This window comes from Hypanus sabinus, chromosome 17, assembly GCF_030144855.1.
Source record: "Hypanus sabinus isolate sHypSab1 chromosome 17, sHypSab1.hap1, whole genome shotgun sequence".
Classification (NCBI taxonomy): domain Eukaryota; kingdom Metazoa; phylum Chordata; class Chondrichthyes; order Myliobatiformes; family Dasyatidae; genus Hypanus; species Hypanus sabinus.
In genome coordinates, this window is record NC_082722.1 from 29,482,273 (window position 1) to 29,603,888 (window position 121,616).

Consider the following 121,616-nt stretch of genomic DNA (forward strand, 5'->3'; position numbering starts at 1 on the left):
ATGACTCGCTGTTCTGGAGAGGAAACAATACTATCTTTGGTACACTATTTTTTTAGAAGAACAGAACAGCACAAAACCCTCTTTGTCCTTTTGTATCCTTCCTTGAAGTAAAAGTCTTTGTAAAATGACACCTTTTTTTTTCATTTCTTAAACCTTGTAGAAGAAAGTGCCTCAGTATTTTAATATTTTACTAACCAAAACTGATTCTCACCTCTTCCCCCACAAAATTGTAGTTTTAGTTAGTAAACAAAGTATTATCCTTAATCTCTTCTTAACAGAATCCTTGAAACCACATTTAGATCCTCTCTGCCATCTGGCTGCATCCATCTTTTGAAGAAAAAAAAGCACAACCCTAGGGTTTGGAGAAGTTAATAAATATTCAAGTGTTGATGTTTCATTCCACAATTGTTAATTGTTCGTATTAAAATGAAATAATGTATCTGCACTTTCTAGTAATATTTGAAACAAAATTTGAGATCGTTCTTCAAAAAATTAGAGCCACGTTGGCAAAACCCCCAATTCAGCACTATAAACACAAGGAAATCTGCAGATGCTGGAAATCAAGCAACACACACACACAAAATGCTGGTGGAACACAGCAGGCCAGGCAGCATCTATAGGAAGAAGCAATGTCGACGTCTCGGCCCGAAACGTCGAAAGCGCTTCTCCCTATAGATGCTGCCTGGCCTGCTGTGTTCCACCAGCATTTTGTGTGTGTTGCTTGATTCAGCAGAACAAGTTCTATTAACCACAGTAAGTATTACAAATTTGAAAAATCTGGATGCTTTTTAATGTCAGGTTTTCAGGAAATGCAGCTAATGGGAAACTCAGAAGGTAAATGTGTGATGGAGTTTACATTTGACAGGATTGTTTCTCAAATGTTCATCTATTTTCCCATTACTCAAGTACACATCAGCCTCGAGTGAAAGATCTTGCTATACAACTGCAAAATAAGGGAAAAGGGAACAATATTGTGATGATCACTGATGCCGAGTCGAACGAATTTCCAGCCCAACTCTGTTGTTTTCACTGATTATTAGCAGAAAGTTGCAATTTTCAGGTCAGCTGAAATACCCAATTATAGTTATCTGTGTGAAAATATGTGCAGTTTGTAACGATTAATAACAGCATGTACACTTTAAACACGCATCATTTATTGTGCGTCCACCTAACTTTTCGCTGGTCACAAAGATCAGTGATCTCACCAAGTTGCAGTATCACAGTTTTCATTCAGGAAAAGCTTTGAGCATTAACACTTCAAATAAGACAGATAAGTGGGGGAGAGGCAATTGAAAACTTCAGAAGTAGTTCCTGTAGGAAGATTCAAAAGTGGGGACTGCCACAATATAGACATTTTAAATGAGATTGTTTTGAAAAAATGAAAACATACTGCATCTCAAATCTGTAATTGTGCTCTTTCTGCTTTTCCTGAATTTCCTCTGGCACTTTGTGCAGACTTCAGCAAATGGTTATTCCTGGATAGCCCAATCCCAGAGGTCAGGAGCTATATACACTGGTGGTGGTGAACCCACTCACTGCACAATAGCCACCTTGTGATGTATTCTCATAGTCACACAGTTTCCATTGATGGCCACAATGTAGGCACTTGAGTGGCAAATTTAATATGTATCTTTTCATTGATGATACTCCAAATACCATTGATCAACCTGTTTTCTTCTTTAGCAGTACCTCCAGTTAGAAAAATGACCCAAATGTTGACAGTTATAAATTAGACCCAGTGCCCAAAGCAGAAGATCCAATGAGCAAAGTGATGGTTTTGGATGAAGGCAGAGTTCACCCACTGGGTTGAGGAAAGAGGAAATGTCCTAGGTTAAGAGCTGGAGCTGGTGGGGAACATGGCTTTGGATTTTCAGAACAGGTGTACAAAGGTGGGAAGATAGCTTTGGAGTGTAGTCTGAAACTGAATGTTCCCACAAGCATAATATAAAGTGGAAGCACAAACATGAGACCAAGGAGGACATTATGCTGAGATTTATTTGAGTTTAAAAGTGCTTATGGCAGAAATAAAGGTAGCATGGAGAGAAAGTTTTAAACTTGGTTAATTATGACAATTAGTAGAGACCATTACTTCCTAAACTTTGCTTAAAAGGAGATTTGGAATTGATCTTTCACAAAATGTTTTTCTCCAGAAGGGTGCTGATATGCTAAGTCTTTCCAACAATTATTGAGCAACAGAGATAAGGAGATGGCAGCTTATAGTGAACCTACAGTGAAGGACAGTATGGAAGTATAGAAAACTATTCTATGGTGCTGATGTTAAGTAAGCAGGGAGAGATGATTTTTATGTGAAACAAACACTATGGGGTTGTCTTGGTGATGCAAGATTGAGGGAAGATTGCCAGTGAGCCACACGTAGATGCTTGCAGCACAGTATAGAATGCTGTAAAGTTGGAAAGAAACCAGAGAGGAGGGATATGTGGTCTACCTTAAACTTGAAAGAACTGCCAATTTTACCTTTTAAATCAAAAAATGCAACTTCCATCACTGAGTTTCCATCAACAGGAAACTGGGTCAGAAGGGAAACGGTACTTAAACAAGTTCTAGTCTGTTTCTCAAAATAAGATCACTCCCTTCCCCTCATGTACAAAGTCAGTAAAATTTTCCTATGCACAGGAACCACAGCAGTTAACATTCAGGTTTTTGGCTGCAGTTTTAACTCTTTGGGGTTTTGTTTCCCCAATCAAGAACACTTTTGTCAGCAACCTACATAGAGAAACAAGTTGCCAACCTGCTGCTACAAATCAATTTAAGATTGGTAGCAACTTGCTTCACTCTCATGGGAGTGACAACTTTCTTCACTCTTATTGGAGAGTGACATTAAGTGTCTTCCCACAACCCATGATACTTGTGCCAATCTAGCCAAATTATGTTGCCCTTGTCCAGTTATACGATTTGAACACTTGAACAGGTCCCGTCATTAAATCCCTCACCCTCAACTTGGACAAGTCTTTACTGTTTGTAACTTGCCCCACATTTTTTTAAAATCCTTTTTAATTCATGTTTTCCTATGACATTGGACTAATTGGCCTTGGAGTGCATGCTAGCCAATCATTTCTTTGGTAACCTTTTCTCTCAGATGTCTATTAACAACAAACCTCACTGGTCTTGCCCCCATTTCCCTGCCAATCACTATTTATTTTTAAATATATAAAACAGCAGCTAATTAAGCTGGTAACTAGCACATCTTGGGATGTGGGAGGAAATCCCAAATATCTAGGGGAACTGACACTGTCACAATAAGAGCATACATACAGACTCCACAATCCTTGCTGGGTTGTTGTATCCCAGTACTTAATCTTTCCAATTTAAACCCTTCATATTAAAATCACTGGCTTCAACTTTTAGTTCAAAAGTTTCAAAATCTGATGTCTGATGATGCACACTCTTTATTATAGTTAACGATACAGGTTCATGCATCTGGGTTACTCTTTGGAATTTCCTCCCAAAATTCCTTTGATTCCTCTCCACCCCCCACCCCCAAGCCTCCATTCCTCAAAACTGACTTTCCATACTGAGCTTGTTTCTGACTCAGTACAGTTCCACATGTTGAACTATGCACAGGATTTAAAAAAATATTATAGTTAGTACAAGCTGTTTTGGAATACTGATTCAAGTTGAAAGGAAACTTGTTTTGGTCCGTGTTAAAACTTTTATTTGAATGATCAGCATACAACTATGGAACATTCGCAATGGTCTGCAGTCTTAACCTTCAAGACTGCTCAACTGTTAAATAAGATAAATACAAGGTAGTACAGTTTAGGGAAGGCAGATGGAGACAAAGGATTGAGTGGGGTCAAATACAAAAAGTAAGAAAAATACTGCCCTCATTTCATTAAAAAAATTACAAAATATCCCCAATTAGATAAAATTACCCTAATCTCTTTACCGAACAGATTTTAATGCATAACAAATCAAACAAATACATACAATGTCATTAAAAAAAAATACAGCAAAGTCATACCCCACCATTGAACCCTGCTGGCTCAGAACTACCAGAGAAAAGCTCGCAAATGTGGTATGCAGAAGAAACTGGAGCAATAAATGCAGCTGAATCACGGTCAAAACTTATTGCATTGTGCCTACAACTGTTTTTGGGTGATAGCAGCCAGCCAGATCAAGTGTCAGCATTCTACAATACCCAAAAGCATTTGCCAGGTGATTAGAACCACCAAGCAGAAGAAATATTTTCACAGATTTTGCAAGTACCAATGCTATTTTGAAAGAAACCAAAAGCCATTCATTCTACAGAAAGAATATGAAAACTGCAAAGTCATTGTGCTTCATACTTTTAGTAGTGTGGAGAGAGGTAAATGTTGATTATTGTTAATCCAGCAGCCAACAGTGAACAGACTGGAAATTTAAAGTAATAGATTAGGCCATGAAACTAACATGCTAAAATAATTTTTAAAAAATGATCACTGGGCCTACTATGTGCTTTTGGAGTAATCCACATTTTTATTATTTAGAACTCCTAGGTTACTAAGATGACCCGCAAGCAATTCATTCTTATCGATCCTACCATTTTTAAATGATTAGTAAAGCTGTAAAATTTATATTGCCATAGAATGGAGCCAGTTCTGCTGCAAATGCTTGAAATGAATGTAATAAAGGTATTAACATGTTGTTTGGAGATTTTAGGCTTCCTAAAACCTCATTTTTTCTAGCCAATATTTTTTAAATTAAGTGGCAAATTTTTGAAAAATTCTCCAAGTCCATTGCAAAGTGTTTCCACAATTTAAAATGAAATAAAAACCAATTACAATCAATGCAAAAGTTCTTCAGATGACCACTGCTTAACGTGTGCCCCATGTTCCAGTGAGAGTTTCATTTAATAACAGGTTAAGAATCATGAACTTTTGATCAATTATTAACCTATTAACAGAGTAGGTCTGAAAACAATTAACATTCAAGATAATTCAGCTATTTTTAAAATGATCCTAATTTAAAGTGCTTTTTGTCACCAAGTGTACACTGGGGTTTGAGAACTCTTAAAAGCAGCTTGTCTCAGTGTTGAACAGTGCTCTGATAAAGGAGTATCAAGTCTGTGCAATACAAAAAGCAAATGTCAAACAGCATGGTAAAAGGATCTTGAAGCCAGCAGGGTTCCTTAAAATTTAAGATACTGGTCACTTAAAAAAAACCAATACAGGACACCCTCATACCACCAAAAAAAAGCATCTGCTTTACTGCAGGAAATCCACATTAAAAATTGCAAAGCTCTCAAATATTCTTTTAGGGAGCAGAGCAGCTACTTCATGAAAGGATTTTGCTCCACAGGAATTTCTGTCCACATATAATCTGTCTCATAATTGTTTTCCATAGGAAAAAGGGGACTCCTGCTCTCAAATCAGATAAATGCAAGTAATGCTGATTAAGTAGTTTGTAAATAAGTTTGTATTTGTAACAATGAGGTCACTGATGTGATGTGCAGGTTTTGTGACCTGCGTTTTTAAAAATACTTGTATTGCAATTTCACAAGATACATTGGTCTTCAATTGCAGGTAACTTCTGTATAAATGCAGCTTTGTAAAGTGACGTACTCCAGTTTTATTAGACAGGAACCAGTTCAGGAGGTTGGCTTTATAAATAGAACCTTGGGCTAGTTAATTGCCATTGAAACTGAATCAGTGTATAAGTAGAGTTCTCTGAAATATCCTTCATTAGAGTGATGGTGATTTTTCTCTTGCTTTCATGAATATTTTCTCCACCAAATTCACAATTTGCTAATATTATTGTATGGAAGTCAGTCAAATTCCATCCTCCCTAACAAGGCTCAAGTCAAAGTCAACCACTTGGAAATTTTATTCTGAATGCTTTATTATATATATATATATAAAAAGTGATTAAAAGGAAAGTCCTTTATAGTGTTATTATTGTTCCATCTTCTCGCATATTTCCATGGCTTGAATTTATTTTGTTGGAACCATCACTGTGCATGTTCAGAGAGTTTAAGGACCCTTTATATTTGCTTTCTTTGCTGTCTAACAGTGGGCTGTTTAGTGACACGTTATGCTGCAGCTTTTTTGTTAGATCTCCATTGATGCAATTTGGGAACACAGTTTTTGGGATGTATGATGGCATGTCATTTTCAATTATTATATCTCCTTCATCTTCACTCTCCCCTTCTGCTGTACTGTAGTGGTTAGCATATTGTGCTGTAGCTATCGTGTTGTTATGTTGGCTTGGACTACTGTCCGTCGAGACGGCAGAGCTCCCAGAGGCCCTGCTGCTGCGAATGACATTATTGCGTTGATTTGCTGGCTTCACGGTAATGATGAGGTTGTGACTGTTTGCCACCATCATGTCAGTCACTTGGTCCAGCGACTTCCCAGCAACGTCAATTCCGTTCACCTCTAGTATTTCATCATTTACTGCGAGCAAGCCTGTGCTCTCCGCTAGACCACCTCGTACAAGCCGTGAGATGAAGATTCCTGGGACCTTCTCCACTCCTTGAGGGGCTACCCGTACACTCACCCCATCGCGAATATAGAATCCAAGTGGCTTGTCAGAGCCATGTTTGTGGAGACGGACTCTGCGGTGGGTTTCTGGAAGGATGTCAACGTCGATAATGGAAGAGATCTGTCGGAAATCCTGAGGCATTCCAATCAAGATGTGAGGCTTTGACTTGTGATGGACAGGGCGTAGGACATGAAGACCTTTCTTCTTGCGCAGCAGTGAATTCGTTCCAAATGCTCCAGAGTCACCTTCAGCTGCAGGAAGAAGAAAATATTTGGTTACTTTTCTGAAGCAACATTTTGAGCTTTTATACAAAAAAGGAAAAATCAAAATCTTACAGCAGTTCTCATATCCAGATCCTAGCCAAAAAAAATTATTTTCTTCGTATTCTTAGCCAGTGTCAGAAACTCCTTAAAGCCCACCTATTACCTTGTTAGAATGTTGCATTGCATTTGCAGTAAAGAGAATCTAACTGAAGTTCAAGTTTGTTACTGCATTGCACTGTACATGAAATGGAACAATGTAAAGGATAAATTCATGGAGAACAGAAGACCAAAGACGGAGGGAGGGACACACATACACAATGCTGGAAGAACTCAGCAGGCCAGGCAGCACCAATAGAAACTTCAACTGTACTCTTTTCCCAGCCTGCTGAGTTCCTCCAGCATTTTGTCTGTGTTGCTTGGATTTCAAGCATCTGCAGATTTTCTCATTTGTAAGAATGTCATTTTCCAAATCTGTTTTCAATCGGCATTTCAGGATAGTCAGAAATATTTGTCCTTTTTTTTTTAAAATGGAAGGATAATCCAAGAGGGACCACAATCCTAAATACACAGGAAAATAACTTGGGATGGTCAGATATTGTCTGCATAAAATGGCACAGAGGCCGATTAACATTTTCTTTCTACCCCACCGACCCTTCAAAACACACACAAATTCCCAATTCTAGAACAACTCAAAGTATGGGAAATAGTCTTAAGGTACAAGCACCATTTAGACTGCACAGATATATAGGAGTATTTAAATTTTACCACTGAGACCACTTTCCAGCTGCTGCAGAAACTAATTTAATGGGAATAATCAAATAGTATATGACAGCTCATCCATCACCTGATGCAAGACCACCCACTACAGTCTAGAGGTCCTTTAGCCATTAAAAAAAACATTTCAACTCATTTGAGTTAATGTTAACTTCTTGTTACCACAACTGATGGTAGAATTATTATCGTTAGACCACCATCGAGAAAATAGTGCATTTTTGTGGCTAACTGAATTACTTTATGATCAGATTTGTAAATGCATTAGCTGATGGTTTGGATGCCAAACTGAAAATGTAGATAAGATCCGATTTCTTTTTAACTAATTAAACTGTCCACTGCTGCTGTAGATTCCAGAATTTGAACTGATTAGGCAACTGAACATACATTTACATTTAACATTCCTCTCTCAGGAGATTAGGAACATTTCATAAAGTATCTTTTCAACATCACGGAAAACAATTAGAATTCATGTTACATCAGATTGAGTACTTGAAATGCACAAAGTGACCTCTTCCAGTGTTATAGCTCATTGATGACATAATAGGATTGTATTTATTGACAGCACTGCTAAGAGATTTAAATCTCAGTGAATCTTTTTAGAGCAAATTTTATTTACAGTCTTCACATCACTGTTCTTCAGATTCACTACACCACAGGACCAAAAAAAAACCCAATATGCTTCATGTATTTTATATTAAAACAACAGAAGTTCCCAAACTGGGCTCCATAGACCCTCCCGGTTAATGGTAGGGGTCCATGGAATAAGGTTGGGGATCTCTGAAGACAACAAAAAAAAACCTCATGGCTTTCCCTCTCCACAAATGGAACTGAAACCAATTTTACTGGATTACAAAGTTATCGCGGGAGGATAAACATTTAACACTCATACTCAAAGGGCTTTGGGTTTCTCCTTGATCCTAAATATACACGGTACAAGAATCATTGTTCAAAATTTAAATGCTGAAAAAAATTTTCTAACATGTTTATCATTCTGCACACCTTAGTCAGTAGTGATTCAATTTATTCAGGTCAAAAAATTCAAACCCCACACAAAGTTTTCTTAGAACTTCATTTATACGGACTACAATGAAAATAAAACATCGATACAACTGAGGAGTCTTTGTTTTACTTTGGCACAAATCCTACAAGATCCTTCCTAGTTTGGTCCCCACTGACAAGGTTTCTCCAGGGATGTTATTAAGTAGTTTGTACCTCTGCAAGATGTAGTTGTACATCCTACATCCCCGTATCTGCTGCAGTCAAACAATCCCCTTGTGATATTTGAGATTGCTCAGTCCCCCTGATATAGAATACCCTCTTCCTCCATGACATTGTGTGGATCAAGGAGATTGGTTAACAGTTACCACCGTTTCTGCTACATTAGTGTGTTTCGTCCTATCTCCACCTCTGTGTTTGTCTATGTAATAGACATAAACAAGTAACTAGTGCTAACTGCACATAAACTTTTCCAATCTGTACAGGCAGTATCAAAGGATCACAGCAAACAGCTTCTCAGGGGTCTAATTGTATTGTCAGATCCTCCATGTAATTAAACAGGCCCCTTGCTGCAATTGTCCATCTAAAAGAAAATGCTGAGCACCATTCCACCTTCTTCATCCCCAAAGTCACTCATGCTTGTCAGGCAAGGAAGAGTTTTGCTCAGATATTTGGCAGGCTTCAGAGAACGATGCTCCTACAGTATTATTTGGGATCAGATTTTCTTCACCTGCCAGATCCACTAAAAGTTGGGCTTCTGGTGATCAATTAACCCCTGGAAGGTATTCCTGTGTCAGCACATCAACATTTACTTATTCAGTGTCAATTGTCTCTGTGCATCTGCTCATCAGAGTTCAACATTCCGCCACAGCCTAATTGCCTCTTCCTTGTTTCCTTCTCCACAGACCAGTTTTAATCATTATTCCCTCAAAGTCCTTTAAATGCAACAGCAAGTCAGCCAAAAACTATTTAGGTGCTGTGCTCATCCCAAAAGCCATTCTTTGCCATTTTGAAACATGCTCAACAGGGCTTTTTTCCCCTCAAGTAATATAGATCAGAACCATTTTCTATCAAGCTCAAGTGTAGCAAAAAGAAGTGGGGTCAAGGGGGCCTGTTTCAGCGCTGTAAGACCAAGACAAAATACCTGTTGGTTTGGTGGGACACTGGCTCCAACAAGGATTCCTCGTTTCAGGAGAAATTATCGAACATGCAGCACAGTGGCCCAGCTGCTAAAGTTGCTGCCTGCGACAGAAATCCTGACCTCAGGTGTGTGTGGGATCTACATGTTCTCCCACAAATGCACTAGGTTTTCTCCAGGAGACCCACTTTCCTGCCAAGGCTCAGAGGTCTGCAGGCTGCTTAGTTAATTACCCATCATAAATTGCCCCAAGTACATTGGAGAGTAGGATGGTTGGGGAAGGGAGAAGAGAGAATGTGAAACAAGTGGACAAGAAAGCAGGGAGAAAATAGGGTGCTCCATGATTCGGTTCTACACTGAACTATGGGACTCTCTTTGTAGTCTTCAGTTCAGAACCCTATTTGCTCGTAGTTACTGTTTTCTCCCTCTCTGCACATTGGGTGCTCAATAGTCTTTAAAATATGGGTTCTTTTGGGCATGTTTGTTTCGTGGCTGCCTGTTTGAAGATGAATCTCAAGGTTGTTTAATGTGTACATACTTTGATAATAAACTACTTTGAATTAAAAGTGATGAAAGCAGGTGGGTGCTTGATGGTCAGTATCGCAAGACACTGCAGCGGATAGTGAGTTCAGCTGAGATCATCGGGGTCTCTCTTCCTGCCATCACAGACATTTACACTACACGCTGCATCCGCAAAGGCAACAGCATTATGAAGGACCCCATGCACCCCTCATACAATCTCTTCTCCCTACTGCCGTCTGGGAAAAGGCTCCAAAGCATTCGGGCTCTCACAACCAGACTACTTAACAGTTTCTTCCCCCAAGCTATCAGACTCCTCAATACCCGAAGCCTGGACTGACACTTTGCCCTATTGTCCTGTTTATTATTTATTGTAATGCCTGCACTGTTTTTGTACACTTTATGTAGTCCATTGTAGGTCTGTAGTCTAGTGTAGCTTTCTCTGTGTGTGTTTTTTATTACATAGTTCAGTCTAGTTTTTGTACTGTGTCATGTAACACCATGGTGTGTCTCAGTTTTACTATGTATTGTACCAGCAGCTGTGGTCAAAATGACAATAAGTGACTTGACTTGATTCAGTCGGCTAAGTAACCCATTTCCATGTTAAAATTTTGTTGCAGTACTGCTCGAGTAGTTAGTCACACAAATTGACCCTTTAAAAAAGGTAAAATGGAAAGGTGTTAATGTAGCAAAGATCAATGTGTCATACGTTGAGACAAATGCTCCAATGTATTAAAGCAGCTGGAGATCCATCTTACAGACAAGATGTGAAACAAAGGCTCAAAGTACTATCAGGTGGCCCATGGCACTATCCCCAGACCCTGATAACTATCTATCCATGAAACTCCAATATTGTGAGTCATTCAGCTTGGTTATTGTCACTGTGTACAGATGGCCATGCTGCTGTCTAATACTATCATATAATATGCATCATATGTAAACAAAGGCGTTTCAAGATGACCTTAAAGCTACTTCAATATGTGGTGTTTTCACAAAAAGGAGAACACACACACAAACCAACACCCCGAGGAACTCAGCAGGCCAGAGAAAAGAGTAAAGAGTCGACGTTTCAGGCAGAGACCCTTCATCAGGACTGACTTGGCTTGGTTCTCATCAGAAGCTCGCCATGGTGCTCATTAATAGTCCTGATGAAGGGCCTTCGCTTGAAATGCCTATGATGTACCCTTTTCCACAGATGCTACCTGGCCCACTGGGTTCCTCCAGCATTTTGCATAATTTAAGTCTGAAGCCTCCAATAGCTCAAACCAATGGGAATGGAGCAAAATACTGCAACTTCAATAGCACGCAGACAATCTAATTCATGTAGCACAGCCTGGACAAAATTGTGAGGTTATTTCAATAAAAGATACAGTACAATCTTTGCAAAATTGCTTTCAAACTCATGATAAAATTAAAGCCAAACTAAAATTTTAGCTGCTGATTTATTGTGTAAAGATACTGGATCAGTGAGATTTGCCTTTCAGTTTAATAAGTTGTCAAGACAGACATACTACTTGGAATAAAGAAACTTCTCTCATCACAACACATTTATGGCTCTTTGCCAAGATCATAGTGTGCAGTTCACTTTCACTCAAAGGTGTAATGACAAACCCCCTATACACTGTGCTCCATTGTGCTCATAAGGAAACTTAACAGATATGCAATCATTTCATACCACTTGCCTAAGCTGGTCTTCAAGTACTAAAGCACAAAGAAACTTGCAGATGCTGGAAATTCTTCCAACAGACAGAAAATGCTGGTGGAACGCAGCAGGCCAGGCAGCATCTATAGGAAGTACAGTAGACATTTCAGGCCGAGACCCTTCGTCAGGACTAACTGAAAGAAGAGATAGTAAGAGTAGATAGAAAGTAGGAGGGAGAAATGCGAAATGATAGGAGAAGACTGGAGGGGGAGGGATGAAGCTAAGAGCAGGAAAGGTGATTGGCAAAAGACATACAGAGCTGGAGAAGGGAAAGGATCATGGTACGGGAGCCCTAGGGAGAAAGAAAGGGGGAGGGGAGCACCAGAGGGAGATGGAGAGCAGGCAAGGAATGATTGTGAGAGGGAAAACAGAGGGGGGAAAAAATTAATAAATAAGGGATGGGGTAAGAAGGGGAGGAGGGGCATTAACAGAAGTTAGAGAGATCAATGTTCATGCCATCAGGTTGGAGGCTACCCAGACGGAATACAAGGTGTTGTTCCTCCAACCTGAGTGTGGCTTCATCTTGACAGTAGAGGAGGCCATGGATAGACATATCAGAATGGGAATGGGACATGGAATTAAAATGTGTGACCACCGGGAGATCCTGCTTTCTCTGGTGGACAGAGCATAGGTGTTCAGCGAAACGGTCTCCCAGTCTGCATCAGGTCTCACCAATATATAAAAGGCCACACCGGGAGCACCGGACACAGTATACCACACCAGCTGACTCACAGGTGAAGTGTCGCCTCACCTGGAAGGACTGTCTGGGGCCCTGAATGTTGGTGAGGGAGGAAGTGCAAGGGCAGATGTAGCACTTGTTCTGCTTACAAGGATAAGTGCTGAAAGGGAGATCAGTGGGAAGGGATGGGGGGGACGAATGGACAAGGAAGTCACGTAGGGAGCGATCCCTGTGGAAAGCAGGGGGGGGGGAGGGAAAGATTATGTCTTCCTTTTTTTAAAAAAAGGGCTTCCCTTCCTCCACCAACTCTGCTCTCAAACACATCTCTCCCATTTCATGCACATCTGCTCTCACCCCATCTGCCCGCCACCCCACTAGGGATAGGGTTCCCCTTGTCCTCATCTACCACCTCACCAGCCTCTGGGTCCAACATATAATTCTCCATAACTTACGCCACCTCCAACGGGATCCCACCACCAAGTACATCTTTCCCTCCCCCCAACTTTCTTTTTTTTTCCCTGTCCCTCTCACAATCACTCCTTGCCTGCTCTCCACCTTCCTCTGGTGGTCCCCTCACCCTTTCTTTCTCCCTAGGCCTCCTGTCCCATGATCCTCCCCCTTCTCCAGCTCGGTATCCCTTTTGCCAATCACCTTTCCAGCTCTTAGCTTCACACCACCACCTCCTGTCTTCTATCATTTCAGATCTCCCCCTCCCAAATCTCTTACTATCTCTTCTTTCAGTTAGTCCTGACGAAGGGTCTCGGCCCAAAACCTGAACTGTACTTCGTCCTATAGATGCTGCCTGGCCTGTTGCGGTCCACCAGCATTTTGTGTATATTGCTTCAAGTACTAAAGCGGTTTATAAAACTAGATTAGGATGTGCCCAGTCATCTGATTTTTGTTGCAAGATGATAGGGATCACAACTGCAAACATCAAGGGAAAGAGAAGAACAAAATGCAAAATGTGTGCTCAAACAAGTTATTAATTTGAAACTGAAGTTCGCCCTTTGCAAAATGGAAACTATTATACCCGAGATTGGCATTGGTACAAATGTCACACAGTAGGAACCAGATTATGACCATGTAAACCCATTGATCATTATGTAATAGATTTAACGCCTTACAGTTGTGCCAAACAGATGTTGCGCTAGGATAAAATTTTCATAAGTGAAGCACCATTGAACAGTGTTAATAATGGACATTGCAATTCAAAAATAAAGTGAACACAAATATGTCCACACAATCTTACAGTCATGTACAGTATAATATTGTTTAAAAAGTAAAATAGCCAGGACAGGTTACCTATTCACGTCAGTTTGAGCTACATTCAATGAACAAGTTGGACTCATGCAGAATAAGATCTTGGTTTCAGTACTTGTCAATGTCAAATCTTAATACCACAAGCAGCCTGCACTGTTTCCACCACTGAGTCAATAGGTCCCCTTTCTGATGCTGAAGGATCCGAATACTTCAGGACAAAAAGTTTCGGCTAACACTTGGGTGCATTACCAAAGGAGTGCAGTACAAACATTTGAACCAAGATCCTACTCGCTTCTTTCAATTGGGTACAGAGGATCTCATAACACCACATTGAACACGAGTGGAATTATCCATGTTTGCATGGACTGTATTTGTTTTTAAGCCAGTACCATTTAATTTGTTGGTTGAAGAAACTTCGTTGACAAATAGGCCATCTTCTTTCCAGCAGCTCAGCAGCAGACATTCGTGATTTATGTAGAAGTAGTTATTACATGAAGTGCAGAAGCTGTGGAATCTACTGATGTTATATGCAAAGGGAATTCGGGAAGTCTGACATTGACGAATGCAGTATAATGTGCATGATGTGCATGTGCATGGTTCACATGATAAAGGCTAGTGTTTCCAACCTGTCCCATGCCAACTGTGATACATCAGAATACATACTTTACTCCCTCTGCACCCCACTGAAAATACTGCAATCCCCCAGGAAGGGGGAAGACAAACCCATTTGGGAAATTCCTGTATCGTCAACACTATCATGGGAAAACAGGGCCCTATCAGCAAAGTTCTGAATTTCTGAGGTACCCTCCTTTTCACTTCAATGATGAATTTAAACTGTACACGTCTGAAACCTGCCCCAAAATACTGTATAAAAGAAACTCCACATTAAGACTAGACCTGGCCTGGCCTTGTACAACCTAACTCACTCCTGATGCTTTGTAATATACTTAGATGGCAACAGTTGGAAAGCAAATGAAGTGTCACATCTACACCAAACTATCCCATGTTCTTTGTAGTACTCTACTCAGCTTGAGGTTTCTCCCAGTTCTTAAAAAGCACAAGATATTTTTGGTGAAGTAATTGTGGGTGGGGAGAAGGTGCAAGATCAGGCACAATTCCTTCCAATAAACAGTAATATTTAAAAGCATCAATGACATTTATAGATTTCTGACCACATTAGTTTCCCCAAGTCCATCTGAATGGATTGGATTGGCTGTGCTATTGGCATTTCTCATTCTGAAACTGATCCCAACACCTATAAATACTTAGTGAAACAAATCATATGGCATCGTGTTTCACAAAGTGGTTGGTTTAACTAACCCAAGCCAGAAATGACAGAAGCTACACAGCAAGAAAAAATTTTGTAGTCGCAAGTTTAAAATCCCTTGTTTATTTCAAAGGAATTTAACATTGCCACATCATTTCATTTCAGAGGAAATGTCCTGGGTCAAGCATGCAAGTGCCATTCCAAACGAAGCAAGCCAGACAGCGCCTCTACTTTTAGAAGTTTGTGAAGATTCAGCACGTCAACTAAAACTTGGACATCTGTAGATGTGGTGGAGAATGTATTGACTGGTTGCATCACGGCTTAGTATGGAAACCATGTCCCTGAACAAAATACCTAGAGTAGTGGATATGGCCCAGTCCATCATGGGCAAAGCCCTCTCCACCATCGAGCCACATGGAGTGCTGCTGCAGGGAAGCAGCATCCATCAAGGACCCCACTACCCAGGCCATGCTCTCATCTCATGGCTGCTATCAGGAAGGTGGTACAGGAGCCTCAGGATCCATACCACCAGGCTCAGGAACAGTTATTACCTCTTAACCATCAGACTCTTGAACCAGAGGGGATAACTTCACCTACCCAATACTGAACTGTTCCCACAACCTATGAACTCACTTTCACAGATTCCTAATCCCATGTTCTTGATATTTATTACTTTTTTAAAAAAAAACTTGCTTTTTTTGTCTTCTTCTGCACACTGGTTGTTTATCCATTTTGTTGTGTGCATTTTTTCATTGATTCAATTGTGTTTCTTGTTATTTACTGTCAATGCCCACAAAATGAATCTCGGGATAGTATATATGACATGTACTTTGATAATAAAATTACCTTGAACTTTAAACATACAGGGAAGGCTAACTATGGATTAATCAAGAGATTGCCTAAAGTTAGGAGCGGATTTCCTTAATGGAGAAGGCCTGTGTGTGACTTTTTGACGTGGGCAAGCTGATACATGCACAGCCTTTGACAGGGTCAGAGTCCAATGGCAGGGTGTGCAAGATGATTGGGGGCCTATCACTGCTGCCGTCTTCCTCTGCCTTCACTACTGCTGCGATAGGTAATCATCTTCTGCCAGCCCTGCTGTCGAGGTCTTAGCTGTGTCTGGAATCTCTCCCTGGACCTTACTGCCACAGGTGACTTTACCAGATGGCATCACTCTCAGGATCTCAAGAGCTCACAAGCCTCTCCATAAGGTGATGATCCTCTGAGAAGATCAAAGTACATAATGTGCACAAGCAACTCTCAATTCACACCCACACGTGGTTCCAGATAGGATTTTGTCCTCTCAAATAGTGGGGTAGGGGCAGCAAATTGTAGGGGATACTCATGTTACCTACAAATAATTTAAACACTAGAGTAGCTGGAGTAATAATTAATAGGTACAGTCGGCCCTCCTTATCCGCGGGAGATTGGTATCTACCGGGGGGTGGGGGTGGGGGGGGGTCGCGGAACCAAAAAACACAGATGCTCAAGTCCCTTATTTAACCAGTCTCAGTGCAATGACCTTTAGGACCTAGCAGAACCCCGGACCTTATTTAACCTGACTCCGTGTGGTGGACTTTAGGACCCGGCGCAGTTCTGAATCTGCAGTGTTTCTGTTTACAAAAATAATCATGATCGAAAATAAAGCGGAAGTAATAAAGCGATCAAAAGAGGTGAAACGCCATTGGTCATTGGAAAAGCATTAGGCTACAGTCAGTCAACGACTGGAACAATTTTAATGGAGCACGTGAAAGGCCCTGCCCTGATGAAAGCTACAATTATTTCTAAGCAACGCAGTGGTTTATTTAAATAAGTGTTTATTTCTTAAGTGTTTTATATGCATAGAAAGGTAAAATATATACTACATAACAAGACAAACGTTTGACTAACTGATGCTAAGTACGAGATGTACTTGTTCCGACATCAAATCCGACTTTAAAACGGTCTCAGGAACGATACTCGTTCATAACCCAGGGACTGCCTGTACTTTAAAATCATCTCTAGATTACTTATAATACCTAATACAATGTAAATGCTATGCAAATAGTTATACTGTATTGTTTAGGGAATAATGACAAGAAAATAGTCTGTACATGCTCAAACAATGAGTGCTGGAGAGAGAACTTCCGGGTTTTCCAGATTTGCAGTTGGTTGAATCCGCGCATGTGGAACCCGCGGATAAGTAGAGCCAATTAATTGGACAGTGAGGCATTTTGAGAACTGTTTTGTTTAGGGAATAAAGAAATCTGGAAATGCAGTTGGGTTTTTATTCAAGTACATTTTTATAAAATATTTTCACAAGTTCCAAAATCCTTTCTTTCCACATATGATCATCGGGATTGACTCAGCAAGCTTCCCTCTCACCTCCGAGAGTTCCTAAAATCCTATTTCAGATATTCGAGCACAAATCGACACCTAGTGTAGTTTAAAACAAGATACACAGTCCCAGGGCCCAGTCTCTAAATAAGCCATTGGCCAGTCAGGAAAGTAGAGAACATTTTCTTGGCTCAGTGGTGGTGAATCTTAGTAATTTTTTTTTAAACCCAAGAAAACTGCAGGCAGCTCAGTTGCTGAGTTTATTAACATCTAAAAAAATAGAATAGTTTGAAGAGCATCAAGAGTTGTGGAATTAGTGCAGTAAAGTGGTTATGAGATCAGCCTTTTCTTGTTTTTATGATTTTTGTTGACAGGCGCTGCCCTCTAGAAGAGCCATTAATCAGACTCCACTGATTGTAAAACACTATGGCATTAAGAGAGGCATGGAAGCAAACCCAGGTGTCCCTTACACAACATTACCAAAAACATGGCAGGCCATCATACTGCAGTAGTGGGAGCCTGCAATTTGGCTGCCACATTTTAAGTACCGCAAATGAAAGCCACAAGTGCTTCACCAGTTTAAGAGGTTTTGGTTATGACCTGATGGAGGTCTTTAATGGCAATGTACAAACGCCTTCATGCGAGGAACCACACTGATTGCTCACAGAAGAATTGCAAAGTTATTCATAGTCTTCTTGCTAACAGCAATAACATGGAAAACATGCTCTCATTGAGATTTGATTCAAACTACAATTTCTTGGCAGATTACAATACAAATTGTTAATTGGGAAATAACTAAGGTTACCTTAAAACGTGCTTACTGCTGCCAGGTTTTACTATCCGACTTGTTCTACCAGGTATTAGTAGGCCTGCATTTTAATCTTACAATGGCAAAACTGTTGTAGTTCAAAGCGATCACTTCCTTAAAAATGTTACACCCATTTGCTCCTGCTACCCATTAGGCATTATATGATCAATTGCTTTTGTTACAATTATAGGACTCCTCTTACAAAAACTGCCACATCATACCAATGTAAGTTAGATTTACTGCAAGCTGTCCTCATTTGAAAAAGGTTCATGAGGAAGGAGCCCCATCCTGGTTAGGAATCCTGTCAAAGTACAGTACAAACTCGTGTTTCTGTGTTCCTAATATACAACTTCAATGTATTAAAACTTTTTTTTAAAAAAAAAAGCAGATCTTTAAGACATTTAATACAAAAATTCTCTTCCAGTTTTAATCTTGGTATGAGAATGTTGAGCAGGAAACATACTATTTTGTCAAAATTTCCAACCACATTAGCAAGGCATCTTACAGTGTACAACTATGTTAAAATGTTGATTACATCAGCACATAACACATCTCTAACTTGAGAAGGCAACATTTGAACAATACTAAAGAAAGGACTTGCAAATGAGATTTTAAAAATTCTAAAATTAGATTCTAATATTATATGACCATAAGATATGGGAACAGAAATAGAGATTTGGCCAGAGTCTGGTCTGCCACTTCATTATGGCTGATCCATTTTTTCTTCTCAGCCCCGATCACCTGCCCCTCATCCCTTCATGCCATGATCAACGAATTCCACAGATTTTCCACTCTCTGGAAAAAAAATTCCTCCTCCTCGTCTCCATTCTAAAATGACGCCCCTCTGTTCTGAAGCCGTCCTCTCTGGTCCACCATAGAAAACATCCTCTCCACATCAACTCTATCAAGGCCTTACACCATTCGATAAGTGTCAATGAGGTCAACCCTCATACTTATGAATTCAGGTCCAGAGCCATCACACACACATCATATGACAAGCTGTTTAATCTTGTAATTATTTTCCCGAATCTCCTTTGAACCCTTTCCAGTGTCAGCATGTCCTTTTTAAGAGGCCCAAAACTGCTCACAATACTCAAAGTGAGGCCTCTCTAGTGCTTTATAAAGTATCAACTATACATAATTGCTTTTATATTCTAGTCCTCTTGAAACAAATGCTAACATTGCATTTCCCTTCCTCACCACAGACTCAACCTGCAAGTTAACCTTCAGGGAATCCTGCGCCTCAGATTTTCAAATTTTCTCTCCATTTAGAAAACAGTCTACCCTTTTATTTCTTCTACTGAAGCATATGACCATACATTTCCGAACACTGTATTCCATCTGGCACTTCTTTGCCCATTCTCCTAACCTGTCAAAGCCCTTCTGTAGACCCTCTACTTACACGAAACTACCTGCACCTCCACCTACCTTCATATTGTCCACAAACTTTGCAACAAAGCCATCAATTTCATCGTCCAAGTCATTATAATAGATCATAATCTGGATTGTGATAAAATTCCTCCAAAATATGGCACTGTGGATCAAATTGGATTTATTTTTAAACAGTTCTACATTCAAGGTCACCCCATTTAGATCTTCAACTCCCTGGAATAAAAATTCTGCCTGCAGCAAATAAGTTGAAACAGGTATAGGAGGTCATAGTCCAGATGCAGTTAACATGAATAAGAGCGGGAAGACTAAAGGGAAAAACCTTTGGTATATTTTATAACATACTGCACTCCGCTGGAGGGCTACAACTTGGAGAACAGTTTTAACTAATACTGAAAGCATTTGGTCATTTTATTTTGAATGACTTTTATAGTTGCCATGTCCCTATTTGATTTGTACCACAGCCCATAGCACAAGCAGACTATGAAAATATTTATCAGGAAAAGAAACTAGCACTCTGAAAAGTTGTTGCAGTGCAAGAATAGCTAAAAATTTTCTGTTATGGAATAAAAGAAAAAAAAACATATACTTTCCAGGTAACAATTAAGATCAACCAGGAATAATTCTGCAAGGCTTCCCCCAGCGAATTTGGGAGCCTTACCAGGAATGTTTTGGGGGCAACATTTAATGGGCTACCGGAATCAGATTTAATATGTTGTACCCTTCCTGAAGTCAACAATCAGCTCTATGGTCTTACTGATGTTGAGCGCAGAGTTGTTACTGCCAATGGTGAATCTGTGGAGTTCATTGCCACAGATGGCTATGGAGGCCAAGTCAATGGGTATATTTAAAATGGAGGTTGTTAGGGTCTTGATTAAAAGCAGCAGCTGGGGTTAAGGGGAGAAGGCAGGAGAATGGAGTCGAAATGGATAATAAAAGCAGCAGAGATGGAATGGTAGAGAAGACCTGATGGGCTGAATGGCTTAATTCTGCTCCTATGTCTTAAAGGCTACAGCCAAGTCTGAACTGGATGCAAAATTGACTGGAAGTACAACAACTTGGAGGATTTAAAGAAAATGGGGAGGTGGGTGGGGTGGAGTAGGGGCAGTTGTTGATTGGACAGTGGGAGCAGCCTCAAAACCATAGCACCAGGAACAGGCTAGATGTGAGTTCCAATGACGTCCTTTCAGTCCTTTTCTAACAAAGTTCATAAGTAATGCTTCACAACACTTTGGTTGCAGCTCCGAATGATCCAGGATAGTTTGACTAGCATTCCCCTCGACCACACTGAACATTCTCTCTGCTCCACGTTATACTGCAATCTCAGCAAGCTTTCTGCCAATACTTCCCAAACTACTTGGCAGACAGCAAGAACAGGAGGCAAACAGGGATCAAGCAGATGAACCAAATTCACCTCCGAATCGTACAGGTATCAGCATAGTTGTTTTGTATACATCCCGAAATCCCAGCCCTACAACGATTCGTGAATGCTTTCAAAGACGGCAGGAAATTGCACACCATTAGGATTGGGCACAATTTCCTCACCCTCAGGTTGGCTGGTAAAATGCCAATTCCATGAACAAAAATAAAAGTCTCAAACATGCAGAGCACTTTGGATAATTTACTTGAATAGGCAACAAGTACTGTACATTTTGGATGAAATAACATACCAACAAAATTATGAAATGAACAGAATTAGTTCAGAGACTTAACACTTATCTAGTTGACATTCAGGCAATTTAAAAAGAGATTTTTTTTAAAAAAACTAACCACTGTGACAAAACTTGCATTTTTGCCAAGACTACAAAATGTGCTGCTCAAGCTGCAGTTGATCAGTGATTTTATCTAATAATGTTGAAATGAGCAACAATTGAGTAAAGATTTAACTTTAAACTACAAGATTTAGACAAGTTTAGTTACCACTAATGCTGCTGTCACACTAAAGCATGAAAGGTGAGCACTAAAATATTGAGAATGATCATATCCCCATTTGGCCATAAACACTGCCACACATATGCAGACATAAACCTGCCTTGACAAGTTCTACCTGAGCCACAGACATTTGCCAAAATACAAATACAATCATTGTTACAATTTGTATATGTAGGTTTTCTTGTGAAACTTATACACGTTCACCAATACATTCTTGCTGTCTTACAGGAGTTTTAAAGTGTCAAGATACTCAGGACAAGGATCATTAAGCATGCCACCTACTGTACCCAAGATACTTACTGAATAAGGAGGGGATTTTGGATCAGCTCAACTGAAAAGGACATTTTCAGCAATTTACCAGACAGGATAAACTCACATCTCATTAACACATTTCAAAACCCAGTAATGGCAAAGCAAACAACAGATACATTTTAATTTTAGTCAAACGTTGTATACAGTAATGCCTGGCAAACAATGTGCTATCATTTGAGAAATTCACAGAGGCAGTTCCTTGGGGGTTGAGATCATCTTCCTTCCACTTCAATTGTACGGACACGGAGGAATTTAATGCAGGATCCACAGACTCTGCCAGATGTGAAGAGCATGTTTCAGGGGACGAGTGGTTCTGGTACTTGGATACTGAGTGCTTCCCGAACCTTGTACATAACCTGTGATATAGAAATTCCAAATACTCCATTTGCAGCCGTCACTCAAACAAGTTCGAACAGAACTTCTGTATTTCACTTACAGCAAAGTTTGAAGAATTAAATCCTGACAAATACAGTCTCATCCACATGCACTGTACAAAGTTTACTCTGGAGAATGTCAATAATGAAAAGAGCAATCATATGTAAATGTTTGTGGTACATTCTTTTAAGGATCTCAAACTTCACACTGAGTGGCAATTGTTGTAAACATCAATTACAGCTCAGAACAAAACTATGATCATCTTACCTGATTATCTACTGTAATCAATTTCCTTTAAGCATACAGACCAGCACAGATTATCCATTTGGCATTAACATTAAATTGGTTGACATCTTGATTTCTGGAATTGCTGGGTTACAAAGTGGATGGCAGACTGAAGGCAGCTCTTCAACATCAGTACAGATTTTTTTTGGGATACAAAATATTTTTCCAAAGGATTCTGTCAAAAATGCGATTTTGTTAAGAATCTGGAAAGACTGATGTTTATGTCCAACTGAATTGGTGATACCCTTACCAACACTTAAACAAGAACCCAGCCCTGCCAAGTGTGTCAGTAGTGTCAACCACTTAAATTGGAAGTCTTCTACCTTGATAAACTCTTGTTCAAACTAAAATGTGTATGAAACACGAATGTGTAAGCCAGCTTGCTTCTCTCTACACATGCTACCCAACCTGCTGAATGTAGGCAATTTCAGACTTCAGATTTCCAACATATATTCTGTTGCGTCTTTGGTACATAGTTTTATTTGATAAAATTTAGTGTGCAAAAACAGGAAGGAAACATTGTGCAAAAAAGTTCAAATTCTGAACACCACACTTCTCAACCCAAATCACATAGTAACCAGAGCAGCAAATTTTAAAAAATATTAACATCTCAAAATGTACAACAGTTTGTCACATAATGATGTGGAAAAACTAATTCATGCCTTTATATTGAACAGACGAGATTACTGGAATGTATTTCTTTTTAAACTGGCTTTCTAAAGCAATCTATTAACAAACTTCAACCTCATTCAGAATGCCACTGCTGGACTTAACTAAAACCAAGGAGCTCATCACTCCTATTCTGGCTACTGTGCTTTGGATTCTGGTACCTTTTAAAATTAATTTTTAAGTCCTCTGACTTGTTTTTAAAGCTTTCAATAGTCCGAATAGTGCATCACAGGATCATTTTTGTTTCACAACTCAACTTGAGCTCTCAGGTCCTCTTCTGACAGTCTCTTAAGTTTAAACAATCTCCCTCAAAAGATAACTGGCAGGTCAGCTTTTTTTGAACTACACTCCATAACTGGAATTCAATACCCAAAAACAAGGGGATGTGGACATAGTTGACATTTTTAGACAACAGATCAAAACCTATTTCATCTTGTTTTTAAACTGACATCTTTTTATCTTTTAATTTCATGTTTGCACTTATTCTCCCCTCCCGTAAAGCACTTTGAACTACATTGTTTGTAAGTGCTCTATAAACAGATTATATATTTAAACAATAGGAAACTGTTGATATTCACCTCCCAGCACTGTCCATCTGTCACCAAAAAATTTCCATTAACCCCTTCCAAGGCTTCCATTTTCATCAGCACACCAAAACATTCCCAGCCAAATGCTAAAAGCAATGTCTACAACACAAGTATTGCTCTAATCCTATGTTGCAGACAGTACACTCTGCAGCTTTAAGCAATATCTTCTTTGTTGAGCTTTGGTTGGCCGGACAGCTCTCTTTGGTAAAGGCTAACTGGCATCACAAGAAAGACAGCTCAACATTTCCAGCATCATCATTCCACCTGCTCTCTGCACACTGAGCAGTCAAATTAAGCCTCTTGAATCCAAGATGGATTACTGGATAACATTTGTCAATGACTGCATTTGCTTACTGGGCATTATCCATACTGATATGAAGGAGGAGCTTAGGAGGAGACAACAGTGCCTAACAGTGGTTCCTTCGCTTGCAGCTTTGGAAACAGCTCTATTTCCATCTTTACTATCTCTGTTTTTGCCTTTCAGGGTTCTTTTGAAGACCCTGACCTGACCCTGACTTCAGTCCTTTGCAGGAATAGGACCCGCTCTCAGGGTTTCATGACCGGCCGTTATTCGATACGCTAAGAACACGGTTTAAGAGATTAGCTCACCTCCAGAGTTCTGGGATTTCATGGCTCTGGAGATGGGTGGACCAAATGTCGGCATCCCAGCAGGAAATTGGTGTGTCGTGGGAGATGGAAAATCTCTGGTTGTGTACCCAGAGACCCGAGCTCTTTGGCTACAGAACTCAGAAAAAGCAATCCAACAGACTTTTAACATCGTAAACCAGTTGTTTGTTACGTCTCCCCTCTCGCTGTGAAATGGAGACATCTTTCTCCCTTATTAGGGAGAGAGAGCCTGTGGTATGTTGAATACTGGGTGAACGAGTAGTCTTTTGGGGTAATTGCAAGTCTATGTCTTTGCTGCACGCTTTAACACTGATGTTTTTTAATTTGCTGGTGGGGGGGGATTGTTGCTTTGCTGCTGCTTACATGTAGGGGGAAGTTGGAGGGGGCTTTGGGGTTCTAACATTTAACTGTCATTCATTCTTGGGTGGGGATCTCCTCCATTTCAGTGGATGGTTGCAAAGAAAAAGCTTTTCAGGATGTATATTGTATACATTTCTGACATTAAATTTATCTTTGAAATTTCGATTTTAGCTATATTGGATTTGGGAGAGTTCACTCAAGCTGACTAGCTTTAGAACTAGTTGAGTGGGTTCACAAACTGGGTGGATGGTTCACCCAGTAAAATCAGAAGATGCTTTACCAACAACACAATCAAGAATACAAAGCCTTCAGAAAAGATGCACATCAACAGGCATTATGTAGAAATAATTCTAGAGATTGGCAGTCTCTCAAACAAAAATTTAAATACCTCCGTTGACCCAGATACATTATAACAGGACCAATTATCACAGATAGGCAGATACCTTCAAATGAGATGTGTTCGCATAATAATTTGGAAAGTTAGTTCCATTAGGGTAACATTAATTTTACAGGTTATTTCTTTATTCAATAGGAAAAAAGATACTCAGTATAACCGAGTCCCCAAAATGTGGCCAGAATTGAATGTGGTGAGGCAGGCGGTTTCAGGATTTCACTGCGTGAATACAAGAGTGCTCAGGAAATCAGTTGATGCTACAACGAGAAAGCAAAATGAAGCTCCAGATAGAATCAGCACAGCAAATTATAGCGACTGAAGTAAATAACTGGTTAAATTAGAAACACGAGCATACTAAAAAGAAGTTCATGCAACGTTACAGCAGCCAGATGACTGTAATACTATGGTGACCATTTGTGATCAACAAGTACCTCAGCTCAGCTCACCTCACCTCAATCCCATAACTACAAATTGTCTCAATTTATCTGATTCCCCCTTGAAAATTACGTCTGCTTCCACCATTTCTAGCATTACGTATTAAACCACACAATGTTATACAAGTGCCTGGTGTCATTTGCTCTTGCTGATATTGAAGTAAAGAAGCATTCTTAATGATTAAAGTCTCCCACTATTCAAATGTTACTTAAAATGTCCACATAACAAAGCTCCAATCCAGGCTTGCCGTTAGTACTACTCCATACATGCCAGGGTCAGGTAATGCTTCAGCTGAGCCCAACCAGTTTTAAAGCTTAATCCCACTAGCATTTATAAAGTCAAGAATACAAATTCTGCTTTTAATTTCTGTAATGAATCCTGCCAGAGCCTCCTCTGTGGTGATGGTTGGAAAAGACTCAGACTGCAGGAAGTGGTTCTGATAGCTCTGGACAGCTTTCTTCTTGAATAATTGACTCTGTTCTCCTCAACTGATCGATGTCTTGTCTCCAGATGACATCAGATACAATCTCCATTGTGTAGGAGCATGGTCCAGCTCTGTCCTTAACATTTCCAAGTACCCACTTTTGATTACCTCTGTACTCTCTTGCCACGACTACTTGCCAAGGAGTGGGACATCGAACCTCCTTGTTTGAGGGGCCTTCAATTCTCTCACGTTTGTGCTGCATACTCACAAGGGACGTCCAGAAACAGCTTAGCTGGTGAGTTCTTGGTTGTGGAGTGCGTTGCATTATGATATACGAGGAAATCGATGAGCTTCTGATTTAAATGTTGGCGTAATGTGTTCTACTGACATTGCTCTGTGCATTCTTTAGATTCTGAACCAACCTCTCTGCCAAGCCATTAGTAACTGATGTCTTAAACTCATTCCTGAAAATGAAAGGAATATCTCCTGTTCTACAGCAAACTGTGGTCCATTGTCACTAAGTGTTCTGGAACACCATTCCCCGAGAAGAGGCTTCTCACCACATCAGTATGTGATGCTGTAGTGGAGGCCATCGGGAACATTTCTGGCCACTTTGTAGCTGCGTCCACCATTATCAAGAAGTTTATGCACAAGAATCCTCTGCAAGGGTGAAGCAGGCCATGCCCAGAGACAGAGAAGTGCTGCTCCTGGCATCTTCTAGACATGTTGACATCCTGCAAAGTGCACATCAAGCTGCTTGATACGTCCCTAGCCACCAGACAAAACCCAGCCAATTTTGACCACACCTAAATGACTGGCATGTAGCTCCTCCAACGCTCCAGCTCTCAGCTTGGATGGTACAACAACTCTCAATCCTCACAAGGCAACTTCCGTCAAGGACAAGTTAATCCTGACACTGGTAAAAATAGGGGGAAACTGAAATTGATGCTGCGCATTCCAGCCAATTGGGTGACTACGTAGTACAGAGACCGTGTAGTTCTGGTTTCCATTTGGATAATCTCTGCTGTATTAGAGAGACTTACGATTTCCATTCAGGAGAATACATTATCATGAGGGTCCTCTTGTAAATTTTTCAGGCATTTCATTTCCCCCAAGGGTAGGTGGACAATCCATCAGCACTGTCATTGTCCTCTTGAATTCAATCTTGCAATTGGTCCTTTAAGAAACAGCTCACCTCTACATTCATGCTGTTAGTGGAACACCCTTCTGTGGAGTAAAAATGGAAACTAGCGGCTGATCATCAGTAACGAGGGTGAACTCTTTCCCATACAAATACTGGTTTTAAATGTTTTGCAGCTGAAACCAAACTCAAGGCCTCTGTTAATTTGTGCGTCTTTTCTTCTCTGCAGGGGTAAGGGAACATGAAGCAGACTTTAGGGCATTCACTTCCATTACTCATAACATGTCATGAGGTGAGAGGTCACAGGCAAGCTTCACTGTACAATGTGGATCATCATGTGTGAATAGTGTCTGATATCACTACTTAATTTGCAATTTGCTGAAAGCCACCTCGCACTGCTTTGTCTATCGCCATTTCTTCCTGATCTGTAATAATGAGCTCAAGGGGTGGAGCACAATCGCCAGGTTTAGCAGGAACCCATTTATAGTAATTGGTAAATCCAAAAATGGATCACAGCTTTAACACATCCTTTGGCCTTAGGGAATCCACCACTGCTTGAATTTTCTCAATGCACTCCTGTAATCCTCAGGCATCAGTGATGTGATCACAGTAAGTGATGCTTGGTTTAAAGAATTCACACTTGCTACATTTGCTCCAAACCCATAATATTCTGATCTTTTTAATGCTGTTCTGAGATTATTGAACTGCCCCTCGTCATCCTTACTGGTAGCAATGGCATCATCCAGTTAACACTGGGTGTGGGCAGCCTTGCGACACCTGGTCTGTGCCTCTCTGCCAGAGTGCAGGTGTGTGGTGAACTATGTGCCTGTTGGGACACGCCCCTGCTGACTGCTCCTGTGGCTCCTCCTACAGGCCCCTTTATAAAGGAGGTCTGAGGCCTGACGCTCGGCCTCAGTCTCCAGGACATAGTATGATAGACACTCACTCCTGGTTCCTTCTTCCAGTCAATAAAAGCCGATATCTCGCCTTACGTCTCAGTGTGAGTTATTGATGGTGCATCAAGGTGGTACTCCAAAAATCAGCCTACTGTAGCGATAAAGCCCTTTGTGAGCGTTTATGTGAGAAACACCGGACTCTTACTCCATCTCCATCTGCAGGTAGGTCCATTTTGTGAAGTTTTCCCCCAGAAAGGTTTGCAAAGATATCCTCTATGCTGGGCAGAGGGTATTGATCCACTTTCACCACTGGAGTGATGATGACCTTAAAATCACCACAGATCCTGGCAGACCCATTCTTCTTGGCTAACGGGACCACAGGCATTGCCCATGGACTCCACTCACTATGGGATCCAGCTCACTGGCTACTTTTTAAAATCACAGATGGTATATGCAACTGCACAGCCTTTGTAAAACTTGGGTGCAGCATTTCCATTTAACACTATTTCACACTTGATACGTTTGAGTTTCCCAAAGCCATCCCTGGACACTACTGTGGCAGCATCCAGTACCTTCCACTGTTTGCTTTCAGTGACCATTGCAGAGGGTGTGGCATGTAACTGGTGGATGGATCTCCAATCAAGGTGTGATTGGCTGAGACAGCTACATCCCCACAATACCTGCCCTCTCGTTTTTAAACTATACACAAGCCCAGCGTGGCTCGTTGGTTGTTGCATTTCACTGTCGCAAATGTCCCCCCACTGGAATTAACTTTTCTCCACTACAGGTTCTCATCTGGATATCTGCAGGCTCCAGTTCAGAATCTTTGAAATCCCATTCAAACTCTTTGTGGAATGACTGAAACAACTGAGTCAGTGTCCAATTCCACTTTAATTAATTTGCTGATTACTTCTGTTGCAAGCCATATCGTTTGTCTATTGTTAGCTTTCACGTTGTAAATCAAGGCTAGCATACTCATTATCAGATTTCCCATCAACTGTATACAGATTAGTGCTCTTTGAAACGACACCTTGGCTTTTTATCCTTCTCTTCCCTTTGGACTCCATTTATCCAGACATGCTTTTTATACGTGTCCTACTTTGTTGCATTTTCTGCAAGTTTTGCCTTTAAATAACCCCTTGTAACAAAATTTGTTAGGCCAGGCTGGTTTCTGTCTAGACGCTGCAATTTTATTCAAACTCACCTCCATTCCTGACTGCAACTCAATTGCGTCTGTCTGCTGTTTCCATTGATAAATTTAAAAGAGCAGTTGAAATAGCTGTAAACTGTGCTTTTGTTAGCAGTCATTCTTTTTAATGCTTTTTTGTAAGATTCCACAAACTAAACGTCTCCCAGTGCATCATTAAGACCTTTACCAAGCTGATAATGCTCAGATTATCTCTTCAGCTGAAACAGACTCTTCTCCCTTTTGATTCTGCTAATGAAACCTAAAGTTTCTGCGATCAGCAATGCGTTTGGTTCCAAATGCTCGATATTATTTTCACTATAATCAGCAAAGCTAATTTCGGCTGCTTTGGTTGGAGCAGTCAAATTAAGCAAACTGTGCTTTTCCATTTATTGTACTCAGCAAAACTGGTTCTCATTTCTTCTTGGCTAATCAGTTTTCTTTAAAATGCTACTCAATCCATTCAGTGCACATACATATTCCAGTTCTCTTGTGCAATTGTACATGTCCATCTTTACAATGTAACCAGCCATTTCTTATTATTTATGACCACCACCCATATTCACTGCTATGAACCCATGAATTCTAGTTTTCCGCCTTTTTTAAAAAAAAATATAAACAGGACCATATTCTCCCCCCTCAAGAGATGCTGTGCTGCTTTTTTCATCTTCCTCTTGAACATCTTGCAACACTTTTTTTTTTAAAACTCAAAGCACAGCGAGACATTCAACAGGTAGACAGTCATCTTCGGTTAGTTTTAAAAATACCTCAAAGCCTCTGTTTTGCTTTGTAACTCCAAAACAAACTGAATCACATTAAGAACAAGGAGCCAGGAGATAACCATCTAACTTTGTTTTTACTTTAAGTGAGACACGTACGCATGTTGTGGTGACGTAGTGACATATGCCATTTACGTACTTTTAACTTAAAGTACATATAACCCGCAATACATTAAACAAAATGTTTAATCAATACATTTACATTACTGTAATATTAAATAAACAGCAATTGTATTCCAGACAGTTTTCCTTAATACAAATGCAGCACGTGGGCTACATTTAGCTCCTTCTCCTGCAGCCTCAGCATCATGCATGCCACTCCTAATCAGTTCAGTGATTTTGCCCACAGTCTAGACTCGCACCTGAAAATTGGTTAATTGGGCATGCTTCAGTAATTATTATTATTTTTTTAAAAAAGGCATTGTCCATTGTACTCGAGTGATATTTGGTTCCAGCTTTAGAAAGGAAAAGCCAAGAAGCATTTTAAAAGACTACAAATGTTTTACAAATCCTAAGCAAACTTTTCCAATAGATTTACAGCAGCAATAATTGCAGGTGACAACAGTAATTTTATGATCAATAACTATAGAGCATGACAGTAAGATAACTAAACTGTAGATATCTGGCATTATTATGCACAACAGCAATCTCATAAGACCAAAACTGAACCCCAGGCAGTAGAGACTGGAATCCTTTAAAATTTATAATTTTGTGTTTGAAGTCTTTATTGAGGTAGCAATACTGATATCACCACAAATAAGACTTTGAATGCAATATTATCATAAAGCTAACTTCAGATCTAAGTAATCAATAGAATTATGATTGCAATATGGCACTTAACATTATTAACATGCAAGCCCAATATCCTCAAAACAGCAGCATCTGCAGATTTTTAGTACAATCTAACAATTTACTACCGGACTTTACATTCAATTTCAATTGGTCTTCCCTTAAAAACAAGCAACAGCAGCACAAAGAGCCAAATAATAACCAATTCCATCTGGTAGCTGCTTTATGCTTAATAAAATAATGGATCCCAAATGTGACCCCTAAATACTTCAGAAACAGGGCCATATCTCAGATCACAATGCTTCTGCATGTGTGTTAGTAATTGGGAGGAAGGAATTTTTCATTTCTCTGTAAACAATTTGCTTTACAGCAAAAATAATTTGCTTGTACAATTTTTTTATGGTCTATATTTGAGATTATGAAGGAGCATTCCTGATTAAAGCAATAGCCATTATTATTCACTCCATAATGGCTTCTGGGCTAACATATCTGGAGGGAGTCTTTTCCTTTAGAAGCTCTCATCTGTTTTCCCATTGTTTGTGTTACCCTGGGTTTAGCAGTGTGCACTTAACCAACTATCACACACCTAGGCCTGTTACCAGTTTTTTTTAAACCTGCAGTGAATCCTTGCTGCAAATACCTCTGCTTTCTTAGAAGAAAGTGCTTCATTTGGCTATCTGATATTGCACTGTTTCAATCTGCTTAAAATTTTAAATAATCATGGGGCTCATCCATATAGCACCCACAAAATGCTGGAGGAACTTAGCAGGCCTGCTGAAGGGTCTCAGCCCAAAACGTCAACTGTACTTCTTCAAACCACCAACCCCCTCCCCCCGCCCGCCCCCATAGATGCTGCCTGGCCTGCCGAGTTCCTCCAGCATTTTGTGTGTGTTGTTCGGATTTCCAGCATCTGCAGATTTTCTCATCTATATGATGGCCAACTACTTAACTGTTTGGAAAACAGACTGTTGCAGAATCCCAAGTCTTTACCTTTTATTTTATAATTCCTCTGTTGCAAAGATAGTCTTACAAACCACGCTGGAGAGAAATCTGTTAATATCAGGTCTTCATTCTGAAATATTCACTTAGCCTTTCCACAAATCCAACCCAACCTGCTGAGCATTTTCCATTTTCAGTGTTTGTGCAGGGTAGATAGAAAGTGTACTAAGTTCAAAGTAAATTTATTATCAAAGTACACATATGCCACCATATACAACCCTGAGATTCATTTTCTTGTCAGTAAATCCAATAACCATAACAGAATCGATAAAAGACCGCATCAGCTGGGCGCACAACCAGTGTGCAAAAGACAAAAGTGCAAATACAAAGATAGGCATAATAATAAATAAAACAATAAATAGAAATAGAGAACATGAGATGAAAAGTCCTTGAAAGCAAGTCCATTGGTTGTAGGAACATTTCTGTGATGGGTCAAGTGAAATTGAGTGAAGTTATCCCCTTTGGTTCAAGAGCCTGCAGGTCATGAGGTTTGAAGGCTGTTGTACCTTCTATCTGATGGCAACAGCGAGAAAAGGAGCATGGCTCTGGATGGTGAGAGTCTCTGATGATGGATGCTGCTTTCTTGCGACAGCATTTCATATAGATGTGCTCAATGATTGGGACAGTTTTACCCATAGTGTACAGGGCCAAATCCATTACCTCCTTCAGGATTTTCCATTTCATTGGCATCTCCATATCATATCCAACCAATACATTCTTCACTACACATCAGTAGAAGTTTGTTGAAGTTTTCAATGTCATGCCGAATCTTTGCAAACTTCTAATTAGAGGCGCTGCCGTGCTTTTTCTCATGGCACTATGTACTGGGCCCAGGCAGGTCCTCTGAAATGGTAACACTGAGGAATTTAAATTCACCGTGCCTCTTAACTTGTGGATCATTTAGCCTCAATGCATCACCACTAGCCAGCTGCATCCTATCTACAACCAAATCTCTTGGCCAACTTTGATCCATCCTTAGTCTTTATTACCAGGGCACTTATCCTTTTCTAAGGAAGAATATACAACATCAGTTATGTGCTCAGTTACTCTTTAATCAAGTTTTCCCTGTCATCATGCCTCCTTTCAAATTCTTCACATCCTTGCCAACCCTCTTCCCCAGCCATGCTAGAATCTAAATATTTGCATTTTTCCAATTCCAGCCACAAAAAAAATCACCAACTTTACCATTAATACCACAGCAGTGTTAAAGTTTTGATTTCCTTCTAAACTTCTGTCTCAAAATACATCCCCACTAATATCCCTGTGTGTAACTGTGTGTAACATTAACACTCATCTAAAAGGCGGTGGAACAGCACTGAGTGTTAAAGTAACTGCAAATTGTTTGACATCAAGATACAAGAATGGAAATGAATACTGCCTGACATCTGCATAACGATCACAAGGAATGCATTTCTGTGATATTCTCCAACTATTAAGACTGAAGTTTATCATCAGGTCACACTGAAAAATTTAACAGCACATTTAAGAATGTGGTGTTTTTGATTCCAGATTATTGCATCAGAACACTGAAGTTTATAACTGTTACTTGAACACCAAGTCACCGTTGGAAATTTTGCAACCTCGTAAAATATCATTGACCTTTAGAGTCAATGAAATCTGAATGCTCATCTTTCATGCTCATTAGTATTTTGCCATGTGATGTCATAGACAATAAATTACTTTTTAAGTTACCAAGCTGTGAAGTAGCACAAATGCATTTACGTGTTGCAAAATTAGAAAAATATTGTTCAGAACATCAGTCATGCTTGCATTTGGAACATCATGGGATTGTTTAGCACAAACAAAGCAAACAAACACATTTCATCTGGGAATAGAGTCTGCATGGTAACATAGCAGCTTCTGTAATGCTATCGCAGTGCCAGTCATCACTGATAGGGGCTCAATTCCCATTACTGCCTGTAAGGAGTTGGTATGTGGGTTTCCTTTGGGGACTCCCATTTCCTCCCACAGCCCAAAGACTTACCGTTAGGGTTAGTGACTTGTGGGCACGCTATGTCAACTCTGGAAGCCTGGCAACACTTCTGGACTGCCCAGCCAATCCTCACTGATTTGATTTTATGCAAGCACCACAATCCACTCTGTTTTGATGTACATGTGACAAATTAAGCTAATATTATAATATCACCTTTGACAATAGTACACCAAATCATTCTAGTTTGTGCTCAAGCTTCAAATTACTCACTCACTCTCTGGAGGAGCTCAAGCCAGGCAGCATCTACAGGAAAAATAAGAGTATAGTCCTGATTTCTCCAGTCCTGATGAAGAGTCCCAGCCCAAAATGTCAACAATACTCTTTTCCATGGTCGCTGCCTGGCCTGCCAAGATTCTCCAGCAATCTGTGTGCATTGAACTTAATTTTACAGATTGGGTACAGCACAAATCAAGGTAAGGTTGCTTAGATACCAGGTCACAAGCTACCGAACCACTAGTAATGGCATTTTAAAAATTACATTCCATGTTCCATGAGGCAGTGCAGGGGAGGTTCACCAGGTTGATTCCAGTGATGAGGTGGTTAGACTGTGAGGAGAGATTGAGTCACCTGGGACTGTACTCTCTGGAATTCAGAAGAGTGAACGAAGATCTTATAGAAACAAAATTAAGGAAGGGATAGATAAAATAGAGGCAGGAAAGTTGTTCCCACTGGTAGGTGAGACTGGAATAGGAGACATGGTGCCAAGATTTGGGGGGGGGGGGGGGGAGAGAGTAGATTTAGGACGAAGTTCAGGAAGAACTACTTTTCCCCAGAGAGTGGTGAATGTGAAATTCTCTGCCTCTGAAGCAGTGGCGGCTACCTCGGTAAATGTATTTAAGACAAGGTTGGATAGATATTTGCATAGTTGGGGAATTGAGTGTTAAGGGGAAAAGACTGGTAGATGGAGACGAGTCCATGGCCAGATCAGCCAGGATTTTATTAAATAGCGGAGCAGGCTCAATGGGCCAGATGGCCTACTCCTACTCCTACTCCCGTTTATTATGTTCTAATGTTCTTATTTATTCTGGACGCACGGTAATTTTTTCTGATCTTACTATTTGTCTCAATGGTCCCAAGGAGGCACTTGCAGTTAAGATTAAAGTAGCAAATTTTACCATATTTAAAAAGCCAGAGTATTTTTACATTGAGAAAACTAAGTTAAAGACACAAAAGGAGTTACTAATCAGCAGTCCAGCAGCCCCACATCAGTCAAATTCCATTTCAATGATACCATACCAGTGAATCCTAAAGGATTGAGATGACCCACAAAAGCTTTACTTAATGCACTGACACACTGCACACATTTCCAAAACATTCAAGTAACTTAGTTTGCAAAGACCTGCATGACAGTTGAAGCACCTCAGCTAAAGGATCTTGGTTTTCATATTGTTACTCCCAATCCTTCCATTACTCAAGTGGTTGCAAAAAAATGGTCATCTTCTCTGAATAACCAGTGAATTAAACCCCAGCCCATTCACCCTCCATGCAGTCTTGGTAATTGACTATGTCCTCCAATACCAGTGCTTCATCAGCCAGTGATACAGTATACTGTTACTATAAAGTCACAGGTCACTTGATACTATAAAGTCAATAGCATTTTCAGCAATGATTGCTCTTCCCGTGGTAATCATGGGAAGATTCCCCTCCCTCCACATGTTGGCCGTGCTTCCCTCAATCCCTGGCACGTACCGTCATACTGCTTAGCCAACATCAAGGTATTGCCAAAGCAAACCTCCCCCCCCACCACCAAATGCCAATTTCTTTCTTCTTCCTAAAGTGTCAGGACTTGCCAAAAAGTTCTGTGTTTTGTCAGCTTTTGCTGAAAATCCAACGAGGTTTCCAACAATACCCTTATTATTATTTTCCCCCTAAAAGTTAGCCGTTTCATCACCATTCCTCCATTCGTTGCTCAGTCCAACACACTAGCTTAAAAATCTCATTCTTCATTTAACCTTTTCCTCACACTCCCTCCCCCAACAAGCTTTTCAGCTCCCTCCCTGAACACTGATCATACCACACAACTTTTTCTCCCAATATTAACAGCATCTTGGTGCTTGTTCTGGAATTGCCCAGGAACTTTCACCATACCACCCCTCTCGCAAAGAATTTAATCTGCACAACCAGGTTTTAAGGCCCTTGTAAATTTCATTTGGCAGACTTAATTTTACACCGATTTTACCTCCTGAAGCATTAGCCTTTACTGAAAGCAAAGCAAGCACTGGTTCACGTTTACTTTTGTTGGCAGGGTCAGTCAAGATAAGAACAATTTCAGCAGCTGGCTGCCTGGGAAAGTTGCTGCTGGCTTCACAAATAGCCAGCAGCACAGACAGGAAACTAAACATTAAATTTTTTTTTATAATTTAGCACTCTGGATCCAAAACAAAGCAGTTTAACCTTCTGCTTACACTGTGGACTCCATTGGCTAACATGTAATGCAACAATATTTTATAGGATGTGTTTTGCCAGAATGGAAAGTTAGCTACAGTAACTTAATGTCCTAAAAATAAAGTCTGCTGCATTGTTACTTGCTCCACCTCCCCTCCAAGAATAAAAGTTTCACAATAGAACTCTGGAAAATGTGAACCATTCCCCATATTTCAGAAGCACCTCTCCACCAAGGCAAACATCAATACACCAATGCTTTCAGTGTACCAAAACCATCTTTGGTCTACTGAAAAGGGCATTGAGCTGGCTTGAAGCTCAAGATCTACCAGGAAGCAGTGACCTTCAGAGACCTGGACTACTCAAAGACATTGCGTATCCCTAATGCTTGTAGCCGCAATATCCTCCAAATTCACTGGAGGAATACTCTCCCAGTCTAACACTGAGGTCTAGTCACTCAGCTGACTGGCCATGGAGGGTGATTTTAGATGCATATCATATTTATACTGAGTTAAATACTGTATGTAATTAGTTTTGCTACAATAAGTGTATGGGACACTGGAAAAATGTTGAATTTCCCCTTGGGGATGAATAAAGTATCTATCTATCTATATCATTTACTTGCCCAACCCAGACTCAAAGTAGACATTATTTCCGCTCTTGTTGAAGATGATTATCAGGCAAATAGACAAACAGAGGAAGAAAAAAATTTTTTTTGAATGGAAAGGTCTTAACACCAGTGGTTAAATCAATTGCCACAAAAAATTTCAGCCTTGTTATTTAAGATTAATTTATATTGAAATAGTGAAATTAGCTGTTTGCATCAACAACCAACACTTCCAAGGGAGTGCTGGGGGCAGTCCGCAAGTTTTGGGTTGTTATTTAAAGCTTTCTTAGACCAAAACCGGAATTCACATATTAATCCAGAGAAAATGAATGAGCAAGCACCTCAAGTCCAGAAACAGCCAAAAGTAAACAGAATCCCAGTGGACCTCATTTTCATAACAGTGGATTCCAGCTCAGTGGGACAGAGTCCAGTACATTTTGGCCCAATTACGTAGCTGCTCCAATTAGCTAAATTTTCATGGAAATAGTGGTACAAAAAGACAGCTTACCACTTAACTGGGAAACAAATTCTGTATTTAAATGAAATACAGAACAAATTAGAACACTGATACTATAAAACTGTATTAGTTCTTAATAGTTATCAACAGAAATTCATCCAGAGTACACCGCTTTATTCCTTTGACGGACTAAATTAAAAAAAAATCATCCCAGACACCTAGTGCAGATAATGGACTGCCTTCATATAATAAATTTAATGATTGCACCCTGCAAATCTTCATTTTCATTGTAACATTCAAGATGATTGTCGATACCTTAAAATTCTTTGAAGTAGTGAAATCATTTCATTTTAATTCTTGGCCATTTCCGGCATCTCCATGACTGAATGCTTGAAACTGCAGTGAGCAAAACTGTTCTGGATTGTCTTACTGCTTATTTCTTGCCAGCTATCAGTGATAAAACCCAAAAACAAGCACTGATGCTATTTAAAAACTTGTTAACTTTAAGCATGGTGTAATGGCCACACAAGTGCAGGCAAATGCCACCAAGTAGAAACTGTTCAGCAACAGTCTCCTTTTCCAATTAAGCAGCACAGTGTCCCAAATAAATTAAGGAATTCCTGGCTATTTTCTCGATTACTTTTTGTTGCTTCAGAGTTGACCTAAATAAGCAGCTGCTCCGATTAACTGGTGGCCCAATTAACCAGAATCCTCTGCATTTGCTTCTCTTCAGGGGTTAGAGAGAAAAAAAGATGGTACCAATTTAAAGGACAACTTCTGGAATCTCATTTACTTGTATTAGAACTGACCATTTCACCATCTGGAGAGAAAGCTCAATTATTCTCTCTTCCTGGAAATATTCGATGGCAATATGTGGTAAACTATGTATACCTGTCTGGACACACCCCTCTGCTGACTGCTCCTGTGGCTCCTCCCTCAGTCTCCTAGATGCCGTGCTCTGTCATGCTGCTAATAAAAGCCTATCGTTCGCCTCCCATCTCCGAGAGTTATTGATGGTGCATCAATTTTATTAGCAGCAAAACAGAGCACAGCATCTCGGAGACTGGGAGGGGGGGGGGAGCAGTGCCTCCAATCGCCTTTATACAGGGGTCTGTGGGAGGAGCACCAGGAGCAGTCAGTAGAGGGGCATGTCCGGACAGGTATACATAGTTTACCACATTCACCCCCCCCCCTTTGTTTCAAAAGAGAGTCCCCATGGGGCGAAGTTTCTGACAAGTATATTTACAGGTTAAGTCTATCAGGCGGTCGAGTCTGTCGCTGCGATCTATGTAGCACCGGTGACGGTGGTCGTGCGGGGGGGTCACCCGACTTTACGATTTCATGAAAGCCCGGAACCTGCCTTATTCTCTTGAGGAAATCAGGACGATGCCCAGGGACTGTCAAGTCTGCGTTGAGTGCAAACCGCACTTCTACGGTCCTGAAAAGGAACAACTTGTCAAGGCCACCCACCCCTTTGAGCAACAGTGTTGACTTTAAGGGCCCCCTTCCCTCCACCGACCGCAATGTCTACTTTCTTAACATAATCGACGAGTACTCGCAGTTCCCCTTTGTCATCCTCTGCCCCGATACCACTGCCACATCCGTCATAAAAGACCTGCACCAGCTCTTCACTCTGTTCAGAAATCCCTGCTATTTCCACAGTGATAGAGGGTCCTCGTTTATGAGTGACGAGCTGCGCCAGTACCTGCTGGCTAGAGGTATTGCTAATAACAGGACCACGTGCTATAATCCCGGGGGAATGGACAGGTGGAGAGGGAGAATGCCACGGTGTGGAAGGCCACACTCTTAGCCCTCAAGTCAAAGGGATTGCCGGTCTCTCGCTGGCAGGAGGTCCTCCCCGAGGCACTCCACTCCATCCGCTCCCTGTTATGCACGTCCACCAATGCCACCCCTCATGAGCGACTCTTTTCTTTTCCCAGGAAGTCTGCCACTGGGACCACCCTACCGGCTTGGCTGACGTCCCCAGGGCCAGTGCTGCTCCGGAAACATGCGAGGAGCAATAAATACTCCCCCAGTGGTCGAGAGGGTTCACCTACTTCATGCGAACCCCCAGTATGCCTACGTGGTCTTACCTGATGGGCGGGAGGACACGGTCTCCGTCCGCAACCTGGCGCCCACAGGAGTACCAGACCCCTACCCCGAACACTCCACGGTGACTATGAACCCCGTACCCACCGAATGTATACCCACGAGACACTGCGCACACCAAGCCCTACACAGACTCCTCACGACACTCCCCGTACCGGGCACCACACACACGCATGAGGGATTACTGACGCCCAACGGGCTGGCACCTCAAGTCGGGCTGGAGTCAGCACAACCACTGTCACCGGTGCTACGTAGATCACAGCGACAGACTCGACCGCCTGATAGACTTAACCTGTAAATATACTTGCAAGAAACTTTGCCCTGTGGGGACACTCTTTTGAAACGGGGGGGGGGGGGGGGGGGGGAGTTGAATGTGGTAAACTATGTATACCTGTCTGGACACACCCCTCTACTGACTGCTCCTGTGGCTCCTCCCACTGACCCCTGTATAAAGGCGATTGGAGGCACTGCTCCTCCCTCAGTCTCCGAGATGCTGTGCTCTGTTTTGCTGCTAATAAAAGCCTATCGTTCGCCTCCTGTCTCCGAGAGTTATTGATGGTGCATCACAATAACACTCATCTTACTGATAAGTCTTATTGTATATTAGTTTATCATGTAAAAATTAAAGCTTCCTTAAGAAATTGAATATCCTGCAAACTAGTTATCACTGATTATTGCTGTACACTATAACATCTTGCAGGTAAATCACAAGACATTAAGTGTAGGTAAGCATTGCTTTGTCTGGTCTGTAAAGCAAACAATTCCAATTTACCACTGGGGGCAGCCTGTCGAGAGTCTAAGCAAGCTCCAAACCCAACCTGAACAATCTCTTCAGTGGGCAATCAACACAAGTCTTTGACCCAGAATTTACATATTTTAGTCTAATACTCGAAACCACCCAGAAATTGTCACATAATAATAGCTAGGTTATTAGACCAGCAACCACAGAAATGGATTAAGGTAACTGGGTAAGTGGTGGTGGGGAGGCAAGTTAATGGGCACATTGGCAGAACAAAATGGCCTCATTGTAGCTGGGTGCTCGATGTAGGTACAGGTTCAGTGAGTCAAAGGACTTATTCCTATGCTTCAAGACCCATATTCTACCATTACCACAGGCTAGGTACCAAAGAGCAAGAACAGCATGGAGATGGTGACCTAGTGAGGCAATGGATGGTACCAAATGACCAGATGATAGACAGGACCATGTGACTTAACATCTAATGGTGCCGGTAATACAAGGCGATGTTCTCTGGGCAGCTCACAAAACCACTAGATACACTTCTGAACTACAATCACTGCAATCCCTTTAAGAAAGCGTCTAAACTGGAGGTCCACTGTCTCCCTTGGTTAACAGCAAGGGTCCATGGAATAAGGTTTGATCTAAACAAACCAGTGATATTACGAATTCCTAAAGGACTCAGTAAATTTGACCCTCAGGAATGCTTCAGCACTCTGAAGCAGAGAAAGGGTCAGCCATCGCCGGGATAAGCTAAAGTGTCGAGGCCAGAGAGTGGAAATGAACTGGTGTTCTGTGCCAGCCAAGATCCCCCCAACCAAGCCCTTCTCATCTGCTTGTGTTTGACCAGACTCCCCCCTCTTCCTGTTACTACCATCAGGCAGGAGGTGCAGGAGTCTCATGTCCCACACCACCAGGGTCAGCAACAGTAGCTGCCCTACATCCACCAAGCTCATGGACAGATGTTCAGCACATTCCCCAGCCTGTGGGCTCACTTTCTGAGACTCTGTGCAAGTAAATTTTTAAAAAGTGAACAAATAATACTGAGACAATGAGCTGCAATGTCCTCTTTTGCACATTGGATGCTTGTCGGCCTTTGTTATGCATTTTTCCTGTGGATTCCAATGCACTTCCTTGTTTTCCTGTGGATGCCTATAAGTAAATGAATCTAGGTTTCTATTGCATAACAAATTCATTTTGAACTTTGATGGATCAAATCAAAGCTCTGCAGTCTCGTCCCATGAACTCAATAATTTAGGGCGGGTCAGTTAATCAGATGCATCCTTGCAATGAGTGAGCATGCAAAAAAAAAGCGGAAATGTGTGCAACCACTCCAGACTGAAGTGCCGAGCGGAAGATTCACCAACTTTGACAGCTCCATAACTGCTCAAGGCAAGCCATTAGCACATTCATTCCATAAACAAGATTGGCAAGATGACCAGATATGAAAATGGCAACATTTAGTGTAACACCAAGATCATGTCCTCCGGGACTATTGTAATGCAGTTCCAGCTCTGGTAGCACCTGGTAATGTAGAAAATTACTTCACTTAGATCAATTTAGAACTAAACAAATCTGCCCAACTACAGCCCCAACAATATACTAAAGTGCTGGCATCATGTGATATTTAGTCCACTACTGGCCGATGCTCAGGTTGAGATCCACCATATTCCAGATTTACATTCTTAGCCCAAACAGGGACAGAATATTCCAGGAGGCAAACGATTATCTGATAAAAGCCACACTTGATGAGATATGGCATCAAATGGTCCCAATAAAACAGATCAGTAGGGATCATGGGGAAAACTGTCAACTGCTAGGGTCAAAACAACTACTCCAATATGGTGGCTGAAAGTCAGCCAGAACTAGAGTCACTGAATTGCCAAAAAAAAAGTTCATACAAAAATCTAACAAAATACTCTCATGGAGCTACACTCATCCACAAAATCAAAAGCCTGATGCCATCCAGAACCAAAGTAGCCCATTTGATGCACCCATTTACTCTCCCAAAAATCAGCATTATCGTTTACAGAGATGTACTGGCTACTTGACATATCACAGTGGTTCAGTGGTTGTATGCTAGTAAACACTGGGTTAGAAGCTACCATTCGAGCAAAGACCCCTCCAAGCCATAAAAATAGCCATGTCCCAGTACCGAATATCTGTGCAAGCAGAAGGCCAGCGAGTTGGCGAGCCTGGAGTTTGGGGTATGTCACTGGTTAGTTTGGAGGTCTCTACTGAAGGTTGATGAGAAGTTGAAGCTAGAAGGCCAAAGCCTGGTGACTGGAGGTCCAGGGGCCTGGATCTGGAGGACTGTGTGTGGATGAGTGGGAGGGAGGGAGGCTTGTTGTAGTGTTGTGCTGTTTTGCGTTGTCTTGCTGAGCATGGTGGACATGTTATGTTGGCACTAGAATCTCTGGTGGCACTTGCTGTTAGATTGTGTTGTTTCTTAATGCAAACAATGCATTTCAGTGCTTTTCTTTTAAATGAAGTATTTGCACTATTTGTTTTTTTCCGCACATTGGATGTTTGTCAGTCAGTTGTGTGTAGTTTTTGTGGATTCTTGTGTTTCCTTGTTTGGTGGGTGCCTGCAAGACAAATCAAGGTTGTATGTGGAATACATACTTTGATAATAAATTTTCTTTGAACTTTTGAGGTATATGTGTCAAAAATTAATCTGAATATGTTCCTGAAAATGAACACAGTCTTTCAAAACACCAAGCCTTCACTGGAGAGCTTGCTTTAACTGCTGAGGCCAATCATCAATACTTCTTGGGCAAATGGACTTTGACATTTGAGAATTAATACCTTACCTACATGTAATGTTAACCTTAGACATTTGACAGCAAACAATTGTCAGTCATCTAGCTACTGCATAATTTACCATGTCATGGAGCACCTGTGCAAATGATTCTTGAACCTTTAAGCACCTTCAATTTGAACCTCTTTATAATTTTAAACTAAACAGATTCTGCAGGTATTGTAAGAGGTAATCAATAGGGATGAGAATGGCTGCATTGTGAAAACAATTTAGTGAACAATCCAGCCAGATAGCCACGCATACTTATACTCCTGGTAGCAGAATGATATGCAACTTCTGGTATCTGACACCTCATCACATTCCACTCAATGCAGAGTGATAGATCACCTAATCCAATTATCACTCAATCAGTTATGATGCAAGCATACATTTAGAAAACAACATGCAGGTAAAGAATGAGGAACGACTGGTTGAAATCCTGCATTCCAACAATACTTTGCTATTTGCAAACTGAATACTTGAAATTTGATGCACTTCCCGTCTTAGTTAAATCTGTGCACTACTTGGTGTTTCTTTCGGTCAGTTTTCCATAATTCCCCACCTTCCCCCTTCCCTTCAGCCTATCACTTCCCAGCTCTCTACTTCATCCCTCCCCCCCCCCCCCCACTTCTTATCCCCCCCTCGACCATCCCATGTTACTTCACTCCTGATGAAGGGTTTCGGCCCGAAACGTCGTCACTACCTCCTCCCATAGATGCTGTCTGGCCTGCTGAGTTCTGCCAGCATTTTGTGTTTTTACTTATTTCCAACATCTGCAGATTCACCCGTGTTGCCTTCAAAAACTGTCAATACTAAGTAATGCCACTACCATTCCAATATAGAGTCAGCCCTCCTTATCTGTGAGGGAAAGGTTCCAGGACCCCCATGGTGATGCACCATCAATAACTCTCTGAGATGGGAGGTGAGATATCGGCTTTCATTGACTGGAAGAAAGAACAAGCAGTAATTGACCACCATGCTACATCCTGGAGAATGAGGGCAGGGCTCAGGCCTCAATCGCCTTTATACAGGGGTCTGTGGGAGGAGCCACAGGAGCAGTCGGGGGGGGGGGGGGCGTGTCCAGACAGGTATATGTAGTTTACCACACACGGATACCAATATCCTGGTTGCTCAAGTCCATTTTAAAAGGTGGCGTAATATTTGCATGTAACCTCCGCACATCCTCCCGTATAATTTAAATAATCTCTAGATTACTTATAACATCTAATACAGTGGAAATGCAATGTAAATAGTTGTAATACTGTAATGCTTAAGGAATATTGACAAGAAAAAACTACATGTTCCTCATGCTCATAACACAAGCAGTGAACGAACGAGACATGAGGCAAACAATGATCAAACAACTTGTAGTACCTGTACAGTAGTTGTTACACCATCTTGTTTAGGGAATAAGGATGCTTTGGAGGAGGATCAATAATACTAAAGTCAGGAACTGGAGGTTGAGGGCTGAGGATCTTCAAGTGTTGAACGTGGAGACTTCAGAGTTGCAGATGCTTTAGTTAGAAACATTGTTATGGGAAGCTGTCTCTTCTTTTTCTTTGCATCATCAAACAAATCTTGTAGCGGTTGCAGGCATGTTGTTATCCCTCGGGTGACACGGAGGCTTCGTTCCATCAAAGGATCATTGTCGAGGATCATATCCTTTAACACTTGCACCTGGTGAAAAACTGCTGCAAATTTTTCAACTGTCCAAATTGATGGCTCTGCCTCCTCTAAATCTTCATCATCTTCTGTAGAGGCTTTCAGCAGATCTTCAAGTTCCACGTTAGTAAGGGTTTCTCTATGCTCTTCCACGTGTTGCTTGACATCGCCTTCGATCCCGTCAGAGAAGCCTTCCCCACCAACTCCCCTTGCAACATGCAGGATATCCCTGACTTCTGCATCAATAGTGGGGAAGCCCCTGAAATCACTGACTGCTTCACTCCATAATGGGTTCCAACATGCATTGACCGTCTCGGGCTTTACAGTGTCTACAGCATCTGCAATTGTGAATTTCTTCCAGAAGTCCATGATGCTGCAGTCAGGGTTAGCATCAAGGGCAGCACGAATCCTCCCGAAGGAGAGGCGGGTGCAAGTCACCTTAATGCACTTGATGATGCCTTGATCAAGTGGCTGTGGCAGTGACGTAGTGTTAGGAGGCAGGAACATCATCGACGAAGCAGAGAGATAGGGGATGGCCAGGAGCATTGTCAATTATGAGGAGAGCCTCGAATGGCAGCCTCTTCTCTTCAAGGTATTTCTTGACTTCAGGAATGAAGCACTGATGGAACCATTCCAAGAACAAGATCGCTGTCACCAAGCCTTCTTGTTACATTGCCAGAACACGGGTAGGCAATTTTGTTTTTGTTCTTAAGGGCCCGGGGGTTGTTTGTTTGGTAGACAAGTCCTGGTTTGATCATGTGACCTGCTGCATTGCCACACAGCACCGGAGTAAGGCGATCTTTCCAGGCCTTGAAGAGTGCTGGGCACTCTTATGGATATAGGTACGATTGGGCATCTCCTTCCAGAACAAGCCCAATTGAAGACTTGCTCTGGAAGGTAGCCTTTCTCTTCTATGTGTTTCTTGAGCTCCTCTGGGAACGCTGCTGCGGCCTCAGCATCAGCCAATCCCAATTCTTCCGTGATCTTTATGTTCTGAGGCTGTAGCGCTTTACATAGCCAGCCAGCCATCCCTTACTAGCCTTAAACTCTCATCAACCCCTCACAGTAGTGCTCAGAGAGACCAAGAGCTTTTTCCGCGTATAATTTGGCCATCAACAGGGATGCGCTTCTGTGACATGTCCTCTAGCCACACATTTAATGATTTCTCAGTCTTCGCAAGCACTTTATCATGAACCAGAGAGACTATTTTTGCCGTTGCACTTACACGAATTTCAGCTTCTTTCTGCTTTATTGTGCGAATACTTGATACATTCTTACCGACCTCATGGCCCGCTTCGGAATGCGACATGCCACTTTTAAAAAGATATAATATTTTTACTTTCTCAGCGAGAGATAGCACTTTACCTTAGCCTTTGAGGAATTGCTTTGCCCACCTAATTGCATTTTAGGAGCCATTTTCCCCCCACAGGAACAACGTAGCGCACGAACAAGATGCGAGGTGAATAATCCTCAAACAAGTGCTGGAAGAGCACTTCCAGGTTTTCTCAATTTGCGGTTGGTTGAATTCGCGGCTGAGGGCCGACTGTACCCTTTCCTTCCTAGTAGCAAGTAGATTCAAAGAAATCCTTCAAGGGAATTCCATTTCGGGTTTGGACAAACATTCCCCTTCCCAGTATTTTGCACAATTTGTTTTCAAGTCATCCAAGGAACTGCCCAGAAAAAAGGAATTTGAGCAAGTTGATGCCTTTAAAAAGGTACTCTAGGCAAGGTAGCCAAATACACAATCTAACATTTCTTCCTGTTTGAAGCTACAGATACTGTATGTGGACACCCCTGGCTAGAGCCCTACAGATGGTGGAAAGGTTTTGGGAAGTTCAAGAGAAATCACTTGCACGTAGGTTACCAAACTGATAGAACATGGCATTTTCTTCAAGTCAAGAGAATGATCCTTCAGGGTGAGTTTTAAGAGCAGAGCATATTTCATTTGGAACACATAGCAAAAACTGCACACTTAGTACAGGAGTTTAATTAAAAATAGATACTACACAAAAATTCTCTCAAACTTGAGGCAAAGTTAAATATTACTTGCAAAATTGAATAATAATAATAATAATTCACTGCCAATTACTGTATGTGTAAATGCGGTTAGTAGCCAGTGGTACTGCTGCCTCAGTTCCAGCGACCTGCACTCAGCAGTCAGTATTGCACCCATTCTGTAATGTCTCAGTACTTTAATATTTGTGTACTGTAGCACTTACTTTTTATTTGCAGTTATTTTGTAAATAACACTATTCTTTGCATTTCTGGTTAGCTGCTAACTGCATTTCATTGGCTTTGTATCTGTACTCGGCACAATGACAATGAAGTTCAATCTAATCTCATCTTTCATTTTCCACAGAGCATCTCTACTTTACCCAGGTATTCTACTTTCCTTCTACATCCTCATCATGTACAAGCTCTTTGGCACTGCAATTTGCCTTTAAATATGGCTGAATTTGGGGAAAGTTAATTGGAATATAGGGAGAATAAAACGGAATTAATACAAATGGTCACTTGTTAGTAGGATAGAGAGACCCAGTGGCCAAAAGCTGTGATGCAAGACCGGCAAAATAAACTAATTGTATTCCATTTATTTACTATTTAGTGATTGGATAATATATGCCAGTAATATATTTTTTTAAAATGAAATTGTTAAAGCTGACAGGAAGAAAGTATGTCTATTTGCACAACGATAGACGTTTGAATGTGTGCCTCACATCTTAACAGCAGAAAAATGTTAATTGTTTGCCTCTAACAAATGGTTATGATAAACATGTCAAACTAGTGTTAATTCAACAAACAGCTTATCTGTCCATGTTATGGAGTATTCTTGGTTAGGCCCAAGTAAAAACATTTGAGGGGTAAAATGTTTCCCAACACGCAAGTTAGAGAGGGGGCAGGAAATCCGTAGGCAATCACCTTAGAATAAACATATTCGTAAGAAAACATGAACTGTGTGACAAAACCGATGAGATAAAGCTAGATTTCCCAAGGAAACTAACTGCTTCATTACACTAATAATTACACTTAAAAATCCAAATGAGATTAAAAATTGATTAATCTTTTCTGGCTGCAACTAACCCTTCAAAAGGATAAAGCACCACTCAATAAATTCTATATTCAAATCAATAGTTTTATGGATTAACTGTTTACACCGTACTTGAAATATTTTGCTTCATTTCAAATTTCTTCCAGGTATGTACTGTTGGCTTAAATTTCAGTTTAAAAAATTCCTCAGATCTCTTTTCCAGTGCAAACTGGTATAGGCTAGACTGGCAGACTCCCACAGCATTAATAAAATTCCAACAAAGCATTCAAACAGATAAACACATGTAGATAACTGCTAAAACCTACATTTAATGGATTACAAAAGTTGCAACTTCCCCAGAATGTAGTTTTTTTTTAAAAAAAAGCACACTGCCAGCAACTTATGAGTTTCTCCATTCAGAACAATCTTATGCTGCAGGAGGCTACTTCAGCTGAGATAAATACATTTTCTTTTAAATAACTCAGGTCAACCCAAAATCACTGCATAGCACCATGTCTGCATCGGCAGTGCTGTATAGTGGTGGCGGAAGAGGAGCAGCAAACAGGAGAAAAGGCGACATGGGAGCTGAGCAGAAGAACCAGGGAGAAAGCATACACAATCAGAAGGGGAACAGGCAAACTTCAACTCAACTCTGGTTCAGATGGGAGACAGCAGCACCACTGGCAGTGTCATTGTGCTGTGCACAGCACCTGTCAACATCTAGCAGGATATTCTTACACCATGTGCCAAGATCATCAAGAGGCCCACTGACTAAATGGACTTCAAACCTCCGGACTGGGTAAGATACAACAGTGCAAAAATAGAATTCAAATTCCAAACCAAGGCAAAACGTAATCAGCATCCGATTTATCATTGTTGACTTGTCATAAGATTTGTAGTTTTGCAGCAGTATAGTGCATACACAAAATGCGCTACAAATTGAAATATATACAAAATATAAACTAAAGAGCAAAGAAGGTGAAGTAGTGTCCATGGGTTCATTGACCAGTCAGATATCTGATGGTGGAGTGGAAGAAGTTGTTTCTAAACATTGAGCACATCCCCTCAGGCTTGTGTACCTCCTCCCTGACTGCAGTAATGAGAAATGAGCATGTCCTGGGTCGTAGAGGTCTTTAGTGATGGATGCTGCTGTTTTGAGGCATCATACTTTGAAAAGGTCCTTGATGGTGGAATGTTAATATCCATGATGGAACTTGGCTGAGATTACAACCCTCTGCAGCTTCTCCACCCCCCCCCCTCCCACCATCCTGTGCAGTGCACCCTCCATACCAGCCAGTAACACAATCTAGTTAGAATGTTCTCAACAGTACACCTGTAGAAATTGTAGCATGTCTTTGGTGACATACCAAATCTCTTCAAACTCCTAAAATATAGCTGCTAGCATGCTTTCTTGACAGAACCAAGATAGAACCAAGAACCAAGATGTTGGGTCCAAGATAGGTCTTCAGAGATGTTGATACCCAGGATCTTGAATCTGCTCACCACACAGTTAGACAGATTTCTTAAATCTTCACTGGAATGTGAGCTTGACGGTAATGTGACTGGCTACTTAACATTGTCCATGCCCCTAATGTAGTTCAAGCCCTCAAAATAGATTTATTATTCTTGCTCTGCTCAATACCCACCTCGAATGAGAATTCAGTTTAAAAACTGATGAAATTTTAATCCTAAGAATGATCCATTAGAATTACCTAAATTTGAAAGCTTTTGAAATTAAGGTGGCATTGGAATGGTACATAATTGCTCTATTTTCAATGTCGTAACATTTGCTTTTCATTTACAGGTTTATAGACTGATTCAACAAGTCTACTTCAGGTTGTTCATCTAGCTCTTAAAAAACAAATAAATAAAAATTAAATGACCCATTCTGGCACCAAAAGTTAATATTTAATCAAGGATGCAAAAGTAGCTTTAGCAAAAGTTTATTTAAAAAAAACACACTAGATAAATGTTCAATTTCTATTAGGTGCAAACCTGTATTGCTAAGGTAGGGTCACTTAAATTCTCCGATGTACAGGATTGAGATCGAGGCAACGATACTCATTAAGATCTGAGAATTGATGAAATGGAAAGGCAGCAGTAAAAGAAAAAGCAAAAACATGCTGTTAATATCCTGAGAAAAGCTAGAAGGGTGGGAGGAGAGATTAAAAAACAAACATCAAAAAAATGAAACCCGAGGAAAAGTTGAGAACAGATCATGCTTTTATTAAAAAAAAACAGAAATAGAAAGAAATCTCTTGGTATGTGGTAGCACTCATTTATCCTCGAGCATCTAGAAGGCTAGCAAATAATAATAAAAGCTTAGAGTGGAGGCCTACAGAGGCAATATCTGATAGATGAGAGGTTTTTTTTAAGCGGATTAATAGGTCAGTGGGTTCTTAAACAATTCAATACTTCTCCTGGTACAGCTCAAGTTCTGAAAGTCTAACTTTACACAAGAACAAAACTATTGCATTTTGTTTTTTTTTTAAAATGAATTTCACAGGAACAGTTAATCCTTAATAAAACAAGATCCACATCTTTACCTTCAAGCACTCTTCTCTGCCACATTAAAACTTGATTCACACATCCCCCTCCCCCTACAGCCATGCCAACTTGTCTGTAATTAAGCCATGGTTTTCAAAATGCTCAGATTTATCATATGTACATCGAAACATACAGCAAAATGTGTCATTTGCGTTAGCAAACAACATACCGGGGGGGGGGGGGGGGGGGGAGTGTCACCACACATTCCAGTGCCAACAGAGCATATCCATAATGCTCTGCGTAACTCAAAACAACGGCAAAGCCAGACTCATTCCTCCCACCCATCCACATACAGTCCTCCATCCCCAGGAGGGGCAGTCTTTGGCCTCCTTGTGTATTTGCAGACATTGGGCTTTGACATGTCTAGCTTCTTCGTAACTCTTATCCATAAAGATCTCTAATAACTTCTTTACTACTAACAGATAGGCAAGGGCTGCTTTCTTGGAATGAATAGTCTGAGGCAAGTCTTAATTGGCAGTACATAAAAAATGCAGGGCCTGGATCCAGTAAACAGGTCGCACTTACTTTATTACCTACAATTTATACTACAGTATTGTCATAGGCCAGAGATGAGAATTATGAACAGATTACATGCATGAATGTTTATTGCACAGAGTCTTGAATAATTATGAAAATACAATTGTATTTTCAGATTCACAGAATCCATTTACCCCATTCTATTTACAAATTAGACTTTAACTGAAGTGAACAGCACAGATGCTGTACAATTCCTTACAAACTTGCTTTCGAAAGAGCTTTTATGTGACTATTGCTTCATGATTAAGATCATGATTCCATATCAAGTGTAGTCTCATTAAATTATTTAACTTTCACTCACGCTGAACTCCGAGCTGTTGCTGCACAGGGGGCATCTGATACAGCTGAAATCAAAGTGCTGCTTCATAAATGAGCAAACTGAGGTTCTTACAGACTGGTGAGACACTGGGGAAAATTTTGGGCATTTATTGGTTGAGGGAGGGGGTTCTCTCACTTCCCATGCATTCCTCCCAGCACCACCATCCCATCTCATTTAAAAACTTATGATTTCAAGCCTGAACACAAGAGACTCGATTACTATTCAGTGCAAAAAAGAACTGGAATAGATGGAAGGCATTGTTGAAACTGATAATTTGCCCTCTACTCCAAGACTGTGTGCTTAGATCCCTGCTCTATTCACTTTATACTTATGACTGGAAGGCTCCAATGCCATATTTAATTTTGCTGACACCACCACTATGGTGACAAATAAGCATATAGGACGGAGACTGGAAATCTCGCTGAGTGGTGCCACAACATCTCACTTGACGTCAGTATCACCAAGGAGCCGATTACTGACTTCAGAAACCAGAGGTCCATGAGCCAGTCCTCACTGGGGGAAATCAGATGTGGAAAGGGTTAGCATCTCCAAATTCATTGGTATTATCCATTCAAATGACTTGGCTTGGGTCCAGCACAAGTCCTATTACAAGGAAACCACGCCAGGTCCTCTTTCTTAAAATTTTGCGAAGATTTGGCATGACATTTAAAACTTCGACAAACTTCTATAGATGTGTGGTGTAGAGTATATTGACTGGCTGCATCACAGTCTGGTATGGAAACACCAATGTCCTTGAACAGAAAATCCTACAAGACGTGGTGGGTACAGACCAGTCCATCACAGCTAAAGCCCTGGCCACCATTGAGCACATCTACACAGTACCCTGTTGCAGGGAAGTAGCATCCATTATCAAAGACCCACAACATCCAGGCCATGCTCTCTTCTCACTGCTACCATTAGGGAGGAGCTACAGGAGTCTCAAGACCCACACCACCAGATTCAGGAAAAGTTATAACCTCAACCATCAAGTTCTTGAACCAGACAGGATAACTTCACTGATCCATCAAATTAGACAATAGACAATAGGTGCAGAAGTAGACCATTCGGCCCCTCGAGTCTGCACCGCCATTCTGAGATCATGGCTGATCATTCACTATCAATACCCAGTCCCTGCCTTGTCCATTATTCCTACAACCTGCAGACTCACTTTCAAGGACTCTTCATCTTGATATTTATTACCCATTTTTTATTATTACTACTTTTTCCCTTTCTTTTTGCATCTGCAGCTTGTCTTTTGCACGTTGATCATTTGTCCTCTTGGGTGCAGTCGTTCATTGATTCTATTGTATTTACTACAAATGCCCACAAGATGAATCTCAGGATTGTATAAGGTGACAAACACGTACCTTGATAATAAATTTACTTTGAACTTTGTGACAAGTTTCAGGATATGAAATGTACTTTCAATCAGGTGATGATTTGCCAGTGACATTTCCACAATGGAAATACGATCAGTAACACAAAGATAAAATATGCATGTTTAAACCTCAGGTTTTGTTTGCATGGCAGAGTTTGCAAATTTGTCAAGCTCTGGTGGGTAACTGTTTACAATCCAAGATATGCCATTAATCAGTGTCCAAGATAACCAACACCGCAGCACAGGCCATTCAGCCCATCTAGTCCTTGTCAAACACTATTTATCAGCCTAGTCCCATCTACATGCCCCCCCAATCATATTTCTAATTGTTAGAATTGAACCGGAATCCACACATTAAAAGCAGTAGCTAAATCAATTCTGTACACTAAAGTGGTCACTATTAACCAGAGCAACAGAAGAAAAAAAGGTCAATATTCATTCCATTAAGTTTCTGATACAAGCACATGGATCCAAATGGTACTCGTTCTCTCTTTAGGAAGAATTTTGTTCCATGTCCCTGGACTGTTTGTAACATTAAAAAGGGCAGCTTTGTGATGGTCAGAGGAGGATAGGACCAGGCTGCTTGCTGCAAGCAGTAATCGGAGCGTGGCAACACGAAGAATGTGCATTTGTCAAGGTAAAGGAATGCAGCTAGTATCTATGCCATTCTGTTCTAGCTGATATTTGGCCTTAGAACAGAAAATACTGAATGTCTGTCCTTCAAGACTTGCAGATTTTTAAACTTTAAAGCTATCTGTTGCCCTTTTCTGTAACATTGTTTTAAATTAAATAAAATTTCACTCAGTGACTGAGGAATCTTCTGATTGAGACTCACTGTTGCTTGTTTTACCCATATCACTTGAACATTCAGCAAATTTTACTCATTACATTGGGCAAAGTTTATAACTATAATTTGGCTTCAATTTTCAGAAATTAACAAATTGTGAACTGTCAACAGTAATCGTCCAATTTAAGTTAAAGTGAATAAGATTAATGAAAACAAACAACTTTTTGCCAAATTTTTGAATGTCACTGAGAAATGTGTTAAATTTATTGAAAGTTACCAATTTCTCCAGACAGCCTTTTAAATGACACCAAACTGTACATTATAACAGCAACTTCAACAGAATAAAACTGAGGAAAAGTATGTTGCATATCCACCACTACACACCAAAGAGGAATTTCAAACTTTTTTTTGTTTTAAAAGATCTGTCCAGTGGTGACAAGATTTTAAAAAGGGGCCTACATGAATAGTAGTCCTGGCATACAACTTCCATCTACAGCTTCCAGAACAGTTCAACTGTAAAAAGCTCATCCACAAGTTCTCATGCCATCTCCACATCTCTTCACAATACAAAGTGTGTTAGTGTTGAACTTGTTTTAGACTATGCCAGGGGTCGGCAACCCGCAGCTCCGGAGCCGCATGCGTCTCTTTCATCTCTGTGCTGCGGCTCCCTGTGACTTTGGAAAATAAATGATGAGTATTTAATTAAAATGTATTTTATGTTAGTTTGTTAGTTTTTGAAATGTAATTCAAAATTTGAAGATTATGGTGATCTTGTACAATCTAAATAATACGTGTTTTTTGTCGCTATTAATATACGTCACCACTGCCAATGCCTGACACCCGCCAGTGCGCGATTTCTTTAATTTTTCGATCCAAGGTCGGCTAACTATGGAGAATTCTAAAAAAAGAAAAGTGACTGAAGAAAACAGAACGTTTAATGATACGTGGGCAGATTCATTTGCTTTCACTGCTGACGAGACTGGTTTACCGGTATGCTTAATATGCAATGAGAAACTAGCAAACAACAAAAAGTCAAAAGTCGCAAGACATTTCCAGAATAAACACGCAGCCTTTGCTCAAAAATATCCGGATGGAGATGAGAGGAAAAAAGCTGTTTTGGAACAGATGCGGAAGGTTGATCCGAGCAAAAATCATTTCAAGAAGTGGATGAAGTCTGAAAAATCAACTACATATGCTAGTTTTGTTGCCGCTCAGGAAATAGTCAGGCACGGGAAGCAGTTTACAGATGGTGAATATATAAAAGAATCTTTCATTAAGATTTCAGAACATCTATTCATGGACTTTAAAAACAAGAGTGAAATTGTGCAGAAAATCAGGGATATGCCCCTCTCTGCAAAGACTGTCAAAGACAGAACCATAAAAATGGCAGAAGACATCACAAGACAGTAAATTAAAGACATCAATTAAGCTGTGGCCTACTCGATTGCCTGTGACAATTCTAAAGACAAAGGTGATATTGAACAAATAGCGCTGTTCTGCCGGTATGTAAACTCTGCCGGGCCACAGGAAGAAATGATTGAGTTGATACCTCTAAAAAGGCCAAACACAGGGGGAGGACATCTGTGAGGCTGCCTTGAATTGTTTAACAGCCAAAGTAATAAAGACCACCCACCTGGTGTCAGTAGCTACTGATGGGGCACCAAGTATGACAGGAGCGCACAAGGAATTTGTGGCTTTACTGCAGAAGTCGCTGGACAGAAAGCTGCTGACTTTTCACTGCACCTTGCACCAAGAGGCACTGTGCGCTCAAACATTTCCTCCGGAATGCACAAAAGTAATGGATGTTGTCATTCAGATTGTCAATAAAATAATGGCAAGTAGTTTAAATCATCGTCAATTCCGTTTGTTACTGGACGAGCTGGAAAGCGCATATTCTGATCTCCTGCTGCACAACAAAGACCAGTGGCTGTCAAGAGGGGAGGTGCTGAAACGCTTTGTCGCGTGTCTGGAAGAAGTGAAAACTTTCCTGGGCAGCAAAGGGCTCACCTTTCCTGAGCTGGAACAGCCAGAGTGCCTGTAAAAGCTACACTTCATGGTAGACATGACAGCGCACCTGAACACGTTGAACACAGCTCTTCAGGGGAAAGGACGCACAGCCCTGCACATGTTGGAGGATGTTTTGGCATTCCAGCGCAAGTTGACAGTGCTTGCCAGAGATTTACAGAAAGGCACATTGTCTCACTTCCCCAATTTGAGAGAGTTCAAACAAGCTCACGACATGATAAATTCAGAGTATTTACATTTTGCAATCATCGCAATGCAAACATCGTTTGGGAAACGCTTCTGTGAGTTCAGAGAGGAAAAAAAACACATTATCCTTCCCGGACACTCCCCTAAGCATCGATCCATCCCTACTGAATACGACTGCATTGGCAGGTGTGAGTCAACCTGATCTTGAGATAGAACTGGCCGACATAGCCGACAAAGACATATGGGTGTCCAAGTTTAGACGCTTGACAGACCTTGAAGATGTTGCCCGTCAGAAGGCCGTTCTTGCTCAGAATCACAAATGGAGTGATATTGAAAACCTCCCTAAACCAGACAAACTTGTGTTCGAAACATGGAATGCTATCCCCGACATTTATGTAAACATTAAAAAGTATGCGCTTGGAGTCCTGTCAATCTTTGGACCCACATATGTATATGAGCAGATGTTCTCCAACATGAACTTTATTAAAAACAAACATCGCACACGCCTCAGATGACAGCTTGCGATCCTGTGTACAGATGAATGTGACGTCATACAGCCCTGATGTGCAGACGCTGTGCGCTGAGGTCCAGGAGCAGAAATCCCATTAACCAAGTATGATAAATATTTTAATTGCCTATTATTTTACGTATATTCATATTTTTTCATTGTTCAGTGAAATAGTCCTTTTATTTTTCAGGTTGACAGCTGGCTGACATTATTTTTGGTTTGCTGCTGGCAGACAATTTACGTTCGGCATTTTTCATAAATACAAGGACTCAAATAGACATTGAGTATTTTACTTAAAAGTAACCTTCAACCCAACGTCTTTTTTTCGGAGTTCAAAATGTTTTTGTTGCATGCAGTAATGTAATTTTGTTTTCTCTGCAGGAGTTCATCGATTTCATAAATGCAACACATTATAGTTTGTTTATATATAGCATAAAGGCAAAAAAACGTTGTATGCAGTGTTATTTCATTTTAAATGTCAAACGGGTTTTGTGGCTCCCAGTGTTTTCTTTTCGGTGGGAAATGGGTCCAAATGGCTTTCAGTGGTAAAGGTTGCCGACCCCTGGACTATGCAGTGCAAAATTAGTAGATTTCAAGTAGCTGTGATTGCTTAAGAAACTACAATTAAAGAGTTCTGATAATTCTTAGAAAGCAGTAACAGTCTAACATTGATACATGTCCATTCATCGTTTTCTCTTAAAAAGATGGAAGTCATATACTTACAAAAGCAATGAAAATTTCAAGACCAAAATCAAAACTACTCTACATTTACTTGTGCAATTTCCTTTGATTTTATCATCCTTCTCTGATCAACCAGAAAGCTGACTTCAAAAGCATCAGATGTGTTTACGAACCCTGTGCACCATTTCCCACCACCTAGCATTTCTAACTCCTTGCTGCCAGGCGTCAATTTTGGTCACTGCGTGTAACGCTCCAGCACAATCTAGTTTCTCTGCTGACGGACAGTAACTAACCTCGTGCTCACAAGGCAATTAGTTCTATTTAGTCCAGGTGTAAACAAACGAGCCAATTAGGGCTGCTGGAGCTATGAGAAAATGTGGTCAAATGTTGCAACACAGCCAAAATCAATTAAAAATGCAAGGTATCAAACCCACCTTGTTCAGTTTCAAGTTTTTCTGTTCAGTCACTGCCAGTTTTAAGTTGTTTTTTTTAGCAACAAGAAAAATCAATCTCCAATTGGAAATCTTGTCCTTCAGCTCAAATGCAAATTTAAATACAACCACAGTCAGAAATAGTTATGAAAGGTTGAAATGCCTATAAATATATAATTTAAAGTCTGGGACAAAAATACTAATTTCAGATTAACTAAGAATCTTGGCGGAAAACACCAAAACATTCATCTCAATGCTACATTGTGTCTGAAAATTTCTAATCAACTCTTAATTAACAATGTATACTATATGGAGTGCATAAAGGTAATCCTACAACAATGCTAAAGAGTTGCAAACCTCTTAACAGATACTTCAAGTGCAAAATTGTTCATGTTCCCCAACTCCATTTGTTTCAATGAGTAATGGAGAGAGGAATTGTGACTATGAAATGAAATCCTTTGCATATTCTTATGACAAATATCTGGCCATTTCCTCCAATTCTTCTCTCCCTCCCCCCCCCCCCAAACAAACCTTTCTCTTATGGCTTAGCTCCACTCTTCAGCAAGTTCCTAACCAAAATAACTGTTTCCTTTGAACAGATAATTGTAAACTGTCCCGTGATTAAACACCGATTAAATAGGTGGGTTGCTGGGAAGTGCAGTTTGAAGATAAAAAATAAATTGCAGCCTCGTCATTGAATTGTGGTATGCAGACAATGTTTGTGTTAACCAAATGATCACAGACCCCTTCAATGTGCTGTACCAAATAATGTGCACACACCAAAGGCAGAATCTTTTCCCGAACAAGATCTACAGTGAAGATCACAAACAAGAGGAAAATCTGCAGACATCACTTTCCACACCTTCAACCACTTTTCAAAAGGCAGACTTCCAATAGTATTCACCACTGCCCTCAGAGTGACACCACATCCGAGGAAGGTTAAGTCAAAGAATGGGGTGAAGCAGAGGCACAGTGGTTGTCCCAACACCAGTGACCCGTCTTCGATTCTTCCCGTGTTACGAGTTGCTACGTGGGTTTCTACCAGGTGCTCCTGTTTCCTCACACATTACAAAGATGTACATGTTAATAAGTTAACCAGTCACATGGGTGCAAGTGGGCAACGTGGGTTGATTAGGATGGAATGGTTTGTTACTCTGCTTCATTTAAGAACTTTGTTAGACCCATGGACCTTAGCAGACCCATGAAGAACAAATTTACTGGGCAGCAAATGCCATTCTTAGAATTAACAGCATACCTTCAGAATCACACCCAATATCACTGACACGCGCCATGAAATTTGTTGTCTCTGTGGTAGCAGTGCAGAGGAAAAAAAAACACAACAGATCACAAAAAGTAAATAAAAAGTAAGGAATAGAAGGCCTTAAGAACTTGATGACAAATGAAAGCAGAGGATTTAAAAAAACAAGAAAAAGCATGGCTACTAGACACCAGCAAATATCTGATGGTTAAATAAAGTGTTGTGCATTTACTACAGTGATCTCAACTCCCCGTGTGCCTCAGTTACCCAGATAAATTACAGTAGAATGCAGTGGTACCATTAATAACATTTCTGGAAAAAATGGTGGCTGGTTCCATAAACCACTTTCAAATCTGATTGCATGAAAAACTGCAATCCTACAAAGAGATTAATTAAGGGAGTTATTACTGCACCACTGTTCAAACCAGCCTAGAGTAGAACTAGCTGGGCCAAGATTTTCCTTTGTTTTCCCTGATGCAACCAGAGTGTGGCTTACGCACAACTAAGTTTGTTGGTACCAGCTGCTGAGATCAGTGACGAGGCCACACGGTCTCCAGATACTTTTAGCAGCAATGTTATTCTGCAAGCAAACTATCAAATGGAGGTGGTTTCCACATGGAGATAAATATCCTGGCAAATACAAGACATTTCTCCTCACCCTAGGGGTCACTTCTCTTATAACACAAACTGCCTTTATCAGGTTTTGCTTCCAAATGTGCAAAATCCTTGGAGTTACTTGGTGCAGCTGGCTTCAAGATGCCCGATGGCAGCTATCACTGTAAATTTACAGCCAGCTATAGCCAAGAGTCAGGGATAATATTAAATTCAGCATCATAATTAGGAATTCAGAAATAATTAATGCCCCCTGTATTGCTTGATCAGAAATAGCCAGTTCAATTCCTGGATAGTTACAATTGTAAGACTTGCTGATCAAACAGTAAGAGCGAACGAGAATACTGCATATGAGATTACAAAAACTTAGAAATACAATTGATCTGGGGGAGAAATCTAATGCTTAGGTCAGATATAATAAGTCTAGCTAGTATTCTTCAAATTTTGAGAAAGTCTCTCAGACCCTATGCAAGGACGCAGTTGGTGCGCGATCGGAGATCCACTGATAGTAAACAAAGATTCTCAACCCTCTGGTCAGCAGATGAAGAGGAAGCCAAACTTTATCTTATAACACAAGCAAAATGGTTTTTTTTTAAAAAAAAAGAGTTGCCTCTTAAATATTTTATTTTTCCAGCTGATCTTTTCCAGGTAAGTATAGGAAATATTGGATGAAATCCATCTGGGTAGCTTCCATGCTAATGGTATGAGCATTCATTTCTCCAACGTGTGGTAATTATTCCTACTCCACTTTTCCATTCTGGTTACCACCTCACTGCCCTGTTTCCCATCCTTTACTCCATAAGCTACAATCATATTAGATTTCTTCTTCACCCCTTTACATCTTTGACCCATCACCCCTTAGCTTCTTACTTCAACACCCTCCCCTACTCAACTGTCCTCTCACCTGGTTTCACCTATCACCTGCCAGCTTTTGTATTGTTCCTCCACCACCCATCCCCATCTTATACTGGTTTCTGCCCCTTCCTCGCCAGACTTGGTCTTGGTCCAAAATGTCAACTGTTTATTCTATTCCTCTCCACAGATGCTGCCTGACCTGCGAGTTCTTCCAGCAGTTTGTTTTTTTGCTCCAGATTCCAGCATCTGCAGTCTTCTGAATCTAATATAAAATATTGGAGAATTCGTGAGAATTTATAAGTCTGATTTATCCAAGTTCTCACTTTTGTTGTGGATAAAATTCAGAGGACGAGTTATGTTGAGGGAAGTTGCTCACCAGTCCCATTCCAACACTGGTAATACTGAGAGAAGTAAAACTGTTCACACAAAGTTAAACAGCCAGTCATAATTAACCTAACAGTCTGCATTTATGGCATTTTTGAAATATGGACTCAGTTAAAGACTTCAAACCAGTCGGTTTGCTTCGGGAATGTGACCTGTGAACCTAACATACCTGTTCTCAATTCACACGCAACCAACCCCATCTCCAACTCCTCTCCTTTATCAAAACATAACCAGTTTAAAATCTGATAAATAATCAGATGACCTGCTTAACAGACCCACATTGTTGAAAGAATGATCTTAAGCAGGGCACAGTCACTCAGATTCACACTGCCCACATCTGATTTTGCAAGTCACTAATTTCAAAACTACAAACGTATTTATCTTCATGCTTGAGAATCTATACACTGCAAACTTTTAAAGTTGATAAATCAACATTTTGCAGGTTTCAAAGGCAAAATGACTTTTCCAAGATAACTTGGACCACCCAAACAAGAAATGCTGATTTAAAAGAAACTTCCACTTCCAAGTACTCCAGTCAGCTGTACAATATAGAAACAGACGCTTTGGCACAGTCAACACCAATCACCACCAGCAACATATCTCTGCAATAATTACACTACTTTTCTGCCCTCATTCAAGTGTCTGCCCAGCTGGCTCTTAAAATTGTTACTGATCCTGTCTCCATCACCTCCTCTGGCAGCTCATTGTAGATATCCCTCAGATCTCCAAGCCTCTTCTCTCTCACTTAAACCAGTGCCCTAGTTTTAGACACCCTTTACCATGGGAAAGACTCTGGCCATCCACCTTCTCATCTCTTTTGATTTTATACACTTTTATCATGTCATCTCTTAGTCTTCTTTGCTCTAGGGAACACAAACGTAGCCTATACAATCACTTTACCATTTCATCCAATCACCAATGACTGTGTTGTCATTGTAGGGCACTGGATTTATACTCCTCAGCTCCCTATTCAACAATACTCCCCAGGGTCTTGCCATTCACTGTGTATGACCTTCCCTGGTTTAACTTCCCAAAGTACATCACTTTGCACTTGCCTAAGTTAATCTGGCGCTGTTTTGCCTGCTTTCCCCAGTCGTTCCAGATCCTGTTGTAATCTTAGATAAACTTCATTGACCACTATACCACGATTTTGCTGTCATCTGCAAACTTATGGATCACTCCCTCCTTCAATCCCCTAAATAATTTAACATATGACAGAGAACCTTCTACCAATCCCTACAGCACACCACTAGTCATGGTGATCCAAGTATCCTTGACTAACACCATCTGTGTCTGACAACACATTTGAGTAATTTAATTTTTTTTTTTGAAAATTAAGTGCTCCCTTTCAGGATAGTTGAAGATTCAATTGTCAGTGCCAAAAATGAATCCAGACTGGAGTTTGAATGGAAGTCGCAGACAGCCAGGTAGCACAGCATAGTTTACTCTTCTATAGAGAGAGTGAGAATCGATAGTCCCGCTGTGCAGATACAGTTACGGCCTTTACAAGTATCAATATAGAATTAGACACAAAACTCAAGCAGCCACTTCAGTGAGAGAATCTTTTGGATTTGACATTGAAGTTTACCCAAATGGCCATATAGCATGCAATTAGATTAGCCAGTACAAACCTTCCAAGGACAAATCTAAATTTATCCCTTAAACATCTCCAAACAGAATTTGGTCATTTAACTGTTGGAATCTGCAGAATTGGGCAAACCAAATTTTAAGATTTTTTTTATAACACCAGTTGTTATAAAACACCTTGGGATATACTGAAATGGTATTCTCTCGCCACCTGGCCTAGGCTGCTGCCGCAAACATGTAGGTATTTGCCTTGGGGAAAAACAAATTGATTGTGCATCAGTAGACTTGCCATATTTTAATAGCAAAAATCAACTTTATAAAATGATCTAATTTGGCATTAAAAGGTACAGTTGTATGAAGAAAAAATATATTAAAATAGATTTCACACAATGCTGAAAAATTAGCTAGTGTCTTAGACTGAAAACAGATCCCAAAACTATAAACACAAAAGACTCTGCAGATCCCGGAAATCCAGAGTATTACACAAAATACAGGCAGCGCCTTTGGAGGGGAATGTGCTTAAGTTTCAGGTTGTGACCCTTCAACAGGGCTCTCAAAACTATAGCATGAAATTGCATCTGTCTGAATCCATGAAGATCACAGCTGCAAATTACGAAGTTTGCTCAAGTCTCATCTGTTTAAACAGATATTAAACATTTGTACAAGGTCTCTGTAATATTATAGATCTGATGCTCTCCTTGCAGCACATTAATAATTTAAAATGTCACAGCATTGCAATGACAGTCCACCAAATTAGATTACAGCAGCAGCATTTACATTTTAATTGGCTAAAATTAATGATATTGCACTTACTGAACAAAAAACGCTTTTTATAAAAAAAGAACTCTAATTAGATGTATAATTTATACATTTAAATTCAATTGTGACTACCAACATGTCCTGCACTGTGGCATTTGTAAATATGACAATTAACTTGAAAGACGCCACATTCATTAGTTTACTAAACTGAAATTTACATGCTTTGCAGAAGTCCAAACATAGAACTGAAGAATTCAAATTACAACCATCCTTAAATAGAGCCCTTCTCAAGTGTGTCATAATACTAATGACTCATGCAATTCACTACAAATCTAATGAAGGCATATTTCATCCATACATCCATTTATGCGAAATTACTGACCACACAAAATGTGTGGAGAGAATAAATCAAAAGGCAAGTTAAAGTTTCAGCCATAAAGTGCTGGCTCTTCTCGTTTTACGACAAGAAAGAAAACTAGAGCATTAATAATATAAAAAAATGCCTGACTGCAATGAAGGTACCATTTTCTGCACAGGGACCCTCCCTGGTGAGTTTCCTTCTCCCAGCAAGTCCAACTAGTCAGGTGCTACTTTCTGAATGAGGTTACCAGAAATTTGGAATGGCACTGGGTTTGGTAGGTGTCTTGTGTAAAACAACGTTCTGGTTTTCTGCAGTCACGTTGTTGTCAGTGACTATAATGTGTCCATCTTGTTAGATACAACTGACTCGGGTGTGTTCTTCAGTTGAGCATGCAGTATCTGGTGTGTACGATGTCTCCATGATCTCCAACATCCACTGCCTACATCAGTGGTCCAGTTCTTGCAGCTATTCTACCAAGTGTCCAATTGTCTTCTCAGTAATCACTTGCTGTCCAACCTCGAAGGTCCTTGCCGATTCACTTGGCAACTGGCTGAACTGTTTATTCTGTGCTTCCCTACGGAGGTCTGGTTTCAGGAGGTCTATCCAAGATCTCAGATTCCTACTCATGAGCAGCATTGCAGTGTTTGATTTGTCATTGCACGAACAGAGTTCCAATACACAAAAAGGAATTGTCCACCTTCTGCAGTAGAAAAATGTCCTCCTTGGCCATCGCTTCAACAGACTACTTGAACGTTTGGATAAACCTTTCAACCAACTTATTCATTGCTAGATGGCGAGGAGTGATTTGAAATGTCTGATGCCATTTGATAATGCTGGGTCATTCCTCGTTTCCCTTTGTAATTTAGAATTTGTCACCAGCAACCAGTCCACTAATGCAGCGTGGAATACTTCTGCTGGGTCACGGTATGAAGACTCTTCTTCAGTTGCCATTAGTGGAAGATATAACAAGCTATCAGCATATCAACTCACAGACCTCTGTTGATACCCCTGCCCCCCACCCTTACCCCTATCCCTATCTAAAATTTTAGTCTGGTTCTCTTTCTCTCTCTTCCCCCCCCCCCCCACTATAATCTTCCCCCAGCCCTACCTTTCTTTCTCTTTTATTTCCCATAATTCTCCACCTTTCCCCTATCCCATTTCCCTCCAGCCTATCACTTCCCAGCTCTCTACTTTATCCCTCCCCTCACTTCTTATCCCCCCTCGACCATCCCATGTTACTTCACTCCTGATGAAGGGTTTCAGCCTGAAACGTCGTCACTACCTCCTCCCATAGATGCTGTCTGGCCTGCTGAGTTCTGCCAGCATTTTGTGTTTTTATTTATTTCCAGCATCTGCAGATTCACTCGTGTTATCAGTGTTGTGTGTTCTTTGGTACCCTTGAATTCTGTCACAAGAGGGGGCTCCCATGAATAGAGTAACCAGATAGCAGTCATCACTGGAATTTCCTTCCTGGGATTGAAAATGGATACAAAGGGCTGATGATCTGTCACTAGTGTAAACTTTTGTCTGGAGGGAGTACTGGAACTTCTTTATTCCCCATACTAGACTAAGGGTCTCTCAGTCGATCTGTGTGTAGCTGCATTCGTCAGTTATCTTGAAGCAAACACAATTCAGATCCGTCTTTCTTAATTTGTGACAAAACAACTCCAATGCCATGAGGGGACACATTGCATCAACTGATGGGCAGAGATGGGTCATAATGAGTGAGCAGTTCATCCGATGTCATTAGTCTGTTTCCTAGAATATTTTTTCACATCTTTCAGACCACTCCCACTTTGCTACAGTGCTGCACCCATTGAATGCACTGCTTCAGATAGCAGCAATGTTCGGGAGAAACTGGTGGTAGTAGTTTACAAGGCCCAAGTATGACCTGAGTTGTGACATATTTTCCAGTGTGGGTGCCCATAGCACTGCTTCAATCTCCTCTTGTGATGTGTGTAAGCCAGGCTTGCCAATGACATGTCCACAATATGAGATTTCATTCTTGAAAAACTCCATTTCTCTTTGCACGCAGACCACACTCACTCAGCCTGGTAAGCACTTGACCAATATTCTGGAGGTGCTCTTCATCATTTTTGCTCGTCACAATGATGTCATCAAGATAAAACGAAGTTAAGATGGCACTAAACGATGACTCCTTTGCTTGCATTTTTGGAAACAGTTCTACTTGTAACTTTGACATCTCTTTTTCCTTTTTAAGGTTCTTTTGAAGACCCTGACCTTTGTTCTTTGCAGGAATGGGATCTGCTCTCAGGGGCTCAAGACCAGCCACTTTTTGATATCCCAAGTACATGGCCAGGAAGGCTAGCCTGCCTTCAGGGTTCCAGATTTTCGTGGCTCTGGAGATGGGCTGATCCTAGGCTGGTGCCCCTGACTGAGTCACGAGAGAGAACCTGGAACATCAGGCGCAGCAGGTTAGCTGCTGTGGTTTACGTGTCTGAACAGCCATGCCTTTCTGGTGCTGGTTCTCTGTGAGCGGAGCTTGGAAAAAGCGACACACACTTTTTAACATTGTAAGTCAGTGAGTTGTTTGTTTTACCTCTCTTCTTGCTGTGAAACAGGGATACCTTTTCCCCCCTTATTCAGGGGGTAGACTGCCTGTGGTGTGTAGAGTAGTCTTTGGGGTACAGCAAGTCTGTCTCTTTATTGATACTTAGCTGCACGTTTGAGTGCTCGGTGGCGGGTGCTGATGCTATTTTGCTGGTGGGGGGCATTGCCTTGCTGCTGCTTGTGTGTGGGAGGGTGAACTGGGGGGGGTTTGGGGTTCTAATGTTTTATCTGTCATTCATTTTTCGGGGCACTTCTGTTTTGTGGAAATCTGCAAAGAGAAAGAATTTCAGATTGTATATTGTATACATTTGACATTAAATGTACCTATTGAAAGGCAATAGCGTTCCTAGGATATCTTGGAGTACTCGGTCCATTGCTCTTTGCCAATCTTTGCTCTTTACTGGAGCTGATCTGACGCTAAAGACAAGGCAATTATAGTGGAACAGTCCCTTGTGAGGAACTTCCTGCTCATCTCCTCAATCTCCATTTGCAGATAGGCTTGTGACAAGTCAATCTTTGAAAACCTCTCCCTGCCCGCCAAGGATGCAAAAATGCCTTCTATTCACAGCAGAGGGTACTGCACAGTACGCATCACCAAGTTGATGCTCCCTGAAATCCCTACGTATGCAAACGGCTCTGGCCTTCCCTTACTCGATCACTGGGACAATAAATGGGGTCCCAATCACTCCATTCCATCTTGGAAAGAATTCCAGATGCCTGCAAGCTTTGCAGTTCAGCATCTACTTTAGTATGTAGTGCATCAGGCACCGGACACACTTTATGGAATCTTGGAGTTGCTGCTTCATCTGGTTCAAGTCTGGTCTTCATGCCTTTCAGTTTACCAATCCTCTTCTCTTAGCATTAAGCAGCTGTGATAGTCTCTGGTTAGTGCTACCACTTGGGCTGCAGTTGCCTGTTGATTTCACACAGAGCACTTCGATTGTGTGGCAGCCTAGTTGACTTTTTCCTCAACAATTCATGTCCAAAAAGTGCTGGCCCTCCATTTTTCAATACAAAGCTCTAACTGCTGTGTCTGGCCTCCACACGTCACATTTACTTTCCATTTGCCTTTGGCACTTTCACCTGTGCAACTCTTTAGCATCACTGATCTCTTCTCCAATAGTGTATTAGAAAACAGTCTGTTGTAGTCAGCCTCTGGAATTATGGACAAAGCTGACCCTGTATCCAGCTCCATTTTCAGTTTTACACCTGACACATCTATTGTGATCTACTTCAGTAATATTATGCTGTTCTAGGCATTACAGTTCATTTTTGTCAGACTCTATGTTGTTTGATTCTGTTTTACATTCAGTGACTTTATGCATTTGCTTAGTTTGAGACTTCTCACTGTTATACCTCCTGTCTGACCAGGACACTCTCGCTATGTGACCTTGTCTGTGACACTTCCTGCAGACCTCTTCTTTGAACCAACAGTCATTTGCATCATGGAAGGATTTGCCACACCTTTTCCTTTTTTGCACCATTCAGGGATATTTTGTGCATTTCACATTCTAACCTCCTTTTCCGTAGTTCTACTGCTTCCTTTGCCGCAGTCTCTAATGATACTTCAATGATCAATGCCTGTTTAAGGTCAGGTCTCTTTCGGACAGTAGCCTCGTTTGAGTGCTTTGGCTATGCATGCCACATACAAGCCTGTCCCTTGATGCATCAGGAAGTCCATCCCTAAAGTCACAGTACTGGGAAAGTTTGCATAGTTCTTCAATGTAGTTAGGATGGCTTTCATCTTTTGACTGGTTCCCTTTGTAAAATCTAAATCTCTCAACTATCAGCAGTGGGTTGTAAAATTGTAACAATTTCATCAACTGTCTTGCTTGCTGGAGTTACCAAGTTGCACAAGAGCCTGTACATTCTTCGATCCATTAAGTAGTGTAGGGGCTTTCTTTTGCCCCTCTATGTTGTTCGCATTATAATACAGTTCAGCCTTCTCTATATACAACCCCCAGCCTTCATTAGCACTATCAAATTTGTCAACTTTCCCAGCTGAAGCCATCACCACATTATTTTCACTTCAAATTCAACACACTTTTCACTGTTACTCGCGGGTCCCTTGGTTAGTGTCCATGACAGCTTTCTCGTGCTGTTTTACTCTGGCTGTTTCATCCAGTAACTGTTGGTGCAATTGGTGATACTATGACATGGTCCTTACTCATCGCCAATTTGTTGTGCACAGCTACATATTGGTTAAATACAAGCATACACACAGGAGATGGCTGTAACTGGTGTATTCACATTGCAGTGAGAGAGAGAACAATGCATGCATAGCCAACAGATCATTACATAGTGCAAAGGGGGGGGGGGGGTTATTGCTCTTAAAAAAAAAATCCATACATTACAGTACCCGTAGCTGCTGTGTGGCAATGTCATGAAACCATTTCATAACCAAAACAGGAAGGTTGAAGTACAAGTGCCTAGACCGGGGGTCGGCAGCCTGCGGCTCCCGAGCCATTTGTGGCTCTTTCACCTCTGTGCTGCGGCTCCCTGTGGCTTTGGGAAATAATTGGTCAGTATTTAATTAAAATGTATTTTATGTTAGTTTGTTAGCTTTTGAAATGTAATTATGGTGATCTTGTACATTTCCTGCCACATCCGAAACGGCTCACAATTAGCCGGCATTCCGGCTAAGGGAGATAGCCTACGGGGGTTTGTGAGTACGCGTCTTTTGCAGCATCTGCGTCCATGGGGGCTGGGTTGAGGGAGGCTTAAAAGCAAGGCTGTTTAGTTCGAATAAAGCTATCTTTGACTGCAGTTTACTGACACCGCTACAACGTGTTTTTATCGCTGGCTGTCCAGACGGAAGGTGCTGAAACGCTTTGTCGCGTGTCTGGAAGAAGTGAAAACTTTCCTGGGCAGCAAAGGGCTCACCTTTCCTGAGCTGGAACAGCCAGAGTGGCTGGAAAAGCTACACTTCATGGTAGACATGACAGCGCACCTGAACACGCTGAACACAGCTCTTCAGGGGAAAGGACGTACAGCCCTGCACATGTTGGAGGATGTTTTGGCATTCGAGCGCAAGTTGACAGTGCTTGCCAGAGATTTACAGAAAGGCACTTTGTCTCACTTCCCCAATTTGAGAGAGTTCAAACAAGGTCACGACATGATAATTTCGGAGTATTTACATTCTACAATCATCGCAATGCAAACATCGTTTGGGAAACGCTTCTGTGAGTTCAGAGAGGAAAAAAACACATTATCCTTCCCGGTCACTCCCTTAAGCATCGATCCTTCCCTACTGAATACGACTGCATTGGCAGGTGTGAGTCAACCTGATCTTGAGATGGAACTGGCCGACATAGCCGACAAAGACATATGGGTGTCCAAGTTTAGACGCTTGACAGCAGACCTTGAAGATGTTGCCCGTCAGAAGGCCGTTCTTGCTCAGAAACACAAATGGAGTGATATTGAAAACCTCACAGATGACAGCTTGCGATCCTGTGTAAAGATGAAGGTGACATCATACAGCCCTGATGTGCAGACGCTGTGCGCTGAGGTCCAGGAGCAGAAATCCCATTAACCAAGTATGATAAATATTTTAATTGCCTATTATTTTACTTATATTCATATTTTTTCATTGTTCAGTGAAATAGTCCTTTTATTTTTCAGGCTGACAGCTGGCTGATGTTATTTTTGGTTTGCTGCTGGCGGAAAATTTAAGTTCGGCGTTTTTCATAAATACAAGAAGGACTCAAATAGACATTGAATATTTTACTTAAAAGTAACTTTCAACCCAACGTCTTTTTTTCGGAGTTCAAAATGTTTTTGTTGCATGCAGAAATGTAATTTCGTTTTCTCTGCAGGAGTTCATCAATTTCATAAATGCAACACATTATAGTTTGTTTATACATAGCATAAAGGCAAAAAAAAACGTTGTATGCAGTGTTATTTCATTTTAAATGTCAAACGGGTTTTGCGGCTCCCAGTGTTTTCTTTTCTGTGGGAAACGGGTCCAAGTGGCTCTTTCAGTGGTAAAGGTTGCTGACCCCTGGCCTAGACAAAAGGTATTTCCTGTTCTAGCAAGCTTGAGTGAAGGAAGGTCACCATACAATAGACAAAGTGATCAACTCCAAAAGGACACTGACACAATGAGACCACTTTCAGACTGGAGGATCATCAGCTCATTCGGTCTGGGTAGGCTCCAACCTGATGGCATGAACACTGATTTCTCCAATTTCAGATAATTTCTTCCTCTCTTCTTTTCCAGTCCTGAAGAATGGTCTTGGTCTGAAATGTCAACTGTTTGTTTATTTCCATGGATGCTGCCCAACATGCTGAGTACCTCCAGCATTTTGTGTGTGTTGCTTTGGATTTCCGGCATTTGCAAAATGTCTTGTTTATAATATACACAATTCAACTTTAAAAATAAAATGACTCAAGCATCAATGGGAGCCATATCCAGGCTATGGCATTTTTAAATAGTCGGAGGAATGTTGGGGCAAGAGGTGAGGTGGTGGAAAGAATACTTCACTGCAATACTTCAAAAAGAGATACACTTGCAGGAGAGAGATGAACATGAGTGATGAGGCACAGGAATAGTCTGAGGCAGAAAGGGTGAAAGACCTTAAGGAATAGTTAAACTGGGTAGCAGGATAAAGGTGAGAAAGTAGAATGGAGAAAAGAATGAAACAAAATTTTACTTCATTGCAAAAAAACAGAATCGCTCAAGTTGCAATGCTAATTTGTAGAATGTTTTCAATATTTTGTTCAGAGTTATTGATAATAACAAGCTCCATCAGATTTAGCGTTGAGTAATAATGTAGAATTAGACTGCCTTGACGGATTGTGACCATAGATTAAGTGTGACACCAAGCCTGTGACATTCTGTACCATTCAGCTTACCTTTGCCCTATTAGTCGTTACCCACCTAACACCACGTCTGAGGAGAAGCAACACAAAAACAGAGTCAACACTAAATAAGGCAACTTTGAAGGAATGAGAAATTAATTGGGCACAGCAAACTTAGCTGCACATTGAAAGTATTTCAAATTGTTGGGTGCATATCACAAGATAAATAAAACAGTAAACTGAGCATAACAGCATAATGAGGCAGGAAGTTGCATCACATGAAGGTACAGAGGCTCAGTGAATCAAGGGCAAGGAGAAAAACCGAATGGGATGAATTTATAACTTATGAAAAGGTATTAGTACAGAAAACACAGGTAATAGCAGCACGGAGCAAAGGGATGATGTTAAATAGAGGGAAAATGAACCAGAAAACAAGGAATTTACCAAGTCTTCACAAACACGACAGGAAACGGGGAAAGTAACAGATACATGATGCTATAAGAGGTGCCAATGCAAATTTTAAGGACTGAGAAACTCGATTGCTACAGGCTTCATAGCCAACTGTAGGGAAGTTGATGTAGTCTCATTGAATGAGAACCCGAACAAGTATCAGCTGGCAAAAGCTAAGCATGATATTTTTAACATGTATGAATAATCTAATTACATTTGAGAAAGTCACAGATGGAGGTTGATAGGACAGATTCCTAGAAACGTTGTGAGACTTCTGGAAGTTACTTGAAAAGGATTCAGAGCAGATGATATAAACTTGGAGGGCTCCAATAATAATTAGCCTTTGGAGCATGGGTTATGGGACTGAAGAGCAAGGGGCAAGTACCTTAGAAGGATGAAGCTTCAATTCAAACGAGGACAGTACAGTCACGTAGCAGCTAGAGTAGTGTTTTATAGCACCAGTGAATGGGGGTCAATTCCCAATGCTACCTATAATGAGTTTGTATGCTCACTCCACGTCCACATGCATTTCCTCCAAGTGATCTGGTTTCCTCCCACAGTCCAATGATGTTATGGGTTGGTAAGTTTGTGGGCATGCTACACTGGCACCAGAACCTCACGACATTTGCAGGCTGACCCCAACACAACCCCGGACTGCTCTGGCCACTGAAGCAAACAATTCGTTGGATGTTTCAAAGCTCACGTGACAGAAAATTCTAATTGTGAATCTGACATTCTGATTGGCTGCAACACCATCTGGTATAGGTGGGGAGGGGGGGGTAGCTACTGCGTAGGATTGAAGAAAGCTCCATCGTAGATAACAGCCGCTGCAGTATCCAAGACATCATCAAGGCACTGTGCCTCGAAGGTGGTCTCCATCATTAAGGACACCCAACACATGCCCTTTTCTCACTGTTACCATCAGCAAGGAGATACAGAAGCCTGAAGGCACACACTCAGCAACCCATAAAGACTACCACACTCACAGTTTTTATTGTGTATTGTAATGTACTGCTGCTGCAAAGTTAACAAATTTCTTGACGTATGCCAGTGGTATTAAACTGAATTCTGATTTGAGACACAAGAGATCACAAATACTGGACTAGAAAATTTTGACCCTAAGCACCGACTGTCCATTTCCCTCTGAGAATACAGCCTGCCCCACTGAGTTCCACAGCAGCTTGCTTTCTTTGCTTCAAAATATATTATTCCATCAAATAGCAAAATGGAATTCAGGTATTTAGATGGCTGATTACTGAGACAAATGAAAGGACTGGAATCAAATGTGGGTGGAGTTCAACTGAAACAATTATGAAGCCATCTTGACAGGACTATAATAATAAACTGTAATATCTTTTGTTGTAGCAAGATTCCAGAAGCAAGGTAACAAAGGAATTTCAGGTATTCATGTACAAGATAGACAAATCTAGATGGGTCTTAACTCCACCACTGCCAAACCCAATGCTTTTGTTTAAACTAGATTTCACTACCTAAATTTCAAGCCGCTGCACATCTCCTACCCAACTAGACAGTCCTATACACTGATGCTCTTCTTCTAAACAACTTCAGTCCAAATTGCTGAAAATAGAAGAACAAGACAAAGGTAGTCCTGATGAAGGATCTTGGCTCAAAACATTCACTCTTTATGCCTTTCCATGGAGGCTGCCTGACCTGCCAAATTCCTCCATCATTTTGTGCATGGGCTACACTGGATTTTCAGCATCTTCAGAAATCTTATGGTAGTGATAGTAAAAGGGGTGTTCACGTATTGCCAGTTATATTTTCAGCCCTTCTAGCCTTATCCGTATCACTAACCAGTGAAGCATTTTCCACAGTTTGTAACTTCAGCTCGTCTGCAGTAAACATTGGTATAGTAAAAGCATTTTTACTATGAAAAGGGTAGTGCTCTGCAGCTCTCCAGGTTTAAATTTCAACCCAAATGTCCCCTGCATCAAAGAGGAATTGCAAATATCTGCATGGAAATTAATCCTACCAATAAAGGTAACTAGCAACGAAAGTGCAAGAACAGTTTTTCCTGATCACAAAGTTAAATGCAGCTTACCTGCCAGAAACCTGGCTCCCTGCTTTTAACCATTGACCAGACTAACTACCGACTACTGAAGCCAGAGGAGAGAAAGCAGGTAAATACTTCAGAGTCGAGAAACAGCTGTATGCCAGATGAAGAAAGATGCTGGGATCTTTCAGGAAAACACAACTGGAATATTACTAATAATACCAGGAAAGAAGAGACAAATAAACGGCAATTAAAACTATCAAGTCTTGCCTACAATTATAACAAACATTGCTTAATTGCTGAGCAGGTTGATAGCAGTGCGAAAATAGAACCGTTCATAAAATATGATGTTATCAATGTAGTAATATTAAACCAAAGTGTTGGAAATATTACACCTGCAAAGGATCAACAGCTGAATAGTTTAAAGGGTAGTAGCTGTTCTTGAACCTGGTATTACGGGACTTCAGGTTTCTGTACCCGCTACGTAATGGCAGCTGTGAAATTACAGCATAGCGCAAACTGGTGGGAATCAACTACAAAATACAAAACTGACAATACCATCCCATATCTATAATAAAAAAAAATTAAGGGTACAGCAACCATTAGAGCTGATGGATCAGAGCTGCAACAACCTAGCTTCAACTCTAACTTTTGGTGCTGAATGTGTGACATTATCAATGATACATGATTTTCCTCTGGTTTCCTCCCACGTTCCAAAGCCAGGAAATTTGATTGGTTAATTGGTCACCATGACATCCTCATGTACAGGAGAGTGAAAATGGTCTCTTGGTCATTACAGACCATGATCATATGGCAGTCCTAATAAAAGATAGTACATTTAATCTCAAGCTAAGGGATATTAATTGAGAGAAAAGAAAAAGGGTTTTTAGTCAATTGCTTATAAACTGACTTTACATTTAGAGAGCGTGGGAAGGAAATGACCAGACCTTTCACCATCCTGGTTTTTTTTTGGGGGGGTGGCGGGGGAAGGAACCAGCTCTCTTCTGGTTCGGGAGAACTATCAAGGAGCAAACAAGCCTCAGGTAGATCAAGTGGAAGCTCAGGACAACATTATTACAATCCTTCCAATAAACTTAAATCGAAAGTTATCAACATTTCTTTAAAATGTCTTCACACAAGGTAATAAACATTAGTTAGAGAAACCAGAGGCCCACATTGGAGGATCAGAGGTGGAGAGGGTTAGCAACTTAAACTCCTGCATTTTACCATTTTAGAGGACCTGTCCTGGACCCAGCACACAAGTGCAATTGTGAAGAAAGCACAGCAGCTTCAGTCTGTTTCTGGATGAAGTTGCAGACTTGCAGCATACAGCACAATAACTTAATCACACACAAAATGCTGCAGGAACTCAGCAGGCCAGGCAACTTCATGGAAAAGAAAGTCAACAGTGGATGTTTCAGGGCAAGATCCTTGGGCAGGACTCCTTCACCATCACACGACTAATTTTTACCTCATGTAAACAGCCACTGCAAGCTGCATCATTTAACTTCAACACTGAGATTCTCCCCAAGCCTCCAATTCCCCTTCAAAAGCCACCTTTGATCAAACAATTAGTTTTGGCTTGGGTACTTCACTTTCATTTCCTCCCTGACACCGGTGCAGTTTAAACTGTTCTACACTACAAATACAGCATCAAACATGGGGGTGGGGGGGGGGGGGGGTGGGAATGCACATCAAGGTTAGAGAAGTGTACATTAATTTTGAATAGTCATTTTTTAAACCAACAGTCTGTACATTTCAACCTCCATCACATGGGCCCAGTGCATTTCTTATTCATCTGTGGCTCAAAACAACCCAACTGCTAAACATCAACTTCCATGCAAAGCCTGGATTATTGAATTAGTCTAATCTAACACATGCACTTAGTCAATAAACTGAGTCCTGGAGAGCACTCAGAACATCAAAACTTGGTGGAAATGGCTTTCAGCACACTTCGCCCTGTAAGAAACTCCTTTTCTTGATGGATGGATAGATTGAATTACCTTGCTTTATCCAAACAGCAAACGCAATTGGAAAACCTCACCCTGTCATGTTGTTAGTGGTTCGTTATTAGCTGCCCAGAAAATTTCTGTCGTGCATTTGAAGGTAGATTACTTGGCGAGTACACCAGAGATCGTCAAAGAATCTGCAGTCCAAAGAATGTGGACTACAATATTTACCATTTAAAAGATACAATTTGTAACAATCTACTGCCTATGCTTTCCAAATTTGTAAGTACAAGTCATGAACCTATTTTCACTAAAGAGTTCTAGTGTTGTGTAATATTGCACAAGTTCAGAAATTCAAACTCCCGCTGAAATTATACTTCCCTTTTGTACTTTGTCCAGCCACAGTAGAAATGAACGGAGGTTTGTTGTTTCTGAGGAAGAAATAACCAAGGTTTCAAAGTACATTTATTATCAATGTATACAGAATACAGCTCAGATTAGTCCTCCCGTAAGCAGCCACGAAACAAAGAAACATCATGGAACCCGTTCAAGAAAATATCAAACACCTAATGCTTGGGGAAAAAGAACAAATTGCACAATTGGCTAAAAGTGAGCAGATATACTGTACATAATATTAAACCAAAGGTCCAGTAGTGCTCATGTAGTTCAGTGTCACACTGCTAGCCCAGTGCAGGGCAAAACATTCTTCACCGAAGCGTCCCAGGCCACATCAATAACCTCAACCAAACCACTCCAAAAAAAAAAGCAAAAGGAGCAACCAGAATCCAGGAGCACAAGCAGATTGAACCCCCAAGTCCCCCAAAAACGAGTCCACAGCCTCTCCAATCAATCCTTGCAATGTGGATCCCCTCCTGCACTTTCCTCCAACAGCAGCTAGCGAGACGGGTCGTACGCAGGCAGCCAGTGCTGAACACCTGCTTGCCCTGAGCTCTCGTCCTTAACCTCGCTCGATGCCGCAGCTGGAGAAAAGGATTGCACCCCATCTCCAGGCTTCCAGACAGCACACTCCACTCCAAACCTCACCCAATTCCCTCAGTGTGGGCAAAGTGCCAGATGGCTCAAATGGTACAAATCACAATCAAAATGTAAACACAGGTTCCAATCAGTGTAGAAGCATATTTGAAAGAAATAAAAGGTCATTTTGTGCATGGTCTACAGGATGTCGCCATTGGTTGCGTTGCTTGCTGGTGCCACCTTGAAGCCTTACAATGAATAGCTCAGAGAACATACAAAAGCCATATAATGACCAACTTGGGGTTAAATCCTTACAGATGCTGTAACTGGAAGACTGGACATTATAGACTTTTCTGAAAAACAAATTAAATCACTTGTAACTAATAACTAAGGGAAAAAATTAATGCTGAGACAAAATTAGATTTTTGTGCCTGATGAAATGCAGAAGCCAGTGAGTTTTGTCTTTTGTGTTATTTACTTGGCAATACAGCATGGAGTCAGTCTTTCAAGCCAAGCGGCCCCAGCAACCCCACAAACCCGATTAACCCCAACCTAACCACAGGACAATTTACAATGACCAATTAATCTACCCAGCAGGCCTTTGAACTGTGGGAAGAAACCCAAGCACCTGGGGAAACCCCACACATTCCACAGGAAGGATGGACATAGATTCCTTACAGAACCGTGCCAGAACTGAACTGCAAACTCCAGAAATGCCCAGAGCTGTAATAGAGCCATACTAACCGCTGATACAAAGTTATTAGACTGGAACAGACATGATGCAGCCAGTTCCCAAAGGACCAACTGAGCCAACACTCCACACCAGAGCAGTATTCTGTGAGATTAGAGGAGACCACAAACAGCAGCCTGAGAATTCATCCTTGGGACATGAAGCATGCTTAAAATGTTTCTGTGATTAAGAAAAACAAACCCACTTAATCTTACAAGGGCAGCAGTTCATTCTAATGAATAGGATTGGGCCAAATAAGAGACCGCTGATCTTCAGCTCAGCACTAGTTAGATGTATGGAAGTTAGACCTACAAGGATGAAGGGTCATTTGCAGTTATTAGGGAATTCTTCGCCATGATTACTTTCATCCAGCTCACAGGGGCAACAAGTAAACTTTGTATGAGGCTGCAAAGCAATGCCCTGGTATTTAAAAAAAAGTCTGGGTTCAGGTCATACTCTTCCTCATTCCCCTTTATTCTACTGACTTGGTCTTCCCTTCCTTCCCACTCACACATACCTGGATACAAAAACTTACGGAACTCGAGATACCAGAGGTATGAAACAGAGCAGCAATATATACCTAATCTCTGTTGGTAACAATGCTGTTGCACAACAGAATGTCATGTACAAACACTTACTACAATTAGAGAACACCACACCCTCTTGTGACTCCGTCACTGTTAACAATACACGAGTACACCGTGAAAGCTATGATGCAGCAAAATGCAGAGACTGGCTGCCTGAGGAATTTGTCAATAAAAACCACTGCAATCAATGACATTTGTACAAGTATCAATGGCAACTTGAGTCATTAGTTTAGACCCCACCCAAAAATGTTCTTATGAATCTGTAGGTGTCTTAAGTAATTTAAAAGCACTTTGCAGCAAAGTCTTAACCTGTCACTAGGTTAAGAAATAGATTCTTTCTTAAAGATGGCAATTTAAGAGACAGGAACTTAATGAATGGTCAATGCCAGCACAAAGCAATCTTAGCACCAAACTGAAACCTTGATCGGGAAGATTACAGTTCAAGCAGAATATGAAGACAATAGCAATTCCCTCCTCTAGTCCTCCGACTCAATTCAGCTCCAACATTTGTAAGGCTAAAGTGGTGTCATTACTTTGAATGCAGCCGGTATCCATGTCCTTATGGCCAGCATCTGACCTCACTCCCTTTACACTTGGTCCAAGGCTCTTTCACCCACGGATTTCACATTCCTTTCATTGATCAAATTCTTAATGATCTTTCCCTCCGATCTATAATCTACAAACAACCAATGTTAGCCATGTCATTTGTTAAACTTATGACCTAGTATATAAAATTTATGGACATAAATTAGGAAGGCATCAGGCACTAGAAATCCACAGCTAAGAATATTCAAATTTACAATGTGCTTAAAGTGCCCTAGACACTTTCTGAAAATTGACTGAATGTAATTGTCAAGTAGTACAACTGGTTTTCAATTGAGGGGGAAAGACACAAGGATTCCACACAGCTCATGTCCTTTAGTAACACTTGAGTCCCAGAGCAAAGGGGTCAAATCCCACCCCATGACTGGAGTACAAAAACCAAGACTGACAATCGAAAGTTCTGCTTAACTGGAGACGCCCTTTCAAAAGGGTCATTAAACCAAAATGTCATCAGCTTTGCACAGAACATAGACATTGACATCACAGGCCCTTCGGCCCACACTGTTGTGCTGAGCATACAATCTAGAAACTGCCTAGAGCTTCCCTGCTACATAGCCCTCTATTCTTCTACGCTCCATGTTCCTATCTAAGAATCTCAAAAGATCCTATCGTGTCTGCCTCCACCACTGTCACCAGCAGTGCACGCCACACACCCACCACTCTAAAAACTTACCACTGACACTGCCCCTTGTATCTACTTCCAAACACTTAAAAACTATGACCCCTCATGTTAGCTATTGGGAAATAGCCCCTGGGAAAAAGCCTCTGGCTATCCATGCCTCTCATCATCTTATACACTATCAGGTCACCTCTCATCCTCCGTCACCAGAGCAACAGGTTAGAAGATTTGGACTTAGTTGGCCAGTGTACAGTGCAGGCAGGATGGTAGTGGGAATTCATAGTCTCCCCGATGACTACACCTGCGGGAAGTACAGCCAAACCCAGCACATGAGAAACCACATTAAGGAGCTGCAGCCAGAGTTAGATAAGCTTAGGATCATCCAAGCAGCAGAGAAATTGATAGATCTGACTTTTGAGCAGGTGGTTACACCTAGAGTTCAGAACTTAGGGAGTAGATGGGCGAACACAGAGGCAAGGGAGATAGAAGTCAGTGCAAGGTCCCCTTTGGACATGGCCATTCCCCTCAGCAACGGGTATACCGCTGTGGGGGGGGGGGGAGGGGGGTGAAATGACCTATCTGGGCAAGGAAGCAGCAGTCAGCCAGCCCAATAGCACTGTGGCTGGCTCAGAGCCTCAGAAGGCTAGGGTGAAGTCAGGCTAATCAATATTCAGGGGGACAGATAGGAGACTCTGCAGCAGCGAGAGAGACACCGGGACAGTGTGTTGACTCCCAGGTGCTAAGGTCCAAGATGTCTGAGGGGTTGCAGAATTTTCCTGAAAGGTCGTGGTACATGTAGGCAGGAGAGGGGCTAGAGGTCTGCACAGCAAGTTTAGGGAGTTAGGAAGGAGAGCAAGACCTCCAAGGTGGTGACCTCCAGATTACTCCTGGTGATCAGACCCAGACATCAGAAGAGGAAAAAGCACAGACCCCTCATTGCAGGACCAATGGCTTATAACAACTGTCGAATGAGGTCAATGGGGGTTAAAGTCAAGGAAAATCCTATCTTTACTCTCACTACTCATCTTCCCTTTCAGAGAAACAAGAGATGGAACTGGTGTGGTTAACAACCCAGCCAACAACGGAGCAGGGAGAAAATTAAGAGAACTCAAGCACACAGGATGATTTTGATACAACTACAATGCAGAGAAACTTCACTGTGGACAGTCCCAAGCTCAGCTGCAAAAAGAGGGTTGGCCATGAGGCTAGCAAACTCATCTCATAGAACCCCAGAGCTACAGAAACGCCAACAGAAGCTCTTAAGACCTTATCCCCGGGAGAGAAAGAATGTTTTCCTAGAAGACGTTTGAAGTCACGTGGTGAAAGGTGAAGCAGCAGGACCTTTTGGCCCACACAGAGAACTCTGGGAAGTTGCTGTTAGCAGCCTGTGGCCTAGTAGGGGGTGATGCGCTCAAGACAAGGTAGAGGGAACAGAATGGAGTCCTCACAGGAAGCATCGTGTCTGAAGTGCAGTCAAGGAACAAGTGAGCCTACGGGCCTATTATAGATACTGGTCAACTTATTCCCCGAACCAGAGCAATTCTGAAAAGGGACCACATGAAATAAAAAAAAAGTTTCAGGTGGAAATTGGTATCAAAAGGATGTGCAAGAGCTATGGCAGGAATAGAAGGATTTTCCATGGGTGGACTAAAGTGACTGGTTGAGCCTTTGGTCAAGGAAGCAGCAAAGCTCCCAGCCTTTCTGTGACATGGAGGGACACTGGGACTGGATGCTCATCAAACTACCAGTGTGGTCAAGAAACTGAAAGCCTGCAGAAATCTTCACAGACCATCATCAGATGAGATTGGACAAAAGATGAAATAATGGAGGTGAGGTAGAAGAAATTAGTTTTTGTGGGACAAGATCAGGCAAAAAGGTAGTAGGTCAACTTGGACAGTCTCCACAGATGGTGCTAATCTTGTACAGGACAAGAAAATAGTTAATGCAGAACTCAGCACAGATCTGTGTGTAACAAACGATCATACTGTGCACCTTTGTTACAACTACAACAATGTACAAAGTTTTGCACTTTAAATATAGAGTGCCTCAAGGCCCTGAGCAGTGTAAACACTGAATCAACAGGAAATATTACAGAAGATGACCATTGAGTACTTCACAATGAGCGGAGAGATTTAGAGAATTTCAGAACAGCTAGTGGTATAAAGTCTGAGAAAGCCAGAATAAAAGAAACACCAAGAGAACAATTCAAAGTTAAAGTTATCACATAAAGTGAAAAGAATGACAGTCAATGAATAAAAAGTTTAATTGCTTTCTAAATGTCAATAGCTCACCCCCAGATCTGGACAGAGAATACCTGCAATTCCAGCTTTGGAAATTGACTTAAAGCACTCAATTACTGGGCCTCTAGCCTTTTCCTGGGGAGTATCATTGTTCACGTGCAGATGAGGTTTTGCATCCTCTTCATTTACTGAAGGTCAACTCTCAGCTGAAACAGCATGCCAACCTTTCATGATGAAATGACATCATACAAGCTCAACTGGAAGTATAAACTGAAGATCTGTAAGATTGAAGTATAAATATTATCAATGAAACGGCATTCCTTGGGGAAGGTTAAATCATTGCTCGCAAATACTCAACAATTTAAATGTTGACGTACTATGTTAGGTACATTTCAGAGGGTAGACAGTAACTTTCAGGGTACATTTAACAAGAGATGATCAGGCAGCAGAGTCAAAAGAGTCGAAGGCATTTCAGGGGATTAAAATGGATCCAGAAGTGAATTTGCTCAGTGCCTTTAAGAATCTGGCAGGTAATACTGAGGCACATTTAAGCAGATAATTTAGAAAGCAATAGTGGAAGAAATACTACAAGACTTTGCAGTTGTGGTTAGCTACATTTTGCTTAGCTAAAAGCCAATTCATGAATGTGTCCATGAATGGAAACAAGATCTTAAAACAAACAAGGAACATTTGATTAGTGGCAAAATCTTGTTTCCAAAATTCTATTTGATAAATACGAAAGCCAATTTCTTCCAGAAGCCAACAACATTACGCAAACTTTAAGCATACTACATTCACCAATTTTTAAAAGGGCATAAATAAATACGAGGTTTCAGTACCATATACAATCAAAGATTGCAGATTTCCTCCCAAGGAGGGAACGAAAAACAAATCCAAACTGTAAATACTGAAATTACGTGCATATTTGATATATTGTTGCCTGCATTACCAACTGAAATTTTGGCTCCGTTTCAGAATGAAAATGGCTAATCACAGACTCTTGAATGCAGATATTTAACATTATTCCCAATGCTTGTTTAGCATTTGCATAGCATCTTTGACAAACTAAAGATTAGCCACTGACAAAAATTAACTAATTTGGTCACAGCCAGTAATAGAATGGTGGCCAGGTCACCTATTCCAATCATGTTGGTTGAAGGAAAGATTTAAACAGGACAGCAGGGTAACCCTGTTCAACCCATGGCCACAATATTCCACATTATACACTTTTAACAGTTTACCCAAAAACGTCAGCACCTACAGCATAACAGTACAGAAACAAACATCTATTAACATTTGAGCTTAGTCTCAGCGAAGGAGATGAGCCAACAACCTGAGTGTTATCAGCCAGTCACAAGCTCAATAATGGAATGCAGTTTGACCACTAGTTACAGAGAACAATTCTCCCAAAAGGAGTATTCACACCCACTGGAGGAGCAGCAAAGTGCCTCACAACTACAGAAGTACACTGAACAATAGTACATTTTAGAACATACCGCCTAGGTAGCCACTTTCAGAAGGAAGATAAATATTGATAGAAGGCATATTCAGGTAGCTAAACAGAAGGGAGCTTTTAACTTGTTTGTTGTGTTCCATTAAAATGGGCAGGACAAGTGAAAAATAAATTCCTAGCACATAAAAATCTTCCAGTGGTCAATATTGAACTGAAATCCAGAACAGTCTCTGCAACCACAAAGTCTGCATTGTAATTAAAAAAAATCACTCAAGTGTGACACAGACTGCCTTTGGCCACACTTAGTACAGGAATATAGTGTAAAAAAAATAGATCCTAGTGTTGTCCCCCTCCACCTACAAAAAAAACAAAATTAAGTTTGTTGTAAAATATTGTTCCCTTGACACTTACTCATCAGCGTGCCGTTCAAGTCCATTACGTTCTGTTCAGGATTGTTATGGGCTACTCTGTTCCATTCCCTTCAAGGTCTCAAAAGTAAAATAACTTAACCATACAAAAACTTATGGATCCAAGGACAAATTTTACAACTGACACTTTCAAACACCAGCAAGAGATTTACTTGCTTCACAGGCCAAAAATCACCCACTACCATCACTTCCACCCCAGAGATCAAGACTGGTTCTTTTTGGGTGGGGGTGGAAATTATCATGCAAATCAATATTCATATCATATATGCAAGATAAAACATTAAAAGTTTGGTTCTTCCCCTATACAGAAAACGGTACCCAGTACTCCAAACTGGAAAAGCTTTGAGCTGTTTTTTTTAAATATAAAGCAGTGTCTATAATAACAGTGCAGCATGTTAAGTGACATGATCTTTTGCTGTGTCCAGAACTGATTTGTGCAGCAGATGGTCAACATGACAACAGAAGTCATTTTCCCCAAAATCTAGAAATGAGATTTCATTCCCAATTTTTTTAAAACCACTATTCATCAAGTTATTGCTCCTCTAACTCTATCTGCTTAAAAAGTTGTAATAAGCAAAAAAAAATTGTCACTGCCCATTTTGATTACTAGGTTGTTTGATTTAATTCACATCAAGGATGTCAACCAAGGATTGCTTACACCAACAGTGAATCTCCAGTTTCATTATGCCATGCAAGTCCATTATTACCTTTACTAGCTGTGATCATATAAACAAAATGAAAAATAACATCCTTATTAATAAATTACCTTTAACAAAATTCATAAAATTTTCCAATATTGTTCACACTGCAGGTTTTACCTATAGGAATGCACTGCAACCATAATTTCATCTAAATGCATTAATGGCAATGTCACAATATAATATAGCCTTCAACTTGAATTACTCCAGCATTTGTACAAGTGGACACCTTGGCAGTTTCAGTGCAGGGAACCTAAAAGACAGGACTTCATCAATTTGTTCCCAGGGTCGACATTTTCCAATGTTTTAGGTCCAGATTGAGAAACATTTACAGGCATACTCTGATAGGTAACATCACTTCACAAATTAATTACTGCAATTAAATATTAAGAGCAGCAATTTTTTTTGATGTACCATGCTCATGAAGTCTGTAGCCACATAGCAACAAGTTGCTGTTTTACCAAGACCTGCATTCAAAAATTTGTGTTTGTAGAATTACCGTCTGACATGCACGCCAGTGAAAAGCTCTCCAGAAGATCCAGAATGCATCATCTCATTCAAATGAAAAAATAGCTTTAAAGTTGTTATAAACAATATCCAGCAAAAACTATACAAGTCAAAATACACTAAAATTAACCCAATATTCAAAAGGCAACACGAGTGAATCTGCAGATGCTGGAAATAAACAAAAACACAAAATGCTGGCAAAACTCAGCAGGCCAGACAGCAACTATGGGAGGAGGTAGTGACAACGTTTCGGGCCAAAACCCTAGAGTGGATGAAAGCTTGTCCCGTAACCATGTTAGAGCAAGGCACACATTTCCAGATCTTACTGAATTAGTTAGCATTTTTCAATCAAGTTGTATGAACAAAAATAGCAAAAAAAATTAGAAAAAAATCACTTGGAATTTACACAGTAATTTAACAAGTAATTTCCAAACAGACCTTTAAAATGTTGTTATTTAATGCTAATGTTTTTAAAAATCATTTTAATGCACCATCTGAAGTTAGTGTTCTACTATAGTCAACGTGGCTTTGTGAAGGGAAGATTGTGCCTCACAAGCCTGATTGAGTTTATTTGAAGAGGTAACAAAAGAAATTGATGAGGGTAGGGCAGTGGATGTGGTCTACATGGACTTTAGCAAAGCATTTGACAAGTTCCCACATGATAGGCTCATCCAGAAAGTCATGAGGCATGGGATCAGTGGAACCTTGGCTGTTTGGATAAAAAAAATTGGCTTAAAGGAAGAAAGCAGAGGGTAGTTGTGGAAATATTCTGCCTGGAGGTTGGTGACGAGTGGAGTGCCACAGGGATCTGTCCTGGGACCCCTGCAATTTGTGATTTTTATAAATGACCTGGAAATAGAGGCGGAAGGATGAGTAAGTGAATTTGCGGATGACACAAAAATTGGAGGAGTTGTGGATGGAGCTGTAGGTGGTCGAAGGTTACAAGAGGATATAGACAGGATGCAGAGTTGGGCAGAAAAATGGCAGATGGAGTTCAATCCAGATAAGTGTGAGATGATGCATTTTGGAAGGACAAACCAGAAGACTGAGTATAGGATTAATGGTCAGTTACTTAAGAGTGTGGATGAACAAAGGGATCTTGGGGTTTCAATCCGTACATCCCTCAAGGTCACTACGCAGGTTGATAGGGTAGTTAAGAAGGCCTATGGGATGCTAGGCTTCATTAACAGGGGGACTGAGTTCAAGAGTAGAGAGGTCATGTTGCAACTCTATAAATCTCTGGTGAGACCGCACTTAAGAGTTTTGTTTTCAATTCCGGTCACCTCATTATAGGAAGGATGTGGAAGCTGTGGAGAGGGTGCAGAGGAGATTTACCAGGATGTTGCCTGGTTTGGAGAACGAGTCATATGAAGCAAGGTTAGCAGAGCTGGGACTTTTCTCTTTAGAGCGTAGAAGAATGAGAGGGGACTTGATAGAGGTCTACAAGATTATGAGAGGCATAGATAGGGTGGATAGTCAGTACCTGTTTCCCAGGGCACCAATAGCAAACACCAGAGGGCATATGTACAAAATTAAGGGAGGGAAGTTTAGGGGAGATATCAGGGGTAAGTTTGTGTTTCAAAAAAAAAAAAGAGGGTTGTGAGTGCCTGGAATTACTTACCAGGGATGGTGGTGGAAGCTAAAACATTAGGGATATTTAAGAGCCTCTTGGACAGGCACATGGATGAAAGAAAAATGGAGGGTTATGGGGTAGTGTGGGTTTAGTACTTTTTAAAAAAAAATGGATTATATGGGTCGGCACAACATAGAGGGCTGAAGGGCCTGTACTGTGCTGTAGTGTTCTACGGTTCTAAGTTTCAACTGTGCCTCAGTTCATCCACACCGAGTTTTCATCCCAGCCAAGTTACTAAGAGAGGGAAAAAAAAATCTGCCCTTACTCTCAAGTGCATTACTAATAGAGCAATGCATTGTTAGGAGAGGTCATTTTTTGCACAAGATATCGTACTAAATCCCTTCCTATTCCCCTCAGCTCTTTGCAGAATCCTGTATTATTTTAAAAAGAGCAAATTGTCAATACCTTGGCCAATTTATCATACTGCTGCATACAAATGTTTCATGTTTTGTAGTAGTGATTACATAGAGTCATACCACACAGCACTTGCCTTTCAGCCCAACTGGTCTATGCCAAACAAATAATTCACATCTAAGCTAGTCCCAGTTGCCTGCAACTGACTCATATCCCTCTAAACCTTGCCCACCTGTGCACCTGTCCAAGTTTGAAATTATTGTTAGTGTACCTCTCAACCACTGTCTGGAAGCTCATTTAATTTACTCACCACCCTCTGGGTGAAAAGCTACCCCCTAGGTATAGATCAAATCTCTCCCTCTCCCCTTAAACCAATGCTGTCAAGTTCTTGTTTCCCCAAAAGACTGAGCACATTCACCCCATGTCCCTCCTGATTGTCTACTCCATTCCAAGTCCCCAAACTGCCCAGCCTCTCTCCATAACCCAGTCAGAGTCCCAAAACATCCCTTTTGAATCTCCTCTACACTCAGCAACTTAGTGACACCTTCCGTCTCGCAGGGGGACCGAAAATAAACACAAAATTCCAAATGTTGGCTCACCAACATTTTGTACAATTGCAACACATCATCCTGACCTCGTGCTCCATGCCCTGATTGAAGGTGGACAGCATGCCAAAAGCCACTTTCACCATCCTGTCTACCTGCAACACCAGTAACAAACTCAGAGAACCATGTACTTGCACTCCTAGAGTACTCTAGTCCACAACACTCCCCAGGGCCCTACCATTCACATGGTCCTGCCTTCTAGGACATAAAGGGTACCGTTTTAAAGAGGAAAATCCTGTCTTTGAAAACATCAAAATATACAAACTGAATGTGGATTACAGAATCTGGATGTACCGACAAGACTTGACAGGAGTATTAATGCCAAAGATGTTTCAGATAAATCATTTTCCATATACGCTCATTCACTACACTGCCTGCACAATTATCAACTAAATCAAATTGTCAGGTCAGTGCAAGTAAATTATATTGTTTCCAGCTTCCCTTGATCACAGGTAGCATTGACAGTTTTACAATGATAGCAATATTTTAAAATCAACTCCACATCAGCTTTATGTGCAGAGGAATGACAAAGGGATTGAGAAAACTATTGACTCAGAAAGGAAATACATCATGGAAGGCCGACTCTGACAGACAACCCATAAATTAAAATAAACATTCAAATCCAGTAACAAACTCAGATGAAATTTAGGACACAAGCCAAGATTTCCAGGACTGTAATCCCATCAATACATTGGATGTTTTTTTATATATATACACACACAAGAAGTCTGCCATTCATCTGTTGTAAATTGGTGAGAAGTGGGTAAAAGAGACCATTGCTATTTTTAATCTAACAACCATCAAGAAATTCAGTCATACAGAATAAATCATTCCTGCCAAGTAGTTTTATGTCTACAGCATTGCTACATTAGCTAATTAAAGTACTTGAAGACAGAGTGCCATGGGCTTTTAAAAGGTCAGGAGTCACCAAGCATGGGATGCCCTGCATCATCAGCAAACATTACACTTAAGCACCTACAATTTGAAAGACAAACTGCAGCCCGCTGGTACACTTCATACAATTACTTCCATACTCCAGCAGTAACACACCAAATGTAGCTTCTTTCAACAGAAAAGGACCCCAAAGCACTTAATGCAGGATACATTCATGAGCTCAGATCGTGTCCAGTATGCTCCAATTTAGCAAACTGTTAAGCATTTCAGATAATGTTTTAAAAAAAGACTTTGCTCTTCTAAAAAAAAATGCAGTACATCTTAAAATACAAAATGTAAAAAGGGAAAATAATTTAAATGAAATAGTCATAAGTACTTTGGGACTTGGACAATAACTGATAAAAGTGGCCCACATCAAGAGAAAGTTACAAGTTTCCAGAGAAAATGAGTTTCACAGGGAGGTGTAACAGAGGCTACAGAAATGGATACTGCAACAACTGGATTGCGGCAAAGTTTAAAGCTACTTTGATATTACAATGTGTAAAGAAATCAGCATTTTGACAGTGCCACCAGCATCCTGTGTGGTATTCTTCACTGAAAGAACAGTTTCAGCTGTAGTGGTTCTGTACTCTCAACCTAACTTCAGGTGAAAAATGTCAACATGTTCAGGGGGAACCAATCACAAAATTCTGAATCCCGATCATAAAATTGTGGGAAACAATGCTGACAGATTTAGATGCTGGCACAAGGTAAATTTTGCCAATTTACCCTTGATACATTTAAAATAGTTAAGTCAAACTTGAAGCAAGCTAGCAAAAGGTTTATTATCTCATGAAAAGTTGAGTGAATATTACATTCACCTAGTGAGCACGAGTACAGGCAATAATAACCTTCAGAGTTCCTTGTCACATTTTCCCCAGAAAGTTTGTGTAACAGACATTTGGGGGAGAAACATCCAAAGTTATTTGACTATACTTGGATTCTATATTGGTTTGACAAATTGGAGGTTCTTCATTACATCTTCAATAACATTTTTCAAGCATCTCCAAGCACATAGGCTTTCTGAATATCCACCACTGCATTCTTGAATCTTGGAAACTACTTGCTTACCGACCAGAAAGGCACTGCAAATAATTAATTATATTAAAACTACTGAACATTTTATCATGCCAGCCTTTCTGATTTAATCAATCAGAAATACACAACAGGAAGTTGGGAAAACACCTCAGTCTTTCTATGTCTAGGATGGCAGCACTCAGTGAGAGAAAATTTATTGCAACATAGTTCATTCAGAAATGTGAATGCTCAAGACGTTCACAAATATTATGCAACATCCTTTCAACATCAAACACTAAAAGAAGTTTTGCTTACTTTATCTTCAATACTATTCACTAAATGACTTTGAATGGAATGACAAATTCACCCAACAAGATAATATTCAATTAAAATCTAATTTGCAAACTAATTATAATCCGTTTTTTTTTTACAACTCCAACACCTCCTTTGCCCACTAAATGGTCTCTAATAGAATCTAAGACTCTGCACCAGCGATATGAAACCACTTTGCTATTGCTGCATACAACAGCAGAAATAAAAAGTTCATAAGTGGTAACATGGGAAGTGCAATAGGCAATAGTGCAATAGACTGTACAGGCAATAGGCAAATGTGTCATCCACAGCTGTGTCCGAATAAGGTTGAGGCTGTGGGAGGTAGAGGAGATCGCTTAAGGAGGTTACTTGGTTTCAAAGTTTGCTGCCCCCACCACAATCGATTTGAGCAAATTGCTCATTCCTTACAATACTGGGAAGGGGGGGGGGGGGGAAGAGAAGGAAAGAGATGAAGAAACAGGAGAATCTATCAGCATGCTGCAAAGAAAAAATTACAGGAATCCTTCTTGCACAATGCAAGTTTCAGTAAAGCCTCTGACCCACTCCCATTTCAGAAAGCTTTTACTTCTTAATTGGTTTCTAACCTCATCACCTCTAAGACCATAAAATACAAGAGTAGAATTCCGCTACTTGGCCCCATCAAGTCTGCTCCACCATTTGATCATGGCTGATTTATTATCCCACTCAACCCCATCCCACTGCCTCCTCCCAGTAAGCTTTACCATCCCTCCCGTTTGAAAACGTAAGCTTCAATTCACCATGGGAGGAACATGCAATTGGTTATCCAAACAATCTTTGGGATGATTTATTAGGGCCCAATCAATGAGTTTTTTTTTTAAAAAAGCAGCAAGTAAACTGTTTTAACCCTAAAAACCAAATAAACTTATGCATGTCAGTTTGCAGCCATTTAATGCACCCATTTCTAGCATTAGTAAGTGGACCAGGTGACTCAATATGCCTTGTGTGCTAAAAATAGACAAAATTGTAACATGAACAATAGAGAAAGATTTTGCTAAAAATAGCATTCATTGTAAGTAACTACGTGCATTACTATTCCTTCTGGCTATTTTGCAAGAAGTTAAAGATTTAGCCGGATTCTTCCTACGACTGAGACCGTTTAGTGGGCAAAGAAGGTGTGGGAGTTGTAGGATACAGCGCACATTTAGAACAAGAAGTGATTAAGGCGCACTACATTATTGAGCGCTTGAGAGGCGCACAAAATATCAAGGCACTATTGGACTCTGTGACACTCGTTATACAGTACGTCTCAATATTGTGTTTACGGGATACAGTTCCAGCACCAGCCTTTTAATGGAAGGTCGCAGTTAGTCACGTTTTTTGACTTACCGCGTCTCTGAATGATGACTCGCAGTAAAGGGTTGGCAGACGAGACCGCTTTGTGATAATTGTCATCGTTGTTAATGGGTAGTAAATCCCCGTGGATATCGGTATACCCCAACAATACGTCCACGTGTGGTATCTGATGGACGGCTTGAATTAGCTGGTAAAATTCCTGAAACCCTCCAATGTTGGAACGCTTTAGAGCGAATCTTCGGAATTCGGCATCGAACTGTGGGAGGGAAAACGGAGTTTCCAGCACCTGCATCCTTAACACGCCAAGCCAAACAGGCTTACATCGGATTAAAACAACACCAATCCAAAAATATTGCTTAAATAAATCAGATTGTAAATCTAAAAAAATTATTCCAGGAGCAACATTTAAAATATTTTATAACATATAATATCATTAAATATGGCTCCAATATTAACAGCCAATAATGAGAATTGTGCTGGCGAGAAATGGGCACCATTGCTTAAAGAGTGCCCAGAAAGGACTGAATGACAATTGACTGAAATATAAAGAGTCGCAATTAGAAGAATCCGCCACATTTCTACGTCTTGGGTTTTTTTTAAAAAAGGTAGGTGAGGTTTGTTTACATCAATAGCGGATCAATTCGACCCGAGGAACAGCGCAGCGCAAGTAACCGTGGTCCGCACGCATTTACGAATATAACACACGCAATCACTGGAAAACATCCAAAAAAAACCGAGCGAACAATTGAACTCTGGCTCGTTTTGTTGCATTGTTACATAACCTGAACCACCTTACGTTATTATAAAAACTCACGGTAATATTTGGGGTTTAATAATACACGACCAATTCAGCCCTTGAGAGAAACAAAGTTACATAATACATCAAGCAATTAATAAATTGTACCTTGCTTTTCACTTCGATAAGATTGTCTACTGTTCTGGCGGGTGTCCTGTGATGCCTGGACATGATCTCTCAGTGCTTCCCACCGGTTATACGTGAACCATGCACCGCCGAAACTCCACTGCAGGTAGCTGCACTGTTACAGTATAGAACTGATTCCTGCAAGAACACCACTTATCCACCGTACGGTCCCGACGTCACTGCGCGATGACGACTCCCGCCTCCTGAAATTAATGAATGGCTGCTGTTGGGAACAGAGGCGGGGCCAGAACAGGTGTCATTGGTACGTCATCAAGAATGTTGCTGTCAAGTAACGATGGCAACAGTAGAACGCGATTGTATGTATCATTTGGCAAGAATTTTTCAGATCAGTCGCTTCCAGTTACGTGTAAGGAATGAAAAGTTCGCTTCCCAGGTTTAATCCTCTTACTGAGTCTTTCAAATAAACACCAGAAGGAAATATGCATTTATGTATTATTTCGTCATGCCTTTCCTGAAATATTTCAAACTGCTTAATGTAATATTAACAAGCAATTCAGACATTAAAGTAAAAATGACTGCTATGTTTGTATAAAACAAGTTCTTCTAGGTAGCAATATGATCAACATGCAGAGTTAAACGTAATACTATCCCCAATCCCTCCAACTCCCCGTCCCTTCCCAACGTGCTCATTCGATGCGACCAGAAGATTCGGACAGAACGACAAATAATTTCAGGCGACCGGCCAGTTAACAAAGCTGCTGATAGCCTTATCGCTGTTGGAGAGGAGCCAGTTGCGTGAGTGGTTTCACATGCAAGGTAAGATGACTGAATACATCTTCAAAAGCCAGCCTACCTAATGACTGGGACTACTACCAAATGTTCATACTCTCTACCACGCCCCCGCGCCCACAGCAAAACTGAAAATCTCATACTCAAACTTTACAATGTACACACACCATCATCTGAGCTTGACACGGTTACAAGCCTAACTAGAGGCTGCAGCAGAAACCACAGAGGCTCAAGAACAAACTACACCAACACAAGGAATGCACATATATTGTAATTGGGAGTTAACTTGTCTTAAACATACTTCCCACAGCTCTGTTTTCTCTCATCCCATAAAACTATAAGGCCATATAACACAGAAGCAGAATTCAGCCCATCAAGCATGCTCTGTGACGGCTGATTTACTCTCCCTCTCAAACCCATTCTCCTGCCTTCTCCCTGTATCCTTTGATGCCCTGACTAATCCAGAACCTATCAACCTCACTTTTAAATGTACCCAATGACTTGGCCTCCACAGCCATCTGTAGCATTGAATTCCACAGATTCACCACACCTTGGCTAAAGAAATTCCTCTTCTGAAGGGAGGTCCTTCTAATCCGAGGCTGTGTCCGCTATTCTCCCACTAAAGGGGGTATCCTTTCCATGTCCACTCTATCTATGCTGTTCAATATTCAATAGGTTTCAATGTGGACACCCCCCCCCCCATTCTTCTAAACTCTAGGAGTAATGGCCCAGCGCTATCAAACGCTCCTCATACATTAACCTTTTCATTCCCTCAATCACTTGTGACCTTCCTCTGGATCCTCTCCAATGCTAGCAAATCCTTTCTTAGATTAGGGGCTCACAATACTCTGAGTGCAGTCTGACTAATGCCGTATAAAGTTTCAGCATCACATCCTTGCTTTTATATTCTAGTCCTCTTGAAACAAATGCTGACATTGCATTTACCTTCCTTATCACCAACTCAACCTACAAGTTAATTTTTAGGGATTCCTGCACGAGGACTCCCAAGTCCCTTTGCACCAACCAGTTTGTGAATTTTCTCCTCATTTAGAAAATAGTCCTTGCCTTTATTCCTTTACCAAAGTGTATGACCATGCACTTCCTTACACTACATTCCACTAGCCTACCTTAATTTACAACCTAAGCTAGCAGCTCATGCGGTGAGTGTTGGTCACAAGTGGCCTGACAGTAAGGCAGTGGAAGAGGCTATTGGGTGTACATGAAGCCAGAGGAACAGGTTGTGCATGAATCCAGTTGCAAGTGTCTGAGAAGTGATTTTGGAAGAGTCCATCGAAGAAGAGTGGTTGTTTGGCACAAAGAAACAGTGATCTGGAAGAATACCCTGAAATATTGTGTATAATGATAAGGTAGGCAAAACTATCCAGCAACAACTTTGCACAGAATTTGCACAACATGGTGGCCATCTTTCCCAGTACAGATCTGTACAAGGCAACATTTATACAAGTGGAAATCTAACCATAATGTTGCATTTGATGCCTGACATCTTGACGTTCATCTTAACTATCGTGGAAGGCGTCCAATTGTAACAGCTCTGACAAAGGTCAAGACTGGTGGTAAAGGTCAAGACTTCAAGGCACTAGGGGCATTCAGTGTAGATTGTGGTGTTTATTCTGCTGAATACTGGAGAGCTCCAGAAAACTGGGCCAGGCAGCAGTCTCATTGTCCTGGACACACCAGTGATCTGCTTTATGAATTTTCATGCAGAAGCATGGTATTTGAAGTATACAGTAAAAGCTTGAAATATTTAACTGCTGGGCAAGACTCATGGAGAAAGAAAGAATAGTTTACTGGCAGGTCCACAAAAAAATTAATAGCATTTAAATACGTACATAAATGCTGTCAAATGAGGACTCCCATATGAATGTGGAGCCCAATCACATTCATTGATACAGCTGCCTAATGCAGTTTTTCTCACCTAGGTTCAGTTAAAGAACTGAGGTTAGTGTGTTTACTGCATTGCCATCATCAACACACTTGCTACTGCTTCAAAGAATTCTAATTATACTGGTCTGATAGGACCCGTTATTGGCCAAGTCATGCTGGTTATGATATTTGCCTTCACCCCATGCTCTCACTGTCATAACAGGGATAGGGCTCCCCTTGTCCTTACCTAGGACCCCACGAGTCTACATATCCAACACATCATTCTCCGTGACTTCTGACATCTCCATTGGGATCCTATCACCAAGCACGTCTTTCCCTGTTCACCCCTCCATTGAGATCTCTCTCTACATGACTCCTTTGTCTACTTGCCCCTCACCTCCGATCTGCCTCCTGGCACATCCCTGCAAGCATAACAAGTCCCACACCTGCCCCAGTATCTCCTCCCTCGGCACCATTCAGGGTCCCAAACAGTCCTTCCAGGTGAGGTGGCACTTCACCTATGAGTCTGCTGGGGTTATCTATCTTATCCAGTGTTCCCACCACAGCCTCTTCATCAATGAGACCTGAAGTAGACTGGGGACTGATGCTTTATAAATCACCTTTGTTCTGTCCACTGCAAAAGATAGGATTTGCCGATGGCTCTTCATTTCAATTCAATTTCCAAGCCCTACGCTGACATATCTGTCCACAGCCTCCCCTACTGCTAATGATAAGGCCAAATTCAAGTTGGAGGAGCAACACCTCATATTCTGTCTGGGTAGCTTCTAGTCTGATGGCATGAACATCAATTTCCCCAACTTCTGGTAATTTCTCCCCCTCTCTCTTGTTTCCCCCCCACTTCCTATCCTGTTTATCCTCTCATCCATTCTCTTCTCCTCACGTGCCCATCACGTCCCTCTGGATCCCATCCTCCTCTCCTTTCTTCCATGGTCCACTGTCCTCTCCTATCAGACTCCTTCTTCAGCCCTTTACCAAAGACAGCTATCCTCTCACCCACCCACCTCCTCCGTCAGCTCATTTCACCCATAATCTGCTAATTTGTACTCCTCACCCTCCCTCCCATTTTCTTATTCTAGCTGCTGCCCTCTTCTTTTCCAGTCCTGATGAAAGGTCACAGGCTGAGATGTTTATTCTACTCCATACATTCCCCTTCCTGAATTGCTGAGTTCCTCCAGCATTGTATGTGAACCACTAACTTTGTTTGGACTTCCAGATCACAACCATGAATCCTCTCTCCACCCTACATTGCACGCCTCCCCCAATCAACGGATTCATCTGATGGCAGCACCAATACCGGACCCTGCCTGATTGTGTCCCTGTTCACTCAATCGAATTGTGTCTGATTCAGACTTCAAATTCCTAGCAACCACCATCTTGCAACAGAGCTTTTTATAGTATTTCATTAAGTAAATCAATAAGATTGGAAGAGTGCAGAGAAAATATACAAGGACGTTACCAGGACTTGAGGATCTGATTATAGGGAAAATCTGAATAGGATTGGACTTTATTCCCTGGAATGTAGGAGAATGGGGGGAGATTTGATAGAGGTATGCTAAATTATGAGGGTATAGATAGGGCAAATGCAAGCAGGCTTTTTCCACTGATGTTGGATGTAACTAAGTGCTCCAGAACTCACTTCTTGCCGTTTGCACATTTTGTTCTTTTTTTCGCATTGGATGTTTGATGTTTTTCTAAGAAAAGGTTCCATGGTGTTTCTTTGTTCCATGGCTGCCTGAATCTCAGCTGTATTCTGTGTACATACTTTGAAAATAAACATATTTTGTACTTTGAAGTTAAGGGTGAAAGGTGAAATGTTTAAGGTACATGAATGAGAGGGCTATGTTCCGGGTGCAGTTTGATGGAACTAAGCAGATTAATAGTTCAACATGCACTAGATGGGCCAAAGGGCCTTTTTACTGTCCTGTATTGTTCTATGCCTCTAACTGTAACATCAGCAATGGTTTTCATACTGAAACTTGTTCTGCCACACTGTACATCAGATTTGCTTTTCAGCTTCTGCAATTATTTCTGCATGGGTTACAAACACGAGTTTCTTCAGATGCTGGAAATCTTGAGCAATACACACAAAATGCTGGGGAATTCAGCAAGTCAGGCAGCATCTATGGAGAGAAATAAATAGCCATTATTTCTGTCCAATCAAGTCCCAGTGAAGGGTCTCAACCCAAAACATTGCCTGTTTATTCTCCTCCATAGATGCTGCCCGGCCAGCACTTTCTGTATATTGTCTGCATTCATTCCTAATCCACAAAACCAACTTTCTTGATGTGAGAATTAGACCAATATCAAATTTAATATGATTGAAATGTTAGCTGTATGTCACATGGTCCATGTTTTGAGCAGAATTGTAACAGCGAAGGAGATGAAGAGTCTTGGCTCGAAACACTGGCACCTAATTCCTCTAGAGATGCTGTCTGATCTGCTGAGTTCATCCAGGGTTCTGTGTGTGTTACCCTGGATTTCCAGTATCTGCTGAATCTCTTGTGTTTATGACGTCCTGCTCAGTAAAATGGCCTACTGCTTTTGAAGTTAAGTGCATTCTACAATTAAGAAAACAACTCCAGAAGTAAATCAGTTGAGTTTGACAGTTTTCCTGGCACGTGACAGGGCAAGCTGATTAAGGACCCCTTGAAGGAAAATTCTTATCCATAAAATCAGAACAAATTACACCACTATTGCACAGTACACTAGAAAACTTCTTTTACAGAGACTACTGGCTTAAGGCCTTTTCAAGTGGGTTACTTCATCAAATGACTTTATGACAAGCAATTCAATCATTTCATAATTTGATGACTTGATTACAGGGCAGGGATTAAAATGATATTGATTTATTTGCAGGGCTTACTTTGGTAAGATAAATGCCAGAAGGCCAGATACTCAGCTTGAAAACAAATTGTTACACTGCATTGCTGTATTCAGCAAAGGCACAAATTAATTAAGGAATTGGATCAGCCAGTTTCACCATTGCTGGTTCTAAGTTTTGGTACTCACATGTGACAGGACTGTGGACATACCTTCACCAAAGAAGAATTCTAGCAGTTCAAGAATCTGTCTCATTATCTCCTTCTCAAGGGCATTTAAGGATGGACAGTGGATGCCAGACTTATCAGCAATGTCCATGTCCTGAAAATGAATAACACGGAACTTCTCCTTTGTGCTGAATTGATACTTTTTCCTCAACAAATCATTAAAATAGATCTTATGATCATTATCACTTTGCCTTGTCCAAATTGGTTGCTGAATAACAAAGCTTCAGTGCAGCAAGACTGAGACAAAAGAGATTTCCTCAGAGGATGGAGATCTTGAGCAACCCACACAAAATGCTCGGAACTCAGAAGGTCAGGTAGCATCTAAAGAGGAAAGGAGCAGCAGGCGTTTCGGGCTAAGACCCTCACTGGGACTGAAAAGGGAGGGGGGAAGTGAGAACAGAAAGGTGGGGGGAAGGGGAACTGGAAATGGGTGAATACAGGTGAGGGGAAAGATGGGGTGGGACAGGGAGAGTGAAAGGAGGTGGTGTTAGAAGTTAGGATGTAGTAGGTGGAAGAGGCAATGGGCTGAAGAAGAAGGGGAGGACTGTAGACCATGGGAGTAAAGGGAAGGAGGTGGGGTGCCAGAGGGATATAATGGGCAGGTTATTAGGGCAGGGGAGAGGAAGATAAGCAGTAAGAGGGCCACGAGAATCAGTGAAAATAAAAGGGGTGAATGACATCAACATCGATTTCTCTAACCACTCCCATTTTCCTTGTTCTCCTCCCTCCCACACATGGAGAGAGAGTTCTGTCACGATTTTGCAACCCTCGATTTCCTGATCTATGTATTGAACATACCATCCTTAGAGATACATGGCGTGAACATTGTCAAGAAAGGAATTTCCTCATTCCAGTCTGCAAGAAGGTAAGTCATTGAGTAAGGCAAAGAGCACCTCCCAGTGTTTCAATGTGATTTTTGTACCTGAGATATAAAGAATATGTCAGGCAAATCCAAGTGAAATGTAAAGGGAGCACCATCAATGACTGGCCATTTTTGAAGTCACTAACATCTTGAACTTCAGAATCCTTCTCAAATTTGGTTGTACTTAGACTTTTATCACCGTGCTCCTGGTTCTGGCTTAGACCCGTGACATCGTGGGTCAGACTTTGTTGATTTCTTTTAAATTCATAGAGATGGTCTTGGGGACAGAGCAGGGAGTTAGGGGGTCAGGTTAGGATTTAGGGACAGTGATGAGAGAATGAACAGTCAGGGCAAGAGCTGGTGTTTGGAGCCCAGGTTGGAATGCTCCATGGTTGAAGGTCAGCAATCCTGGAGGTAGGATGAACAGGTGCCGAGAAAACCAGTGATCCCCGGGTCGTCAATCCCAAACTGGAAGTCTATATGGTGGGAGTCACAAGGGCTGGTGACTCCCCAGGCCACTAGGATTAGAGGTCCGTGGGAGTCTACAAGTCTCCACAGTCATAGGTCAGTGATCCCGGAGTTTGGGGTCAGTCAAGGCCTGAAGGTCAAACCTGGGATTAGCCAATGCTGGAGTCAAGGTCCATAGGTCAAACGAGTGATCGGCAGATCCGAGGTAGAAAGCCCAACGGGTCTAAGACCAAAGTCAGTGGATCCAGAGCTGGAGGCCTGGAGCTCGAGTCTGTGTGCCTGGGCCAGAGACTGGAGCTTGGAGGCCTGATGCCCTTCCCTTGGACAACATTAATGGCATGGAGAGGGGAGACTTGCAGCATGGGCAACTGCCGGTCTCCCATACAACCTTGCCCAGGCCTCAGTCATCATCAAAAATCGATGGACAGCCAATGAAGAAGAAGAAGAATGTGTGTGTGTGTGTGTGCGCGCGCGCGTAAGAAGAGAGGGTGGAAAACTGCTGGTTTTGCTGTTGTTGGCATTGCTATTGTTGCTGCTAAAGTTCTACTGAACACTGTGGGCATACAATGTTGCCACCAAGTCATGTGATGACACCTTCGGGCTGTCCCCAGCACATCCTTGTGTATATAGTTTGTTAGTGCACATGATCTGTTTGACTGCATGATTCGATGTCCATCTGATAAGTAAATCTGAATCTGAATCTGAACCTGGTGCCATCACTCTAATCCTCTTCTCAGTCTCTCTCCCTACAGATACTGCAAATTACCTTGAAAGTGTTTCTCACTGGAATTGAGTCAACCTACTGATTAAGCAAGAGCCTGTTCAGTTCTTGATACATCCATTCCAGAACTAAAATTATCCAATGTCAAAGATCGTTACAATTAATGTCTGTGTATTTGCACAATCAGAAACAGCTGTGTGTCATAATTGACTCTTCCACTGAAGTATAGAAACAGGTGGAATTACAGAAGATTCTTATAGCAACCTGGTCCCTTTGCACAATTCTGATCTCAATCTTTGGAAAATATACATCACTTTCTGTCATTTGGTAAAGATAGGCATCGATGCCAAAATTCACCAAGATGTTCAGTGCACCTACACTACCTTCGGCTGACTGAAAAAAGGGTGCACTGGCCTATAATCCATCAGCAAATACATGATCTACCGAGCAGTAGTGATCACTAGCCTCCTATAGATTTCTGAGTCACTGCCAGCATGTGAAAGAACAGAAGAAATTACACCTACATTGTCATCATAAAATTCTCCAGATCCTTGGCAGGAAAGCTAAAACAGTATCAACATCTTTCCCAGGCTAAAATCCCCAGTATAGAGAACCTCTGCAAGGTCACTCACTTCACCGGTGGGCTGCCCTACTACAGATCAGGTGTCCTCATCCAAACACTATTCATCAAAAGTATTTCAGGACAGAGAAAATTCTTCAAGAACATTCTTGGCCAGAGGACTATAAAGAGCATGTGCAACAAGACTTAAAGATTTTTCACTAATGCTTGCCTATTTAGATCCTACCAGTGGGAAAGTCTGTGGCTTCTGAACTCTGAGAACTGCAGTGGATACAAGTCATCTTAACACTGTGGGACCGCAGAAATGGAAAGCTACCTACACTTCAAAAATATTATTTTGGGTCACACTGATCTTGTGAAGGGAACAATATAATTGTGATTTTTGTTTTAAAAATAGCATATGTTCACCATTATCTAAGTGACTAAGAAATGAAAAGTCAACAAACTAGTGATATCTCCCTGCATACTCCCACTCTTGCAAACATTGCAACATAACAAAGTATAGGACTCAGCTAAATTCCACTGAGCTTCCGGTTTCATTCGTTGAGTATGGGGAATGTGCTTACTCATTTGTTCATTGAACCAGAAAGTCAAATAGCATGGTAATGGAGCACTTGCTGACCGGTGGGCACCCATCTACCATAGCCTAAGTCAGGGGAGGCGAACTTTTCTGAGTGCATGGGGAGGGCTTTTCCTGTGATGAATTGGGTTGTGTCCAGATTTTCTGTGCTTGGGCATTAGTGTTTCTGAACCAGGCCACGATGCAACCAGTCAGGATCCTCTCCACTGCGCATCTGCAGAAGTTTGTCAAAGTTTTAGATGGCATGCCAGATCCGTGCAAACTTCTGAGAAAGTAGAGGTGTTGCCATGCCTTCTTTATAATGGCACTTATGAGTTGATCCCAGGACAGATCCTCAGAAGTTAAAATGCCAAGGAATTTGAAGTTACTGACCCTCACCACCTTGGATTCCCTGCTGAGCACTCACTCATGGACCTCCAGCCTCCTCTTCCTGTAGTCAATAATTAGCCCTTTGGTTTGGCTGACATTGAGTGAGAGGCTGTTGTTGTGGCATTATTGAGCCAGATTTTCAATCTCACCACCTTTGGTTCAGCCAACAACCATGGTGTCATCAGCAGACTTGAATATGTCATTGGAGCTGTGCTTAGGCTCATGGTCATAAGAATAAAGCAAGCAGAGCAGGGGGCTAAGCACACGGCCTTGTGGTACACCTGCGCTGATGGAGACTGTGGAGGAGATGTTGTTGCCAATCTGAAATGACTGGGGCGGCAAGTGAGGATATTGAGGATCCAGCTGCACAAGGAGGTATTGAGGCCCAGGTCTTGGAGCTTATTGAGTAGTTTTGAGGGGATTGAATGCAGAGCTGTGACCAGTGAAGAATTTGCATCTTCACTGTCAAGACTGCTGCAGGGTTGTTGACCTGTTGTGATAGTCAGCAAATTGGAGCAGATCCATTACTCCTCAGGCAGGGGTTGATATATTTGGTCTCTCACCTTTCATTGTATTGGGTGTAAGTGTGATTGGACGATATTCGTTGGGGCAGGTTACCTTGCCCTTCTTGGGCACCAATATGACTAAAGCTGGCTTGGAGCAGGTGAGGACCTCAGACTGCTGAAGTGAGAAGTTAAAGACGTCAGTAAACACTTCAGCCAGTTGATTAACAGGTCTTCAGTACTCGGGCAGGTACAACATCTGGGCCAGATGTTTTGCATGGGCTATTTTTTTTTGTTCATTGTTTTACTATTAATAAAAGTATAGCAGAGACAGGTGGTGTAGTGACATCAGCACCGGACATCGAGGCGAAAGGTCCTGAGTTCGAATCCAGCTGGTTCCTTGCACGCTTTCCATCCATGCTGGGCGAGTGTCAAGCTAGCAACTTGGCCTCATAAAAAAACAGTCAAAAATACTACAGAAGTGCCAAAAATGCTGCCCAATGTGCCACAAGGCATGAAAAAGAACAACTAGAAGAGACAGGTTGAAATAAATAATGCATTTTAGAAACAAGAGGAATTCTACAAATGCTAGAAATCCAAGCAACACACACAAAATGCTGAAGGAACTCAGCAGGTCAGGCAGCATCTTTTTTCCATAAAGAGCATTTTAGAAAATCTGTTCAGAAATTATTAATATGAATCTTTTAAAAAGACAACCAAAAATAACATAATTCCTTTCTGATTGAATGTCTGAGCAGACTTAATGGGCCAAATGGCCTAATTCTGCTCCTATATCTTATGGCCTTATTGTTTATTTATTGTTACTATTTCATTATTTTTGAATTTGCACAGTTTGTCATCTTTTGCACAGTGGTTGAACATCCGATGGTGTGGGCTTTCATTGATTCTATTATGGTTATTATTCTATTATGGATTTATTGAGTATGCCCACAAGAAAATGAATCTCAGGTGACATATATGTACTTAGATAAAAAATTTACTTTGAGCTTTTGAAAGAGACGGCACATTTAGAGAGGGTGATGAAGAAGGTGTTTGTCAGGCTTCCCTTCACTGTTTTAGATACTGAATACAGGAGTTGGGATGTTAGCTAAGACTGTACAAGACATTGGTAAGGACATATTTAGGGTATGCATATAGTTGTAGTTGCTCTGCAATAGCAAGTATATCATTAAAATGAAGCAGGGGAGCCTGAGGAATAACATTAATAGAGATTTATAAAATAAATAAGGGGAATTGCTACAATCGTTTTTTCCCAGGGAAAGGAATACAAAATTAGAGGGCATAGGTTTAGAATGAGAGTGGGAGGATATATATGGGACTTGAGGAGCAATCTTTTCACAAAGGAAGTATTGAGTAAATGAAACAATCTGCCAGAGAGAGTGGTAAACACATGTGATTGGTAATTAATTTATTGTATTCACATGTATCAAGGTACAGAGAAAGCTTTGTTTTGCATGCTATCCATTCAGGTAATTGTACAACATAAGTGCATCAGGCTAGTATCATGACATTCAAAGGGCATGGAAAGGGTGGGCCAGAGGCCCTGTCTCTGTGCAATACAGCTGCATCTCCCTCTGCCAATTTACAAAAACATCAATATCACCCTGTAGGCTCACCACAAGATATTCGGCAGATGCTGCAGAGCTTGAGTTCCTCCAGCATTTGGTGTGTGTTACTCAGTAGTCCAAGACTGCTTTCCATACAATCAGAAACTCCACCAACAACACACGCAGCTTATGGCAAGGTCTGCACACCATCGCAGACTTCAAAGCTAAATGCAGTGGTGCTGCCAACATTGCTGCCTCTCTCCCAGGTGAGCTAAATCTTGTCTGTGCTCGGTTCAATGTTGCCAACACTGAGCCCCCGAGGAGAGCCGCTGATCCAATCTGCACCTTGGTCATCTCTGAGGCTGAAGTACGCAGGATTTTCCAATGACTGGACAGTCGCTAGGCTGCGGGACAGGACGGCATTCCAGGGCGGGTATTCAGGATGTGCGCGGAACAACTGGAAGGTGTGTTTACAGACATTTTTAATCTCTCCCTCTGCCCTCTCTCAAAACATCCACCATTGTCCTAGTACCTAAAAAGACCAACGTAACATGTCTGAATGACTGGTGTCCTGTCAAATCTCAATGACAAGCAAGTGCTTTGAGAGGCTGGTCAAGGACTACATCTGCAGCATACTACCACCCACAATGGACCCCCTACCATTCGCCTACCAACACAACTAATCAACAGATGATGCAACAGCCACAGCTCTACACACCATCCCTACACATCTGGAGAAGAGAGATGCTTATGTGAGAATGCTTTTCTTGGGCTACAGTTCAGCATTCCACACCAGAATTCCCTCCAGGCTTGTCAAGAAGCTCAGAGACCTCGGCCTTCACTCTGCCTTGTGCAGCTGGATCCTGGATTTCCTGTCAGATCACCAGCAGGTGGTACGACTGGGCTCCCTCACCTCCACCCCTCAACATAGGTTCCCTTCAGGGCTGTGGCCTAAGCCCCCTCCTTTACTCTCTGTATACCCGTGACTGTGTCACCATCCACAGCTCCAATTTGCTAATTAAATTTGCAGATGATACTACATTGATTGGCCTTATCTTAAATAATAATGAGGCAGCTGACAGAGAAGAAGTCATCAATGTCACAAAAACAAAGGAGCTTGGTTGTGCACTACAGGAGGAATGGAGACAGGCTAACCCCTATAGACATCAATGGATCTGGGGTTGAAAGGGTGAACAGCTTTACGTTCCTCAGCATACACATTACCGAGGATTTCACGTGGTCTGTACATACTGACTGTGTGGTGGAAAAAGCACAACAACGCCTCTTTCACCTCAGACGATTGAAGAAGTTTGGTGTGGGCCCCCAAATCCCAAGAACTTTCAACAGGGGCACAATTGAGAGCATCCTGACTGGCTGCATCACTGCCTGGTATGGGAACTGTACTTTCCTCAATTGTAGGACCCTGCAGAGAGTGGTGCAGACAGCCCAGCATATCTGTAGATGTGAACTTTCCACTATTCGGGTGTGTATAAAGGTGTGTAGGATCATTGGGGACCCGAGTCACCCCAACCACAAACGATACTACTGCATTAAAACCAGGATCAGTAGGCTCCGGGATAGCTTCTTCCACCAGGCCTTCATTCTAAGCTATTTGACTGTCCTGTTGTGCATACTATTTATGACAAATTACTATAATTTGCACATTGCACATTCAGATGGAGACATAACATAAAGATTTTTACTCCTCATGTATGTGAAGGATGTAAGAAATAAAGTTAATTCAATTCAATTCCAAGTATGTGAATTTACTTTTCATGTCTCCTACATTCAAATTTACATAAAAACAACAAAGGACCCAGCATTAATCCCTATGGAATAGATATCTGATCACAAAAATCTCTACCATCACTCTCTGCCTCCTTGTGCTAAGCCAGTTTTGGAACCAATTTATCTACTTGAATCCCATGGGCCCTCACCGTTTGGATCAGTCTCCCATGTGAGAACTTGTCTGATATTACAGAAGTCCATGTGAACCATGTCTACTGCACTGCCAACATTAATACATGTGTTACCTCTTCAAACATTCAAAGCATACTGGTCAGATAGGATCTGTCATTTACAAAGCTACCTCTGATTACTTGGTCTCTGTCTTTATTAACCCTGTTCTCAATCAGTTGACTGGGGATTAACAGAGCTAATGGCCTTTTGGATGCTGTAGATTAAATACCAAGTAGTAATAAGATAGAGTAATGTAAATTCTTCCCATTTGTCCAGAGCACCTAGGCAGATGGAAATATGGCTGGGGAGAATTGGACTAAAATTTATTGTGGTTCGTTGTTAAATTCTACAAGATTCTGCAACATTCGAGGAAGTGTGACTTAAATAGAAATGAGTTCAAACACATTTTCAATCACATAGCGATTAAACCACATCCCAAGGCATGACTGTTCTTTCCTTTCTCACCCAGACAAAAGATAATCATTAACAAGTTGAATGAGAATGGCTTTCTTCAAGAAAGATTCTCATCTAATCAAACAGTAAGGAAGCAAACAGTGACCTTTGAACCTGAATGACTAGCGATAATAATATGCCCACATATTACGTCAGTCTCGGAATGAAAAGCTGGAGATTCATCCATTCTAAAGGATGATTCACCTACCCACTCGTTTGTTCATTCATTCAGTTAACCTGCATCTTTATCAGTACAGATCATAACAAGGAGTTTCAAATCTGAAACAGTAGGTGTATAAGATGATAAGAGGCATTGATAGACTGCCAGCACCTTTTTATCCAAGATGGAAATGACTAGTGTGAGAGGGCATAATTTTCAGGTGATTGGAGTTAAGTTTCGGGAGCATGGCAGAGGTAGGGTTTTTAACACAGAGACTAGAAAGCGCACTGCCAGGGATGGTGGCAGAGGCAGATACATTGGGGACAATTAAGAAACTAAGTGCATGGATGATAGAGAAATGGAAGGCCTTGTGGCCTTGAAGGCCAGATTGACCTTGGAGTAGGCTAAAAGGCCAGCATACTATTGAAGGGCTTGTACAGTACTATACTGTTCCATGTTCAATCTTCTTAACTATTTTCCACTCCAGGAATGCTGCCTGACCAGCTGAATGCTTTCAGCATTTTCTGCTTTTATTTCTGTACTAAAGTTCTCATGTTAATTAGACAAAGGATCAAACACAATGCAATCTAACTTACTTTATTTTATTTAGAGATTCAGCCCTTCTGGCCTTTTGAGCAACCTGGGATTGAAACCCAATGTAATCACAGGACAATTTACAATGACCAATTAACCTACTAACTGGTATGCCCTTTGGGCGAAAACCAAAACACTTGGATAAAACCCACGCATTCCACAGGGAGGATGTACAAACTCCTTATAGAGGACATCAGGATGAACTGCAAACTGCGACACACTGAGCTGTAACAGTGTCACAATGCTACCATGGGGCCCCAAATAATGACTGATTTTGATTCAAGGGCTTTTGAGACTTGTGTGAAACAGTATTCAAGCCAAAGGCAAAATTATGTGCACTGTGGAATGTAAAATAAAAATAGAAACACACCAGTGTAACACTTAAGGCTATCGGCTCACATTTGTCTAGAGGAAACCCTGTCCGCCCGCCAAACCGTGTCTCCCATTTGCGTAGATGCTGTGTAATGCACCCCGGTACAAACCCATACATAAAATATCAGAGAGCACACAATGTACGATTAACTGATTACACTTTATAAATCTTACTGTGACTATGCAATTAATGGAGATACAAATAATAAAGTAAAGGAAAAGGCACCAAACTTATCAGAGTTTATCAGTTCGTGCACAAAATCGTTGGAGCTCAAGAAGCAGGGTACTCTCTCCACCATTTGATCTCCTCCGAACTCTCCGAGCCTCGGACTGGGACCAACCACAGTGGTTGACCAGAGCGCTTCTCTTGCCGAAGATCCCACAACCCGCGCAAACTAACAGCTCTGGACAGACAAGAAAGAATAACATCTCTCCCATTAGATAAAAGTCCCGTTATCACTAATCATCACCCAAACATGCTGCTACAGAAAACCCATTATCTCAGCAGCTACCATACCAAGAAGCCATTTACTACCAGTTAACATTACAGATAATAGTGCTAAGAGCCCTACACCAGAAACAATCAAGAAGCCAGGCAATATCTGTGGAGAGAGGAAAACAGGGTTAACACTTTAGGGAATGATCTATTATTATTCTATTGGTTATGAAAATACACCTTCTAGGACAATTTTCTTTATAAGTCAGATGTCGTTCTGCCCTCTGCCATCTGATTCCTAAATGGACATTGAACCCTTGGACACTACCTCACTTTCTTAATATATTTCTATTTTTTGCAGAATATTTAATCTATTCAATATATGTATACTGTAATTGATTTCCTAATTTATTTATTATCATTTTTTCCTCTTCTATATTACGTATTATATTGAACTGCTGCTGCTAAGCTAACAAATCTCACATCACATGCTGATGTGAGTCTGATTTGTGCAAAATGTTTCTTAAAGCTTTCATCACAGTTCATACCATTATTTTAGTTCCAGTGCATTGCTGGGAATGAAGGAGGTCATTTGTCAAGTTTTGCATTGAAGAGTGGAGTATTGCAGCAAGAAACTATACATCAAAATTGTACTGGTCAGACCTTGGCCAGAGATGGGAATGGAGTTGGTGCAGTGGAGGGAATGTCTGTAGCTGTTGTGGGGGAGAGCCAGTGTGTGAGGTGAAGGAGGAGAAGTTGTAGAAATGGTTGTGTAGAAAAAGGCATGGAAATTGCAGTGCTATTGGAAAGGATGCTTCACTTTATCAGGATAGCCAATAATAAATGTATACAGTGGATTCCAGCTAATTGGGCCATTAGTTAATTGGGACAGCCACTTATTTGGGGCAACTGCTGAAGCACAAAAACTAATCCAGGAAACTGCTGGGATTCCCTTTGTTTACTTGGGAAACTATGCTGCTTAATTGAAACAGAAGGCTGTGGCTGAACTGTTTCTGACTAGTATCAGTCATGTTCACTTACATGGCTATTAGACACTATACAATGCTTTGAGCAAACAGTTTTTAAATAGCATCAGTTGCTTGTGCTTGTGTTCAAAAAGATGGCAAGAAATAAGCAGTAGGACAATTCTGAACCGTTTTGCTCACTGTGGTTTCAAGCATTCGGACGTTTGGAGCATTCAGAGATTCCAGAAACAGCCAGGAGTGAAAATGAAATGATTTCACAACTTCACTAAGTTAGTAATTACAAAGAATCTAAAGGTATCAGCAATAATCTTGAATGTTATAATGAAAAAAAGATTTGGGGGATGCAATTATCAAAAGGATTTTATGAAGGCAGCCCATTATCTAAAGTAGGTGTCTACACTGATTTTGTTCATTTACAGTCAATCAAAAGAACATGGCAGTGTACACAGCATCAATAATGATCAGGAGCTAATATAATGGTGCTGTAACTTGCTCTGTTTTTCATTTAAAAACACAACTTGTTTCTCAGTTAACTGGTAAAAATTTGTCTTTTTATACCTTTTTAACTATTTCCATTCAACTTTAGCTAATTGTGTTTAATTGAGCCAAACTGTACTGGTCCTAATGTGTTGCAATTCACTCTATATGTCAGGAACGGGGGCAGGATTGGACCCAAACGCAGGATGCAGACATTGAAGTACTAGGGGTAGGACAGGATGGGGATGCCATGGCATGCAAGGGGTAAGGCAGGCGGGGCAGGAGGATCCCAGAGTTCGTGGCAGGGCAGGAGGATCCCTCGTGATCCCAGAGTTCGTGGCAAACAGGAGGATCCCGGGCAGGGCTGCCACCCAGGCGGAAACACAGAGGCCTGGGCAAGGCGCGGACACAACCCATGAGAAACGAGGGGAGGAAAGGGTAGGAGGCCCTAGGGCAGGCCACATGGATCCCGGGCAGGGCCACCTCCCAGGTGGAAACATGGAGGCCTGGGCAAGGTGCGGACACCTGGGCAAGTGCAGGGCACAACCCTTAGGGAGCAATAGGCGGAAAGGGCAGAACCCCTGCCGGGCAGTGGCAGTCCGGCCAGACCCACCCGACAGAGGCAACGGGTAGGAAGGGGTAGAACGCCCGACGGGCAGTGGCAGTCCGGCCGGTCCTGCCCGATGGAGGCAATGGGTAGGAAGGGGCAGAACCCCTGCCGGACAGCGGCAGTCCAGCCGGACCCGCCCTACAGAGGCAAGGGATCAGAAGGAAGCTGGGTCCAGGGTGAGCAGCAGGACTACTGTGATACACCGGGTACATTGGTAAAAGCAACCGACAGCGCGGCAAGGCGAATAGGGCAGAACAGCGGGACCAGCGCACAGGAGAGCAGCAGGGGAACAAGACCAACCGGATAGAGCATATACAGAGCAGGGCGGCAACCAGGGCAGAGCAGGATACGGAGCGGGCCGGCAACCAGGGCAGAGCAGGATACGGAGCGGGGCGGCAACCAGGGCAGAGCAGGATACGGAGCGGGGCGGCAACCAGGGCAGAGCAGGATACGGAGCGGGGCGGCAACCAGGGCAGAGCAGGATACGGAGCGGGGCGGCAACCAGGGCAGAGCAGGATACGGAGCGGGCCGGCAACCAGGGCAGAGCAGGATACGGAGCGGGCCGGCAACCAGGGCAGAGCAGGATACGGAGCGGGGCGGCAACCAGGGCAGAGCAGGATACGGAGCGGGGCGGCAACCAGGACAGAGCAGGATACGGAGCGGGGCGGCAACCAGGGCAGAGCAGGATACGGAGCGGGGCGGCAACCAGGGCAGAGCAGGATACGGAGCGGGGCGGCAACCAGGGCAGAGCAGGATACGGAGCGGGGCGGCAACCAGGGCAGAGCAGGATACGGAGCGGGGCGGCAACCAGGGCAGAGCAGGATACGGAGCGGGGCGGCAACCAGGGCAGAGCAGGATACGGAGCGGGGCGGCAACCAGGGCAGAGCAGGATACGGAGCGGGGCGGCAACCAGGGCAGAGCAGGATACGGAGCGGGGCAGCAACCAGGGCAGAGCAGGATACGGAGCGGGGCAGCAACCAGGGCAGAGCAGGATACGGAGCGGGGCAGCAACCAGGGCAGAGCAGGATACGGAGCGGGGCAGCAACCAGGGCAGAGCAGGATACGGAGCGGGGCAGCAACCAGGGCAGAGCAGGATACGGAGCGGGGCAGCAACCAGGGCAGAGCAGGATACGGAGCGGGGCAGCAACCAGGGCAGAGCAGGATACGGAGCGGGGCAGCAACCAGGGCAGAGCAGGATACGGAGCGGGGCAGCAACCAGGGCAGAGCAGGATACGGAGCGGGGCAGCAACCAGGGCAGAGCAGGATACGGAGCGGGGCAGCAACCAGGGCAGAGCAGGATACGGAGCGGGGCAGCAACCAGGGCAGAGCAGGATACGGAGCGGGGCAGCAACCTGGGCAGAGCAGGGCAGCAACCAGGTTAGAACCGGATCCAGTGCAGGAAAAACAGGTACAGACAGGATTCAGAGCCAGCGGTGCAGGTACAGAGCAGGTTAAACCAGCTTCGGAGCAGGACAACCCAACAACAGGACTCAGTCTCTGAGCCCCTTATAAACACCTGCCCCCTATTAGGCAACAGGTGTACCTCCTTAAGCCAAGATGATCCAATGACTCAGTGTGACAGGAGGGCTGGCTGCAAGGCCCGGAGACCAGAGTCCGTGGACCGGAGCAAGACCTGAAAGGCAGGCTCCGGGCCGGACTCCAACACTATATTACTTTCATTTACTTACTAATCATGAGAAGTATTTTATATTCTAGCTTCTTTGCAGATAACATGGCCGACTTGGGAATAATGCACAAGGTGCAAAATCAGTTCATCCCCCTGAGAAGGAAGGATTCAAAGGGGGGAAAGGGGCCACAGTGGTTGACAAAGGTAGTCAGAGATTGCATAGCATTAAAAAAAAGGAAGTATGACAGAGCTAAGGTGAGTGGGAGGACAGATGATTGGGAAAATTTTTAAGGAACAACTGAACTTAACTAAAAAGGCAATACGGGAAAAAAATGAGGTACGAATGCAAGCTAGTCAGGAATATAAAGGAGGATAGCAAAAGCTTTTTTAGGTATGTGAAGAGAAAGAAGATAGTTATGAACAATGTTGGGCCCTTGAAGAATGAATTGGGTGAAATTGTTATGGGAAACAGAGCAATGGCAGAAGAATTTAGTAAGTACTTTAGATCTGTCTTCACTAGGGAAGACACAAGCAATCTCCCAGATATATGGATGGGCCAAGGACATAGGGTAACAGAGGAAATGAAACAGATTGACATTAGGAAGGAAACGGTGATGAGTAGACTGATGGGACTGAAGGCTGACAAATCCCCAGGTCCAGATGGTCTGCATCCTAGGGTACTAAAGGAGATGGCCCCAGAAATTGTGGATGCATTGGTAATCATTTTCCAATGTTCCTTAGATTCAGGATCAGTTCCTGAGGATTGGAGAATGGCTAATGTTATCCCACTTTTTAAGAAAGGAGGGAGGGAGAAAACAGAGAACTATCATCCTGTCAGCCTAACATCAGGAGTGGGGAAGATGCTAGAGTTCATTATTAAAGATGAAATAGTGGCATATCTAGATAGCAGTGATAGGATTGGGCCGAGCTAGCATGGATTTACCAAGGGCAAATCATGCTTGACTAATCTATTGGAGTTTTTCAAGGATGTAACCAGGAAGTTCGACAAGGGAGATCCAGTGGATGTAGTGTACCTCGATTTTCAGAAGGCATTTGATAAAGTCCCACATAGGAGATTGGTGGGTAAAATCAAAGCTCAGGGCATTGGGGGGAAGATATTGAAATGGATAGAAAACTGGTTGGCAGATAGAAAACAAAGGGTAACGGTAAATGGGTGTTTCTCGGAATGGCAGGTGGTGACTAGTGGGGTGCCACAGGGCTCGGTATTGGGACCACAGCTGTTTACGATTTACATCAATGATTTAGATGAAGGCATTGAGAATAACATCAGCAAATTTGCTGATGATACTAAGCTGGGTGGCCGTGTGACATGTGATGAGGATGTTAGGAGAATTCAGGTTGACTTGGATAGGCTGGGTGAATGGGCAGATACTTGGCAGATGACGTTTAATGTGAATAAGTGTGAGGTTATCCACTTTGGGAGTAAGAACAGGAAGGCAGATTATTATCTGAGCGGTGTAGAGTTAGGTAAGGGAGAAATACAAAGAGATCTAGGAGTCCTTGTTCATCAGTCACTGAGGATGAATGAGCAAGTGCAGCAGGCAGTGAAGAAGGCTAATGGAATGTTGGCCTTTATTACAAAGGGAATTGAGAACAAGAGCAAGGAAATCCTTTTGCATTTGTACAGGGCCCTGGTGAGACCACACCTGGAGTATTGAGTACAGTTTTGGTCTCCAGGGTTAAGGAAGGACATCCTGGCTATAGAGGAAGTGCAGCGTAGATTCACGAGGTTAATTCTTAGGATGTCCAGACTGTCTTACGCAGAAAGGTTAGAGAGACGGGGTTTGTACACACTGGAATTAAGGAGATTGAGAGGGGATCTGATTGCAATTTATAAGATTATTAAGGGATTGGACAAGATAGAGGCAGGAAATATGTTCCAGATGCTGGGAGAGTCCAGTACCAGAGGGCATGGTTTGAGAAGAAGGGGTAGGTCATTTAGGACAGAGTTAAGGAAAAACTTCTTCCCGCAGAGAGTTGTGGGGGTCTGGAATCCACTGCCTTGGAAGGCAGTGGAGGCCAATTCTCTGGATGCTTTCAAGAAGGAGCTAGATAGGTATCCTATGGATAGGGAAATCGAGGGATATGGGGACAAGGCAGGAACCGGGTATTGATAGTAGATGATCAGCCATGATCTCAGAATGGCGGTGCAGGCTCGAAGGGCCGAATGGTCTACTTCTGCACCTATTGTCTATTTGACTTTGGTGTCTACGCTGTTCCGAAATTAGTGACAACAGCATGTTATGAATTTTAAAGTTGACTGGAAGTTATTACACCTGATTTTTGTCTATTGAGACAGATGTCCTGGATGGCTTAAAGTACACTGACTGGAAACTCCTGTAAAAAGCAAATGGGATTTTCATTATTACAAGTACAAAACAGGTTAAAGCCCCCAACTCCCATCCCTTCAGATGGTACAATAGCATGGCTAATGGAGCTATTCCCTCACAGTTCCAGAGGACTGGTTTCAATTCTGACCTGCAGATGCTCCTCCTGCACTTAACTGAAGTGCCAAAGTTAACCAAGTAAGAGCTTCTAAGAACATTTCATTTCTTGGAAGACCTAGTGTTGATAATTTTTAATATATTTTATACCACTTGCATCAAGAACAGATATCTGTATAAATACATAAAATCTTTATCCGACAACTATTTCAGAGTAATGAATCCAACAATGACAATATCATGCTTGGTTCACATTAATTATTTAGGGCAATACAATGGCAGAGCAGGTAGAGTCGCTGCCTCACAAGTTCAGCAAATAATGTTTCATCCGGACTCCCGCTGTTGTCTATGCTTGTTATCGTAATCTCTCTACGGCCTTATAAGTTTCCTCTGGATACTCAATTTCCTCCCACACCCCAGATAAGTACAGGCTGGAAGGTCAACTGGCCACTGTAAATTGCCTCTAGTTGAGTGTAGAATCCAGGGGAATTGATTAAAATATGGGAGAATGGAATGGGACTATCCGTAATAAACATTTTCTCCTTGCTGACAATCAATATAGGCACACTTCATGGATGCATGCCTAGCCTATTGCTCTGTTCCCTCTACACCCATGATTGTGTGGTTTGGCACAGCTCAGACACCATCTATAAATTCGCCAATGACACCACTGCTGGAGTGTTCACTGAGATTTTTAACCTCTTGCTTGGGCAGTCTGAGATACCCACCTGCTCCAAGCAGACTTCACTTATTCCACTACCTAAGAACATGGTAACCTGCCTCAATGGCCATTGGCCAGAAGCACTTACGTCCACAGTGATGAAGTACTTTGAGAGGTCCGTGATGAAACATATCAACTCCTGCCGGAGAAGTGACTTGGATCCACTCCAATTTGCTTACTGGAGCAACAGGTCCACAGCAGATGCCCTCTCATCGGCACTTCACTCAACCCGGGAACATCTGGACAGCAAAGATGCATCAACTAGAGCTTGGCACTGGACACCATCATCTCCTCAAAGCTAATCAAAAAGCTTCAAGAACTGGGCCTCAATACCTCCGTATGCAATTACATCCTCAATTTCCTCACTTGCAGACCCCAGTCAGTTCAGTCTGGCGACATCTCCTCCACAGTCTCCATCAGCATAGGTGCACCACAAGGCTGTGTGCTTAGCCCCCGGGTCTACTCGCTTTACACTTATGGCTGTGTGGCTAAGCACAGCTCCATTGACATATTCAAGTTTGCTGAAAACACTAGTGTCGCAATCTAAATCAAAGGAGGTGATGAATCAGCACATAGGAGGGAGACTGAAAATCTGGCTGAGTGGTGCCACAACAACAACCCCTCACTCAATGTCAGCAAGATCAAAGAGCTGATCATTGATTTCAGGAGGAGGAAACTAGAGGTCCATGAGCCAGTCCTTATCGAAGGAACAGAGATGGAGAGGGTCAACAGCTTTAAGTTCCTTGGTGTTATTATTTCAGAGGATCTGTCCTGGGCCCAGCATGTGTACAACTGCGAAGAAAGCACAGTAGCACCTCTATTTCCTTAGGACTCTGCTAAGATTCAGCATGACATCTAAAACCTTGACAAACTTCTAAAGTATGAGAGCATATTGACTGGCTGTATCACAGCCTGGCATGGAAATTCCAAAGCCCTTGAATGGAAGATCCTACAAAACATAGTGGATTTGGCCCTGTCCATCAGGGGTAAAGCCCTCCCCACCATTGAGCACATCTACATGAAGTGTTGTCACAGGAAAGCAGCATCCATCATCAGGAACTCCTACCTCCCAAGTCATGCTCTCTTCTCACTGCTACTGTCATACAGGAGCTTCAGGACTCACCCTACGAGCTTCAGGAACAATTACACTCAAAATGCTGGAGGAACTCAGCAGGCCAAGCAGCATCTATGGAAAAAAGTGAACAGTCGATGTTTCAGGACGAGACCCTCAGGGGTCAAAGCTTTAGGAACAGCTTCCAACTTGTTTCTGAATGGTCCATGAATCCACAAACACTAGCTTGTTATCCTCTTTCACATGTTTTTCACTTTTACAACTTACTGTACAACAATTTTTACGTGCTGCCACTACAAAATTACAAATTTCACAACGTATTTTATTGCTAATAAATGAGATTCTGATTCTAGAAGTGTAGGACAATGGATACTTGATAGTCTGCATGGGCTACATTTGCAAGATGACCTGCTTCTGGGCTGTATAATACAATAACTACTGCCCACAAATGTGATTTCCTGTATTGTTGAACAGCAGTTCTAATGTAGAGTTAGAACATTCTTCCTAGAGATTCCATCCACTGAAAGTGAAAATAGAAGTGATAAGCATTGGCAGAAAATTGGCTTGATGTCACTTTCCCAAAGATAGGAAGCATCCCTGGCCATCACCAACTTATTTGTGGATGGATTCTAATGAGGGTAGAATGGCAGGACAGCATTTTCTGTAAGATTTACTTTTATCTCTGTGATACTTAACTCACAAAGCTTGCATGGTACTATTCCTCTGGAAGAAAACTGTTATAAAGGCAGGGGGAGAAGCTAAGGGAATTCTGAAGTGTACAAGTGAAGAGGCTTTTACCTCCGGACTTCCTTTGTGCTTGGCCTATGATGATGAGAGGAAGGAAGAGGGCAGAGGGGTCCTTGCTTCATTAGAAACCAAGAAGCCACTCAGCCAACTGATAAATTGATCACGAAACACTTACCTCCATCTACAGGAGGTGCAGGTGAAGACTGGTTTCTGGAGGAAATGGTCATTGAGGGTCTTGGAAGTAAACTTTTGTTATTTAAAAGTTTCAGAAGATAATATGAAAAGTGTACTTGGATCCCCTTGGCTAGCGAAGCAGTTAGTTCTGGAGTTCAGGTCTTTAGCAGTACTGTCTGATTATTGTTTGGATCAAGAGCTTTAGCATACACAGTACATTGCTTTCAGATATTTCAGAATCAGAATCAGATTTACACCAGGAATCTAGGTTTACACTAGTCTCCTGATTTACATTGCAGATGGTGATTTTGCTTGTGCTCAGATTTTGTTTGAAATTCTGACTGCTTGTTACTGTGCAAATATCATTTCTAAACTTATCAATTAGAAAAATAAGCAGTCAGAAACATGCCTGTGAAACTTTAAATAAATTTAAACTTTGTATCTTTTACATCTGCACAAAGATACAAAAGCCTGAAAACATGTACAGTCAACTTTCAAGGACAGCTTCTATCCTGGAGCTATAAGATCACGAACGGTTCACTAATATTAAAAGATGAACTCTTGACCTCACAACCTAACTCCTTAACACCTTGACCCTCTACCTGCACTGCACTTTCTCTGTAACTGCTACACCTTATTTTGCATTTTGTTATTGTTTCATCCTGTACTACCTCAGTGCACTCTGTAATGTATTGACCTACATGGCAGAAGAATATACCCCATCAATACTTCTAATTTTATACACTTCCAGTAGGTCACCACGGGATATCATATTGCAGTTTTATCAGGCATTGGTGAGACCGCACTTGGAGTACTGTGTACAGTTTTGCTCACCCTGTGATTGAAACATGGTTAAACTGGAAAGAGTGCAGAAAAGATTTACAAGGATGTTGCCAGGACTAGAGGGCCTGAGTTACTGTATATGCCTTTAATCCTTCAAGAATGGGAGAATAAGGGGTGACCTTATAGAGGTGTTTAAAATTATTAGAGACATAGATGAAATGTTCACTCCCCAGGATGGAGGAATTCAACGGGACGAGAGGGCAAAGATCTAATGAGTGCCTGAGGGGTATCTTTTTCACGCAGAGGGTGGTGAGTATCTGAATGAGCCACTCGATGAAGTGGTTGAGACAGGTATGATAGTATCGTGTAAAAGGCACCAAGATAGGTACTGGACATGGAGGGATATGGGATAACTTGAGACTAGGTGGGTGGGCACCATGTTCGGCATGGACTGGTTGGGACAAAGGGGGCTGATTCTTTGCCGTATTGCTCTACAACTCCATAACCTCCCAGCATCCTTGGCTCCAGGAAAACTAGAGGCAGCTTTTTCAATCTCTCCAGGTAGGTCAAGCCCTCAAGTCTCTGCTGATCTTTTCTGCGCTTTCTCCAGCTTAATCATGTCCTTCCTATAGCGCGGTGACCAAACTGCACTCCAGCTACAGCCCAAAACACCATCTTGCACGGCAAGTCAAGTCGAGTAATCACAAAGGATGCACCAGCACTAGTTGTACCCCTTCCTGATACCACCATGTCAAAAGGAAATCACCCAGAAACCAACCTAAATAGGTGCTGAACTCTTTACAGATCAATATTGAGGCTTCTACTTGCTACTGAGTGGGTGTTTAGATATGTGTGTAGCTGTTTAATAATATGCTGCATATTTCCACCAGTCACTCAGTTACCACGCCATAGACATGGGAGCAGAACCAGACCATTCGGCCCCTGGAACCTGCTCCATCATTCAGCACTATGTCATTACTTCACCATCATAGCATAGAGTATAACTTACACTACAATTGTGTGGTTTTGCCATAGTTGGCATTTTGAATGTTAAGGGTTTTGGTACTGTTTACAAAAAACAGCTACACCATCAAATATCAATCCCTTTATGTTACAGTATTTCTATTTTGGGCTAAATTCCTGGAACAATTTGTTCCATGAAATGAGCTCCCATGTTCCAGTCAGGAATGTCAATGTTGATGAATGCCATACATTACCAACAGCTTGGATTTTCACAGTGTGGTAGTTCACATTCATCTTGTTTTTCAATCAGGACACAACATAAACAGCTTCTTTTCCTTCCTATCCTTCCTTCCCTTCATGAAGGAGTTGATTTCTCAGATGCCAGTCTGACATGCTTGACTGGTTACTCATCCAAGTGGCTGGTGGCTTGTTGGCCTGTGCTTTGCCATGTACTCCCTTCCCTTCCCTCCTGAGAGATAAATTGTTGGTGTACCAGCAACATATAATGCTAACTTAAATGATTGTAATGCCATACTCAATGATCATTGTACCTTCCAGTATGTGCTTTTAATATTAAAAGTAACCCACAAGGAGCAAGAAGCCATGAAATTTCCCCTGAAGGGGGTCAGTGAAGGAAAGGAACCAGCAGATTTCATGAGCTATATAGATTGGATCCATGCAGTAACATTCTATGAAATTACACTTGAGTTTTTATATACAGAATGGGACATATTACATAAGCTGGAGTACCTGGTCAATAATCCATTATTGTATTTCAATTCACTGTAATCAGGACTGAAAACCTTTAAGTGCTTTATCTGGTCAGACTGTTCAATAACTACTAGGCATGTCAAATATTAATGGTTTTTCAACATATCAGGGAGTAATATGTCAAGCCCAGGATATTTATAGTATAAAAAAATTCTTGCTTAGAAACACTTCTGCAACTGAAAAAATGACCTTAAGAATATGTTTAAATTGGGAAACTGGGGAACTGAATTTCTTACACTGCTTCCAATAGTGGGGATAATTTGGGTCAGCTTTCTCTTCAAGTGAAAGGTAGGAGATGGGAGCCGGCACAAACATATTTCCAATGGCCTAAAGGATATTTCGCCGTTGGAAATAGCAAATTATCAAAATGGACAGTCCTCAAGACCAGTGCAGCATTTTGTGTGCTGGAGGAACTCAGCAGGCCAGGCAGCATCTATGGAAAAGAGTAAACAGTCAACGTTTCAGGCTGAAACCCTTCATCAGGTCTGATTAATCGAATCTCAACCCAATCAAGAATGAGTCCTGATGAAGGGTTTCAGCTTGAAACGTCAACTGTTTACTCTTTTTCATGGATGCTGTATAGCCTGCTGAGTTCCTCCAGCATTTTGTGTGTGTTGCCTTGAGTTCCAGCATCTGCAGATTTTCTTGTTTGTGAGCCCTCAAGACCATCTAAGGAGTTCCACAGTTAGCTCCAAATGCAAACTGCAAAGTCTAATCCAGGCACTTCTGATGGGGAAGTGGTGTTAGGCTTAACACTCCAGTGGCTGAGGTCACTGTCATTTCCAAAGTGCCTTTTCAAGCTGCAATATTGCAGCAGCAACGTCAATCAAACATTGCATTGATGCCACTGCTGTGCATTTAGTAAGGTTCATGCGGAGGGAAGTCATAGGTAGAGTAATAGAATACTACAGCACAGAAACAGGCTCTTCAGCCCATCTAGTCCATGCTGATCTAATCTTCTGCCTAGAACCATCTATTTGCACCCCAATCAAAGCCCTCTGAACTCCACCCATCCATGTACCTATCTAAACTTCAACACAGCAAACGTATGCATGGTGTACTAACTTGAGAAAATAAATACCGCTGCAATAAATGTTACATAAACATGCATATTGCAAGATCAAAGAAACATAACTTTTCAATAAAAGTTTAAAAGAAGAGAAGTAGATTTCATAGTCAAGGATCAACTAGCTAACTATTGTTAAACTCACTGGGTGTTTCCTGATGTCGACATGAGTTTTACAAAATGGCTTTCCATCCATTTGATTTAAGAGACACAACAGGCTGATTTTCAACCTATCACATACTGATTGGGTAGATTTTCATAACCTCTAAACCTTTCAAATCCATGTACTTGTCCATCCCTGAAAAGTTTTATTGTACCTGCCTCAACCATTTCTTCCAGCATATAGATACCATCCTTTGTGTTAAAAAGTTGCCCCTCAAGTCCTTCTTAAGTCTTTCCCCTCTCACCTTAAACTTATGCCCTCTCCTTCTTGATACCCCAACTCTGGGAGAAAAATGAGTGCATTCACACTATCTATGTCCCTCATGATTTTATAAGATCACTATTTAGTCTCCTGCACTCTGAGGACTAAATTAGAATTGGAATTGCCTATCCAACCTGTCCCTTGTAATGCAATGCCTCAAATCCTAGCAACATCCTTTCCAGTTTGGTAACATCATTTCTATAGCAGAGTAAACCAAACATAACATTGTACTCCAAGACATGAGAAAGTCTGCAGATGCTGGAAATCCAAAGTAAGCAAGCAAGTTTATTTGTATAGCACTTCTCAAACACAGGCAGTTCAAAGTGCTTTACATAGAACAAAATATAAAAGTCAAACATCAAATTTCAGACAATATATAAGAGAACAAAATCACACAAAAATTAGACATGATAAATAGAAGTTACAGTGCAGGAGATTCTAATTAAAAATTACAGCGAAAAGAAAAGTTCTAAGCCTTAACATAAAAAAGCTTAAAGTTGGGGCAGACTTCAGATCCTCTGGAAGGTTATTCCAGAGATGTGGAAAATAGTAACACCACGTTTAGTTTTGACCCTAGGGACAGTAAGCAGACCTGCCCCAGATGACCTGAGAGCTTGAGAAGGTTCATAATGTAGCAAGAGATCAGAGATGTATTCTGGCTCTAGACCATTCAGTGCTTTCTAAAGCAATAGTAATATTTTAAAGTCAATCCTCTGATGGACAGGAAGCCAGTGTAGTGATCTGAGAACTGGAGTGAGATTTTTTACTTTCTTAGTCTCAGCGAGGACTCTAGCAGCAGCGCTCTGAATGAGCTGCAACTTAATGAGGGAATTTTTACAGAGGCCTGTGAAAACGCCTTTATAGTAGTCAAGCTTACTAAAAATAAATGCATGGATGGGTTTGTCTGGATCTTGCTGAGACATACGCCCTTTAACTCTCGCTATATTTTTGAGATGGTAGTAGGCTGACTTTGTAATTGTCCTAATGTGGCAGTTAAAATTTATGTCAGAGTCCATCACAACACCAAGGATTCTGACTTGGTTTGTGGTCTGTAATGACAGGGATTCTAAGTGAGCACTGACTTTTAATCATTCTTTTTTGGCACCAAGAACTATTATTTCAGTTTTCTCTTTGTTTAACTGCAGGAAATATTGGCTCATTCAAACACGAGGATATCTGCAGATGCTGGAAATTCAAACTACACACACAAAATGCTGGTGGAACACAGCAGGCCAGGCAGCATCTAAAGGGAGAAACACTGTCGACGTCTCGGCCCAAGACGTTGACAGTGCTTCTCCCTATAGATGTTGCCTGGCCTGCTGTGTTCCACCAGCATTTTGTGTGTGTTGTTTGGCTCATTCAATCCTGTGATTTGACACATACAGAACGCTGAAGGAATTCCCCAGGCCAGGCAGCATCTATGGTAAAGATACACTGTTGACATTTTGGGCCGAGACCCTTCTTCAGGAGTGAGAAGGAAGGTGGGAGTGGCCAGAATAAAAATATAGGGGAAGGGGAAGGAGGCTAACTGGAAGGTGATAGGTAAGCCAGGTGGGTGGGAAGGTCAAGGGCTGGAGAAGAAGGAATAGGACAGGAGAGGAGAATGGAAGACAAGAGAAAAGGAAGGAGGAGGGGACCCAGGAGAAGTGATAGGCAGGTGAGAATAAGTGAAAGGTCAGGGTGGGGAATAGAGGGGGGGTAGTTGGGGTTGGTGGAAATTTGTTCACCAGAAGGAGAAATCGATATGCATGCCATCAGTTTGGAGGTTGCCCAGATAGAATATAAGATGTTGCTCCTTCACCTTGAGGGTGGCTTCATCTTGGCCACTTCCCAGTGACCAAACATTTTAATTCCGATTCCCATTCCGACGTGTTGATCCATGGCCTCCTCTTGTGCCAATGTGAGGTCCACCATGTCTGTGCCAACCATGATGCTAAACTAAACTAACCCCACCTGCCTGAAATTTATCCTCCCATTCCCACACGCCTCTCTAAATTCCTCTTATACATTGCTGCCATATCTACTCTATCACCTCCCCTGGTTGTTCTAAGCATTTAATCACCTTAAACTTACATCCTCCAGAATTTGATATTTCCCACTAAGTAAATGTAGTCATTGAATTCCTATTGTATTAGGATGGTTTGGAGTTTGTAAAATGAGTGCAGGATAGTTTTTTGCAGCAGTACATAGAGGCACCAACTAGAGAAGGAGCAGTGTTGGATCTCATGTTAGGGAATGAGATAGGTCAGGTGATGGAGATATGTGTTGGGGAGCACTTCGGGTCCAGTGATCACAATGTCATTAGTTTCAATATAATTATGGAGAAGGATAGGTCTGGACCCAGGGTTGGAATTTTTGATTGGAGAAAGGCTAACTTTGAGGCGATGCGAAAGGATTTAGAAGCAGTGGATTGGGACAATTTGTTTTATGGGAAGGATGTAATAGAGAAATGGTGAAATTTTGAGGGTACAGAATCTTTATGTTCCTGTTAGGTTGAAAGGAAAGATTAAAAGTTTGAGAGAGCCATGGTTTTCAAGGGATATTGGAAACTTGGTTTGGAAAAAGAGAGAGATTTACAATAAATATAGGCAGCATGGAGTAAATGAGGTGCTCAAGGAATATAAAGAATGTAAAAAGAATCTTAAGAAAGAAATTAGAAAAGCTAAAAGATGTTATGAGGTTGATTTAGCAAGTAAGGTGAAAATAAATCCAAAGGGTTTCTATAGTTATATTAATAGCAAAAGGATAGTGAGGGATAAAATTGGTCCCTTAGAGAATCAGAGTGGACACCTATGTGTGGAGCCAAAAGAGATGGGGGGAGATTTTGGATAATTTCTTTTCTTCGGTATTCAGTAAGGAGAAGGATATTGAATTGTGTAAGGTAAGGGAAACAAGTAG

The 121,616-nt window shown here is 41.6% G+C and overlaps 2 protein-coding genes across 3 annotated transcripts; one reads left to right on the forward strand and one right to left on the reverse strand.

The window, feature by feature from the left end:
* Window positions 1-3,656: 3,656 nt before the first annotated feature.
* Window positions 3,657-90,674, reverse strand: pard6a (par-6 family cell polarity regulator alpha). The gene is made up of 3 exons (XM_059992760.1): window positions 90,488-90,674; window positions 89,617-89,839; window positions 3,657-6,731 (listed from the first exon to the last, which is right to left on the reverse strand). The coding sequence occupies exons 1-3, from the start codon at window positions 90,548-90,550 to the stop codon at window positions 5,881-5,883; spliced, it is 1,137 nt and encodes a 378-aa protein (XP_059848743.1). The 5' UTR covers window positions 90,551-90,674; the 3' UTR covers window positions 3,657-5,880.
* On the forward strand, window positions 67,772-79,228 carry LOC132406787 (general transcription factor II-I repeat domain-containing protein 2-like). Of its 2 annotated transcripts, none has more exons than XM_059992762.1 (2): window positions 67,772-68,877; window positions 79,106-79,228. In XM_059992762.1, exon 1 carries the CDS (start codon window positions 68,271-68,273, stop codon window positions 68,871-68,873), a length of 603 nt encoding a protein of 200 aa, XP_059848745.1. In that variant the 5' UTR covers window positions 67,772-68,270; the 3' UTR covers window positions 68,874-68,877; window positions 79,106-79,228. The 2 variants fall into 2 exon arrangements, with proteins under 2 accessions (XP_059848745.1, XP_059848744.1); XM_059992761.1 differs by lacking the exon at window positions 79,106-79,228 and adding an exon at window positions 68,963-69,153.
* Window positions 90,675-121,616: the final 30,942 nt, after the last annotated feature.

What these genes read in the sequence shown, in the direction of transcription:
- LOC132406787 (XM_059992762.1), top strand. Translation starts at nt 68,271, where the DNA reads ATGGTAGACATGACAGCGCACCTGAACACGCTGAACACAGCTCTTCAG.
- pard6a (XM_059992760.1), bottom strand. Translation starts at nt 90,550, where the DNA reads ATGTCCAGGCATCACAGGACACCCGCCAGAACAGTAGACAATCTTATC. An exon ending in TTATCGAAGTGAAAAGCAAG is followed by an intron (nt 89,840 to 90,487) that starts GTACAATTTATT and finishes TCCCTCCCACAG; the next exon opens with TTCGATGCCGAATTCCGAAG. An exon ending in AGTCATCATTCAGAGACGCG is followed by an intron (nt 6,732 to 89,616) that starts GTAAGTCAAAAA and finishes TTCTTCCTGCAG; the next exon opens with CTGAAGGTGACTCTGGAGCA.